Here is a 144,179-nt window from a genome sequence, read left to right on the forward strand (position 1 = left end):
TGCTGGTATTCTCTTGTCACAGTCAACCCCCATTTTTAACGCGGCGGCATCATCAAGATTAACACCTAGAAATGGAAAACTTACCCACTTTTCTATTAAAGAGGTGCTGTTTTTTTAACCGAGCATTTTTCCTCCCGATGGCTTTAACACTTTATTGATAAGACTTCCCCAGCCTTTGCCGTCTGGAGAAGTTGGAGGCGGGGACTTAGGGGTACACGTTGTTTCTTTTTATATCTGATGCTTCTTCCCCCTCCCCTTCCCCATCCCCCCACCCAGTTTACATTGGTCAAATTCTCAGCTTCCTCAGAGGTTCTCTATATAGCGTTTGTTCTAGAAGCTTTAAGGCTAAACCCTCTTTTCGGGTAAACCTGCTCGATACTTGTCCCGCGCCCAGCGAAACCCAGGCACCAATGGGTCAAGGTCCCCTGACTTCCATACGGAGAGTCACATTCTGGTTGGAAAGGCCCTCAAGGGCGACAGACGTGTTGCCCGGCTGATCGAAGTAGGGAACAGGGGTTGGAGCACCCAGGGACCTGGGGCCTCCGTCTTCCTCCCCGAGGTTCCCTTGACTCTGCTGAGCTCCGCGGCGACCTCGCCCGCGTCCCCGCCCAAACCGAGTATTAAACTACCTTGGACAAAAGTTTGAAAGAATCCAGTGTAGAAACAGACTTTACCTTTAAATCTGGTTATAATAAATAATATAAGTATACCCACATAACCACCCAAGTGGAGAGCAGATGCCCAGATTCGCGGTCCCCACGTGTTGCTGGAGCTGGCGCAGACGCGTCCGCGGGCACAGTGGCGAACGTGACACCGCATTTTCTCCGAATTCTTGCCTTCTAGGGTGGTGCAGGGCCACGGGGAGGTGGGGGAAGAGGCTGCGGAATCCATCCGTTCTGCGGGACCACAACTCGGGGAGGGGGTGTCTCGTACGGCCCCATTTTCCCACGAGAGAAAAGCAATGCTCGTTATGGATGATTAATAGCCGTGCTTTCCACGACCAGGAGGCGCGTCCCTGCCGGCACCACTAGCTTAGTAGTTTTAATTTGACCTTTATCATCAGCAACATGCCCCCGGAGGCTGGGAACAGGATTCGCACCCCGATGGCTGCCCTTTCCCTCCTCCACCCAGCGGCGTGCTTCCAGGGGAGGGTCGGGAACTTGCAGCTCCCGCGGCGTCCCCTCCTTCTCCGGAGGGAACAGGCTCTCTGCGACCTAACCCCGGAGCTGTCAGACATCCCCGGGCGTGGTCGGGGCTCTCCCGGGCCTCGGAGTTGGGCGGGGTCTGCAGTGCATCGTCTTGGGTTCTCTCTGGCACAGTGTGTCGGTGTGCAGAGAGAAAAACAAAACAAAACAAAAACCAAAAACACACTCCTAAAGTGCCACTGGCATCTATGGAGTGGCGGTGGTCTACACAGTGTGCCTGTGCCTGGAGATGGCGGGGGAGGGTACTGCGGCCAAGGGCAGGGCAGGAGGACAGTGAAGGCCCGCTGGCCGCCGGGGAGCCCTTCCTCTCCCGGTTCAGCGGCCGGGAGCACCCCGAGCTGTGGCTAAAGGGGGCTGGTAGGCTCTCCTGCACCCCGCGAGCTCCCCCGCCTTCCCTGTGTCCCCCGGCTTTTCCAGGAGGAAGATGGGGTGCCTAGCGGGGGTGGGGCGCTCCGGGCCGCGGGGCCGGGCTGTCACGTGCCCCCCTCCCCCGCCACTGCGGCGGGAGTTCCAATCAGAGCGCGCCAGGGGGCTCCTCCTGGGCAGGAACCACCCGGCTCGGCGGCGGAGGGTGGGCCGCCGTCACCTGACCGCCCGCCCCCGCCCCCCGCGAGTAAGGGGCGGTGGTAGCGTCTGCTCGGTTACAAATGGCCCCTCCCGCCCCGCTCGCCCGCTCGCTCGGGCTCGGCGCGGACCCGCCCGGGCACGCTCCTCCCGCCGGCTCCCGGCGTCCCGCCGCCCAGCCCAGAACGGGCCAGCGGTCGCCGCCACCCTTGAGGGCGCTGCCGACACCCAGTGCGGAGGCTTGCCGGCGGAGGTCGCTACGGGAGGCTAGACCGCGTTGGCGCGCGGCTCTCCTACCCGCAGGTGAGTATGCAGTACGGGCGTGGGATGCTGCGGGGAGAGTGCGGGGAGACTTGCGGGTCCTCCGATGCAGACGCGGATCCGTGCGATGCGCAGGTTAAGTTTGCAGAGCGAGTCTGAGGTTTCTCTCCATCTCGGCCTCCTCTTGCTGCTCCAGCGGTTTGGGGTCTCCCGCGAAAGCCTCGATTTGGGGGAAGGGCTTTGGGAAATTCTTGTCTTGAGATACTTGACAAAGGTTGAAAAGACACATCAGGTGGAGCGTGTAGCTGCAGCTGACAGGGGTGAGACAGGTGCATTCGCGTGTGCCTGAGCATGTGTGTGTATGTGTGTGTGTGGCTCCTGGCTAGGAGGATGAGCCCGAGATAGGGCGAAGTCTCTGCGGTGGGTCATTCCATCCCCAGAAGCCTTAGATCCCAGAGAGGGAAATTGCCCTGCTCTGAGGTGGTCACTGGATAGATGATATGACAGCAAACCATTGACTCCCCCCACCCCACACCGGATTCCTGATATGCCCCTATAATAGCAGGAGTGCAGGTGCTTATAAAGAGTGTGTGAAATTTTAAGACACCCAGAAATTATTCCTTTTACATTTTAACTTCTTGGCAGAAATTAGTATTAAAAGTGCTGAATCATGCAAAAAGATGTGAAAAATAATGTACTTCATGTTTTTGGTAAAGTTTTTCAAAGCTACTAACATCTGCATTTCTGGATGAATGCTTTAAATTTAAGGTGTAGGCACTGGGTATTTAAAAATCACATTTTGAGACTGTGCCCTTGGCTTTATGAGTATCAGTTGCTTTTCTTTCTTTAGTGCGAGTTGTATCCATTCATTATCTCCTACCACCCTACCCCCTCAAAAAAAAAACCAACCCAAGACATTTTTTTTTTTTTTTGGTGTGTCCACGATTGTGAAACGAGTGGAGGAAACAGTCCTCGGAAATAGAAAACATCCTCCTTTGATGAGTGCAATGATGGCCAATTTGATTTGTCATATGCCACTGAAGGGAATGTCAAGCTGATAACATGCAGACTAGAGAGAAAAAGAAACAGGAGTTGCCCAGGGAGGGAGAAATAAGCCCTAATACAATTGTGCTCATCAGTAAAAGAGCTGAAGGAGAGTGCTTCCACATTGGAGCCTGAGTCTTTGGTGGAGGTGGAAGGGGGCAGTTTTTGATGTAAGTTCTGAGGTCAGACACCAACTAGCATAAAGATGATTTTTTAAAAAATCAGTCAGGATTAGTAGAATGGGTGTGTCCAAAGACAGCTCTTGTCCATTTACTCTGGGCTGCACAGTCTGAACTGCTCGTGGCCTGCTGACTCATAAGGGAACTAGAATGGCTTAGCAAGCTTGGATTTTACTTACAGACCCTAAAAGAACCGTACCTGCAACCCCCCCCCCCCACAAACAAGAATAATAAAAGAAAGAAAGCTCCAGCAGAGACATCCATAAACAGAGAAGCTCATCTCCTCTTCCCTTCTCTTCTTCAGGGAGGTTTTCCCCTATTCCTTGACTTGTCACCTTCATTTCAATACCTGTCATCCATGCTTGTGCACAGAACATTTGGTTTGACACAAAGATTTTAATGTAAATCTTAACATGAGAAATAGTGGTACTCCTAAACAGGATTATTTCAAAGGTATTTGTGAAGGATACTGAAAAACGGGAATATGAACGATTAATTGAGTTTTCTTTGCAGCACAGACTCCCTTAACATTGCATGCAAGACTAGGGAGCCCCACCCTGTTTCTGAGCATCTGCATGAAAGGCCCAGAAAGGAATTCGAGAATTGCAGTGGTGCAGAGACAGGCAGTTTCTAGGCTTGGGTATTATATTTACTTTAATGATTACTAAAATTGTGGGGGGTAGCCTTTAATCCATAGGTAGGTCTTGAAAAGCACAGTGTTAACTGTTTCACCTGACAGTTTGTTAAATATCCATTTAACTTTCAGAGGTTGATTTTGATAGAAGAGCGCTATGAAGTGGGAGCTGCTTCCAAATTTTAAGATCCCGGGGCTAAAAGATATGATTGAAGGACAAATATCAAAACATATAGTAAAGCCAAAAAGAGTTATTTTTGCTCTGGTATTTTTAATACAATTTATTTATAAAAGTAAGTTTTTTAGAAAGACGGGGCTCATTTTCAGGCAATAAACCTGCTTGCAGAAAAGACAAGCACCTGGCATCTCAGAACAGACATGCATAATTGGAGCAAAAAACAGGTGAATGAGCTTACCTTCTACTACTTGGTCCTTCAATCAGAACCCAGTCATGTCACATCAGATTAGGAGAAGGCAAGGCATTTCTGCAGCAAGGCAAGGAGATTTCAAATCTATGGGAAAGAAAATGTTTTGAGTTGCTCTGAAGAAAGAGGCAATTTTTATAAATTCACAAATCATTATGATCATAGCCATGCTTACCCGCATTGTCTGCTGCAGACAGCCGGTCTGACCATGACGAAGAGAGATACCAAGACTTTTTTCTTTCCTTTAAACAAAACAAAACAAAACAAAACAAACAATTCAAAGGATGCCTACTTGATGTTGCCATTCATTTTTTAAGACAAATAAATTATTTAAAGAAGAGAAAATGATACTTTTCCCCTGATGGCTAGAGTGAATTAATGCACTACTAAGTCTGGAAGCGGTGACCAGTTAGCAGTATCTTAACAGTTATTCCTGACTGAGTTGAAACTCCAGGTAAAACTTCTGTGTTCTGTTGAGAATCAGTGTAGGTTCAAAGCTGCTAAAACCACCTTCTGCTTTTTTTTCCTTCTTTCTTATGCTCTCTTTCCTCTCTTTAAAATTCACAAGCCACACCTACAAATCCTAGCACCTAGAAGGCTTTGAGATTTCACTAGGAACATACAATCAGATAAACTGCCCATGATTGTGGGTCATTCTGAAATCAAAACAGATCTCAGCTTCAGCCTCAAGAATCAGAATGGTAGGATGTCTCCAGAGCTTTGATCAGACACCGGTACCCAGGCAGCCTGGTTTCAAAGAAGGTCTTTTCCTAAGATTTGCAGTGATTATTTTGTGGAAGTTAGCTCTGCCCACTTGCACAGTTAATTGCACTGTGAGAAGGTTCCAGAACAGTACTTCCTTGAGTTCTGACAGTAAATATGTAACACAGCATTGTATGAGGAACATTCCAGAACACCCACCTCCTGGTGAAGTGAGTGTGCTGGCTGAATAAACACCTGGGCTGCTTTAGCCTGCCAACAAATCTCATTTTTTTTACCAGAAGACATGGTATTTCATCTGAGCTTTTTCAGGACCCTGGAGAGCCTTGCAGGATGGAGAGGAGCGTCTGATGTCTGACTTCTTTTAGAGTTGGCCTCCAGGAATTTACCGTTTTCCATTTAAGGATGTCAGGTTACATGTATTTTGCAAGGAGATTGGAGAAAACTCACCTTGCTAATCTACTTATTCTAGTGAGCTGTAAGATTAGTAATATCAGTGCATTTATGTATTTAAAAGTTAATTATATATTTTTGGGTGTGTGAGTATTGGGTTGGGTTAAGTGTTAGTAGGAAGATGCCTTTAAAAAACCACTGGGGGGGGGGCACCTGGGTGGCTCAGTTGGTTAAGCATATGCCTTCAGCTCAGATTATGATCTTGGGGTCCTGGGATGGAGCCTGCATCAAGCTCTCTGCTCAGCAGGGAGTCTGCTTCTCCCTCTCCTTCTGTGATCTCTCTCGCTCTCATTCTCTCTCAAATAAAAATCTTTTTAAAAAACTAAAAATAAAATAAAAAACCATTTGGAAATTGCTGCTTCTTAAAAGTCATGTGACATTACATACTTGCACATATATGTCTGCAAAATCAAGAATACACTTTGGTGTGCACATTTTGCCACCTGTGCATGCATCCTACACAAATTAGAATTGCTCTTTAGGATTATTCAGTTGTTTATTTTGAGTAGACTCAGGGTGATAGAGAGGGTTTTATTTATTTATTTTCTGGCGGATATTGGGTTCTGATCCTTCTGTGCTTAGGTATCGTTGTGCTTACAACCCTCAAGAAGAGACAGTGAACAAATACAATAGTTCATATTATAAGTAAAGTATATTTTTGCAATGTGTTTTCTTTTAGGTTGCCAACTTAAATGTACTCGTGCTCTAGGTTTTAGAACTAAAAATAGCATGAGAAATAGCTTTTGTCCCAATGTAGCTCAGGATGCATCTCTTTTCGTCAAATTCCTGCGAATCTTCCTTACTACTTATGGAATTTGGAAACTATCCAGACTGCTATTGATCTAAACATTTTCATTTTACAGGTCTTCCTTTGATACAGTGGATGGTGACTCTGCTCTTCTGCCTGAGAGTGGTTCAAAGTGTAAGTTCAACAAACCAAATAATGAAATATCGATAATTCTGGAGCTCCATGCAGAACAGTTTGTCTTATTTTTGTTCCTTCTACCCAAGACTCTAGCCTCATAAGTAAGCTACCACCCCCTTGGGTTGGGGGAGGGGTGCCTAACTTAGACCAACGGTTTGCTTACCACACAGCAAGGTAATGTTATACAACAATACGGCCATGGAGCAGCATTCTTCTCTACCCTCCCCACCTCATCATTTTTCTGATAGTAGAATATGAATCTTTGGTGTCTGGGTCATGCTTGAATTGACACTTTCCCAGATGTCACATCTTTCTGGGTGGCCCTGCCTATTCTAATCTTCTCCCAGCTCAAGCAGACAGATTCCAGTATGGAGACACATCTAGCTTCAGGACTAAAGTTCTTTTGTGCCAGATGAAATGCTGTGGTTACTGTCAAGCTCCCTTTCCTACCATGTACGTTAACCCAAATGCGTCCTTAGCTCAGCTGCTGCAGTCACACTATAGTGATCTGGTACACTTCATTTATAAAACAGGAAGAGTCAAAATCTGTAGGAGGCCATTGCTGTCTCACACAAAGATGTGGATGGTGCAGGATTTTGCAGATTCCCCCCTGGGGTCAGTCCACCTTCTCCACTTTGTGGTTATCAAGTACTTCCAAGTACAGCTCTTTAGGAAGGAAGCTATATGTTCTCAGAAAGGGATTCAGTGCTGGTTTAGACCTCTCCCTGCTTCTTTAGAGATCTCAACATGAATTTAAGATATTTTTGCAAAATTCTTAGACATTTAATGCATTTCATCAGTGGTCAGGCTCTAGAAAGCTGATTTTTATTAAGAAAACCATCTGCCCTACCTTTTCTTCCCCTTGCTTTTCTGCCTTCCTGTCTCTGCCCCCTTGCCCAGAACATGGATTTCCCTGTAATTCCATTCACTAAATATCTCTCCATTTTGTTTCACTGCAGAGTTTATTGCTAGAGCTGCTAATAGACTTTCAGCACAAATAGTATATTGATCACTTGAAATCTTGTTTGAGCTTGACTGAATATACATAATGGGGTGTCAATCGGGGAAAAAAATCTCATAATAAATGGCAGGCGACTTATATTCATGAGAAAAAATGTCTTGGGCAGCACACAAAATATCATGTTTACTGTAGCATGACAGACTGATTGCGCCGCTCTCCATCACATTCATCGGGTAGATTTTTAATAGCAGAGGCAAGGTTAGAATACCAAGATCTTGGAAGCTTTCTTTCTTTGTTTATATGGGGAAGCAGTTTTGCACACTCTATAGAGTATAAACATCTTCTAGAACCACAGCCAGCGAGAAAGATCTTTTCTACCTGAGGAATTCAGAAATTGCAAACAAATCTGTTTAAGTTGGTGTATATTTAAAATCAGCAACTGATTTATGCAGTCCATATTTTTTAAGTTTTTACCATGTGTGTATCAGTGCATACACTCACTGTATGCAAATATCATTTTCAATGTGTATATGGTAGAGCACAGTATATTTAGAGAAAAGCCTGCTTTACATAAATTATTTTTAAGAACAACCGAGCAGAGAAGTACCCATGCGTTAGGAAAGCTAAATCTTTTTTTTGTTTTAAAATTTCCCAGTGAATGATAAGTAAAGGAATCCCAATTTTATTGTTTTATGAGCAATTCGTTAAAATCCATTTTCCTGATAGAGCAGTGATTATGAATCTATGTATTTCTGGGAAAGTGATATTTTTTGTTACTTTCTGTAGTTGACATAGAGCTGACTCCCTGACGGCTGGTTGTCTGTGTAGAATCCGGCCACAGAGGGAACGTGCAGTATTGTAGTAGCTGTAATCCTGCTTTATCCCAGGACAGTGGGATACATTATACTCTTCCAGCCCACTGGGTGGGGTGCAACCTAGCTTCCATCAGGAATTCTTTGTCTTCTATAGGTGAATGAAGCCAATGGGCTCTTTGCTAATCAGGTTTTAATTGTTGGGTTTTTTTTTTTTTAATGGCAAAAATCAAATCACACTCTAGACAAAGGACTCTTCCAGTTCCTGGGCAGTATTCAAGAATTTTTTTTTTAAGATTTTATTTATTTATTTGACAGAGAGAGCGAGACAGCAAGAGAGGGAACACAAGCAGGGGGAGCGGCAGAGGGAGAAGCAGGCTCCCCGCCAAGCAGGGAGCCCGATGTGGGGCTCCATCCCAGGACCCTGGGATCGTGACCTGAGCCGAAGGCAGATGCTTGACGACTGAGCCACCCAGGCACCTCAGTATTCAAGAATTTTAAAAGTGTGCTACGGCAGAGTTTTCACTTGTTAAATCTCAGGTCATATCTGATAACCAGAAGAACCTATGACTTATCATAAAGAACGGGTGAAATAGGACAAGTGAGCCTATCAAAGACATGACTTCAGGCCCTGATCATGTCTACTATTCTTCCATAGGGTTTCAAGAACTTTTGCTTGGTCTCATCTACTTCATTAAAGTGCTTCTGATTTCCTTTTTAAGGTTTCCGATTAGCAGTAAGAGAATGCAAATTTTGATGAGAAAATGGGATTATCTGAGACCTAGCCAGTTGCAGACGCTTAACAGTATATGATTATAGGAGAGCTACATATTTTTGTAATATCATTTATAAGTAAAATCTTTTATCTATATATTCCCTTATGTATGTATACAGATTTGTAACAGAAACCATTTGTATTACGTGGTTTTTTGCACGAAGAGAGGCAATCAACTCTGATAGTTTAAGGTTGGGGAATTATGCATTGAGATTTTAGGACAAATGAGGTTATATGAGAACTTTAAACTCGGGAATTAGCTATTTGCATAAACTTCATTACTTTTAACCTCAGAGAAATGTATGTCTGTAAATGTCAAAACTGGGACTTATTGGATGTCACCAAATTAAATCCTGGGGAAAAAATTGGAAAGAAAACATTTCCCGGAGAAATTTGAGTCTGAAAACTGCATTTATAGGCCTTGCTGTTGTCTTAAGTTTTGGATAGTTTTACTAATTTCTTTTAATTAAATGAAGGGAGAAAAATCAATAGGACCTAAGGTAGAAGTTATATGAACTATTTTCTGACTGAAAGATATTAAAGATTGTGTGTTGGTAATATAATACCCAGTTTGGTGATATAAATACCCAGCTTTAATAGATTGATTTCTAACCAGTCCTTAACATCCTACCGTGAGAATATTTAAAGGCAGAACAAATGTAAGCACATATAGATCTCTTCAGTAGAATCAAAAATAACTTCAATATACTCAGCTGGTCCTTGGTAAAGCTTTTGAATTGTTTTAAAAGAAACTTTATTCACTATAAATTTCAAAAACAGGGTCACATTTGCAGCTGTTTTGCAGAAATGGACATTATGATTTCTGAGGTTTGATTTTTATATATGTTAAATGGGGATAAGGAAGTAGCTGGAACTCCTGTATTTTTTTCTTGTAACTGCTATATTTTCGGAAACTGGAGACCAAACACTTTTCCCTTAGAAGAAGCATAAAGTTACGTTCATTTAATAGAAGAACAGCAGTGGGACGACTTTTTCTTCCAACAATGATTTCAATAATAGCTAGGCTGACGTAATGGATTGAGGGGTAATATACTTTTTAAAAATTGGTGTTTTTTTCCCCCACTTTAATAAAAACACATTCAGGCAAAATAAAGAAAAATTACAACGTACTAATTCAATTATCAGTGAAGTAGTTTGGCATATACTACTTTAAATAGATCTAGCTTCACATTTAATAAAAAATTTATTTTCAGGTGTAATTGCTCATGCCAACAGAAAATCAACAGGCAGTTAGCTTAGGGCATGTACCCTCCAAGCTTTATATAAGTTAGTTTCACTAACAGAAACCCTGTGACGTGGAGGAAACCTTTATTAAACCCCCATGTGCCTCTTAAGAATCCATATTCCCCATGTAAGAGGGGATTAGCTGGGGCCACAGTCAGCCAATGACTTCTCATACTTATTGATATATTAATAATATAAGTACATTGTATGAATATATAACATACCTATAAGCATACTGTTGTATTTATTAATAGTTAAATGTTTATGTCCCACTTTAAGGGAACCTAAACCATTCCAGTTTAATTCAAAACTTAATACTGAGAAATAGGCATAACCAAACGTCCTATAACATTAAAGAAAATAGGCTTGACTATTTCTCCAACTTAGTTTTTGTTTGAGATACATGCTGTGACAAAAGTTATTTTCTTATTGATAGGCAGACCCCACCATGGTTATGTAGAAATTTAGTGAAAAAGTAATGTGTGCTAGAATTTTTGGTTTGTTTTGGCTTTGGGGTGTGTGTGTGTGTGTGTGTGTGTGTATGTGTTGGGGATGGGGGCTTTAAATTTCATTTTAAAAAATCAAAAAATCAAGTGAAACCAGTTAGTCCTACTTTCAGGTTAAGTCTCTTCATCTTGCTGTGCCACCCCCACCCCCCCGCCCCAGGGGCCGTGCTTCGGTGAACATGCAAACCCATCATCTGATGGGCTTGATTTTGTCTCAGCCAAGCAGAGGGGATACCCATTCTATGAATTATGTGCCTAACTCAAGAATTTGAAAACCCAGTGTCTTAACCAATGTTATTCTCCAGCAAGGTGGCCATACTCTCTTCAGAATCCTCATTTTGTTGCTGTGCTCTTTCATAGACCCCTGCAAACACCTCTATCTTCCCATGAGTTCTTCAAGATCATTTTTCTCCCTTCTCATTAAAATAAAAGATTTGCATTCAGGACAAGACTCTAAAAAGTGAAACCTACTATAGACCACATTGTTAGGCTCTTCCATCTCTGGAAATAATTTGGGGCAGCATGAATTTTCAGCCCAGACAAGTTCTAACTCAGGCCTTCATGAACACCCCTTGGAGATACGTCTTAGCCAGGTGTTTGTGGAGCTGGGATGCTGCAGCAGGCAGACAGACAAATACTCTCTAGGCAAGGATTTAAATTGACAGTTAAATAAAAACTAAAACAGCACAAGGTGAACATTTATAGAGATGACAACTTCTGCCGTTTCTTTGGAGATGTTAGTAAATGTAGGAAAACTGGCCAAATTCCAGGTTTTCTCCTCCTCCTCCTCCTCCTCCTTCTTCTTCTTTTTTTTCTCCTTGTGTAATAGTCTAGGGATGCTGCTGGTGGTGGCCACGATGACTAAACAATCTTAATTTTTCTAGATCTAAACATGAGGCTGGCCAGGTTCCTTATAGAGCCTATTTCTTGAGCAGCATCGTCCAGTGGAACTTTCTGTGAGGACGGAAGTGCCCTGTATCTGCACTGCCCAGTATAGAACCACTAGCCACATGCAGCAACTGAGCACTCAAAATGTGGCTAGTGTGACTGAAAAGCTGAATTTCTGAAATCTTATTTCCTTTTAATTAAAATTAAAAGTTTAAAAAGCCACATGGAGCTAGTGACTACGTGCTGCACGGCATTGCCTCAGAGAATCCGGGAAAGGGGTCAGGCTTGCCATGAAGTCCCCTTCGTGGACAACGTGAGCTAATGCAGTCCACACTGCAGAAACTGGAGGCTGGTCAGCACTGACCACGGTGCTCTCTACATGGTGGGCCCTGCACAGCTACCTTGCAAATCAGGGTGGCTCCCGTTGCATTGTTGTTCTTACATTTTTAAATAGATCCGAACGCTTTCAATCAGGACACAGTGCATGATATTGTCATTGCTCTTTTTTTTTTTTTAATTTTATTGTGGTAGGAACACTTAGAATGAGGTCTATTCTCTTAAACAGATTTATAAGTATACAATACAGTATTGTTATCTATAGGCATAATGTTGTACAGCACATCTCTAGAATGTATTCATCTTGCATAACTGAAATTTTATACCCGTTGATTAGCAACTCTCCATGCCCCCTCCCCCAGCCCCTGGCAACCACCATTCCATTCTTTGCTTCCATGAGTTTGACTATTGTTGCTGCTCTGAGACTCAGTCCCCAACTGGGCAGTTAGTCTGTTACCCCAGAACCTACTCAGGTCCTGGCTCATTTGTTTGGCTTTGAGTGTCCATGTGAGGTGCTCTCAGAGACAGTTCTGGCTTTGGAAGAAGGGCATTAGGGACAAAAGTCTGGATTTGCCCTTCCAGAAGGTCTTTCTACCACTTCCTCTTTGTGGTCACTCTACCCTGTTGCACATGGGTAGGGCTTCACCATCTAATTTCCATGTGGACTCCTGCGTCTGAAAGCATTTACCTCAAGTGTGCTTAAAAAGGAAGCACACACCCCTCCTTCAGTCAAGGCAGGACCGATTGAGAAGTTAGGACAACTCATTCATCCCACAGGCACAGGCCTCTTACTAAAACCAACTAAAGCTTCCCCCATAAATGTAGAGGGTCTTTTGACTGCACTGACTTTGACATTCTCAGAATCTGTTCTAGGACACAAGTCACTGGGCCAGTGGACTTACGCCTGGTGGAGCTTGGGGTCTTTGGCTCCCACCATCCTAAGACTTTACAAATTAGATATGATAGGGAGGAAAGAGGGGTAAAGGATGCTTTGCAGTTGTGACCATCCCTTTTGTGTCTGCCCAGGGTGACTCCATGCAGCCCAGTACCCACAGGAAGCTTGTATGGGGAGGGACGGACAGCATGGTGGGCGCAAGTGGGTAAGGTGGCACTGTCCTCAGGAAGCTCACAGCCTGGACCTCTCCTCTCCATCTCCCTTTGGCCCAAGATCCTCCACACTGGCCCTACCTCACAATCACCCAGGAGATTCTTTACAAAAACCTAGAATTAGAACATTTCTTTCAGTTCTCTCCATTCTGTCAGGGGGTTTTCAAAACCTGCTGATGCCAAGCCCTGGCCCAGACTGAATCAGAATCTCTGGGGGTGGGGCTTGGACACTGATAACTTCTCAGGTCCCCCGGGGCTTCTGCCACAGTCTGCATCTGGCTACATCTGTAGGAGTTTCTTCTGGGATGCCACTCCCCCCGCCCCCCCACCCCCGCCAGCCTGTGTACACTTGTTGGGTACCTGCAGTGAGTCAGGCCCTCCTAGGCCAGTGTCCTTGGCCTCATCCTCTTTGCTGCCTCCTGGCAGTCTCCTCACTTCTGCTCTGCTCACTGAGCAGATGAGCCCTAGGCCTGTGTCTAGCAGTGACCCCTCCAGACACAGTTTTCTAGCTCCCGCTGGGCATGTCCTTGGGCGTAGGTGAAGGTGTGTGCCTTTCCCACCCTGCTCCCCAGGAATTTGGAATCGTGTACAAACCTCAGCAGCTCCTCTCCCCATGGTCCAGTGTGGTCCCCAAGGCCTGCCACCTCCATCACTGCCGTGTTCCCCTGCAGCGCCCTGTCTCTCTAGCTGCTCATTCATGCCCATACCATCTCATGCCCAGCTGACTGTCAGTGCTCCACATTGGTCTCTGGCTCCTTGGATTGCTCCTCTCTCCGGTCATCTTTCCAGGCTTGTGGAGGGGCTTCATCTGAGGACAGGACCGGTCACCTCTCCATCACCTGCCCAAGCCTGCCTTCCCTGCCCCCTGCCCCTCCAGGCTACTGGTAGGGCTCCCCGACCCTGCAGCCCCTGCACGCTCTCTGCTTTTCTGTCTTCCCCTCTGTGTTTGCTGATCTAATCTCCCTCAAGGCCTGCTTCACAGGGTGCCCACAAGCTTCTTCTCTTGATGCCTGTGGCCAAACCCCTCATTCCTAAGGCCCCCCATCTTCCCCCACAGCTCTAGTCCTTGGCTCTCTTTCCTTATCTGCCCTGGCTCATATTTGAATGCCCGTAGGGCCCACTTCCAGCCCTTAGCTCCATCCTGTAGCCAGGGTCCGTCCCTACCCACTCTTCAGCTCCCAGGACAGGGCCTTAGCAGGGGCTCTCATCTGTATCACACACCCCTACTCAGGTGCCTGGGACATCATTTTTTAGTGCCCTTGACTGGATGCTCTTGGTAGTGACCCAGACTCTTGCTTTCCCCCTGCGTGGGGATGTGCTGGGCATTCATCTTGGGCCTCGCAGCCTGCAGCTTCTGCTCTTCTCACTGCTTCTGCCCAACATGCATGCATAGACACACACACGGATGCACACGTGCAAGCAAGTGCACACACGTACACATACATGCACACGTGCACTATCCACTCCCCCCACCCCCGCCCCCCGCCATGAACTCTGTTCCTTCCTGCTGCTGCCTCATTCTTCCCTCCCTCCCTGGTCAAGCTGCTCACCCTTACCTGCCTTCTCAGAGCAGCCTCCCAGCACTTGGGTGGGACTTTTGGAAATTCCTCCACCTCCTTCCTTGAAGGAACAAGAATTTTGAGGCATAGCTGGAAAGTATTTATAGTATGTATGTCGGGGGAAGGATGCCAGTAACCCTCCTGCTGTTGCCCTCTTGCTGTGTCCCACAGTCTCCAGCTTAGTTGACCTGCCAGGACAAGTCATGAAGGGTGGTTCAGCGAGCACAGCCTCTCTGTTTTGTGCAGCTCCTGGCTGTACCCAGTAAGCCCCCTTCTGGGGCTGCTGCTTTGTGGGTAGCCTCAAAGGGCTGAGCCTTCCTCTCTTGGAGGTCCCTTAGAATGTGGAGATAGCCAGGCCCCTCCTTTGGACAGGTGCATGTTGATGAAGCGTGCTGGCTCTGCCCCCCATTCCCATAGGGCGGAGGGCTGGGAGCACACCAGGGGAGGGAGAAACTGTGGGAGGGAGCTGATCCAGGGTGCAAAGGGCCTCACCCATGGGGGGCGGGGGGGTTGGAGAAGCTTCCAGAACCCAGTCTTAGTGGAGGAGGAAGAAGGTGTGAGAGTTTGAGGACCCTCTGTGCACATGTGTGGAGGCAGAGGGCCTGAGGGAGCAGGGCTTACCTAGGAACTATAAGCGTGTGGGGTTCTAGTGCGGGGTGGGAGAGGAGGTTAGGATGTTGGTCCGTCAGCCACTATCTACAGCAGGGGAAGAAAGTGCCCACACCAGCCCTCCCACCTGACCACAGGCACTGCTCCAGCAAAGGCTCTCACGAGCTGGGTGGCATGGCTCGGGCATGGGATGATGACACAGCCAAGGGGGGCTATGTCCCCGCTTGAGCAGCCCAGCATCAGTGTGGCAGCGCCAAGATGGGAAAATTCCCAGGCAGGGGTGGGATGAGGAAAGCAGAGAGTGATGGCTGACATACCAATAGCCTCATGTAGGAAAGAAGAACTAATTCCAGAAGGGAAATGGCCGCAAAGCCTCAGTGGACTATGGCCCTGAAGATGGCTGTAACATTCCAAACTTGTCACTCAGCTCAGAGGCCCCTTGGCAACTTCTGGGGAAAAGCACGATTAGTCTCCATTGCCCTACTCAGGTCTCCCTGACACAGCAAACCACCCCCCCGCCCCCAGTGCCAGGAGCATGCCAGGCTCTGGACTGTGGCACGACACCCTCCGACGCCCCAGCCCCAGCCACCCCACAGGCTCTGGGGCCTGAAACATGTGGACGGCCCTGGGAGGTTCCCCTGTGAGCACCTCCCACCAGCATGGCCGGCACCTTCTCCACTCTGCTGTCGATCTCTGGCTGACAATTAAGCCACTGAGAAAGGACAATTTACAACAAGCCTACACAGAAAAATCCTTTTATGCACAAGAATGGCCCAATCCTCCAGATTAGCACCATTTATATCTTTATTTATAGGAGTTACTGTACTTGAGAAGGGTCAAACGGCATTGCTTTAAGAAGGAGGCTGAATCATTCGACTGAAAGCACACTGAGAGGATTCACTGTCCCCAGGCGGAACTGCGGCCTGGGCCAACAGCCAAGGTTTGGTCAGAGTTTGCCGTGTGGGTGGCAGACTGCCTGCTGACACAGAGGCAGGGCCCTTGTCATGGAGTCTGTGGGCTGGGGGAGGTGGGGAAGCCTCAGGGATGCAGGCCCGTGACAGGCCCGGCCCTGCTGAGGGCCCCCTGCAGAGTGACCCAGCAGCTCAGGTGGGCAGTGGGGAGCTGTTCTCTCGGACGCCCACCAATTGAGAGAAGCTTGGGTTCATCAATAATTTCAAGTTACAGGATTGGGAACTAATCTTGTGTGGGAAGGACAATGGTTATTTCTAACTCTCTCCAGTTGTGGGCACGAATGCTCCATTAACTAGTAAGGACATCCCACAGACACCTGTGACCTTCTCTCACAGATAGGTTGGCCCGAAGGAGTTGTCTTGACAGAGGCTGAGTGCAGGTGTGGAGATATTCCAATGTCAGGATTCGGAGTGCTTGGGGAAGACTTCCTGGTCCCCTCACCACCCATCCCTCCAGTCAGGCTGCCTCTTCTTAGTCTCCCAGCACCTGCTCTGCCCCGAGGGCCAGGGGTGGTCAGGATCACACACCGCAGTTGGCTCAAGCTCTGAGGGCATCATCTGAATTGGGAATATCCAGGTATGTGTTCTCCCTCCCTTGGGGTTGGACTTAAATTGGCCACCTGGGCCCTGAGCAGCATTACCTAGGGCCTAGACGAAATTGCCTCCTCACCCCTATGACTTATTATGACTGCCATTGTTAACTATCACTTTGTAACATTTCCTCAGCTCTTGATGTGGATATTTTCATTTTATTTTCACAACCACCCGCGTAGTAGGTACCATGATCACCAATTTGCAAATGAAGACAGTGGCTTGGAGAGGGCAGGCAAATGGCTCAAGGTCACGCAGTTGGAATAGGTGGAGGCCAGCCATGTTGTTGTCCTTCCTCTCTGAGGCCCAGAAACTGAATTGCCTCAGGCCAAGCTTCTAGACCAGCTGACCACCTACCCCAGGTGTTTGAATCGTGAGCTGTGCAAGATGAAAAAGAAAGAACAAATCAGAAGCTCAGATGTGTTCCACGGGCCTCATTTCCCAGCCTCCTCTTCCCAGCTGGGCCTCAGGGCCTCTGTAATCCATCCTTGTGGCTCCCCAGGGCCCGCTTTCCCTCGCCTCCCCATGCATATCAGTGAGTCATTTCCTCAAGTTTTTTTCTTAGAGTTTTATTCCTATTAGAAGAAAAAGTTTTCTTCACAGTGGTTTATGTCTGCCTCTGCAGATCATTAGTTGAAATGTTCCAAAGACTTTCAGAACTATTTTTTGTTTGAATATTAGATTCCTGTCTCTGCAAAGTATATGGCCATATACTATCAACTCTGGATATCGGCTTCAGTGGAGTGTCCAACCTGAAATCTTTTTTTATCCCAACTACTAGTCAAACATTCTGTCGCATGGCAACCTAAACCTTAGTTGGAGAAATGACAGGGAAGGGGGAATGGGTTCATGCTCAGTGGCCCCTGTCATCCTTGATTCCCCTGTGTATCCACGTTAGCAGGAAGAGAAACCAAGGCAGATGTAGCCAGCTTCGGGGCAGAGGGAGAAGGCGGCAGGATGAGAAACCGTCAACACAGGGTTGGGCGCCGAGTTTATGAGAGTGACAGACCACAGGCTTGGATTCAGATGGCCAGGGTTCACATCCTGGCCGTACCACTTGCTTGCTGCCATATGCCTTTGAGCACGTTCCTTAACCTCTCTGTGCATCAGCTCCTAAATATGTATAATAATGGTACTCCCTCAAAGGGTGGTTATCAGGACCAATGAGTGTGTGCGGGTGAGCACCCGGAGGAAGTCCTTGCACACAGTAGTGCTCCATGTTAGCAGCAAGAAGAGACTTGTTTCTGCAAAGGACTGTGCATAATGATGGCTGCAGATATTGCCATCCAACAAAACCCAATACTAATTCCTGTTTTATATGGGCAGAATGTTTGAAGCTCTAGGGAGGTACCCACCTAAAATCAGAAGAGGCCCTGCTGGCCACGTTATAGGATTCAGGGAGATTATGTGATTTATTGTTTGTTTAATTTATTTAGGCCACGCTGAATTCCACACAGGGTCTGAGCTGTCCTCTGTCTGCTTTCTCTCCATGTGCTATTGCTTCTTGGTGATTGGGGTTAGGCCTAGAATTGGCCCAAGTCCTGCTCAAGCCCCAGTTGTGTTGTCATCCAGGGCACCTTCATCTCACTGATGCCCACATCTACCCCATCTCCAGAGTCACCGCCCAAGCAAAGGCCACTGCCTCCCTCTTTGAGCCCACACCCTGGCCTCCATCTGACCCACCTGCATCTGTTCTCCCTGTCCCTGGCCACACAGCATCCAGGGTGGTCCTTAGAAACACAGATCTGATCACATTATCCTTCCCATTCCCCTCTCCCTGCCATGGGCTGTCTCTGCTTCTGTGTTTCATAACACTCTGCAGTTTCACATTGTACTTGTGGGGTCTCTTTGTTCCTTTGCCTCCATTAGCTGGTAAGGACCCTGAGGGCAGGATTGTTTGTATTGCTCCCCTCTGTACCCCAGTACCTAGCCTGGCCTCACAGTCATTGCTTGGGGGCAGACAGAGAGAGAAGTCGGAGGGCATCGAAAAACAGAAATGTCTGGGAGCCCGTCTGCTGAGAAGCCAGGAGGCCCCACTGGAGCTTGCTGGGCTGGTGCAGGCATGCCGGGGGTGGGGAGGAAGTCCCTGCACCCCATCCACCTGCCATATCTGCCTCTGAGAGCCAGGCAGGGCTTCCTGGGCTAGGTAGTGCTCGTGGGGGGGCTGGGAGGACGGCTTCTCTCACCAGGATAAGTGTGGCAACCATGGACTAGCTCCTGAGGGATGCGATACTGGGTTGGGTGAGAGAGGATTGGGAAAGATTCGTCGAGTACTTTTGGTGCCATCTTTCTCACACATCATCTCGGTTCACCTCTACCAAAACTTTGTGGAGTTAGTCCTGTACTTCCCAGGTAACTGATAAGGAAATGGAGGCTCAGAGAAGCTACATGTCATCCTCTCCTCTTCACTCCTGGTCCATGAGCCAAGCCTGAGCTAAACAAAGCTCCTACAAAGCGGCAAGGGCTCTAACCCCATCTGCCTTAATATGATCAAATCACTTGATCCCCAGGTCACAGCCAACGTGAGATCTCACAGTGAGGAACGTTCAGACATCATAATGGGCTGTAAAGTGAGAGGGACAGTTTTTACCTGAAGAATCTGGGAACTGTCTGGATCTGTCCAGGAGAGAGTTGCTTCGTTTCAGCAGCGTGCAACTGGCATAACTGCCCTCGTCTCGAGCTTTGGAGGTCTGACAATAAGGTCAGGTGTTGTCAGTGTCCAGATGGAGCATCGACGCATCAGGAAGACAAATAGCAGTGGAGATGGGCGGAAAAGCAGGATCAAGTCTCCCCCTCCAGGTATGGCGCTGCCTGTGTCTCTGTCAGCCCCTGAGGTGTTTGAGATGAGAGCTTAACAGATGACAATAAATGGGTAAAATAGGTTTTGGTAACCAAGCCATGATAGAAAGATTGGGGGATGGTGGTAGAAGGCGAGTTACAGGCAAAGGAGAAAGATCAAAGAACTCCGAGAACAACAATTAGCGGTGGTTCCTGACCTTTTCCTCAGCAGAGGACGCCAGTCACACCCTCCTGTCTCAGCTCTTGCTCATGAGCATGCCCCACTTCTAGGTGCTGGTGTTGGCCAGACAGACTCGGGCTCCATGCTCTCCACACAGATGGGATTCTGGGGGTAGATGGCATCACAGAGTCCCCTTAATCTGCTCTTAGGTGAAAGAGTCTCAGACTGTAGCTCCCCTCCTGTTGATGGTGCTAGCCCAAGCAAGGAATGGTAGTGGCCTTTAGGGTGAGGGCAGATAGGGATTTGGTTTCAAAGATGTTGGGGAATAACAAGAGGCCCAACAAAGGACCCAGCCTTGCCTTCCAAAAGGAACCACAAGACAATCCCATCCCTGTATTCACTGAACATCCAGAGATCCAGATTCCCGAGGGACAGCACCCTGAAATCAGTAGATCCAGTCCTGGACTGGGGCATTAGCTTGCTATGTCACCTCATTCCTGTCACTTTGCCTCTTCTGCAAAAGGGGAGCACCACTGCATGCTGTAGGATTGCCAATGTCAGGTTCCTATAAACGGAAACCGCATTCGGGTCTACTGTATTTTCCTTTCAAACGCTGATCCTTTAATGGCTTAAGCCACTCTGACCCTGTAACTTTATAGGGTAGTGTTGGTTTTTATAACTACTATCTTGTGATTCCTCATGAGTAATTCACAAAGCACTTGTGGTCCAATTGGACCACCTCCATGAAAAGAGGAGAATTGCACACAGCCAGCAATGCTAGGTGCCAAGGCCAGGAAAGGACACCACAGAACCCAGATCGCGGAAAGCACAGGGCATTGGCAGTAAGAGGAGCTGTCCCGAGTGGTCCACATTTCTTCAGGGATGCCCCTGGTGACGTGTAGTCACAGGCCTCCCCCCATGCAGTCAACTGCCCTTGCTCTTAATCCTGACATAACTTAGCCATAAAGCAAGTCAGCTGGCTCTTCTCTGAGCTGGGGTGGTCCTGCCTTAGTCCATTTGTTTTGGGGTATAGACCAATGCTCTAATAACTCGATACCTGGCACTGTTGGGTAAAAAATGAAGAGGGGAACTCAGGCTCAGGGACCATTAACAGGCCCCAAGAAGGAAAATGGAGCTTGTCTTGCAATCCTGTAAACAAAGCAGTGGTCTTGGTCTGAGCAGATTCCAATGCAGTAGAGACAAAAAGCTCAAAATGTTTAAACAGCTGTAAATCCTATGAGCAATGGAAATGTCCTCAACATCCTAAGAGGTTTTTTTTTTTTTAAAGAACTCTAATCACTACAATAAACATTTTTCTATAGAAGATAAAAAATTCTAAATTGAACATTGTAGTCTATAGTCTGTGATGGCTGTGAGAATAGTGAGTTTATTTCCCCTTAGAATTGGGGGGAAATTGCTTGACATTCCAGTTAAAATTTTTTTTTCAATACCAGAGAGGAAATTGTTTATATCAATATGTGTTCTCCAAATGAAAAATAATTTAATGTAAATTACTCTTTTTTTCTTCTAAAACAATTCGTTAACATGAGGTGTGGTGAGGTGTCTTTCTTTCCTCCTATTTTAAGTGGCCTCAGATGAGAGTTGGGCAGTGGCTTTTTGTACTGGAAAGGGGTGACCCCATTGTCTCCCCTTGTTAAATTTATACCCTGTTCAAAACTCTATTGATTCTTCTATTAATACTTCATTCTGTGGACTATTTGAGGTGCTTCTGTGTTGTCTAAGAAGAAGCTCAAGATAGACTCTTTAACAAACCCAAACTAGTTCCTTTCTAAATAATGAATTTATTGGGTCCATACTCTTAAACGATCTATGTTTGCAGCCCTTGCTGCCATACAGGTGCAAATGTTTCATTACAGAAATTTGATGAATGTATTACAAATCCTAAGTGAAAGGAAGTACAGTTGACCCTTGAACAGCATGGGCTTAAAAGGTGCGCGTCTGCTTATACACAGATTTTTTTCAATAAATATATGGGAAAATTTTTTGGAGATTTACAACAATTTGAGAAAAACTCACAGATGAACTGCATAGCTTAGAAATATTGAAGAAGTTAGAAAAAGGTATTATTGTAAGAGTACAGTATGTAATACACATAAAATACAGAACATGTGTTAATCGACTGTTTGTGTTATTGGTAAGACTTCCAGTCAACAGGGGACTGTGAGTAGTTAAGTTTTGTGGGAGTAAAGAGTTATACGGGATTTTGGACTGCGTGGGCGTCAGTGCTCTTAACCCCCACGTTGTTCAAGGGTCAACTGTAGTTTGCTTCAGTGTTGAATGCAGGAATAAAATTCCACTGCTTCGCAAGCTCAGGTTAGAATGTCAGTTGCCCCCCAGAAGAGTGATTTTTGAAAGGGAAATCTGTTTTTAAAAATCAGCAAGCTAGTCAACCACAGCAAATTTTGAATTCCAGTCCTGACCGGGAAGCAGGAAGAAGAATCCTCAAATGTACTATTAAGAGATGGCTGTATATGTAGAGAATACAAATGGATTTTAATGTTAGAATAAACACAGCATAAATTTGAAATGCCAGTCAAAACACATATATTGTCTCCCCTAAGCTATCATATGTTTGTTGGATGAACACTGTCATTGCGCCTTCCGAAGGGTGTAGGTAAATGGGCAGTGGTGATGCGTGTGCCAGGCCCACACGTTCATGTTCACGACAGATCCTCGCTGGCAGCCATGTTCGGCTGTGAGTGGTGAAAAATAAAGGAATCTGAGGGTGATTCGTCCCATCATGGGCCTGATAAATTAAAAATTTGTGTGTGTGTGACGATAGTTTTATAGTCCTAGGAAAGCAAAGAAGAAAGTGGAAAGCATTAAAATTAAATGTTGCTTCTAACAAAGCTTTTAGAAATAGACAATTATAAATGATATTGATTGATTGAAATTGATTTTTTTTTTTTACCTTTTATTCTGGGGAGTCAAGAGAGAGTGACCCAGAGCTTTGGAGGAGCGCATGAGCTGACAGAGTGCTAGTGGCTTTCTGTTTTTATAAGAGCCTGAGCAAATTAGAACATAAATGTTGCCTGAACATTTTCTGTTTGCAGACCTGCAAGAGAAAACAGCACCCGTAAGTGGGAACAATGCAGCAATCTGCTTTGTCTGCATATAGGGACTTTGAATGGACGCTCCAGCTATAAAATACTAAATAACCTCAGCATGCCCCCTTTCCTCATTTCACAAAATTAATTTTAAGAACAGTGTCTTCGAGGGGCTCAATCTTTGTGTGTTTCGGCACCACAGATATGCTCTTCTTACCTAATTTTCGTAAACTGACCAATACTTCCCTGGGAATGAATGAGGAAAATGGTGTGGTGCTGGGTATTTATTTTGTGACTGCCCACAAGGGCGCACTGGCCTGTAGGCTGGATGCCAGCCACCAGCCCATCATTTCTCAGTGAAAAGAACCTTTCAGCTCGGTTACCTCCTGGAGAGAGCTGATTTTCCAGCAGTCAGGCTTGATCTGGGTAAATAATTAGAGAGCTGGAGAGCGAAGACATCACCCTAGTGCTGTCTGTGATTCTGCTAATGTAGCCAGACCCTGTGATTCCATCAGTGCAACAATCTTACGGCTGCCTTTCTCTAAAGCTGCAGAGAGAGAGGGAGGGAGGGAGGGAGGGAGGGAGGAAAGGCAACAAAGCCAGTTGCTTGCATTTGTCTTGAAAGAATTAATGACATTTTTCATTCTTTTGGTGGAAACAAGAAAGCAGCTGCAGCTCTTTATCTGCCTGTAAGAAGGTAACTCTCAACGCACCTTCCTCTCCCCTGCACCCTCACCTATCCGGACATGCATGTCCGCGGCGCAACTGCTTCGACATATTGATTTATTTTTAAAACGGTATTGCCCCTAGTTTACTGGAATTTGCAGAGCTCTGGGTTGTGCAGGCAGATCCCATTTCTCCTAAAGCAGACCCTGAAGTGGTTAATAGCTTGTAGTTGAACTTTTGCCGATGCTCATTGAAAGCCCACTTAACAAAAGAAACACCGGCTGCGTAAAGTGCATGTGTCTCTCAACAGATATCCAGTACTCTGAAACTTTGTCACACTTCGTCCTGTCCTTCTGTGTGGTGCCCGTGGATGGAGAACAAGAGTTAGGAATTGGAAAGATTATTCTAAGGTTCGAGTGAAATTCCCGATTTCTCTCTCACTTGTGACTTCAGCTGCAACATCCATAATTATTGTACTGTTACTTCTTGTTCATTGAGAATCCTGGTAAGAAGGCCAATCTGATTTATTGAAAAATAGTAATTGTACTAATGGAATTTTATGACTTTGGGGAAGATAAATAGTTACAAATGAATACTAAGAAATAGAAAAAGGTGACTTAATTAAAATAGTTAAAATTCACAACAGGCATGTATAACATGGTATGTTAACGACAGAGTTCCCTTAAACAATTTCTGGACCAAGAAATGGAAGACACATTGAAAAAACAAGGGCTGTTAGTTTAGTTGCCCCCCCCACCACCACACACAAGTGTGGAAGATCCTCAATATCAAGAAAGTTGGAAGTCAACTATTTCCCCCACTGAGGGCCCACCTCCACAGATTTATTTATTGCAGATTTCAAAATTAGTGTGCTCTTAATAGAGTTGAACTACATACTTTTCCAGCAAATACTAGCTGAATTGTAACATGGGTAGCTTCAGTCACCAACATGGCGGCTTTGTTGGTGTGTGACAAACCAAGATGGTCTGGCCCATCTAAGGTTAAGTAAGCCAGCCAGGGGGCACTATACAACAGCACTTTGTTTTTCTTCTGCAGAAAGTGCATTCAGACCAAATCTCTGGACCCGACTTTAATTTTTTTTTTTTTTAATTTTCCACCCATTTAGTAAAACAGTTTATCTTGGAATTCAGAGCATCAATGGTTGATTGATATTAACCATGGTATCTCTTCATGGATTAAATTTAATCCCTCCTTCCCGTCCTTTCCTCCCTTCTTCCCACGCCAAACCAAAGGGGCTTTTGAGGGCTGTTCTGTGGCAAGACTGAGGAAGGTCTTTGGGACTGGACGTTGTGTCAGGTGTTTCCGGGTCTTGCACAAAAGGGATTGGGACGGTCTTTTGGAGAATCTTGGGACATGATTGTCCCGCCGTCGTGGGACAGTATGGGGACTTCAGCATTTTAGGGTGTCCTAAAAGAATCCTCTGGAGAAAAACAACGTGTAGGACCCCTTTCTGTAACGCCACTTGCAGGTTACGGCTTTCAAAGCAAAGCCAGACTCCGGCCCTGCCCGGGTGAAGTCTTTGTCTGCCTGCGCGCAGGATCGCTCCCAGCTCGGGATTGATTTTTGGCCCCTGCTGTAGCAAGTTGGGGGCTGGCGCGGAGTGTGGAGGCGGCTGGGGGCGGAGTGTGAACTCATATCCACTGCACCAGGGAGCCCACTGCTGCTTCAGGATTTTTTTTTAACTTGGAATTTCCATATGACAAAAAAGAAAGAGGCTTCTCCTCGATCTAACGGAGCCATTAGCATCTATTAATAACGCGGCCGGGGTAAGTAGCGGAGCGGTGCTGCGCGGGCGGGCTGCGTGGTCGCGGGGCTGGGGCAGCGGCAGCGGCGCCCCTGCGCTCCGGCCCGTGCGCACCGGGGTGGGCGCGGACCCTGCCTGCCGCTCCTCCCCTTCTGCAAGGTGAGGGGTCGTCCTCACTCTCCCCAGAGCTCCTGCGGGCCGGGCTCGCCCCCTCCCCGAGTACTTTGCGGGGCATTTTCTCTTGCCCGGTAAATTGCGTGCCATTTCTCACGGGGCATTGCCTGCCGCCTTCCTGGAACCATCCTTTCAGATTTTGTGATCTTGCCCAGGCACAGAAGCTCTCCTAGGAGGTGGTGCTTATGCATATTCATTTTGTCTAGTAACCGGCTGCCCATCTTGCCATCGCAGCCTGATTTATTGATTTATGTATAAAGTGTGTTTTATTTTAGTAATTAGGCAATCCTGAATTCATGGAGCCGTCTGCACTTCCCAGGCATGTTCATTGCTAGGGTTGAAAGACAAAGGTTGTCGTGGCACCGCCCCCCCCCTTACATTTTCTACCTAGTGACCACAGACTTTGTTGTTTTATGGAAAGCTATTTAGGAATGGCTTTTCTCCCCCAAAGGAATCACTGAATTAAATATTAGTGTTTACAAATAAAGGACACAGTAATTTTGTAAAGCCCAGCATCTGACAAGTAACTACTTTTGGGGGGGGTGTTGTAAAGATTGGACAGGGTGGTGTGTTGTTCCGGTTTGGGGATGATTCTAGGATTGATGTTACTTCTGTGAAACAGTCACTGGCACGTTCCTATCAAGGCAGGTGAAAATAAATGTTGCCTTTCATTACAAAGATGGTGCCGTGAAAAGGGAGACATCGCTTCAACTGTATTTTCTATATCCTTATTTTATTCTCAACTTTGGTTTTCATCTTTCCATGCTCCCACCCCTCTACTCATCCATCCATCCACATCCCCATTGTTAAAAAAAAAAAAGAAAATTATCTCCGCGGGCACGCTTATATTTTTCAGCAACTCTATTATGCCTGTAAAGTTGACCTGGATTGTGTTACTAATTTGGTAGGTTATTCTGTCATACAGGAAATCACAGCCTATGGGTCGATATGTGCATATGAACCCCTCAGCCAAATTAGCTAAATTGTTTTTAAAAGATATTTTTAGGCCAGTGAACACTTAGCAAAAATGTCTTTACAGATCTTGATAGACCTATTTTTAGATTCAGTACTTTAAAAGCCTGTTCAACCCAACCAGTTCTCGGTTCTAATCAATGTAAAATATGCTTCTAACAAAAGATGTTTATATTGTTAATGATTAAATCATTATAAATTTCCTTTATGGAAATAGCTGATCTAACAACAATAGAAATTTCACCACTTAAAGTATTACTCTGATTTTAAACTCAAGAAAAAAGTATGCATTTCTTCTATTGTAGGGGGAAGGAGCCATGTAAGAATGAATAACAAAAGTACAGTAATATTTGTTTTGGGTTTATTTTTGTTTTGTTTTGTTTTTTGTTTTTGGGTTTATATTTTCTACAAACTTGTATATTCTGTCTAATATGCCTCTTTTACTTTTTAAAAATGATCTAAATTTTCAATATTTTGCCAATTTATATGTAAAATAGATGAACATGTTACATGTATGTATGTATATGATTTAATCCACGGGTAGGAATGACAGCCACTAGGGTGGGAATAAAGAAGCGTCTGCCTCTATGAAAAAGAGCAAGAGAGAAAACCATCCTAGATCAATAACTCATAAGTAACTAGCACGAAAAGGGGCCCAGAAGCTTTTTTTTTTTTGCTTCAGTTCTTAAATAAGCTTTTTTCTGGTGGCATCATATTCATATTGGAGTGGTTAAGCAAAAAGAAGAAAACAGGACGCTTATCAGACAATATATTTTATATATTTACTACAAAAATTTTTGAAATGCCCTTATTGTCTACTGAAAAGTAATCACAGAATTGATATTCTGAAGATGACACGAGGACAGATTTTTCAGAGTAATAGCAGAGAGGAGTTGGGATGTGATTAAGCTTATGCGCAGGAATCTGGCATGTAGATATGCAGTGTGTTTGGTGTGTCTTTGTGCCTGTTTCGTCGTCTGTGAACCACAGCACCGTGTACCACACACAGAATGAACGTAAGGACTTAATACAGCAATAATACATGTAGCGTGGTTAGCAGTACGTCGATCTTTCTAAGGTGTTGGGGATAGCAGAAACTTACCACAGAGGATGTAAGGAAGGAAAGAATTAAAGTGAGCAGGGCTGATTCCCCCTGAGCAAAGAGATATTATGCCTTGAAATGTGGATATTTGAGTAAGCAGACAGTAAAACTTCCCCCACCCTCTTTAGTGGCACTGTCTCTGCGTGGCCTTTTGTTTATTGTAGGTGGAGTTGGCACTAAATCCCCGGGGAGGCTTATGGTGTATATAATCTTTTACTGATGGTCTGAATTCTATTGTGTTCCTACAAACACACACGAACACACAGTTATTAGATAGCAACCCATGCGAACATGTGTTTGTGCAGTCTTCTTTAAATCCATTTAAAAGACTATAAGGGAATTTTTAAAACTCCACTCCAGACCATTACCCTGCAGATTACTACTTGTGCATTTTTTTTTAACCTAGAAAGCAACCTTTTCTCTATCGGAAACTCTTGATCATTAAAAGAAAAGGGGGGCGGGTGTCTGTTCGATTGTTTAGGCTTCTGTTCTAAGAAAGACTAGCAACTGGAATATTCTTCAGTATCAGAAATATTTGAGACAAATGTCCTATTTGATTGGTTTAAGGATTCACTAAAAATATATATATTTTTTCTTCATTTGGATAAACAATTGGAAGGGAACAGTTTAATATAAAAGCCTGTACCGAGGGAGCGTGACACTGTATCAGGGTCTGTTGTGGCTGAATCCAGAAGCAAGGGGAGAGTCGTTTCCACTCTGAAAAGGTTATTGATCATCCCTTGTTTATCAAGGCTGATGTTGGGAATGAAATTACTGGGAAGTATTAGAGATTATTTGTGTAGATATTTACTGATGCAAAAATGTCTCCTTTGAATTTTTAAGTGCAACTCAGAGTAGGATGGAATTCTTTGAGCGGCTGTGGGTGTAGGGCTGCAGTGTACTGGGGACTGGGGGCATTCCAGTTACCCCACTAGGGTGTCTTGAATTCCCCTGAGAAATTAGGTGGAATGCAAAACCCCCCTCAGTAGCAGTATTTGACTTCTGACCACCTTTTAGGCAAAACTGTCTCTAGGCTCATTTCAATTCTGTCATTTGGGGATCAGGATGATTTCTCCACCCAAAAAACTGTACTTGAAAAAGACTTGATTTTGGGGTAGTTTTGCAGAACTCAGTTCCAGGGAGACAATAAAATACCTTAGTGGTTTCATCTTTATGTAATTTACATATTTTAAGCTCTTTATTTCAGGTCAGTGACCTATTTTTCTACTTTAGATGATTGACCATTAACAAACCCAACATATCCTAGAAAGAATAAATTAGGAATGACTGAGCAGCCCCAAAGGCCCTCAGTAACTAGTTTGTAATAGATTCAAAGAGGAAAGCTCTTGCCCTTTCTTCAAACTTTATCCCAAATACAGAGATCCACTGGCTGATAATCAATAATGATTCATGTGGGGTTTGATTTCCAATGAAATGTCATTGTCTTTACCCCATAGGATTTCTCTGTAACAGTGTCCAGGTGGCCAAGGGGTTAAACAGGTGCTTCCCCTCTGTGCTTCTAGGATTAACGACATGAAAATCAAAGTGTATGATAGCATCAAGGTATTGTTTAATTATTAGACAGCTTATGGTTTTTGAAATTAAGGATGGTGATAGTAGCCTTATGAATTATTTAAAAATGCATGGCAAATACTGGATACTGGATATGTTTACACAGCCCAAAGATAAATTTTTATGCCGTATTCTTACATTTTTAAAAGCATAACCTTCACACCATGGTGGAACTGAGTGTCATATGCACCTAAGTAAGAATGTGGATGGGTAGAAAAATAGGAATGTGTGCTAATCTGGTCCGAGTGCTAATTTGGGCTTGGCAGTTCACCAGTCAGCCTTGCGCCTAACCGCAAAATCCTTAAGACAGGAACCTGTCAAGGTGCAGATAGAGGCTTGTCTCTATACGGAACCAGTAATGCTGATCAAATGTTGTGGCCACCTCTTGCACAGACCCCTCTCTCGCCTCTGAAGAATTTCCCTTCTACCAAGGAGGTGAGTGGCAGTAGGAGAAACACAAGCAAGGGGGCAAAGCAGCCACGGAGGTCCTCCTTTCACTACACGTGTCCGGGGGGAAGCAGATTAAGTGTGTGTCGTCAGGGGCATTGCTGGGGGGTTGGCTCTGTGTTGGCAGAGCATGAGTAACCCAACACCCAGGAGGATGGTGGAAGGGAAGCGCTGAGTGAGAAGTCCTTTCCCGCTTGCTGTGTGGGTTGCAGAGACATGCTGGGACCCCCCCACTGTGCCTCCACCACCGACCACCCGAGAGGCTCCTCCTAGTTGGGCAGCTCTCTCGGAATGTGCCATGGTGGTTGCAGGCACCACAGCCTTACTAAAGCATTGCTCTTGTTCCCAGTGACCATCTAACAGGGCAGGAATCCGGGTGAACCACATGAAACTGCCAATGTTCGGCCATTTCTGACCTACAAAAACAGCAGTTCCTCATTCCCCATTTCTAATCTTGCTCTACTTCTCACAGCAACCAGATCACGTAATTCCCCTGACTAAAAATGTTCCACTGGCTTCTCAGTGCACTCAGAATAAAATCCGGGCTCTTCACCTTGGCCTCCTCTGAGGTCCTTGAGGACCTGGCCCCTGCCTGCCCTTCCCCCTGTCTCCCTGCTTTCCTGCAGCTCACGCTGGTCCTCCTGAGCTGGCCTCCCAGCTGCTCCCAGAACTCGCCTCAGGATCTTTGCATTTGCCCCTCGCATTCTATGTCTGGTTCCTTCTTGTAATTCAAGCCTCACCTCAAATTTCACCTCCTCAGATGGGCCATTCCTGGTCCTTATGTCTGAAGGAGGCCTTCCCCCTGACCCCATTCGCTCATTTTATTTTCTTCCAAGTACTTTATCACTATCTGAAATTTCCATTTTTACTTCTTAATTGTCCTCTCCTTCACAACAGTGGAAGAGGGAGCATACACCTTGCCTGTCTTGTTCTCTGCAGTGTCCTCACTACCTGGCACACAGAAGGTGCTTGGCATGGATTTGTTGAGTGAATGTATTGGACGCGTTGTGCACCGCCCGGAACCCTCTCAGCTTGTAGCCACTGCAGAGCCCGATTACAAGCAGTGCGGGGCAGCTTCCTCTGGGTGCAACCAGGGGTGCCCTGCCCTGAGCACTGTCTGCCTCCGCTTCCAGCCCCTGCTGGACATCCCCCTCTAGCACCTCCTCCTGTGGGGGAGCACCTCTGCCAGTAACACCTCCAGCCAACCCAGCAGGGCAGCCCCTACTTCCTTGGTGACCTCCTCCACCTCACCTTCCTGTCCCCACTCCTGCTAAACCATCTGCCTGCGCTCAGGCTAGTGAAGGTACAGTGTGTTTGTGATCTTGTTCTAAAAAAAAAAAAAAAAAATCTCACCCAGTAAGTCGCTATACTACCCAGTTGATTTGGTAACAGCTAATAGTTAATAAGGATGTACAGTTTTAAGGCTAAACGTTTAATCCTCACAGGAGCCCTAGGAGGTATTTTCCCCACTGAATAGATGAGGAATTGAGGTACAATGACATTGAATAACTGGCTCAAGGTCACAGGCTGTCAGCTGTAGGGCTACGTGCAGCTGAACCACATCCAGGACTGGCTCTCTCAGCCTCCCCTTATGACCGCTGTCTTCTGGCTCTTGACTCAGGCCTTTGCCAATAGCCTCAGTCCCTCCTTCTGAGTCCCTCTGTCCCTGAATTATTTCTCTCTGTGAATTCTTCTCCCAAGGGTGCTAGGAGACTAGGATCGGGTGTTAGCACTTCATTTGCCTGGCTGACCACAGGTGTTAACCTGTGCAGGGGTGAGCAGGAGTCCACTCAAAACTGGCCCTATCATTTACACCTGCCTTTTGGGCTTGCTTCCATCCTTGGGATTGCACCTCTGTGGTTCAATGCGTGGTGGTTGGACCTTCTGCAGCCCCCACCCTATCCAGCCCTCAGAGCTGGACAAGTACCACTGCCCCTCTCCAGCTGTTTCTTCTTCTGTTACCACAGTGCCCACCTCCCAGGTTATTCTAAGGATTAAACGACATAGCATCTGTAAGGTGCTGAGAATACCCAGTTCCCAGGAAGCACTGTAAAAACTACCATAGAGGGTGTTGGGAGATAAGGACAGGACCTGAGGAGAGGCAAATCCAGGGGAGGGCCCACCTTCTCTGTTGCACATCGGACAGAGGAAGACAACATTTTGTCTTCTTTCTGCCTCTGTCAAGTCAGAGTGAGACCAGGACTGAGACCCATTGCCCTGCCTAGGCCCGCCATGGACACGTGTCCTTTTCTTCCGGGCATCTAGAACCCTAGGCATGAGCCCATTGCACATCTGCAGAACAGGTGGCCTTGGGGGTGGGTGGAAGTGTGGATGCCATCTGTTGTGAGGCCTGCGGGTGTGGCCAGTGCATCATTCCACATCCCTGAAGGCTGAGTCTCAGAAGCACTTCCAGGGCATGTTCCCAGACGCCCGGAGGAAGGGAAGAGGTAGGCTAGGGTCCGATTCCCCATCTCTAAGCCACTGGATTCTTCCACCGGGACCCCCACCCACCACAGGCAATGTCAGGCTCACCTCCACCGTCTGTGAAGGTATGGAAATCCACGCACTTACCTGTCTCCCTCCCAGTGCGTGTGGGTGCAGGTGTTTCCTGCACTTCCAGATAGGAAGTGTGCAGTATTAGAGTTTTTTCATTGGTTTTTGGCTGAGGGTGTTGCCCACGCAGGGACATATGAGGAACCAGAGGGTACATGTTAGCTTTGAGAAATGTTGAAGTACTCTTGCCTGAGGTGCTCTAAGTAGTGGGGGAGCAACCTAGAGCCAGTGGTTATGACAGATGGGCACACCTCAGACTTCCCGTGTGTGGGGTCAGGCGGAGTCCTTCAGTGCATAGGACTCGGAACTGGATGGATGATGCTTCTCCTGTCCACACACAAGGCCCAGACGCATCTGAGTAAAGAACATTACAGGTGTAGCTTTAAAGTACATGTTGTTGATGGTACTTACAAAACCAAGGAATAAAACATCAGACAAAACAACTGATATGCAAAGAAAGTATCTCTTCTTGCCAGGCAGGCACTTCCTGTGGAAAAAGTAGAACCTTTGAATAGGCAAGGGATCAAATCATTTTGGAATCTCTCATTACTTCATATTCCTGATGCAAAACAGAGTCACACTTTGAGAAACTAATCTTCCAATGGGTATTCTTAACTCTGATGGAAGGTACCTGGGTCTTTATTGACTGTAAGTGACCAGAACAGCCATTTTCCTTCTTCTAGGTAGACCACCATGCCCAGGAGACAGTACTGTAAGGTGCCATTCTGTTTTGCCATCGGGGCTTCTTTCAATCTGGTAGATCTAAACAGCCCATTGCTCAGTATCATAGAGGAATTTGTTGACTCTTTTTTGTTTGTTTTTTTTAATACATAATACTATCTTTAAGTTCTTGCTCACGGTTGTGTTATTCTCTCATTAGCAACGTCTAGTCACGTTTTTCAAAAGCAAGCTTTCTTTTAATTGAAGTAGAGTTGACACATAATGTCAAAAGCAAGCCTTCCTCTTCCTTCTGCTAAGGTATGTACATCCTGTACAGTGCTATATGTGTTTCGGCCAACAACACAGGGCAAAGTGATCAACATCCAAGTAAAAATCTGCATGTAGGCTAAAGGCCTTTGTAGATCAGACCAACACCTTATCTTTTCTAGACTTCATAGTTCCATTTTGTGATTCCATCCTCTGTCTTATTTGAGGAAATGCCCCTTTGTTTTCAAGTCCCACAAGAGAACTCTGTTAAATGTTTTACTCTTTTGCTTTGTTTTTTTAAACCATATATTCATATTTCTAAAAATGTGTGAGTGAGAAGGAGGCGCAGTGTGGAGGCGAAGTGTGGAGAGGTGAAATGCAAGGCGAAGTGTGGAGAGGTGAAATCATTAATTGGTCATCAGATTAGAAGCGCAAAATCAGGGGCACCTGGGTGGCTCAGTCGGTTAAGTGTCTGCCTTCAGCTCAGGTCATGATCCCGGGGTCCTGGGATCAAGCCCCACATCGGGCTCCCTGCTCAGCGGGGAGCCTGCTTCTCCCTCTCCCACTCCCCCTGATTGTATTCCCTCTCTCACTGTCTCTCTCTCTCTCTGTCAAATAAATAAATAAAATCTTAAAAAAAAAAAAGCGCAAAATCACCAGTAACAACACATAAGTGCAAACATATAGAACTATCACCACCATTCATAATTTATTCAAATGCTTTCTTCATTATTCCCTGTTCACTTTCAACAGGAGGTGGATTGGCCCTGTGCACTGTTGAGAGGCACTCTGCATGTCAAATGCTTGATTTCCTTGCCCCTCTTCTGTTTGATCCTTTGTCCACGCATAGTACCCTTCTAAAATCCATCAGCGGCTCTTGGGTATGATTTTAAAATTCATACTGATATCAGTATAATGTGAATGGAATACCTTACAAATTTGCTTTACAATGGGAAGATATGAAGTAGGCTGGCTTAGGTTCCCCTTTACAGCCTCCATGAATACACCTGCTGGCTTGGTTCCCAGGATGGTGGTTTAAATCTGGCCCAGGTAAGTTACCAGATGAGAGTAGTTCATGGCCAATCAAGGGACAGAGCACTGTGACGCAAACGGAGAGACACAAGGGGAGAATATCAGGTGGGGCTCCCAGCATTGTGATCCCCCAGGGACCTAGTGGCTCCTAAATGAGGATGATTATTGAAAACAATAACTTGGGGGTGTTTAAATAATAAAAGAGTCCCAGGCCACCCCCTCCCGAAACCTGAGTTCTGATCCAGCAGATCTGAAGCTGGGGTTTGGGATTCTGCTTTTTTAACAACCACTCTAATGTCTGTGATGAGCAGCCTAGTTTGAGTACTTCTCCTAACTTCAGTTTCCACATCCCTAAAAGAGGGTAATATCTGTTTCACAGAGTTGTTGGCAGGAACTGAAAGAATGTGTGGGAAAGGGCCCTGGGAACTGTGAAATGAGACAGACGAGGACCTGCTGAATTAGTGGGTTTAATTCTCAACCTCCTTCCAAAGGAGTTTCTGCTCTCCACTCCAGATTGAGGTTGGCCCTGGATACTGGAAAATATTCTGTTCCAGGTAGAATCCCATCCTAGGTCTTCATCTTCCCACATCAGAATGCCCAGAAAAGCCTTCTAGCCCCCTAACTCCTTCTCCCTTCAACAAATATATACTGAGCACCCATTGTTTTAAGTGCTTGGGACACATCTGAGGCTGGGTTTCCCGTCTTTCTTGACCCAGATGTGTAGGGACATACTGTGGTTTGCTCCACTGCAAGAAGAATGTCTGTGTGATTTCTGCCACTTTTCAGATAACCCTTAAGATGGTATTGGTCAGAAATGTCTACAGTTGGTCTTGCAAACACTTCCTAAGAGATAACTGGCGGCTCTGAGCCCATCTAATCCAGCAAGTAGCAAGGATGGGTTTTTCATGGTCACGTTATATAGCTCTGGCTTGTGCTGGCTCTCGTATGGTCCTAAGAGATACTCCTGCCAAGTGCTGACCATAACTGAGCCCAGAGGTGGAGATTTCCCCATACCTTCCTTGTCCAGAGTGCCCAGAAAACTTTAAGACCACCACCAGTCCCTGGAAAAAAAACCCAATTTATTTTCACTTCCTAGAGTTAACTAGAATAGGATAACAGTTCTATTTTGTTCAATTTGTGGACTAGAATAGGATAACAAGGACTATGAACTAAAGATATGTTTTAATGAAGTAGCTTCTCAATGCACTGTAGAAGATCAGACTCTGGTTCCAGCTCACATGACATTATTATTATTATTATTATTAATATAATATAGTAGTAGATGCCCAGTCAATAGAAGAAAATGTATGCCAGGCTCCTTTTATGAATTATCTCATAGGGTTTATTAGAAGAAGTCATGGAAGTAAGTGTTGAAGGAGGTGAGACATAGAGGTTAAGTAGCTTGAGGCACCTGGGTGGCTCAGATGGCTAAGCATCTGCCTTCAACTCAGGTCATGATCTCCAGGTCCTGGGATCAAGCACCATTTTGGGCTCCCTGCTCAGCGGGGAGTCTGCTTCTCCCTCTCTCTCTGCCTCCTCCCCTGCTTGTGTGCTCTCTCTCTCTCTCAAGTGAATAAATAAAATCTTAAAAAAAAAAAAAGAGGTTAAGTAGCTTGCCTGAGGTAATGTAGCTTGAGGATGATAAGAGTTGGGATTTCAACCCAAGTGTATGTGACCACTAGGCTATTCTGCCTCCCCCAATACTGAACTTCAAATAAAGCAGATTCGGCCTGAGATCCCCTGAATGAGGGATATAGTTACTGAAATAACAAAAGGAGTTTGTTGAAATACAGTCAGTAATTCTTAGTCCCTTGAAAGCTTACTAAGGCATCCACCATGTAAAGAATTAACTATTCTGCGGTGCATCTAGGAGGATGCCAGTTATGAACCATCCTTGGGAGAAGTGAGAAAAGAGTCTCTTCAAAGCTTTCCATTACTTTTAAAAGGAAGACCATAGTCCCTTACACTGCCCTCAGAGCCTTGCACCGTTGGGTCCCTGCCCATTTTCTTTCATTTCCTTTAAATGCACCCTGCTTTTCCCCAACTTGGAGCTGAAATCCCCCATTCTCTGTTCTCATTCATCAGATCTCAGAGTAAAAGACATTTCTTTTCTTGTTTCATTCTTCCAGCTTTATTGAGATATTATTGACATGATATATATAAGTTGTGATGTATAATGTGATGATTTCATATACATATATATTGTGAAAAAATGATCACTATAATAAGTTAACACCTCTATCACTTCACAAGATTACAATTTTTTGACATGGTGATAATATTTAAGAACTGCTATCTTAATTTTCAAGTATATAATACAGTATTGTTAATTATAGTCACCATGCTGTACATTAGATCCCCAGAACCTATCCATATTCTAACTGGGAGTTTGTACCCTTTGACCAACATTTCCCCATTTGCCCGCTCCCCTATCTTTGGCAACCAGCATCTTATTCTCTATTTCTAGGAGTTCAGCTTTTTTTATATCCACATGTAAGTGAGAACATACACGATTTGTCTTTTTTTGTCTTATTTCATTTAACATTATCCCCTCGAGTTCTCTCCATGTTGTCACAAATGGCAAGATTTCTTTCTTTTTTATGGCTGGATAATATTCCACTGTGTAAATATACTACATCTTCTTTATCCATTCATCCATCAGTGGACATTTCAATTGCTTCCCTATGTTGGCAGTTGTGCATAATACTGCAGTGAACATGGAGGTACAGATATCTCTTTGAGATAGCGATTTCATTACCAGTGGATTTGCTGGATCATATGGTAGCTCTGTTTTTTATTTTTTGAGGAACCTCCACACTATTTTCTATACTGGTTATACCAGTTTACATTCCCACCAACAATTTGCAAATGTTCCCTTTTCTTTACATCCTTGCCAATACTTGCTATCTCATCTTTTTGATAATAGAAAAAGGCACTTCCTCAAGGGAGCCTTCTTTGTGTCATTATTTTAAAAAGTCCAGTGAGAGAGTCAAAGTTCCATGAGAGCCAAGATGTTGTCTCTTCACTCTTGGATCCCCCTCACCCTGACAGTGCTTGGCACACACTAATATGCACTACATGCTCAATATGTAATGGATGGATGATGAATGGATGGACAGTCAGATAGAAGGAAGGATAAGAAGGATGGATGGAAGTGTGGAAGGAAGGGTAAACACAGCTGGGAGCCTTAACAAGATTCAGATGACCCTTATGTGACTTACCTCAAATAATCCCAAAATAAGGGGCCAGGGAGCCTGGACCTTGTATTTCATCTTGTGTTTCCCATTAAGGCTTTAGCCATTCTAGTGCTGAACTCATTACTTTCTTGACAGGTGTAGTCCTCCTGGCTTCCCTATCTCTGTTAACAGCACAAATAATCATCAGCCTATCCAAGTCATAACTCTTGGCATCTTTGTCCTTGACTTTTCCCTCTGCTTCACTGCCCAAGGCCCATCCATTCTGTTTCTGTCCCTTCTCCAGCATCTCCCACTCAGGCCATGCCCACAGCCCTGCCCAGGGTCAGCCTGTCATCCTATTCCTCATCTCCACTGGCCTGGTCTCCTTGCCTGCAGCCTCAGATCTGATGATCTTCATCCACCCTTCACCCTTCACCCTACATTCTTCCAGTGCAATTCTTAGAGGTCGGGGGGGGGGGCAGGTTTCAAGAATTGTAGATGACCCATGGGGATTTAGTTTGAGGTAGAATTCTTAATATTGCCATTTTATATGTGGAAATGGGAAAAGAACACAGAGGAGGGGCCAAGACAAATCTTGGCTGGTGCGCTTGTGCAACATATGCCCAAGGACACCTCCCCAACTCCTCTGTGGCATATGAGGGTAGAAGGGACATTTCAGAATCTCTCAGGGGGTGGAGTATGAAGTTTTCTTGGTTACTCAAAGGGACATGAATTAAAAATGGCTGAACAGTGCCACATTAATGACTTTCTGTTGCCCCAGCAAGGGTTTGCCACTCCCAGGGGAGGGAAAATGTGTGTGGCACAGCCCTCCTACCTGTAGCCCAGCCTAGCTTGGCTGCACCCCTGGAGCCAACTACTGCCATTGGGCATCCAGTCTCCAGTTGTCAGCAAAGCCAAAATACTGCCCTCCAGTGTTCTAGGGCATGGTGGCCCAGCTCTGCAGCATGGTGCTCCTAGCCAAAATTAGCAGGCCCCTCTCCTGTCTTTGTTGTCAAATTCCCCTCCACTCATGGACCTTAAAGAGGGTTTCATTGAAGATGGGGTTTGTCAGGGGTGGGAAGGAGGTCACTGAGGCAAGAAATCTACTGGCCTTCCCAGCCCTCACCTCCTGGCCAAGATCCTCAGATCCTCCTCATTATTTGTGACTTCTTACCCTGGATGTCACTGAGCCTTGCAACTCTTCAGCATAGGATGCCTTGTGTGGTGGGTCATTTCTGTTACACATCCCTGTTTTCACCGACTCAAATCTCCTATCCTTACAGACAGGAATCTGGCTGATCCAGCTTTGTGTCTTTAGCACCCAGCACATGAATGGTACACTAAGTAACGACAGACAGACAAAGACGGACAGATGGATAGATGGTGGATGGATGGATAGACAGATAAACAGATGGATCTGATTGGATGGAAGTGTTCTTGGCTGTCATAAGGTGAACAAATGAAAGCATTTGCATTTTTCTTGAAAGACAGGGGCCAGGTATAGTCCCATCCTAAAAAACTCCTTATGAATATAAACGTAAATACCATGGTCCAGATTGCTAATTATGGAAAGATCAAAAGTCTTTGGCTGAAATTCACATTCTGTTATCCGCACACTCTAGGGGAAATTGGCTGGCACAGCTGGCCCTTTTTACCTGGTGCCCCTTGCTTGCCCTGTCCGTGGACTTTCAAGGTGCCCCTCTTACCTTTTGCCTAATTGCTCTTGCTTTCCTACCCTCGTCTTGAGATCCCTGCCCTTGTTCCTGGGGGTGTATGAAGTTCCGCTCCCAGAGCCCATGGCAGCTCCTGGCCAGGCGTCAGTCTGAACTGATGCCTGAGTGGAGGCAGGGCCCTTTGAGGAGAGCTGGTGGTAAGCCTTGTCCCCCAAGGTTAGGAGGTTTGGGGGCTCTGGGGTGCCTGCCTGGTAGTGGCTGTGGTTCTTATCTCAACCCACTCTCTCCCCAAACCTCTCTGTCCTCAGTAATTAAATAGGGCCTCTCCCTGCCAGTGTCCTATGGCACAGTTGCTGGGATAAGAGGAAATTCTCTTTCTGGCCTTTTTAACGTTATCCCTTCAGGAACATTAGACATTTTGAGATAAAAACCAAAAATCAAAGATGATATTCTATTTCAGATCTTTTTTTTAAAAAAAGAGGATGTGAGTGTAAAATCCCACACAGTCAAAGTACTCATTGCTGCAGAGAATTAATATTCTCTTTCTTTGGAGATAAACTCCAATTTTGCATTTAAATTCAGAAATCTATGGCCATCCTCACATCTTAGACAACTCCCTGTTTTACAAAGTGATGTTATGATAATAGTGATAATGACAATAAAACGACAGTCAGACGATCCCTGAACTAGCCTCTAGCTATATGTCACAGAAGAATCATTGTTTAGAAACAAGGTCTTTCTCACTGAGAAACTTCTCTTATCTCTCTAGGATTGAAATTCCAAAATAATTCTGAAGACGTTTTTCTCTTTCCCTGTTGGTCCTCATTTCCCAGAGTGCTCGACTGATCCCTTAGATTTTTAGTCCATGATTTCCACAGTCTTAAAACCCAGTTTCCATATTTTCTGTCTCGGGGTTGGGCAAAGGATCTATTTTCTCTGGTGATGAGAGGCAAGATGTTTTTCTGTTCTACAACAACCCACATGCCCGTTTGGGGGTGTAGTACCATAGCGTATGCCTTATTTCCATAATGTCACCACTTCTTATAAGTACTATATGGCATGCATTTATTTCTTACTATGTTTTTTTTATTTGATTCCAGAAGTAATATATGTTCATTTGAGACAATTTAGAAAATACAGGAAAGTATAAAGGAAAATATATGCCACCCACAGTCATACCTCCAGGGATGACAACTGATTAGACCATCTTCTGATTCCTCTAGTCTTCGTCTGTGCAGATAGGAGCCATAAATTGGAACTCTGCTCTACACAGGGTTTCATATCCTGTTTTCTCCCCACTTTTCATTTTCTTCTGAGCATGTTCTCATGGCATTAAACGTTCTCTGAAAACAATTTTAATAGATAAACAATAGTCTACCTTGTGGAAATACCTGAATTTATTCCATTGTTCACCTACTGCTGAATGTTTACATTGTTCCTCTTTTTTGCTAGAATGAATAGTGTTTCTCTAGATGTCATTGTTAAACCTTCAGGGGTGTCTCTGGCCCCGCACTTCTTTAACTTCTTAAACTGAGGTAATTGTACATTAAATAAAACACGTAGATCTTTAGCATACATTTCTGCATGTGTATACACCTGTGTGTTATACCACCTTTAAAGGCTCCTTTTTATATTTCTCTTGAAATTGTTTGCTTTAGGTTATTTGGTTCAAGCATTCAAACACCAACAGTTCCTGGGGACTTTTCCTGTAGAATTTTATGTAATGCTCTTGGGCACCGGCTATTCTGACTTTCTGGTTAAGGAAATGGAGACTCCACGTACTAAGTAGATTGCCCTAGTCATACAGTGAGTAAGCGTGGAGGCAGAATCGGATCCCGGTCTTGCCTGCACCCAGAGCCTTAGCTCTATGTGATATTTTCTCTGAGATAATTAAAAGTAAAATGTGCCAACAGCCCTTGATAGAACAGGAAACTGCTAGCTTTTCTTTTGTTTGTTTTTCCCTTTTAAACTAAGGTTGGGGGTCAGTAATTGACCGCACTGACTTGCCTGATTATAGCTTGCATTTAAAATCAGTAGAGAACTGTCATCGCTACTTTCTGGTTTGGGTAGTATTTTGCTCACGTGTGTTGCTCAGGACTAGAAAGCGGTATCGGCTGTCATCGACTTACAAGTCATAACTCACCCACTCACGCCCCTCCCACAGACTCAGGCTTTCCCCATTTGTGTTTCCAAGGAAAGGAGCAATTCTGAGGACAGCAGCTTATGGAAGCCAGTTAACGAGTTGTCTCAGCTTGGTTGGCAAAACATGTAGAAAGGAGGCCTCAGTTAAGGTGCATGATTTAGATTTGGGACATGAGAGAAACTTCCAGGCTGTCTCGTCCAACCTGCCCAGTTTACGAAGATGACACTGAGCCCAGAATCATCTCCCTGGGGAGACAGGCTGGGGGAGGCCTGAGACTGGAACCAAGGACGTCTGCCTCAATCACACGGTGTGTCTCATCAGGTCAGTGGACAGAGTGCGGAGTGGATGGCCTGGGGCTGAAGTGGGGCCAGAGTTACTGTTTCTTCTGGAAGATGCAGTCAGATTAAAGGCAGTCAGGTTGGACACAACCCAAGCGCATTCCCACCATAGAGAAATCTAACATGATGGGGGAAATTGCCTTTCCCAGAGTTCCTCAGTGTATGTGGTTAAAAGGACTTTCAGGATAGGCATTTGGGGTAAGATGGGGTGAGGACCCCCAGCTCCCTTGAAGAGCAAGCTAATAGATAATGAGCTGCCATCCAAAGGGTGTGAGCCCAGTTGATCCCAGGGCTCTGGTTTGCTGTGTGGGGTGTGCAAGTTTGGGGCCAGAACTGCATGGTGATGGGACCATCTACACCTAGTAATTCAGGCAGAGTTGTTGGGTTTCGGTCGTGGTTGTGAGTCTGGGTGAGTTGCCTTTACCTCGAAGTCCTTATCAGCAGAATGGGAATGATAATAGGACTTGGATCTGAGGTCGATGAGCAGGCAAATGTGAACTGAAATGCTTAGAACAGCCCTTCACGGGGCGGAAAGCCCTGCCAGGCCAAGACCGCTTGCTGCTCCTGCTGGTGCTGATGGTCGAGTTGAAGGTGATTCCCTGCTCCCTGGCACCCTGGAGGACACAGGGAGCTCCGTCACCAGTACCCTCTGCACAGTTCCCTCGGGGCAGTGGGAAACCTTGCCTCGAAGAAATGCCGGAGAGTATTTCAAGCTTTGATTTAAACAGGTGGCAAATTATCAACTTGTCCACAGCTCTCGCACACCTTAGTCTACGACGGGATGTTTCTCTCTCTAGACCAGGCCCCTCAGCCCAGCCCAGAGCCCCATGTGTCTCCGGAAGGATGTCGTTTTCCTAAGGTTCTTTCTGGGAAAGTAGACCTGGGGATTAAGAGGCTGGTCACTGAACCCCTTGTGCCTCTCAGCTATTTCCTGTCTTCTCTTTGGGGCTCACGGGAATAATCATAACACCACCTCAGAGAGGTTGTAAGAACTACAGAAGTGAATGGATGCAAAGCATTTACACTGGTGCCCAACCCAGGGGGTGATAACTATTGCATTTTATTTTCCTCTTCCTGTTTCAAACCCTTAATTCTTCTATACTCCATTCATCCCTTTTTTCTCGCTCCCTTCCATCTTCCAGAGTATTAGACTTTGATGCCAGTGTTCTTGACAGGAGACTTCAGCTGTGCTGCTCTATGAACATTATACTCATTTATGTAGAGATAAACTCTTTTGTGTGTGTGTGGTTTTCTAGAACACTCTACATTTTTTCCAGTATAGGACTTAAAGCCTTGGTTTAAATACTGGAGTCTCTCAGCAGACGATCTGCTCCTGGAGGTCAGGGACAGTCAGATCCCCAGTGCTTAGCCAAGGCTGTGGCCCAGAGCAAGTGCTAACAAATGTTCGCTGAGTCCATAAATTTTCCTTACAAAGAAGCCATAGAGAAGGTCACTGGTGGCCAGCGGACGGCCTCAGGTAATCTGCAGAGACACTCGTTGGCAGCATGATATTCTTAGTCAAAGCAAATACCCCTGCCTTCTTTTCCCTGTCTTGCCTTACTTCTAAAGTTCTTGTCTTAGAACAAGTGGCTTTCTGTTGGGGCAGATGAAAAAAAAATAACGTTCTTTTATGTTGTTCTTCCATCCCCTCTGTTCCTTTGCTGTAAAAGCAGGGAGAGGAGAAGTTGCCAGGAGCAAAACACTCCATTGAGGACATCTGTTTTCTGTTTCCTGCCTGGGGCTTAGAGGTAGTGAGCAACCAGCTCAGAAGTTTTTCCTTTTTGGTCTGTGGCATCTCTGAGAAGTGGACAGAATGCCAGCATTTCTTATTTGTTGAACTGGCTGCATTCTTAGAATAAAGGGTCTGGGGTGCTGTGGAGTCAGTGTGGAGAGGGCCCAGCTAAGCCCCTCACGGCTCAGACCATCTCTTCAGGTGTGAGCTGTGCAGCTGTAAACACTGTTACCGTGATGGGGCTAAGTTGGGTCTCAGAGTTCAGGGAGGGTAGATGCTGGCGTGCAAGTGACATTTTCAGACAAAATCAAGTAAAGGCATCTTTCGGGGTCTCTTTTCTAAAAATGTACAATGAAAATAATTTTTAAATTTTTCCTCTTCGTATAAGTAATATTTATCATAAAAATCTCTGGCTCTGCAGAAGAGTATAAGGTAATTTACATGAAAGGGGATTATATATATGCTGGGTTATTTTTCAGGGGACATATTTTTCTTAACCCTTCTCCTCTCCCCCATTGCCACCATTCCCACAAGGCAGCCAACATTCATAGCCTGCTAGTTTTCTTCCATACTTTTCTCTCATAAATTCACATATGTATCACATAAGTAAAATGTGATTTGATCATTGTTTTACACAAGTGAGATCATACTCTATGTGCCTCTCTGCATTTTACTTTTGTCACTTAATAAATGGGGCCAATCCCTGCAGTCAGCTGTTGGAGCTCGCCCTAATTCATCCTTGTCGGTGGAGCAGAGTCCACAGGATGGGTGTAGCACAGTGTGACCACGTGTTTCACCAAGGGCCTCCCCTCCACTTCTGAAGCAGGCTCTGCCATAGTAGACATGCGCATGCATGTTAGCAGTGCCCGGCTGCGTTTTATCGCAGTGGGTTTGTGCCGCTAGGACCCTTGTGCTGTAAGAGAAGACCAGACTCACATTGCCTGAAACAGGTGCTTAATAAACACAATAAAAGTGATACACAAATCCCAAATAACATATGACTAAAATGAATCCAGCAACTTATTAGTAAAGAATACATCAATACAAGGAAATGCAAAGATGGCTTTACATCTGAAAATCTGTTAGTAGAATTGACCATAATCACAGATTAAAGGAGAAAAAGTGTTCAGTCATCGCAATAAATGCATGAGTAGCTTTTGATGAAAATTTTATTTTCGTTCCCAATTTTTAAAATGTGTTTGACCAATGTGAATCGAGGGCCTGATCAAAAGCCTACAGTGAACACCGAGCCTTAATGGCCAGGTGTTACATGCAGAGAGACAGCAGAGAAGCCTCGTTCCACCCCTTTATCATTTTCCTGGCAGTCCTGAGGGGTATAAGGATTGAAAAGAGAAGAGATTTATCATTTTTTTGAAACCCATATGATAATCTGTGTAGAAAATTCAAAATAATCTATGTGATCAGAACTGTTAAGTGAATTCAGAAAGTTTGCTGGATAAAAGTTCGTTTGTAAGTACTTGCAACTTCTAAGAAGGAAGTGAAATATAAAAGATTCTGTTAACTATAAGAAACTCAGAAGTAGGGCGCCTGGGTGGCTCAGTTGGTTAAGCGACTGCCTTCGGCTCAGGTCATGATCCCGGAGTCCTGGGATAGAGTCCCACATCGGGCTCCCGGCTCAGTGGGGAGCCTACTTCTCCCTCTGACCCTATCCCCTCTCATGCTGTTTCTCTCTCTCTCTCAAATAAATAAATAAAATATTTAAAAAAAAAAAAGAAACTCAGAAGTAATTCTTATGACAGCAGAGTGAGGTGTATATGGAAATAATTTTAAAACCTATTGAAGGACAAGAGAATACATGGAGACATAAACTAGTAGTTTCCCCAAATTAATATATTAATTCAGTACAATTTCAATAAAAGCTTCAATAAAAATTTCCACAAAATTTAATGAGCTGATCCTAAAATTCGGGTAGAAGAGTAAAGGTCCAAGAAAACCCAAGACAAAGAAGAAAGGATGTAGCCTTCACCATGAGAGAGGTTTTTCACAAAGACATAGTTATTAAAATAATATGGTATTTGAAGAGATATAATATTTGGGTTCTCTAGTGTCCCTTTGGTCTAAGTGTTTATCAGAGTTATACTTCACAGGTGGCATTATTAATCAGTGGAAAGAAGGAGCCAAGTCAATATACTGTGCTAGCATGACTGATTTTTTCATACAGGGAAATATAAACTTAGATAGCTTTCTCACATCTCACACAAAAATAAATTCCAGATGGTTCTAAGACCTAAATGTGAAAGACAAAGTTTTTACATGTTTAGAAGAAAAATAGGCAAATATCTTTATGACCTCAGGAAGGGAATGATTTCTTTTTATTTTTTCCTGTTTCCTCAATAACAACTGACAACCCAACTCTAGTAAAATGTAACAAAGTATGATCCTTAAAGGATGAACCCATGGGCCTTGAAACTGGAAGAATATTGGAGTCAACCTTATCCCACATTCTTTTTTTTTTAATTGAGATATAATTGACATACAACATTATATTAGTTTCAGGTGTACAGTGTAAGGATTCAATATGTGTATATATTGTGAAATGATTGCCACAGTCTAATTAACATCAGTCATCATACATAGCTACAAAATTTCTTTTTCTTGTGACGAGGACCTTTAAGATCTACTCTCTCATCAACTTTCAAATATGCAATACAGTATTATTAACTATAGTCACCATGCTGTACATTATATCCACATGATTTATTTATTTTACAATTGGAAATTTGTACCTTTTGGCCCCCTTCACCCATTTTTCCCAACCTCCACCCCTGCTTCTGGTGACAACCAATCTGTTCTCTTTATCTATGAATGCAATTTTTTTGTTTTTGTTTTTGTTTTTTTTAGATTCTACATACAAAAGAAATCATACAATATTTATCTATTTCTGACTTATTTCACTTAGCATAATGCTCTTAATATCCATACATGTTGTATATGTAAATGTATAGTCCGTTTTTTTTTTTTTTATCCACATTCATCTGTCATGAACACTTAAGTTGTTTCCCTGTCTTGGCTAAATAATGCTGCAGTGAACATGGGAGTGCAGATATTTTTTCAGGTTAGTGTTTTCATTCTCTTGAGGTAAACACCCAGAAGTGGAATCACTAGATCATACAGTAGTAATATTTTTAATTTTTTGAGGAACCGCCATATTGTTTTCCATAGTGGTCACACCAACAGTGCACCAGCGTTCTTTTTTCCACAATATCACCAACGCTTGTTATTTTTTGTCTTTTTGATAATAAGCCATTTTAACGGCTGTGAGATGATATCTAATTGTGGTTTTGATTTGCATTTTGCTGATGATTAGTGCTGTTGAGTACCTTTTCGTGTACCTGTTGGACATCCGTATGTTTTCTTTGGAAAAATGTCTATTTAGATCCTCCACCCATTTTTATTTGAACCTTTCATTTGTTTGTCTTTGTTTTATTTTTATTTTATTCTTTTTTTTTTTTTTTTGCTGTTGAGTTGTATAAGTTCTTTATATATATTGGATATTAATCCCTTATCAGATATATGATTATCAGTTATTTTTTCCCATTTTGGTAGGTTGTCTTTTCATTCTGTTGATGGTTTCCTTTGTTGTTCATAAGCTTTTTAGTTTGAGGGAGTCCCACTTGTTTATCTTTACTTTTGTTGCCTTTGCTTTTGGTGATCCAAAAAAATCATTGCCAGACCAATATCAAGGAGTTTACTGCCTTATCTTTTCTTCTAAGAGTTTTATGACTTCAGGTCTTACATTCAAATCTTTAATCCATTTTGAGTTAATTTTTGTGTATGGTATAAGATAGTGGTCCAGTTTCAGTCAATTGCATGGGGTTGTCTCATTTTCCCAACACCATTTAGTGAAGACACTGTCCTTTCTCCATTGTATATTCTTGGCTTCTTTGTTATAAATTAATTGACCTTATATACATGGGTTTATTTCTGGATTCTCTACTTTGTTTCATTGATCTATGTTTCTGTTGTTATGCTAATACTGCAGTGTTTTATTTACTATAGTTTTATAATATAGTTTGAAATCAGGGAGCACAATATTCCAGCTTTGTTGTTGTTTCTCAAGATTACTTCATGGTTCTTTTTTGGTTACATAAAAATTTTAGGATTGTTTGCCCCATTGCCCCATTTCTATGAAAAAAGCCATTGGAACTTTTTTTCATCATGATACATGTACTCTTTAATCCCCATCATCTATTTCACCTGTCCCCCTACCCACCTCCTCTCTAGTAACCACCAGTGTGTTCTTGGGACGCCTGGGTGGCTCAGTAGGTTAAGCATCTGCCTTTGGCTCAGGTCATGATCTCAGGGTCCTGGGATCAAGTCCCACATTGGGTTCCCTGCTCGGCGGGGAACCTGCTTCTCCCTCTGCCTACCACTACTTGTGCACTCTCTCTCTCTTTCTGACAAATAAATAAATAAAATCTTTTATATATATATGTATATATGAGTTTGTTCTTATTCTTGGTTTATCTCTTTCTTTTTCTTTCCTTTGCTCATTTGTTTCTTAAATTCCACATATGAGCATGATTATATGGTATTTGTCTTTCTCTGACTGACTTATTTCACTTAGCTTTATACTCTCTAGTTCCATCCATGTTGTTGCAAATGGCAAGATTTCTTTCCTTTTTATGGCTGAATAATATTCCATTGCATATATATATACCCATCTTCTTTATCCATTCATCAATTGATGGACACTTGTGCTGCTTCCATTATCTTGGCTATTGTAAATAATGCTGCTATAAACATAGGAGTGCATGTATCCCTTTGAATTGTGTTTTTGTATTTTGGAGGTAAATACCCAGTAGTGCAATTGCTGGATTGTAGGGTAGTTCTATGTTTAATTTTTTGAGGACCCTCCATACTGTTTTTCACAGTGGTTGCACCAGTTTGCATTCCCACCAGTAGTACAAGAGGGTTCCTTTTTCTACACATCCTTGCCAACCCTTATTGTTTCTTGTGTTTTGATTTTAGACTTCTGACAAGTGTGAGGTGATATCTCATTGTAGTTTTGATTTGCATTTCCCTGATGATGAGTGATGTGGGGCATCTTTTCATGTGTCTGTTGGCCATCTGCATGTCTTCTTTGGAGAAATGTCTTCATGTCTTCTCTTTTTTCAATTAGATTGTTTTTGGGGTGTTGATTTGTATAAGTTCTTTGTATATTTTGGATGCTAACCCTTTATTGGATATGCCATTTGCTAGTATCTTCTCCCATTCGATAGGTTGCCTTTTAGTTTTGTTGTTTCCTTCATTGTGCAGAAGATTTATTTTGATGTAGTCCCAATAGCTTGTTTGATGTGATATATCACGTTGATTGTTTTGTGAATATTGAACAACCCTTGCATCCTGGGAATAAGTCCCACTTGATCATGGTATATCATTTTTTTAATGTATTCCTGGATTTGGGTGCTCGCTTTGGCAGCACATATACTAATGTATTCCTGGATTTGGTTTGCTAAGGATTTATGCATCTATATTCATGAGACATATTGGCCTGTAGGTTTTTTTGGTTTTGGTTTTGTTTTGCTTTTTTTTTTTTTTTTTTTTGGTGTCTTTATCTGGTTTTGGTATCAGGGTGATACTGACCTCATAGAATGAATTTGGAAGTTTTCCTTCCTCTTCAATTTTTTGGAATAGTTTGAAAAGAACACGTATTAACTCTTCTTTAAATATTTGGTAGAATTTGCCAGTGAAGCTGTCTGGTCCTGGACTTTTGTTTTTTGGGAGCCATTGGAATTTTGATAGGAATTGATTGAATCTTTAGATGCTTTGGGTAGTATGGACATTTTCACAATATTAATTCTTCCCATCCATGAGCACAGAGTATCTTTCCATTTATTTGTCTTTTTCTGTTTCTTTCATTAATGTATTATAGTTTTCAGTGCAGGTCTTTCGCCTCCTTGGTTAAACTTATTCCTAGGTATTTTATTCTTTTTAATGTATTTGTAGATGAGATTGTTTTCTTAATTTGTCTCTCTGGTAGTTCCTTATTAATGTATAGAAAGGCAACAGTTTTTTGTATGTTGAGTTTGTAACCTGCAACTTGAATGAATTTGTTTATTCTAACAGTTTTTGGTGGCATTCTAGGGTTTTTTGTATATAATGTCATCTGCAAGTAATGACAACTTTACTTCTTCTTTTCCAGTTTAGATGCCTTTTATTTTTTCATGCCTAATTGCTCTGGCTAGGACTTCCAATGAAAGTGGTGAGAGTGGGAATCCTTGTCTGATTTCTGATTTTAGGGGAAAAGCTTTTAGCTTTTCACCATCAAGTATGATTTTAGCTGTGGGCTTATCATATATAGCCTTCATTATGTTGAAGGGAAGGATTTCATAAATAAGACACAAAAAAAGCACAAGCAATAAAAGGAAAAGACTGATAAATTTTGCAACATAAAAATTCAAGCTTATGAATGACAATAGAAACCATTTTTAGAATGTGGGCAAGTAAGACCCTCACTAGGAGATATTTGAAACATGTAACAAAGAACTAATTCAGACTACCTAGAGAATTACTAGCATTCAATGAGAAAAATCACTAACAAACCATTAGAGTTATGGTCAAAGTATAGGGGTGAAGAAGCCCTTTGCAGAAGGGGAAAGTGATAGTTCATAAACATATGAAAAGATGCTCAATTAATAATGAGGGAAATGCACATTAAAACCTCAAAAGGCAACAATTCCACAGCACCAGATTAGCTCAAATGTTGAAGTCTCACAAAAATGAGCCAGGTGGGAGAGGAAGCATTGAAGTAGAACTTGTCATACTGGATGGTGGGATTATAAATGCAGACAGCACCTAGTAAATCTCAAGATCCAGCCTCTCCCCAGCAATTTGCCCATTGATGTTCCCTCTAGAGACCTCTTCCATGAGCTCTAGGAGATGCAGGACCTGTGACAGAATGGAAAACAAGTTAAAAACCTATCTGTAGGAGATGAAAAAATATATTTTGGTACACCCAATCAATGCAGTTCTGAGTGGCAGCTAAAATGACAGGGATCAATGTGGATAAACCTCAAAAGTGTATTGGTGACTAGAGTGGTAAAATTGTATATGCAGTGATGCCATTTATGAAAAAATGGAAGTGTATATATATATATTAGGTTGGACTATACAAAATAGATATGTCTATAGGTAAAATACGTAGGTAATAATGGTTGATACTGACCAATTCATATAGTCGAATCTAATGCAATGTAAATATTAAAAGGTGTAAAGGGAAAGACACCTGCCAACTCTGGGGTAGTGATTGTTTTTGGAGAGGGTGAGAGAGTTACTGAGTTAGGGAAACCCCCAAGGGAGCTTCAGATGTGTCTGTGAAGTTCAGTTTAACATGCAGAACTGGAGGATAGGGCATAATGTGAACATTTGTGAAATCTGAGTTATGGGCACTTGGATATTTTCTACCTTATTCTCTGTACCTTTCTCTGTGTTTAAAATACTTCATAAGGGGCGCCTGGGTGGCTCAGTCATTAAGCGTCTGCCTTCGGCTCAGGTCATGATCCCGCCCCGCATCGGGCTCCCTGCTCAGTGGGAAGCCTGCTTCTCCCTCTCCCACTCCCCCCTGCTTGTGTTCCCTCTCTCGCTGTGTCTCTCTCTATCAAATAAATAAAAAAATCTTAAAAAAAAATACTTCATAAATTACAAAGAAAACCTTTCATTGGCAAGAAAGGTCAGTGGCAGATGTGGTTCAAGCAGGCCCCTGTCCTCCTGCGTGTTTGTGCTTTATTCTCAGACCAAAAGCAAGATGACTGCTGTCATCTGTGGCCTGGCCACTGCATTCAGCAACAGCCAAAGGAAGAGTGAGGCTTCCGCTATCTCACCTCAGAGTGAGGAACCATCTTTCTCAGAAGCCCCTGGGAGACTTCTGCTTCAGTCTCGGTGGTCCACAACAGGTTACATATCTAGTCCTGAACCAAACCATGGAGCCAGCAGAATGCCAGGAGTTAAGTGGCTTAAGCCTGTGTCCCTGAGCCAGTCATGGGCAAGGGAGATGAGATTACTCTTAGACTGCTAGGTCCTTGAAAGGAGCTGTGGGTGCAAGTCATGTGAGTTGTATAGGGACAGAGGTGGATACCTGAGGAAACCTAGCATTCTGTTACAAAGAGGAAGAGGGAAATGAATGCTAAGTAGGAAACCAACCCAACAGTGTCTACCACAGAAAAGATTGGCAGGAGTAATATCTAAGTATGAGGGAATGTGCCCTTTAAGTTGGAATCTATGTTGTCAGATTGCTTTCTAAAAAGATTGAATTAATTTACATTTCCACCAGTGATGTTGAGCCATACCCCGCCTGACCCTCCAGCAGTGGGATTTCTCACCTTTCAGACTGGTAAAAATTAAGGAGTGATAAGGGATGGCTGATTGTTGGTGTGATTTGCCTTCCCTGACAACTCCGCAGGTTGGGCATCTTTCCTTTGTTTATTGGCCATTTGAATGTGCTCTTCTGTGAACTGTCTATTCATACTGCTTGCCAAAATAGGAGTTCTTGTCATCAAGCTTTTAGACTGCATAAGATTTGAATATGTTTTAAAAACATTCTCTGGGCTCAGAAGAGAAAAGAAGTGATTATGCATTTCTGGAAGCAGCTTGGTGGGTTGGTAATAGGAATTACTCAATAAGCAGGATACCCAAGACCCTTGTCCCGAGAAGGAGGCAACTTAACCTGTATATAAAATACAAAGGTGGCATGGTTGTTTGTGAGGAGCTTTCCAGTTGTGGTACTTTTGTACTGCTGTTCTGGATAGAGCTGGAGAAACTTGGTCTGCCCTTGACTCTCCAGAAGTCCAAGTGTCCGCCTCCTACTTCGTGCTGATCCCTCACTGGATAAGATGATCTCTGGGGCTAGAGTCCGCCTTTCTGAGCAGATCAGAATCCTCAGTTTAGTCTATAGCATTTGATCGGTTTTTGTCCCTTCCTGGATTCCTCATCCAGGAGACAAAGCCTTTGCCTATTTCAACCTTCCCTCCCTGCTCTGAGTTGCTCCATATAGGACACAGGTGTGAGCTTCTGGTTCTGGAGATCAATCAGAACGTTCTTTTCACCGAAGTAGCCCTGTACAAGCAAAGCCCCACATCAGTGCCAGTGTTTGCTGGTAAAACAGATAGGTACCAATTACACATATCACAAGCGGGAGAGGAATGAAGAAGGCCAGAAGATGTCAACCAAGAAGGAATTAAGAAGTTGTTCTCAGTCGTGTGTGTCTCTGCTCATTCAGACCAAAATTGTTTATTCACAGATCACCTTTTACCAGTGAACACAGTCACAGCAACACCAATGACAGTGTTAGTGATCCAAGCCGTATGGAGAAAGTTCCTCTACGGTTACCGGTCTGCCTCAGAACCTTTGGTGTGGGGAAGGGTGGTCTCAAGATGCATGCAATGAAGAAGGGCTGGGGAGCGCCAGGCTATGTGTCCTTCCTGCCTGCCCCTGGCCGTGCCAGGGTGCTCCTCTGGTGAGCAAAGAATGGGGTGCAGTGATCCTCTGGCCTTGCCAAGGTGGCCTCTCAGCCACGTATAGAGAGGCACCACGCAGCACGCCACAAATGCCTCCACCATCTCTCGTCCTGTGGTGTCAGTGTAAGCTTTCTTCTCATGGCAGAGGGAGTTGGGCAACCCCTCAAAATGGTGCTAGTTTTGTATAAAAGAAAAGTGGGTCAACAAATCATCAGAGCATACATGTCTGTACTTATACCTCAGCGATGCACTTCGGGATATCAAGCGACCGTCCATCCATTCATTCCTTCATTCCTTCTTGAGCACAGGTCTTGCTTTCCTGCTTTCTGCTAATTCTTCGATGTTACACCACATGCTGGAACCACTAGACTCTGCAAGCCCTCCACCTGGCAAAGATGGGATTCAGGTTAACAAATACGTTACAAGACTTTGTTTTGGGTTCACATAGTTCAGGGTTGATTTTTTTTTTTTTAACTTTTAATCTCCATCACTCCCCAGATTTGAATTTGAAAGAGTTCTCCCATGGCGCTCAGAACTTGTTTGGAAGAAATAGAAAACCATGCAGATTCTCAGCATTTCTTATCGACTATTTTAGGGACAGATCTGGACGCAGTGTTGTACAAAGGTGTCTTAACTTTTCTTAATGTCCTAATTGACATCAGATTTTTATAAAAAATTCAGAAGCCTCTGATATTACTATTCTGACAGCTGTCTATATTTATAGATTTCCAAGCAGTAAAAGAATCACTAAAGCTTTTTTATTTCATCATCTTCTAGAAAGCCATCTGAAAAAAAAAAAAAAAGGGAAGTGCTTCATTCTCGGCGGTTCCTTGGACCTCACCCAGCTGCGCCAAGGCCCCCAGTCTTAGCTGCTATGAGCCTCACTGTGGGGAGGGACTTTCAGCCCAGGGAAAAATGAGTTCCTGCTGGTGACCTGCCAGGTGCAGTTGGTTGAGGCCACTGCTCGTCTGCTTGGGGGTTTCCAGGGTGTGGCTGGCAGATCCCCACGGCATGTGAGAGGGGTGAATGGTGGCAGTGTCTGGAGCCCCGGAGCTGGGGGCAGGAGATTAACATCAGCCATGACCACTTTCTTCTCTCAGTTGTCCAAACTTGAGATCTCCAAAGTGGGGGTACCATCATAGAGCCCACTATGGTGTGGGAAAAATGCAGGTCAGACTAGAAAAGTTCTATTCTCTTGCATTTGAAAATGGACCTAATACGTTAGCATAGGCGTGTATGCACCTACTCAAATAAATATGCATGTAGCAGCCAGCATGACCACAGTGTTTCTTTTACTAATGGGGTCATGGGCTTGGAAAAGTTTGGAGGCTACTGTGTTAGCTGATTGCCATTAATCTAGAACAGAGAGGGTCAATTTTCAGTTGAATGGTTGAAAATGGTAACAGACTTCAAACTAAGCCTCAATTGTGTAGATCAAGTGTGGTAATTTTCCTCACAGCGTCATACGGTATGTTGGTGTGCACTTAATAGCACTTGGGTTATTTCCTACAGAAATCTAAAAGCGTGGGATGTCGTATTTTACATATATTGTTAGCCTCTGTGTGTGTGTAACAGAATGAAGAGCTTTCTAGAGGGGGCACAGCACACTCAACAGTGTCATCCTATGTGACAGAGAAACTGCAGAGGTAGATGGGAGAGGGGACCACTACTACTATTTTGCTGGATATTTTAGTGTTTTTTCTGTACATATATGCGTACATTTTTGGTTAACCAATTATGATTATGTTGAACAGTGTTTTGTAACCCCAATTTTTTCACATAATATGTATTTTTTTCTTGTCAAAATGTGCGAACAGATCATGGGGACAGGGTAGCAGTCGCAAAGGTCATTTGTAACAATTTGGCTTCTTGGTTTTAAGACTCAGACCTTGGAAAATCTGTCCTTGTTGCTAACACTTCCTTTGTAAATCCAACAACTTATCAAGGGCTTTGCAGTGAGAAGTACAGCCTCCATGCACACCATGATTTGGGTACACCAGGGAGTGCCTTCTCTTCTCAGCACTGAAAATACCTTAGAGAACTGTATTGAGGTGAGAAGCCTTTGGAAGGGGCATAGACTTGACCTAAACCTGGAACTCCTCCCAGCAAGGTGGGACCCGAGACTCCCCTGTCTGCACTCTAACCAGCTGCTCCTTCTCCCACCCAGTTCCCCGTTCTCCATCACAAGATTTCTGACTGCTTCTTAGAAAATTCTCATCCCTCCCCCCACCCAAACACGGGCATTAGGTAATGGTGACACGTGAAAGATACTTCCAGGGGTGTCCTCAGATTCCAACAAAACTCACAGCAACGCCATCTCGGGCAGGAGAGTAAACCACGAAGGGGCTTAGTAATTGCCATCACTCCAGACAGGACGCGATTCACGGGTCCTCGCTGAGGGCAGTGGCACAGACAAAGCAGGCTGACATCTATGAACAGTTCCCTAGCAGGTGCCCAAAGTCACCCCCCCCTCCCACTCTGGCAGCTGATCTGAATGCAAGGGATGTGATTATATGGATAGACCTGACAATGCTATTTTTAAAAGCAGATCTTATTCTTAAATTTTTAACACTTTATTTAAACTCTTGGTTTTGAGTTACTGCACAGGACAGTATCAGGCCTCAGGCATTTGCCTGTGGCCAGTCCCTTCCAGGTCACCAGGCCCGGCTTCTGATTCTCTCAAACCAGCAAGACCTCCCCCTCCACAGGGGACGACAAGGCAACTGCAGGAATCTCCTTGGATTTTTGTTACCCAGTCTTTAGCATCCACATTTCTTATACACCATTAAGTTAATAGCACAAGCGTGTTTGTAGAAGGCCCTTGATTCCTATCCTAATTTTAGGGAATAGTCGGGTTCCCAGGTCTAAGGGGCAGGAGGGTTATCTGCAATCTTCAGAGTGGTCTCTGGGTTCCTCCTTTATGAACCAGCAGAGGCTAGTGATGGAAGTCAAGCAGGTGATCCAAACAACAGCCTGTGTGACTTCCTTTGTTATCTTTGGAATGAAGTTTCACAGGAAGGTTCTGGCCTGCAGATAATTCATGTCCTGTCTTGGGGCCTGCCCTCCATTGCTAATCAGTTCAGAGCAACCCTGAGAGGTCTTTGGTGAATGGTCATTTCAGCTCTTTGTAAATACTTCTGAATTGGGACATTTCTCTGTGAACAGCCCAGATAAACAAAGGGCCCAGTGTATTGGGTTTAGTTGGTATTTTGACCAAGTTGGTTGAGCCAGCCTTCTTCATACCAGTCCATTCTTGGAATTCTAAACATGACTGCGGTAGACATCTGAATGCTATCTTCAAGCACAAAGCTTTTGTAATCCATCTCCTTGGTAGATGGCTTCTGGTCCAAACACTATAGATGAGGAAATGCTCTCTGCGTTTGGAAGAGGGGATTTCCTTGTTATAGTGGGGGGACTGCGTCAGTGTTAGGAGGTGTGATGTTGCATGTGATTACTTAGTAATGTCTTCCATGGGCAGTGGCCAAGAGTGATAACCTGCTGTCAGTCTGTCACCCCGGAGCTAACCAACAGCATGAGATCCTTCCCTGCCAACACTTGAAGCCAGCCATTGGGGGTTTTACTACACCTGCGTGAGGGGTCCTATTTGTGAAGGACCTACATGGGCTCACCAGGAGTCAGCCTCCGAACTCTGAGCTTTGTCTGACCAGAGCATTTCTTCTGTCCTACATGGAAGGTGACTTTTCCCCGGTGGAGTCTGTCCATCTGTTTTCAATCTTTCCAGCAGTGCAAAGACTCTGGTTCTGCAGAGTATCTTCCAGATACAGACTTGAGTTGATTGCTCTTCTGTGGGCAGGACTGTCTAGTTTGATCAGGGCTTCCCCTACACACCTCTCTCTCAGATAGAATGATTTCTAATACAGATTAAGCCCCATCGCACCAAATTCCAGAAGACTGTCTGGGTTTGGTGCTTATGCCAGAACATCATGGCCCAAAAATAATGAGTGGGGCTTAGCAGTGTTAAACAGAGATCTTCTGGTAATCGTTTTTATAAGAAGATTTGATTTGGGGATAAAATTTCATTTATGATTTCGGCCCACTCGTGCTTTTGCATTAAATTGCTGAAAAAAACTAGAGTAAATAAGTAGATATTTTTATTTTTCTTCTTTGCTGTGGGTATTTTTATACATCATTGTATAAAAGCCCCTTTGGCTCATGGCAGCAAGATTTTTCCTACTTTTAAGGGAATTTTATCTACAGACTCATTAGATACCATTTTGCAGTCTTCACATTTCAAGGGCGATTTAACTCTCAAGTGTTGGAATGCTTAATCCAATTTCAAAAATCAACTTTCGTTCCGTTGAAGTCAACATATCATTAAGCCGCCGAGACTCACATATGATAGTCGGAGGGCAGATGGAGAGGGTGCCGCACGGCGCATCTTGCGGCCCCTGCTAGGTGGAGATCCAGGAGTGTAGGGAAGGAAGCACTTGGTGAAGATGTCGGCATCCTCTGGGTGTCTTTGTATTTCTGTGACATCCACACTGCCTCCTGCAGAAGGGCAGTTAGTCACCTTACCATGCTGCAGAACGGACCATCCCAAGGAGAAAGCAGAAGTGTGTCCCCTTGTTTCTCAGTGACTCTCAGCATCCACAGCTCCCCCACTCAGACTCAGAGTGAGTTGTGCAAGGACAATGGGACCAAAGATCCCCACTGTTCAGTCGGTGCAGCGCGATGCCAGGGGCTCGGCTGACTGAGACCCTGGTGAGCCACAGCCCTGACACCACTGTCTGTCTTCTGTCCCTCTCTGCTGGCCTCTCCCGAGCTGAGCCCAGTGCCTTGCACCTGGTGGGACCTCAATACATCCTTGTTGAATTGAAATGGGTCCTTCATGGCTGGTCCTTATATCCTTCCCCCTGGGGATGGGCCCATCACAAAGGGCTTTCCATGGAGCCATTGACGGCTCTGAATCGGTCCTTAGCATGTCCTCAGACATCTCCAGCCTCGCTGAGGCCGCTCACCCCATCCCTTGGCAGCCCGTGCATCTGCACTGTCACGGGCACAAAGCACAGAGCCGGGTGGGGGCGCGGGGGCCTGGTTGAGTCTGATATAACCGTCCCCGACAAACCCCCACTGTCTGTGCGGTTGCTGCTGGTGCGTCGCTGGAAAGTGCTTAGCCCTGAGCTTTAGGTCGCTTTCATATATATATACTTTCATAAGCCTCTGTAGTGTATGGTGTATGAAATCAGTTTTAGAACTGCAGGGTATCTTATAGACTTGCTTGGATCTTACTTCACAGGGAAGCAAACAGGAGCATGATCCTAAATGAAATTAGATTTTTTTAAAGGGTAAAGACTGATTTCTGAGTTTCAAAGGAACCACGCAAATGCAACCTGGTGTCCTCGAGAACACACTCTCTCTAAAATTGTTTCCTTGCACTGGGGATTAAGAGGAGGAGGGGAAGCCTTCAGGTTTGGGGGGGTGCCGGACCATGTGGAGGAAGCCGAGTGTGTTGGGTCCCCAGCACAGGTCCCAGAAGAGTCCTCGTGGAGTGAAGGCAGCAGGAGGGCAGAAGTCGGAGAGAAGCCCGCACAGGAAAATGGCACAGCCTCCCCGTCCCCCGGACTTAGCTCTGCGTTCGCCTGCTGGGAACCCTGGGGGTTCATTTGTCAGTGGGTTCCTAATCCCCCCAGGGAGAGCAGAGGAAATGGTGACCACAGAGGGAGAAATTGGAGACCTCTGTTTATCCAAAAGAGTTTTGTCTGTGATGAAATACTCACAGGCCAAAATGTTTGCATTTGTGGTTCAGGGGACTTGGGGCCCAGGGAGCGCTCCCTGTATCGGGTGGGCTCCAAACAGTTGCCTATCCTCCCCCCGCCCCTGTCCCGTGTCCAGAGCAGCATCTGCTGGGCCAGAAAGCATATTCTCCATGCCCAGAGGTTGAGACCAACAGAGTAACTGCTCTGTCCACCCCACAGCCTGGGGGAAAATCAAGACCCATTTCCTCTAATACCACCCCCCCGCCCCCCGCCCCCCTCCCCCGGCCCACTTGACCAGCTTCCCCAGTGGCGAGTCTCTGCGCCACGAGGGGTATATTTAGATGTGTTGCAGACCCGTCCTGGGCCTGGTACTGAGTCTCTGCCCTGGCTCCTGCCCGCCAAGGGTCCTGCCTGTCCCCAGCTCATCTCCCTGAAGACCCAGGACTACCAGCCTCCCTAGCACTGGGGCTGCTGCCACTAAGTGGCCCAGGGGAGCGGGGCTCTGCCTCTCCTTCCACTCAGACCCCATTCCCCGAGCACAGGGGAGGTCTGCCTGCCACATTTAAACCCAGGCCGGCAGTACGGCGACTTGTAAGAGAGTGAAGGAGAAGTGCCCACCAGAGACGCCTGTCCTTCTGCAGGCACCACCCGCAGAGCCCCTCTCCCAGCTCCCACACTCCCAAAAAGTGGAGGATGTGTGTCTGCCTTTCCCCTCATGTGCAGAGAGGACCAGCCTCTGGAGACACTAGCCTCCCCAGGCCCCAGGGTCCACTCTTCCTGTCCTTCACTTTTTGCATCCCATTCTGGCAGTGAGAAGTTACACTCCCCTCCAGGGGACACCCCGTTACGTACACCGGGCCGGCCTTTTCCTCTTTCCCTCCGCAGGACAGTGCTGCCAACACACAGCCTATTGCTGTACGAAGGACCTTCTAATACAAGAACGCTCCCACCAGCCTCATTGACTGTCCTTTTCCAGTCCTCCCCTTGTTGGGATGACTTAGCTCTCAGGCGGCCTGTGAATTCCCGCAGTCCAGGTCATTTGGTGGAGGAGAAGAGCAGATGTGCTGCAAGGGTCCAGGCCTCCTGGGTGGAGCCTCAGCCAGCACAGACCTTGGTTCACTTTCCTTCCCAGGGCCCTTAGGGTGCCCGCAGTTCAGGACAACTGCCTGAACAAGGGGACACACCTTTCAGAAACAAAACAGAAATGCAAGTCCACTTACAACACAGATCTTAAGTTATAACTAAAGCCAGCGGTGGTGATTTGCTGTTATTTTAATCAGGTAGACACAAATACTCCTGATGCCGGTAGCTTTCTCTTTGAACTTTTTCTTTATGACCTTGTTCTAGAGCTGGGCCTGGGGCTCTTCCTCGTCAGATCTACTGTAGAGGGGAGTTTTCCTCTCCTGATTTACTGCTGAGCGACATGCTCCTCATGAGAGGCTTCTTATCAACGAGAATAGGAGACAAGGTCAAGATGGAATCCAGGGCGCCCAGACCCTGATGTGAACCACAGACTCCTTCCACAGCTGGGCAGATATTTTCCGAAATAAGAAAATTTTCCTGAAGATCCTTCCACTAACACCCAACTTTGGGACCATGTAGAGGTCAAGAGGGGGCCTGCTGAGGTGGAAAGAGAAGCCTGAGGCCTAACCAAGCTGGGTGTGTGGCCTGACTCCTGGTCATCCGGGCTGTGGGACTGCGGGCCCATGGGCAGGGTTTTCCACTCTTCTGAGCCCACTGTCTTACCGGTTCCTTATCTCTAAGTGTGGGACAATAATGCCTCCACGCAGGGTCATGACAATTAGAGAAAATGGACGGAAGACCCCTGGCAGCGCGTGGTCCATAGTAGGTACGGTGTAGCTCTCTCTCCCAACCCCAGACTTTCATATTAGGACTTGTAAGAATATTTTAATTCAACTGAATCAGTATTTTTATGTGGGCAAAAACATTCACAGCTAATAGTCATAGGTCAGAGATTCTGCATGGCAGCCCTGGGGGCAGCAGCTCCCAGAATTCAGCCTCCAGCTCCTAGGCTCCTCCATCAGTGTCAGGGAGAAGCCCCACTTCCCCTCCAACTGCAGAGCCCTTCCCCTCAGGCTCCACTGGGCCTGTTCAAGTCTTTGAGAGACCTACTGCTCTGCCCCATCCAGCTTTTCCCCTTTTGATTTCAAAAAACTGGTCATCAAAAACCTCTTTCTCCAGATGCCAAAGATGCCTCCGACCTTCTGCTTTCCAGCTTTCTCCCATGAAAGGGGAATAAGAGACCCCTCTCATGCATTTGCGATCTCTCAGCTGGCAAGACAAAGTGGCGATGTTCATGTTTTAGCCTGGTCTTCCTGCCCCATGAGATCATAAGCCTCCCAAGGGCAGGGACAAGATCTTCTTTTCCTTCCTTCATATCGGCTGAATATACCCCCTAACAGGTCTCACAGCATCACTGACTGACAGCTCCCGTGTCTGCGTCCACCTCATGCCCAGGAACCTTCAGGTGGGTCCCTATAAGAACCACTCCCAGTTGCTTGCTGAGTCCTTCCCATCCCTTGGAGAAAGGTCATTGGCAGCGGGCAGGGGGCGACTTCAGAAGTGGTGATGGCCCAAGGATCCAGTGGGAGCCATCCGGCTCCCCCAAACCCTAGTACGTGAAGCACATCCTCTGTGCTGAGGACCAAGCTTGGGGTGTACTATAAGGAGAAATTCTCAAGGCAAATTGAAATATTTGTACGTTGGGGAAAATGACCCAGTGTTTCTCACTATAACATCTAGCTCCCTACTGTCAGGGGTGCAGGCAGGTGTGTGATGATGTAGTGAGATCCACTTGGAGGAGGGTTCCAGGCACCAGGCAGGAAGAAAGAGCAACCATAAAGAAAGTCAACTGGATTATCAGACATGGTTCTGTTCAAACAGGATGAGGCAGAATACACACACACACATACACACACATGCAAATCAGCACAGGAAAGAAGAGGGGGTTTAAAAAAAATTTTTTTGATGTTAAAACTAGAGAAATAACCCTGTAATCTGTGGGTTGTTTTTTTTTAATTTTTAGTAAAGGGTTGCTTTTAAAAATCTGGACCTAACACAGGGAAGGCAAATAGAACCTTCTCTACATAGCACTTAGGGTGGCTACTGCCAATTGATTGGGCTTGGAGTCTGAGATGAAATCTGAGACCTAATCAACACTCAGCAAGAGTCCTGTAATTGATTATTAATGTCTGCCAAGGGCACATGAAGGAAGACTGGTTCAGGTGTTGTGAATTTGCCATCTTTCCTGACCAGTCCTTTCCAAATCGTCCTATCAATTACCTCCAACCCCAAGTGGAGAAGATTTTCATTAATGTAAAAAAAGGAAAGCACAGCTGATCCTACTAAAGCTACAGTAAAGTAAGGGCCATTCATCCAATTGTTCGTTGTTCATTCAAAAAGTCATTGCAAATACAAAGGCACCAGGCAGGTATGTTGGAGAATTCTAGAAAGAATCGCTTGCTGCTTCAAATACCTTACCATTTAATTCCAGAGACAGACTCCAAGATATAATTGATGAGAATGCAAGTCATCACTAATTATAATACCAGACAAAATAAAACAAGCAGGGCATGAGATTCTCGGTGTTGGAGATAACTTGTTCAGTGCCCAATGAGCACTTTATAAGTGTTGTTTGCTTTTGCATTTTGTTTTGTAAGCAGCTAGACTTCTTTCCTCAAAAAGCACAAAAGTAACATTTTTGGTAAAGGAAGAATGTAGACAAAAGTCCCTGATGGGTCACCAAATTAAACTAAATCTATAGATTTTTGACGAAGGTTTCCAGTAGACCCAGAGAATACGTGGGCTGTTTTTTTCTGAAACTGCAGGATTGTTCTGAGACATCAGTATTCTGTAAACTGTAATTTTGGGGATAGAATCTCAGCACCCTTTGCTATTCATTTCCTTTCTTAAAACAAGCGGTATTTACCTAATTGCAGTAACCTAAGACAGAACACCCTGCAGTTGTGGAGTTGATGAGATGGGCTAAAGTTTCCACCGAAAAGTTTGTGTTTATGTGAGAAAACCAAGTCTCTTTATGAAGTGAAATTGTGGTCTTTCCTCACTTTCCCTCCCCTTCCCTCTGTGGAAAAGAAGACAAGCAGAGTGAGTCAGCCGAAAGCTCAGCCGGTGCCCGGAAGAGCATGTTTGGTATATTTCTTGTATTTTCCCCCTTTTGAAGTTCAGTTTGTAACGTGAGGTAAAAAGGCTGGTCATTTTATTTTGTGTAACCACCTAATGCCTTGGCCCTGGGGTTCCTTTGAGAAGGTTGTGTGCCTCAGGGCACACCGTGGGGGTTCCTGGGACTCCCGGGGGGGCAGGGAGAGGGGGGACCAAGCCTCGAGATCAGGGTGGCCATCCAGGACCCCTGCAGGATGCCTCCTGGAGCTGTGGCTTTAAAATGGAGGAATGAGTTGTCATCTGGATGTCTTCTTTGGAAAAATGTCTATTCAGGTCCTCTGCCTGTTTTTTAATTGGATGATTTTCTGTGTGTCGAGTTGTATAAGCTCTTTATATATTTTGGATACTAACCCTTTATTGGATATGTCATTTGCAAATATCTTCTCCCATTCAGCATTCAGTAAGTTGCCTTTTTGTTTCAGGATGGTTCCCTTTGCTGTGCAGAAGCGTTTAATTTTGGTGTAGTACCAATAGTTTAATTTTGTTTTTGTTTCCTTTGCCTTAGGAGACATATCTAGAAAAATGTTTCTACGGCCTGAAACTAATATAACACTGTATGTTCGTTATACTTGAATAAAAAAACTAAAAAATAAATTTTGAAAAGAAATTTTTTAAATAAAATAAAATGGAGGAGTGAGGACCATCTGTGAGAGGGAGCAAGGGTGAAAGTTTTGTGGCTAAAGTGACAGAACAGACAGTGAACATGCCTGCTTCTGCGGCCCCTTCCTGCTGGGAATCCAGTGCTGTAATAGCATCAGCACATTAATCTAAAAATAAGGCCTGGAAAGTGCTTGATACTTCCTACAGACAGACCCTATTTCCTTCATCCTCCCTGGCCTTTCTGGAAGCAGAGCAGCCCAGCAGCTCTTCCTGCCGAAGTTGACCAGGGGACCCGCCCTGCTGGATCCCTAAGCTGTCCTTCCACCTGTCGTGGCAAAATGCCAGCCTTTGGAGTAGGGGGGCAGACAGGGTTCTTGGCATTCTTTGGCTTTTACAGCTGTTCCTTGTGCCTCCATTTCCTTTTCAACCCCACACGGGTTCTTGTTTCAAGCTCACTTTTGGCCTGTATTTTTCTACCCATGGCACTGGGTGATGCTGTGTTTGTCAGGGCTGATGTCAGCTTCCCCCTTACCCCTACCTGACCCTCCGCTCAGTGCTGAGATGTGCAGGGCACTAGGAAGAGGCCACTGCCTGCTCCTGGGGGCCCAGGAACAGGAAGACACCGTTCTGCAGCAAGATGCTTCTCTTTCTTCTGTGTAGCTCCTGCCCTGTCTCCACCCTTGCCCCTCCCCCACAGCCTGGGGTACCCTGGATTCCAGCCACCTACCCTTGACCTCTTGCTGGCAGACACATCTTTGTGCCTCCTTCATTTGAGCCTGTCCCATGAATTCTGCCTTCAAAATGTTTCTCTGCTCTGGCCATTCCCTCCTACCCCACTGCTCTCTCCCTCGTCCTGCCCTGACCACCCCCAGCCAACCCCCCACTCGAGAGCCAGTCATCTCCCTGCAGGAAGCACCTGATGGTCAGCTCCTCCAAAGGGGGGTCGGGGGGTCCTTCGGGAAGCATGCCAGCCCCTGCATACTGTGGCCACCGGCCCCCTTCCCAGCCCCACGTGCCCGCCCAGGCCGACCCGCGACCCCCCACTGGCGGCCCCATGTGTCTGGCTGCCCTGACCTCAGCCCGCCCCCTTCCTGTGGCCCCCGCTGCCCTGCAAGATGGCCCCATCGCCGGCGCCTTGTCTGTCCGGCAGCATTTGCCGGGCCCTGCTGGCACGTCTGTCGTCACCTGCTTCTGCGGGTCACACACTTCATCGGTCTGCTGCTTCCCAGGGCCATCAGCCTCCCTGGGGCAGCGCGGTCCTTCCTTCCCTACGTGTTTGTGGAGTGGAGCTGAATCCGTTCATAGGGATCGGGCCCCACCTGTCTGCGGGAAGGTGGATGATCTCACGGAGTATTTGAAATGGGACTTGAAGGTTTGGGAAAGGACCTTACATTAGCCATTGTTGAGGGAAAGGCGGAGAAAAGAGTGCTGTTTACTAATTACACTCGGCTTTCGCTAGCCTTCTGACCCCTTCGCTTTGCCATTTCTGGAGAGAGTGCCAGTTGCCCACCCTCCGCCTCCCCCCCGTGGCCCTGCGTTGGGCGCAGCCCTGGAGCCGGGGCCGCGGGGTGGCTGCCCCGGCCCCTCCAACACGCCTGTGCCCGGCCTGACCCGGCGGGCTGCCGGCCTGGCTCTCGGGCCTCTCCCCTCCAGCAGGAGCTCCTCCTCCAATTAGAGCTGGCGAGCTGGGAGCTTGGCAGTCAGAGGCAGGCCGTTCATCCCCAGAGAAGTACTTTAAGGCAGGCAGGTATGTTGTTTTGTTTGTTTTTAAGCGAGACAAATGTGCTTTTCAAAAGACAGTGTGTGTGTGCTCACACCCCTGAGTCTGCTTGAACATCTAACACCTACCAGCTCCCTGACAGGAACATTTGTGGCAGATAAAAGGCATTAAGAAGTCCTGAGAGTGAAACTGGATGAGTCACGGAGAGAGCGAGCTTGCCAGCCTTTGAGAGCAGCGGGTTGCAAAGCTCCCTTCCCGGTTCCTCATTTGCTCACACCTCGTGCGAAGCAGGGGCTCGTGGGTGGGTGCTATCATCCCCCTGCCTCAGCCCGCCACCTCCCAGGCGCCTCCCAGCACAGGCGGGACACCCCCGGCCCACTGCAGGCCCCGCTGGGCTCCTCTCAGTTCTGGAGGGTCTGTTTGCCAGCGAGGCTGCCGCAACCAGCCCAGGGCTGCTTTGGCCCCTGACACTGAGACCTGGGTCTAGTGACTGTCACTCTGTGCATCATCACAGCACAGGGAAGCAGCAGGAGGGGATGGCCCTGCCTGGCAAGGCTGGAGAGATTCAAAAAGTGCCTGCAAAATGGCCAGGAAGATTTGCAGCTGAGGATGACAGGGAAAGGCGGGCTCGTGGTGCCAGCCCGCCAGCAGCGCTGATTACCATTATTGGACACATGCAGCCAGCCCCATAGGGTCCCTGGCTCCAGGCAGCACCCCATCCGGCCACCCCCCCTTGTTTTCAGTGTTGGATGTCTCCCTGCACCTGGAGGAGTGATGAGGGGTTCATGGGCAGTCTTTTGTGGAACTGGGGGCTCCGGAGGGGGCGTCACTGTGGCAACAGCCAAGGTGTTTTGCAGGGCCTGCCGCTTTTGAGGTCTTTCAGTAATGCTCAGAGCTGATTTAGGAAATATGGGTTTGGCAGCGAGATCAGAATGAGAAGGGGGGTTGTCACCTGTGGGAGGGGAGAATGCCTAGACATTGGGTGGGAGGTGTGTTTGGGGGTAATGAAAACAAGTGACTTGATGGAGACCCAGGGTGTGGAGCAGCTAGAGAGAGTTCTTGGGGAACCCCCCCACCCCACCCCCGCCGCCAGAGATGCCTGGGAGAGCTGTTGGCCAGGCCTGTTGTCTGTGTGTCTATGTCTCTTTAGAACCCATCGCTGGTTCTTCAAGGGCCTTACCTGAAAGGGGATCCTGAGCCACAGTCTTGCCTTTCCCCAGAGGCTGATGAGAGCCCATGGTCACAGCCACACGGACACACCTGCGGCCCTCCAGAGGTCTGGGAAGATGGCGCTGGCATGAGTAGGACAGAAACTTCGCAGACCTTCCGCTCAGCACGCCCCACTTCCATTACTGAAGCCATAGGTGTTGAGTGAAGGTGAGAGGACCTGCCAGTGCCTTAATATGAAACTGTTTTTGAGGTGCTAGGTGCAGCCATGCTCCACATGCTATTTTGTATTCTGAGGTCCAGCTCATCTAGACAAGCAGCTGATGCCTTTGGCCAGGTTTTAGGAAATTCAGTCGTGGGGAGATGGTGGTGACCTCCTGTGGTTATGGGAACTCCAGGGCTCTAAGCCAGCCTGGCAGGAATCAGTCTGTGGTTTGGGGAGTCAGTCAAACATGGTTAAGCAGGTCCCTTTACCCCTCTGAGTCACAATCTGACTCTCGTAAAGAACAGTGCAAAGAAAAATGTGTTTTCATTTTCACTTACGCAGAAGCCGGAGACGGCAAATTTTCAAGCACAGTTTTAATCAGACCTGGAAGAAAACCGTTAAGACTTGAACAACTAGTTGGAGCTTTGCCTCCATCTTTTTGTTTCTGCATAGGTGTGTTCCTCTATAATTACTGGACTCACTAACAGAACGCAGCGCGTTTCATCAGGGCCTATGGTGCCCATTGTGTGTTAGGCCATAATGGCCCCACTGGAAATTCAGAAATGGAGCTTGTTTTATTAGAAAACTTGAAAGAAGGTATCAAAAAGGGAGGAAAAGAAAGAAAAGCAAAGAAACTAGCCACAAATCGGCCTCATCAAACAGCCAATCAGTGTACCCAGCAGCATAAAAACAGCACATCCCCATAGCCAGCTGGCTACAGAGGGAAAAACAAACGCTCCTCTACCTTGCTCGTTTGGCAGGAGCCTCGGGGGCTGCATTCATCATTTTGGTCTTAAACAAGGGATGTCATTTGTGGAATGGGTTTTCTTTTTTAACCACTTTCTTCCATGTGGTGTTTTGAGCTGCCATACTGCAGTTTACCCAGGAAGTTAATTGCCTTCTTCTTTTACATTGACCATGAGACTGTTTCATATCTGAGAAAAGTAACATTTAGGTTTAGGTTTTCTAATTTAGAAACACAAAGGAAGTTGAGAGAGTGTGTGTGTGAACCTGGTTCACACCTTGGGGAAAAGTGCTCAGGTTATAGGATCCACTCCCAGAACTGGGAGCAAAGAGAGCACTATTAGACACATGCATCAAATGAATAGGACAGCAGGGAGAACAATGAAGTCCCTTCGTGACTACAGCGATGGCTCGCACTTCATCCCCGAAAATGTGTGCGGATTAAAGGAGGTGAGTGCACAGCCCCTGAAGGTCTGTGCTCACTTAAATTCTGACTTCCCTGGCAGTAACAAACAGTACCAGCAACCCTTTGCTACAGTTTCGTAGGATGCTGGTTTAGAAAAGGGGGACACCTTCCCCAAGAAACACTAGTGGAAAAGCCAGCCCTTTGGTGGAAGATCACTGTGAAATGGATTATTAGAAAGAATAGAGAAGAATACCAAAAACTGGGGGTCTGGGGGCTGGGGAGCTGAAAGTTACCTGAGCCCATCATCCCCCTACTTGACATTGTTGAAGGATGGCCAGTTTTGTGAAGTGAAGGGGCTGGTTCCTCCTGGATCCCACTCACCCCGGGCCGGGGTGGGGACTGCTACCTCATGAGCCAGAGCAGGCTTCTGGAACACATTTTGGTGATGCTTTGGGTAGCCTTCTCTCTCAGTGGGAAGAATCCAAGTTCTTAGCTGACAGAGAAAGCCACACTTAAATTGCAGTCATTTTGGAATGATAATGACGGAGGGGCTGGGGCAAAATGTAGCTGTCACCTTGTCCTCCTCTAGGGGATATGTGATGTCTTAGTCTCCTCAAAGAAGGATAAAAGGGAAGGAGAGGGTGGGACTTTTCCCGGCTGTGTGCGTGGGGGCAGGCGGCACTCTTAACACCCTACCCATGATGCAGGCTAGTGTAGCAACCTAAGAAGCAAACCAGACTTGGAAATCATTGGTCTTCTCCACATCAGGATCTGGGTTTTGTGCACTTGCAATAAAAATTAGAATAGTTAGGAATTAATCCTATTTTGGAGAATTTTAATTCTGTTAAAAAAAAAAATGCTTTCTTTACCCTCTTCTCTGGAAAGCACCACAAATGGCTATTCACTTTCAGACTCTCTCCTAGATTCCAGTTTATCTTCTAACCTTTAAAACAGGAATACCGTTTAGTCACCTGACTCTTGAAAGTTAAATTCACTGGTTTAACCTTTTGTCCTTTGTATCATCATCATCATCATTATCCTCGTTGCCAGCATCCATTGCTCACTGTTTGGGGTATAGGAAGCAAAATTGATGAAAATTAGTATTTCTCTCCATATCCAGTACCTACCCTCTCTGATCACCAGTTCCGTCAACTTAAGCACTCTGGGTAGCTCTTATGTGTTTTTGTTTCAGTCCTTCCAAACTGCTGGTTCCTGCCCAGTAACTCCCAAGCTGGCTCTCAGGTTGCTTGTTTGCCCAAGTATGCTGAGTGCATCCCTGAAAATTGATGGTGTGTTAAGAACTGCCAAGGGGCTCTGCTGTATCTGGGCCCAGGTCATCACAGTCCACATCACTGCAGGCTGCCACCTGGACAGGCAGCCCTGCACTGCTCATGGAGTCCTGTCTCTTTGGATGAGACAAGCCAGAGGTCTGACACAGGGCAAGTGTGCAGAGGAGGCAGTGAGAGAATTCGAAGGAACACAGGAGGAACACCAGGGGAAGTGTGAGCAGTGGGAACAGGGTCCCTGACACAGAGGACATGAATGGAATTGTAGAAGCCAAGAAGCAACCAACCAGAAAAATGGTTGATGGGATGCTGACAAACAGGAATGCTTTTAAAAAGCCTGTTTCCCAAACGTGAACATAGAGGAAGGAGAAGTAGGGCTACCAGACACGGTCTGCCTGCAGAGGCCTGGAAAGGTTGACAGACACACATGAGGCAGTCACTGCCGTCTGAGAGAGGGGGCGCTCAGAGGGAAGAGGCGAGCAGAGCGGAGCTGGGGTGACCGCTCAGAGAGGGCTTAGCTAGATCTCCCATTCCAGCTGACCCGTACGCACTGCAGCCCAACTTCTGAGGGGTTACCCTGCCCCTTGTCTTGGGCCCCCTATGTGAGGGTGGCATGGCCTGCGTCAGGGCTGCCAGGGGCTCGCTTCGCCGGGAAGAAGGTGCCGCATTGCTGTAAGGGATGGGGGGCGTTGGGGCTGCAAGAGGCGTCCACCGGCTTTCAAGGTGGAGGAGATGCTGTTCAGGCCGAGACCCCTGCCAAGGGGGAGAGGGAGCTGCAGCGTGAGCCCTCAAGCTGGACGGACAAACCGCATCCATCTGTGCTTGTCAAGACCTGGAAGAGGGTGCGCCGGGCAGGCATAGAATCTCAGAATGTAGAAAATTCAGAGGTGGGTAAGAGCCCATCTTTCCTGAATGACATAGTCTGGTTTAAAGAAACAAACATCAACTGATTTTGGTGTGGGCATATCATACCTTCCCTCACCAAGATGGATTCAAGAGGAATCATGGAGCTGGTTTTGTTCTAGCAGCTCTTGGGCTATGACTATTTGCCCCCACCCCCCTGCCTTGGGCTGGAGTTGCTCCAGAGGTCTGAGCATCCGACTAGGCTCCAGTGAGCACTGGCAGCAGCCCCTCAGGCAAACCGCCAGTTTCTCTTGCAGTCACTTCCTTTAACTCTAAAATAGGGGTTGTCTAATCCCAGGTTGCGGTAGGATAAAATGAAAGCACCATGAAATGTGGAAGGCCCTACCAATGTGCGGGAACTCCAGGAATTGGTGCAGCCTTGGGAACGTGAGCCATCATTGTCCGTTCTGCCACACCTCCACAGTGACCAGAGGGGCCAGGTGCCCACATGCCAGGCACTGTCTCATGCTTCCCATTAGTTAACCTACCCCAGCTTCACAGTGCTGTCAGAAATCAGAAGGCACATTTTCATGGCTGCCACCAAAGAGGAAGAATGAAGGGCGGGGTGGAAGCATGCATAGAAGGAAAGATGGATTGATGGATGGATGGATGGATGGAAGGAAGGGAGGAAAATGCATCCACAGTCCAACTTCTAGTTGAGTCTTTGCTTCTCCTCCCATAGCAGTATAGAGAATCAGTAAGACATTGTTATTTATTTTTTTAATTCACAACAAAAATTTGTTGAGCACCTAGTGCATCCCTGGTCCATACTCTTACCCTCCAGGAGCTTGCTGCTAAAAGGGGTCAGTGAGAATAGTCTATTAATTACTTGAATGCTCAGCAAGAGTGGTAAGGGCCCCACACAGGGGGCATATAAAGGAGGCGGGAACTCCTGCGGAAGGTTCCATGACTGCCCTTAAAGGATGGGGAAGAACTGATGGTACAGATAGCTCTTCATTGAAATGCTGCCCTCTTGTAGGAAACTGCAAATGGTTCCTGTGGTTTGGTTAGTTTCCTTGGAAGTGGAGGGGGGGCACCTGTGGAAAACAAAGTACAGAATATAGGTTAGGATCTTACTGTGAACAGCCCTAAATATCAACCTAAAAAACATGGACCTTTTTTCAAAATGTTGGACATGGAGTAATTGTATCCATATTTTGGAATATTATGCCATGGGTAGCATATGTACCAACATGAATCAAATTCCAAGACCTGTCATTTAATGGAAAATGTGAGGTGTGGAAAAATATGCCCAGGGTGATGTCACCAGTGGAGAATAGTACACAAAACTGTTCTGTGTGTTTGTGTTCTCTGCAGGTCAGAGAGTACCCATGCCAGACTTTGAGGCAAAAAAAAAAGAAAGAAATTAGGGTTTGGGGGTGTGTGAAGTATTGAAGGCAGTCAGCCAGCATTTTTGGTAATCTTTCAGTTTTATTTTAACAAGGAAAATGTTATCTTGCCATGAAAATATAATTTTAAAATTCAGAAGATAACAGAGTCATTGGCTTATTTCCTACCTCTTAAATTTTCAATTAGAGCTTGCACATTCTGAGAATTGGAAAGACACTCTCTGAAACCAAACAAAATCCAGGGTTAAAAAAAAAAAGCTCCCATCCCCTCCAAGCCTGCAGAGACAAGGGACTCTTCAGGCCACCTTCATCACACACTCGAGCTTGTCATTTGTTTGGGTCCTTGATGATTGGTTTCAGGCGGTAAGGGATGCACTTGACCCACACTGACCTAGCAGAAGCATTCCCTCTCCTGCCCGTGACTGGATCCCACCCCGCGGTGGTGGCTGGCTCCGGGCAGCAGTGGTGAGTGTGTTTTTCTCTTTCCTGGCACCAGGATCATTTTCTTGGAGAGTCTCTGTGGACGTTGGCAAATAGTTTTGGCCTTCATCCAAGAGATTGGGTTTATACCAGTTTAAATGAGGCAGGCATTTAATCAGTCACCCAGGGAACATGCTCGAGGCCCTCTGGTGTCTTCTTTATAATTAATTTTTAACATTTGTTTTCAGTATAAAATTTGGGCCTTTATCCTCTTTGAAATAAAAACGTAGCGTGTATATTAGACTGTATTGGCACTGAACTTCACACACCATTCTTTTATTCCCTTCCAACTATTAACTCATATTAAGCAAGACAGAGAGATAATAAGATCCCCCTGCACTCCCCTGACTCGCTGGCTTGCGCAGTGTCTCATCCTCTGTAATTGCCTTCGGTGGCCAAGCTCTTTCCTATCATTAATGTGCATCAGACGCCACTTGTCAGAGACCCGGCCACCTCCCAAGCTGCCCCCTCTGCCATGCACCCCTTCCGTGCCCCGGCCTCTCCCTGCCCCAACCTCGCTGGGAGGCCCTGCGGACTGAAGCTATTGTTAACAAGGCACAGGGGGTATTTCTGGATTTTTAACCCTGGGATTTAAACTTGAACTGCTGTGGATTATTTCCTCTTTGTTTGTTTGACCTGCTCTGGTCTCTCAGGAGCCCAAGCCTGAGCCAAGGAGACCAGAAACATCCCAGTGGTTCTTGAACCTTGGTATGGACGAATATCCAGGACGTTGACTGAAAGTACAGATTCCAACGCCTTTCCCCAGATGTACTGAATCAAAAAAAAAAAAAAAAAAAAAACTGAGCAATTATTTGCAAGTTACTCAGTTAAGTGATGGGTTTTCACTGTCTTTCAGAGAAATTTCGACACCAACGTATTTTTAACTTTCAGTGTGCTGGGCCATCAGGCCTGCCATATACCCCATGTGCAGATTAGAAGCAGGGATCCTTCTTTCAGGGCAGCTACAAGCCACAGAGGGGACAAGGATTGGACTTCAGCCCCATTTGCCTCCTTGGCTGGGAGTCTTTGTGCAGTTAACAATGTATACATTCACACAGGACCACCCTCCTTCCTCTGTGTTCTGATAAAGAAAGAAAGAAAATAGCTACCCTTGAGTACCTACACGTGTAAGCATAAGACCAGAAGTTTTTTCTTACATAGTTATTTTCTAGAACCCTGACAGCAGCTCTTCAGGTTTTATGTTCAGGGAGTTGAGGCTCAGAAAGGTTGATTTCCCTAAGATAACAACAGTCAGCAAGAAGCTGGACCAGATTAAGACCCAAGTCAGGCGCTGATGTGGCAAGCATTTGCACTGATAGGAAATTATTTACAGTCAATGCCTAGCTTCTCCAACAAGTCCATGGGTAATTCCTTGTCCTCCTTCCCTCTGAGAATCCTATTAACTCAGGAGCCTGGGAAAAGTCCCCCAGGCCAGGAGTTAGCCGCCTCTCTTCACTATGGGAGTGAGCAGAAGCCTCAGGCCTCCAAATGATGAATGAGGAAGTGTTTATGAAGTACCAGGAGACCTGAGCAAAAGGCATATGATGTGGTAAAGCGTTAACGATCGCATGTTTATTATTAGCAAAAGTGTCACGTTCTGCAGCCAACCACCATGATTAAAAGTCTGGTTTCTCTTTTCATTATGTGTAGGAATGAGAGCAAAGGTCTGAAATTCAGAAGGGATCACGAAATTGGAGTCAGTGATAACTGGTTTACTAAAGTTGTCCTGTCCTCTCAATTAGTGGCTCAGCAGTTTGTCTTCAGGAGTAACCCGTTGCCCTGAGCAGAGCACTGACTTGGCATTGTGAGCAGACACTCGTGCTCGTGGCCCATCTTCTTGGCTCCTGCGCCATTCAGCCATGGCTGTGTCAGGAAGCACCCCAGAACTCAGGGACTTCAGCGACAATTACGTGTTACCCTCCTCCGCAGGGCTGCTGGGGTTCAGCCGACCCAGGGTTGGCTCGGTGAGGCCTCTGTGCTTCAGGTGGGGGTCGCTGGTGGCTGTGCTCCTCATGTTGCTCATTGTCCATGGACCAGCGGGGTAGCGGGCAGCCTGCTCATGGTGAGGGCAGAGGGGCAAGGGAGCAAGCAAAAATGCATCCACTCCCTGGCGATCTGGCCAAATTGAGTTACACAGCCCACGCAAAGTCAAGGGGCAGAGAAGCATGCTCCCCTCCACTTCCCTCCCATCTTTAGTGGGAGAATTGCAAATCCATGTGGCAAACAAAGGGGAAGGAGGGTCAGAATCTGGGCCAGTAATGCCCCCACCACAGCCCCACATTCCCTAGAGGCTCATTTAGTGGAACCTTCTTTCTGTGTGCTCCCTTCCTTACAGGCAGTAGGGAAGCCTAGACCCCAAGCCCCCATGTATGCCATCCTCATAGGCATGCTCTCACACAGAGCAGAAGTCAGCCGGCAGCCCACTCACATTTTCAGAGGAAAACTGTCCCACATCAGATGTTTTTCAGTTAATTCTCAAAAGCTCTTCAGAGGGATGTATTTTCTAGAAATGCCTCCCTCCACACTGAGATCACAGCCTCAGTTTTGCTTACTTTCTCTCTGATAGATTCTGAGACATCCAGATCACCCTCCTCACAATGATGGTAACTCATTGGTGGCCCTTCCTCATCTTCAATGACTTTGGTTTTCTTCAAAGAGAGGTGGAGGGTGGGCTCCCCAACCACTCTTGTAACCCCTTTAACTCTGGGAAGTGGCCCTGGTTTCACTCTCCCGCAATGCACCCGCAATTCACTCTCCCTTGTCACCAGCTGGCACAGCAAGCAACCTGATCTCCATCCTTGTCTTAGGTGGCTGCACCATCCTAATCTGGAAGGCAGTTTGAGGGGCATCTCATCTGTTGGTCTCTAAAACTGGTTGAGCATTAGAATCAGCTGGGGAATTGAATCTCTAATTTCAGATTCCTAGCAGGCCTAGATGACTAAGGGCAGAGCTGGTGGGAAAGCTCCTTTGGGTACCACTGGCCAGGAATCACAGGCCTAGATTTTAGACTCCATTACAGACCTAGATTTTAGACTCCTTTTTTGCTCTGACCTTCCTTCCCCAAGTTACTCCCTCACTCTGGACCTCAGTGTCTTCATCTGAAAATGAGATGGTTGAATTAGGTTATCTTGAATCTTGCCATGAAAAGCGTGCTCCATGGGGGCTTGTTATAAACAGAATTTGAGACTCCACCCCAGACCTGCTGAATCAGAATCTGCAGGTAATTCATGTACGCATTAAATTTTGAGAAGGTACCTTCTAGGGCACAGCCAAAGCAGGACCTTCACTTACCCCAAAAAGCTGGAGACGCTAGTTGCTCACTCTGCTCTTCCTTTCCTAGAGAGGGGAGCTCTTTCTGGGTTGGAAGTTCCCTCTTGGTGCTGAGCAATGCCGGTTTGAGGAATGGGATGATGCAGGCAAAATGAAACTCTTCCTTCTCTTCTTGTGCAGGTTTTCTCGGGTTTTTTCTGCTGTGTTGCTAAAATTTCTTAAGTGGACTCTTATTCTCCCAGAGGTGTCTTGTTTGTGGATAGCAGTCTAACTGGTGATCTTTGTAGTGTCTCTCATCACCATTTTTTGTAGATTTTATTAAGGTAGCTTCTAGAAGCCCTGAAATCAGTCCTTTTGAAACCATTCTCATTCCACTGTACCTTCCCTGTTATTCTCCCCCAGTTCCTTTTGTGAAAGACTGTCTCAAAGATGGTTCTGGTCCCTGGTCCCGCCATAGTCAATGTGGCAGCTCATTCATAGTGCCATGTTCTAGGTTCTCTCTTGCCAAGGACCAAGGGCCAGGAAAACTGAAGAAACTTAAGAGCCATGAAAAGTCAAGAAGAGAACTGTAGTTAAAATTCTAAGAAAGCCTCACACAAGTCTGGGTCACTAGACTTACCAGGATCACAAAATAAATTTCATGTTACCAGAACAGAGAGGAGCAGAAAGCAAGTTAGAGAACCAACAGCCAGGAGAACAGAAGCATGCAGGAAACCTGCTTTCCATTACTGCTTGTCAAAACATAGGCTGGTATATGCCCAGGAAAAGAGTTTAAAAATTGCCCTTGCTCCTTTCCTTTGCTGTTTTGAAGGGGAATTTGTGGTGGACTTTGAGCTGTGGTGATTGGCAATTTACTTGTGAATTGTTTTCTGAAACGGGGACTTCTCTTCTTGGTTCTCTGCAGTTCACTACAATTAATTCAGTTTGGGGGAAACTCCCTTTTCCCCCAAGCTAAGCTCCCGCACCCCATTCCACCCCACCGTAGCTCCTGCAAAAGATATGACCATTTAAATAGACCCCTAAAGGTAACGAACAGAAGATATACTTTCCTGTGCCCTCCTGGAGCCTGCTGAATTTCCCCTGCCTCTTCTGGGTAGCATGTTGGGTATTATGTATTCTACATTATTCTGCGAGGAAACATGGGCAGTTTGTGCATAAAAACCAAGGGATCATCTTTTATTCATGCTTCAAGGCCTAATCCAGGAGCCAAGGACCCTGTAGAACTCTGAGACATTGGATTGGGGGCACTTCCCAATCTTCTTGAGATCAAAGTGACATAGTTGTGGTAGAAAACAAGCCAAGGGTCGACTCTATCTGTGAACCATTTTAATAAGCTGTTGGTTGAACAAGTGCTGAGTGGGCTACGCTCTCGGTAGTGAGGATTACATGAGATAGTGCAGTCCCCGTTCAACAGGTAAGGAGACACATGAAGTAATAAACGGCTTGAGGTCCCAGGCCCAGCAAGAGGGGCAAGGGTCCATATCTAGGCTTCCTGGCTCTACAGCTCGCACCCCCAGCCTGTCTGCACATTTCTGACCAGGAAATGCCTCTTCCTCCTCACACAATTGCCTTGCTCACTCTTTTGAGAACTGTAAATGATTCTTACTTGGTGCTCAAGACTCAACTCTAAGGCTCCTCTTCTGGGAAGCCTTCCCTGACTCCGTCGCCCCACCCCGCTCCTGGCAGGGTCTGTGTAACCAGCGCTGTTCTCACAATGTCTTAAAGCAAACTCTTCACGGTCTGTCTTTCTCATTAGACTCTGAGAGCCTTGAGTTGAAGCCCGTTGCATCCTGCCAAGTTCCCAGCACAGTGCCAGGCACAAAGGTCCCTGTTTTTACCACCACAAGGGATGTGTGGGCTCTCTGTGTTAAAACAATCCAAATGGAGAGCGCACATGTGCATGCCCGCACACAGGGAGGTTTCTCTACGCAGGTGCCATCTTCTGCTGCCATCGTCGTACCTTGAAGTGTCTGTGACTCGGCAGAGCAGATGGGGCTGAGGTGGTTTCGGTGACTCATGAAAGCAGGATGGCAAGGCCTCCAGGGGCTGCCCTCTGCGGCAGGGGACACCGCTGTCACAACTCAGAGCGCTCGCCACCCTGATTAACATTTCCTAAGATGTCGTGGTTTGTTTCTCTCCATCAAAACCCTGACTTTAGCCATTATTCATGCAAAACCGCTCTGCACAAGGGTCAGCAGGGCTTGGCATGTTCAGAAAGGTGAGCAGACATTCGTTTTTCCTGGTGGATTCCCTGTGACAGATCAGAAAGGGAGACAGCTGACCTAGCGACTATGGGAAATGCAAAGATCACTCTTGTTTGGGCTTCGGGGGAGTTTGGCACAGTGGTTAATAAGAGTGTGGGTGCTGGCGCGCCTGGGTGGCTCAGTCAGTTTAGCATCTGCCTTGGGCTCAGGTCATGATCCCGGGGTCCTGGGATCGAGCCCCGTGTGGGGTTCCCTGCTCAGTGGGGAGTCTGCTTCTCCCTCTGCCTGTGCCCCTCCCCCCGCTTGTGCTCGCTCTCTTTCTCTCACTCTCTCTCATTCTCTCTCTCAAACAAATAAATAAAATCTTAAAAAAAAAAAAAAAGAGTGTGGGTGCGAGTCCTGCTATCTGGGTGGGATCCTGGCTTGTAGCTTGATAGCCAGGTGACTTTGGCTGAATTGAGGCAGTGGGGTTCTGTTATTTCCTCACTCTGTGACATGCAGATGGTAATAATACCTTCCTCAAAGGGCTGCTGAAAGATCGAAAAGTTAATGGATATGAGGCACTTGAAATAGTTGCAGACAGTGCTCATTGTTGGGGCGTGGCTAGTGCCCCCACCCCCCCTTGACTTGTCTCGGGCTTCTTTATGTGGTCACAGACCCCAGCTCAACAGGTCAGAGAGAGGGAAGCAGTCAGTCAGTATTTGTTGAATAAACAGGTAGAAGTTGGCTTTGTGGAATTTAGTGAGCTCCATTTTATAATCAGTGGCTCTTTCTTTAAGATTTTATTATTTGAGAGAGAAAGAGGAGAGAGAGCAAGAGAGCACAAGCGGGGGGGGGGGGAAGAGGGGGAGGGAGAAGCAGGCTCCCCGCCGAGCAGGGAGCCCGATGTGGGGCTCAGTCCCAGGACCCTGAGATCATGACCTGAGCCAAAGGCCAAAGCTTAGCCCACTGAGCCACCCGGGTGCCCCTCAGTGGCTCTTTCTTAAACAACAGTTCAGAGCCCTGCAACCACAGCAGGTCCAATCCAGCTGAGGATTTTCAGCTGAATTGCCCAAAAGCAGTCATCCTCTGGTCACCAGTCACTGAATCGGGGTGGAAGGTAACATGGCCTAAGACCTCATTAACAACATGAAGTCCTCTTAGATGACACAGTGACAGCAGATGGTGTGGAGGACGTCTGCTCCTGTAAACGTCCCACACTCTGGCTCTCGCTTCTCTGATGTTACCAGAGCTGTGTGGCTAAGTCCTGGAATCTCATGCAGTTTGCAGGAAGGGTCAGCTTGGCAGAACAAGCCTTGCAACAGAAAAGAGATGGGAAGGCAGCCGGGAGGCTTCGGTGACTCCAAGAAACACTTGGTCCTCTGCTCCCATGGTGGGGGAGGCGGGTGCCCACGTAGCCTGGCTGACTGGGTGTTTGGTCTGGACACATACCTCCTCTAGGTTTGCCTCTACCCTGGCTGCCTACACATAGTGAGACATGATGCACCCTTGCATTTGCACTGAGGGGCTGACAGAGCCCCAAAAGCAGGTGGGCACGTGTCTGCAGGAGTGAGATTTGCATATGACCTGACTGTCCCTGAGGTCTCTGCCTGACACATTGGCCTTGGAATAGTTGTAGCATCACCATGTATGGGGAGACACTGCTTGGTACGGTGGGTGGGGGAGGCCACCTGCGATCCAGAAGGGTGAGTTGACCTGTCTCAGCAGGAGCCTACAGCTGCCATTGCGAGCCTGGAGTGGTCAGAAAAGATCCTCCTCATTCATTTTCCAAGAGTCTTTCCAGGCCAATTTAGGGCAGGATCCCCCTACTGAGGTTGCTGCCCCGCATCCCACTGGACTGCAGGGCGTAGGGATCCTTGCCACCGTGAGTGAATAATGGGATTCTCCATCAGCAGAGTACACATTATGTGTCTGTCTCCTCCTCCATCATTGCCTCTGTACATGAGTGAGCTTGGTGCAGGCCTTAGTTTGGATTCCCCCAGAAGCCCACACTGAGCAAGGATTCAGGTGAAAATAGTGTATCTGGGAGGTGAGCCCAGGCAACAGTGGTTTGGGGAGAGGGGAAGGGAACCAGGCAGTCATTCGAGAGTAGGTGATTACAGCCACCAAGGGGTGAAGAAGCTGTGTGAAACATTCACCCACCAGCTCTCATGGTCTTTGGTTGGGGGCTGCTCCTGGGGCTGCTAATGTACCAGCACTTCCAGCCTGCCCTCTGCAGCTTCAGACGGAGAATCCAAGCTGGAGGCAAGAAACCTTGGGTGGCACCAGCAGGTACCCAAGGAATGTGGGTGGGGCACCAGCAGCACCTATATGCTACAGCTGTCTGGGGAAGGGTTGTTCGGTTTTGTCTTTCCAGGCAGACTAAAAGTAATTGTACTTTTCCAAGAAGGAAGACCAAAAGGTAGAAGCAACCCAAGTGTCCATGGACAGATGGAAAGATGGACAGATAAGCAAAATGTGGTCTATCCATACAATGGAGTATTATTCAGCCTTAAAAAAGGAAGGACATTCTGACACATTTATAATATGAATGAACTCACACAAAGACAAATACTGTATAATTCCTCTTCTATTAAATTTCTAGAGTAGCCAAAATCATAGAAACCATATGGTGGTTGCTAGGGGTCCTAGATGGGGGAGTTAGAGTTTAATGGGTATAGAGTTTTATACTTTGGGAAGATGAGAATGTTCTGGGGGTAGATGGTGGTGCTGGTTGCACAACAGTGTGAATGTACTTAATGCCACAGAACTATGCACTTAAAAATGATCAGTAAGTTTTATGTTATGTATATTTTACTACAATAAAAAATAAAGAAGGAAAACCAAGGGCCAGCATCTGAGTAACTTCTCCAAGACTACTCAGTGGTTAGCTGTCTCTGATGAGGCCAGTGGAGAACCTGAGATGCATCTGCTGCCACCACAGGCACAGGGGACCCTCACTCAGCCTGTCACCTCCTCACCACCCAAGGATTCCACAGCAGGGACAGAGCAAGTTGCTCTGGGTATTATAGGCCAGATTAATTTGAGATGAGAATGACACTTTTGGGGGTGTCAAGGAGTAATTCCTTGGAATGACTGGCATCTCGGAATCCCAGGCTCTTACAGTTTTATCTTGCAGAAAGTGAAACTGACATTTTGAGGACCTACTATGTACAGGATCTACTAGATGCAGAAGACATCACACCAAACTTGCTGCCTCTTAGTTTATGTCTTATGGGCAAGAGGGAGAGTGAACAGGTATTAAGTGACATTTAGGCACAAAGCTGAAGGATGGGTTAATGAGGCTGCCAGGTGGAGGGGGGCTGAGCAGGACTTGGGGGAGGGGGTAAGCCATCCCCTCTGGGCAGCAGGGACAGCAGGCAGGGATGGCCTTAGGGAACTGGAGGGTCAGGGTGGTAGAGAATGATATGATCAGCTTTGCTAATTTTTTGATTCTCTTGCTGCTGTGGGGAGAGTGGATTAGACAGGATGAGGGTACAGAGCGGTGGCTTGTATCTGAGCAGGGGTGGGGTTAGCAGGGGCGAGGGTCTCACATGAGGGTCAGGATGTAGAAACATTTCTCCAAACATCTTTGGAGAAAAATATCTGTAAGTTGTAACCTATATTAAAACAGAATTTGTGATATATTTAATCAGTTGAATGAGACCAGACCTACATAGAAGACAGAAACCAGAAATTGGAAATCTCATTTTAGGCAGCTTGGAGCACAACAGTGATTGGAGTGACTGTTACTGCACCTTCTCTGGTTCACAGGGCACTCAGAGAACTGCAAACGGCCTCTACCATATTTTATTCATACATCCCTTGTCATAAAATGGAGGGTTTTACTCTCTTTCCAGCACCTTCTGTTTGCATCGCACTTTGCTAGATGCTAAGAGAGATGTCAAGATACGCCAAGTACATAGTCCCATCTGCAGAGTGCTTTGGGTCTGGTTGGGGCAGTTAGGCAGGTGCAGCTGAAGAGTTAAACGTGTGTCTTTCGTAGCAGATCAAGGCAGCCAGAAATAGGACGTGATTAATTGTTTAATGATAAATGGGACAGAAAATAAGGGACTGTAGGAAATGAGAGAAAGGGAGAGCCCCTTAGGGTTTCCTGAGCCAGATCTGAATTCTAGAAGGATGTCTGGGATTGGGATTGTTCTCAGATGAGAACAGCGTGAACAGGAGCAAGCTGTAGAGAGGGTGTGGTGGCTGGGCGGCCAGGCGCATTGCGCTGGAGCCCACGGGGAGGATTGGTTCCCGCAGGTGAGAGAAGGCTGCAGGCTGTCCTCGGGTGGGAAAGGTGGTGAGACACCTAATTGTATGCTGGGGCAGGGCTTGCACAGTCCTGGAGGGAGGTGCCAGCAGGGTGGAAGCCTGGGGGGCGCGGGGAGAAGTGGTGATGCCCCTGGGAGAGGGTGGGTGAGCACATTTGGAGAGTGAAGGGAGTTATTTCAGACATTCTGAATGGAATGTGTTTGGGGAACTGCCTATCAGATGCAGTGGGAAGAGGCTGAAGGTGAAAGGAACCGCCTGTGGGTTTATCTTTCGCGAGGCTGTGGGATGTTCAGGAATGCGAGGTGAGTGGGGTAGCAGAGCTGTGCGTCGGTGGTCAGGGGCCGGGAGGAAACAGATGGCACACTCAGGTTGGGTCATTTGAGGAGAGTTTAACTAAGGGGCGGTGTACAGAAGTGTGGGCAGGGGGTGGGGAGCCCCGGACTGGTTGCAGTGGCAGCCAGCCTGCAGGGGACTAGAGGCGGGGCTGTAACCTGAGAGAGAGGCAGTGTGGAGAGGGGCTGGCAAAAGGTGAGCCCAGGACAGCAGTATCCCAGCCTCACTTGTCTCCCCCGTCCCCCCCCCCGGAGAGATGGGCACCACTGATGAAGTCCCTACCGTGTGTCAACCCCCACCCCCAATCCCAGAGCTGGGCAACAAAGGAAGGAGAGGGGATCTGGAGGGGCAAGAAAAAGACATAGTATATCCGCAGCCAAGCTGCAGGGTGAGGGAGACAAGAAATGGTACAGACACAGCAGCAGACTGATGGAGCTGGTGGGCACTGGGCAGCCGAGCAGGGGTGGTGGCTGGGAGCCCAGCTGGGCATGCCCACATCACAGGGGGGACATGGAAGGTTACTGGGAGGAACCAAGGTGGGAAGGGGTGGGTTTGAGTCCAATAACCAGACACAGGTATACATCTCTGGTCAGTTCTCTCTCCAGAAAAAGCACAATAATAAAAAAAGAAGAAATAGTAACCCATGAAAACCGAGTAATGATAATGATGAATACAGATGAACTCCCAGCAGTTGATGAGCCTTTCTATCCTATGATTTGCTTTTACAAAATTAGCAGAAACCAGAATTTCCCAACTCTACCTCCCCTTAATTTTTGTCCCTGGAAAATCTGACCTAACTGGTGCTTGAGGATAATACTCTTGAACAACTAGCCTGGAAAAAAAATCAGCCTCTTCCCTTCCTTTTCAATTCATCAGAATCTGCATGTTCACAGTTTGCCCAAGAGCAGGGCTCCTTCACCTTGTTGGGTGCAGGCTCCCATCCATCAGGTCCAGAGTGGGCCTGAGGGTCTGCATTTCTGCCAGCTCCCAGTCAGGTGCTGATGGTCTCTGGAGCCACTCTGCACAGCGAGGCCCTGGGAGGCCCTTTCTAATGATTAGGGGTGGGGGAAAGAAGCAGCAGCTTGGGGGCGCCTGGGTGGCTCAGATGGTTAAGTGTCTGCCTTCGGCTCGGGTCATGATCCCAGGGTCCTGGGATTGAGTCCCACATCGGGCTCCCGGCTCGGCGGGGAGCCTGCTTCTCCCTCTGACCCTCTCCCCTCTCATGCTGTTTCTCTCTTGCTCACTCTCTAAAAAATAAATAAAATCTTTAAAAAAAAAAAAAAAAGAAGAAGAAGCAGCTTGGTGATCACAGGTATAAGAACTGGATGATAAACATCTATACAAACGAAAAAAAAGGAAAGAGAAAACAGAAAAAGGAAATGTAGCTCAGAGCAAATAAGCTCACTTCTATGTCAGTACATCCCCCTCTGCTAGGCTTCTGAATACCTCTTCAGGAGATGTTCTCTGCTGGTACACACAGTGTGCTGCTTAAAAACAGCTTCTGCACGCAAAACTCCCCATGCACATTGTAAATTAACTGTTGATATCAGTGTACCATAAACAGATTAGCCCTGCGGCTTGCTGATCTTCTTCCTGAAATGGTTCTCTAGTTCCTGTGCTAGATGTTTTCACCTCCATTCCTCTCTCCCTGCGCCCCCTGCACACATTAAAAGTGGTTTCCTTCAACTTCTTGGGGGTGATTTGAGTCATGGATGAAGGCAGACAGTTCACAAGCCCTGTTAAATGCCCCCTTAACCCCGCTGCCTGCAAGGCTGGCCTCCCTGCCCCTCTGACTATCCCAGTACGTTTCAGGTCCCCAGTGTCCCTTTCACTCATTACCTGACGAGAGCTGTTAGAGTTCTTCTGGATTTGAAAAGCACGGGGTGTTGGAGGATGGTGGTTTCTCAGCCCCCCACTTAGGGCCCCTCCCTGGCTGAGAGTAAGCCAATACAAGGACAAGCAGTGTCCTGGCTTCTCCACTCCCAGGGGTTCTCAGCTGGGGCCTGCCTTTCCCTTGTTACCTATTATCACGTACTTCTAATCTTTGGGTGGCGGGCTGAGAGCTAGGGATGTAGTTATTGTCATGAGACAGTTTATTTTGAAAATTAAGGTCGATGAGGTGAGAAAACCCATTCAGCTTACTCCAGCCCCACCCCCACCCCATTCCACTGCCTTTTCTTGACCTTGCTTTTTTAAAAAAGCAGAGTGTAGCATTTGGCAGCATACGTGGTCCAGATATACCTGGGTCTGGTCATTTTCTTTTCTCTTTCTGGATCGTTTTCTTTCCATTCAAGCTCACCAAGCAATACAGTTTCACCCATAATCCCTGGCTCACTGTGGGGACTTGATGCACTCCATGTAGAATCACATCCTCGCCTCAGAGAGGTCCCAGCGCATCTGCAGCAGCATTCCAGTGATAGCATTATTGAGCACTTACTGTATGCCACGGACTGCACCAAGACTTGCCATGCAATAGCTCATTGCTGTGCCGAAGCCTGTGAGGTTGGGGTACAGTCATGTTCTCACTTCAGAGAGGAGACTGGGACATACACGGATCAATTACTTTTGATGAGAGGCACTCCGATGGGAGTGGTGGGGTCAGGCCTGTCCAGCTGCAGCACCCAGTTCCTAACTCTGCCATCTGGTGTGAGAGCCAGCTCGAGCTGTTTCCACCCTAACCCAATAAGCTCAGGAGCAGTTCAGAGGACCCAAATATTAACAGTCTCTAAATTAGAACACTGCAGCTGACAATGTCAATGTGCCTGTGTAAGAGTAGGTGTTGTGTGCCCTCCCCTGGGTGCTTTACAACGTCCAGATCCAGGGTTTTTGTCCAGACACGTTCCTTCAATTGCAAGTGCCACCATGGGCCTTTTCAGGCCTGCTGAGGGCTTCTGGGTTAGGCACCCTCCCCAGTGTCCTCAGCAGCAGGGCTTGTCTCAGATTCTGGGAGGGTCTGCATCTGGTACACTCATTTATGGCTCATGGCATTGAGAACCTAATACATACAACTGCAAGATCCAGACGCGGGGGTCGCTGAAAGCTGGGTTCTTTAACTCAGTTCAGCCAAAGCATGTTGTGTACCTACTAAGTGCAAGCCATGGACAGCGTGGAGAGGCCAGAGAGGGATAAGTAAGCCACAAGCCCTGTGTCTAGGGCCTGAAGGGCACTGGCAGTGATGCCATGTGGCTTTATCACGTGCAGGGGAAGGCCCAGGAAGCAAGGAGAGAGCTGGCCAGCAGAGAGGTGGAGGGGCCTCACGGAAGGGGTGCCATTTGACGCAAGATGGAATGAGGCAGTAGGACTCAGGGCAAAGGCTTCAGGGAAGGGTATGGCAGGTGGGAAGCAAGGAGGCCCCCATAGGACTTCAAAGAGGATCAGTCAGGCCAGGGCATTTGGGGGCCTGGAGCTGTGTTGCCATGTGGGCTTGCCAGACATCTTAATTCTCTAATAACAGAGCCAACGTTTCCTTTATTCATCAGCTTTATTCATCTGATTTAATCCTGCCCCTCACCTGTGGAAGCAGGTTTTATCATCTCCATTTTGCAGATGGAGAAACTGAGGCCCAGAGGGGCTAGGGGACTTGCTCAGGCAAAGTGAGGCAAGAACCCACGTAAATCCTCATGGTAGTTGGCCCCCATCACGGGGAAGCAAAACTGGTGTCAAAACTGGAGGTTGGAAGCCTTAAGAGCTGCCCCTTGCCATGCATGATTGAGGTGTCTTCAGGCAGGATCCGGCTCCGAGTGCGCACCCTGCATGGCCTTGGAGATGGAGGCGCCTCTGGGACCGACACAGGCCCCTGGCTGGGCGGCACAAACCTCCAAGGTAGAAGAGCCCCTTCTCTCCCTGCTGGCTGCCTACATGAATGTGCAGAGCCCCTGAGGCAGAGGGAGACAAGGCATAGCAAATTAAAACAATTGAAGTCACATCACTTGTGCCTCTTTGAGGCAAGCCATAAATACATAAATACTTGAACCTGCTATTCTGACTCCAGCTCATATGTTTTAACCGCAGTCTGTGGGCTCTGGAAAGCAGCTGTGAGGAGCAGGGCAATAAATTGGATTGTAAAAGCACAGGATAGAAAAATGATTGCGGTATTTTTACAATTACCTGGTTTGCCTCGGTCTACAGAGGAAAGAGTGCTTTCTCTTTGTGCTGCTGTGGTAAAAATGTATCCAGCCTAAGTCCGTTTCATTATTGTATCATCATAATCCAGCGTGTATTGATGGCTCACCATTCACCAGGACTCGCACCTGCCCTGCCCGCAGGCTCTCTTGGCATTTCTGCTTTGCAGAGGAGTCGCCTGGGGCACTGAGGCTCAGGCCGTGCTCCAAGCCGAGGGGCCGGTCCCCCAGGAGCCAGGACCGCCACCCAAGGTGTCCAACTCCAGAGCCTGCTCCTCTCAAACTTGCAAGTTTTATTTATCCACTACCTTACAGCAAGGGGTAGGGAAATAGGTCAATTTGCTTTTTTCAAACAGCATGTTCTCTTCACTCCTAAGGGATTGGAACAGTCTCTGGGCCTCTGAAACTGTGCCTGGAGTGGCCAGGTCCCCTCAGTGCCCAAGCATTCCGCTGTTTCTCTGTCTCCCCGCACATTCTCAAGAATCTCACAAAAGTGAACTTAGATCCATTGTACCAAGTACAAGCTGCTTTCTATTTTTTGCTCTCCTACTTAAATTTTCAAAGAATCTAAAATAGCAGTTGCCATTTTTTACCATGTTCTCTTCTGAAATATTTAATTCTTCCTCGGGCGGTTTAACATCGCGTTGCCCAAGGATTAACTTCCACTTTTGAAGAGAGTCTATTAGCTGAGAGAGGCAGAAAATGCATTTCAGCGAGTGGCAGGGACGGGGGCTGGGAGCGCGCACAAAGAGGAGCAGGGAGGCCCATGGCTTTGCCTTTATGAAGCTGCTTGTCCATCAGCAAAGCCAGACCAACTCCCTTTTTTAAACACATAACTGATTTTTAAAAAGCAGTTTCCCTGCAAAGACCAATTTTAAGGGGATGAATGCTCAATGAATAATGTATCACGGAAAGAACTACAACAGAAATACTTAATTGGAAGAGGTAAAACCAACTGCGGTGAAGAGAAACAAGTCACCTTCTAGATGCAAAGCAAGTTCTGGACAGCTCTGTGCATCTCAAACCGATCCAACGTGAGGGCTGCTCCCAAATCACCAGCCAGAATGGGGATGGCCAGGATCTCTGGCTGCCACTGTTTCTCTAATTGCCTGTTTTTTGTAATGACGGCCAGAGAAGACAGGAGGGAGAGAGGCAGGAGAGAGATTTCTGCCTTTGTATCGAAGGTCCTCATCAACAGCTTCATTTCTCCTGCTTAGATAATTAAGTCAGGTGGAGCGGATCGCAGGTGACTCCTGAGCTTGGGCCTGCATCGGCTCCCCCGGGCCAGGCCTAAAAAGTTTGAAGGTGATCCACCCCCAGAGGCAGCCTTTCCAGCAGCCACGGAGGATAGCTGTGATGCTTTTATATCACCGTCCTCCACGTGTCTTCCCTTTCTTTCTGCTCTCTTCAGCAAACCGTACCTCATTTAGTTTTCGGGGTGTGTAGTTTTTTTTGTGTCTTTGGACCAGAAGTGTCTGAATTCACTCACCATGTGGTAACAGGAGAAAGGGGTGGTTTCCTCCCTTAATCCAAATTCACGTAGTTTTTAAAAGAAAGGTGTCTAAGCCCTGATGTTGGAGATGTTCTCTCCAGGTCAACATGGGAAAATGTAATTCTTTTTTTTTTTTTTTTTTAAAGATTTCACTTATTTTTCCACAGAGAGAGAGAGAGCGAGAGAGGGAACACAAGCAGGGGGAGTGGGAGAGGGAGAAGCAGGCTTCCCGCCGAGCAGGGAGCCCAATGTGGGGCTTGATCCCAGGACCCCAGGATCATGACCTGAGCCGAAGGCAGACGCTCAACAACTGAGCCACCCAGGCTCCCCTAGGAAAATGTAATTCTTGGCCGATTAACTATAAGGCTGATTTCCCCAAATCCAGATTGGGTAGTGATAAGTTGCTAACACTTGTAAACTATCATTTTCTTGCTTTTTTTCTTGATAAAGAAAATGAAAGGGGCCATCAAAAAATTAAAAAGAGGGCACCTGGGTGGCTCAGTCGTTGAGCGTCTGCCTTCAGCTCAGGTCATGATCCCAGGGTCCTGGGATCGAGCCCCGCATCGGGCTCCCTGCTCGGCGGGAAGCCTGCTTCTCCCTCTCCCACTCCCCCTGCTTGTGTTCCCTCTCTCTCTGTCAAATAAATAAAATCTTTAAAAAAAAAAAAAAAATTAAAAAGAGACCATGAGGATCCCATTTTTAGCACAGTTGGCCCCTTGAGACACAGAGGATACCTCATGTTTTCCCCTTTGCCTCAGGCCTGCTGAGTTAGAACCCAGAGGCACAAGAGGCACGCTGAACCCCTGGGACATGGCAGGTGTGCAGGGCGCCCCACAAGGCTACATCCCATGTCTCACTCAGCCTGGGAAGGCTGGCCCTCTGGCTCCCATGGCCTCACCTCCCTGTAGTCACCGGGCAGAGGATGGAAGGGGTGTGAGCGACCCCTGATCCATAGGATCTCAAGCTCAGGGAGAGCTCAGACTCGCTGCCAGTTAGATTGATCTGGGTGGGAGAGCTTTTAGAGACCCTCTTCTCAGACGAGCCCCATGTCAATTAAATTGAGTCTCTGGGGGAGAGACCCGGACATTGGTGCTTTTCCCTAAAGAGCGCAGAGGAATCTGTTGTGCAGGCAAGTTTGAGAACCACAGACCTCAGACCACTTCCCAAGAACAGCTTTGGGGAAGGTTTCCTTCGGAATAGTACCTGCCCACATCCTCGTCCCCACTTATTTAGTAGACGCTTCAGGTTTTCCATAGTTTTCCCATTGATTTTTTTTTTTTTTTTTGACACATTTCATTTTGTAGCTCCATTTCCCCTCCACAGCTGGTACAACCTTTGATCGTCTTGTTTCTCACCAAGAAAATGGCTTAAAGCTTTAAGCAGTATGTGACCTTACACCCTTCCAACTTGGTAAATCTGCTGGCTTTTAACAGTAACAAAGACCTCACAATTCCACTACAGTTATTTTGTTGTGCTGCAGATTTTTTTTTTTTTTTATGAAAGCAACGATGTGTTTTGGCTTTGCTTTGTAAAAGATGATAATTATTGTTCTTTTAATTAAGGATGTCTTTGGAACCACAAGATTCCTTTATTCTAGAATTCTCCCAGCAGAATTTCTTTAGAAAGTTAGTTCAGCTCTTCCACAACCAGAATGTTGGGTCTCTAAATTATTATAGTAGGTCTTAATAAATATCTGCCAGTGTTTTAAATTTACATTTAAGGAGAACATGTGTAAAGTGGAGGTATTATGTGAAGCAGGAAGAACAAAGTGAAACAGCCATCATTGCAAATAGGCATTCTTTTTATAGGACTATAACAAATAATGTGTTTATTTCCCCACCAGTATGCCTCCCAGAACACATAAAAGCTCAATGTAATGGGAGGCAGAAATCTCTGGTTCAATTTCTGACTCATCTACTGTCTAAATATGAAATGTGAGGTATAATATTTCATTTCTTGAGATTGTTTTTGTACTGCCTGCCTCACAGGTCGATGGTGTGCTTTTAAGGAGGTCTAGGCAGGGGCGCCCTGAAGAGCCTAAAAGCACTATATGATACAATGTAAAACTAAAGTGTTATTAATTAAGGTTTCACTGTCTGCTGTGCACTTTTTGTACATGAGTATGATGGCTGCACTGAAATAGGCACATTTGAGCTGTGATCTAGCAGAAGGTCAGGAGTTAAAAGAGAAATTAACAATAAAACAGATAACTTTGCAGTGCTTCTTCCCTGTGATGACAAGGGGAATTTACATCACCGCCTGCAGAGGGCCATTAACTGGTCGAAACACCACTATCGTTCAAGATGGTGATGGGTATTAAGGAGGGCACGTACTGCATGGAGCACTGGGTGTTAATACGAAAACAATGGATCGTGGATCACCACATCAAAAACCAATGATGTATTGTATGGTGACTAATATAACATAATAAAATTTTTTAAAAAAAAGTGTTTTTTGTTTTTTGTTTTATATCTTTGATGAAATCCAATTTATCAGGTTTTGGGGGTTTTTTTTAATTTAAATTCAATTAGCCAACGTATAGTACATCATTAGTTTTCGATATAATGTTCAGTGATTCATTAGTTGCGTATAACACCCGGTGCTCATTACAATGCATCTAGCACTGTGCTTCACGACAGAAAGGCAACAGAAGCTGGGAAAAGAAGGATTCTCAAATAGGTAGGTATTGCTTACATAATATAAGTTTTACAAGTTTTTTTTAAGAATTTAAGAATTTTGGAAGCCACCTGGACTTCATATGTAACATGCATTTTCCACCCTGCGGTTGATCAACGGGTCTGTTCAGAGACGACCTGGAGAGCACCATGGAACAACTGTGGGCTGTCACTGCTCTAACTTTCTCACTGCTGTGTGTTTATGCTGTAAGCCTCCTCCACTCACTGTCTTCCACTACAGCAGAATCAAGACACGGGGGCATTCCCTTATCTACCTGTATATTTGCTTTTTTTCTTAAGATTAAGCATGTATTAGAGTTCTTAAAAATCATTAAGGTGAGGAAGATCCCCTTTTGGAATGATGGAGGAGGAAATGAACGAAGAACTTAGCCCTTTACTCTGTGTATTTCTGCATTGTTCATAAGATCTCCCTTTTCTCACCTCCTCCCAACTGTGTCTCTTCCCATCTTTGTCCCATCTCTGGAAATAACCGCCATTCACCATGTGGTGTTTATGTTTCCAGACATTCACCATTTATAATCATGATCCTTGGAGAACAGAAATGCGACTCTATTCCAGAAGTATTCATCCAGTTCCCAAATGTTAATTGACCACCTACTATGGGTAAGTCACTGCTTAGGTGCTAAGGATAAAAGGCCCAGATGTCAGTAAGGTCCCTGATCTCAGGTAGTTTGTATTCTAACCTTTAGGAACTTAAAAACAAAACAAAACAAACCCTTTTTATTTAGGAATAATTATAAATTCATTGAAAGTTGCGAAGATAATACAGAGAGGTCCTGTGCATTTTATTGCTGAGTAGAATTCTGTGGTTCAGGTGTGCAGCAGTTGGTTTCACCATTTTGGAGGGACATTTTGGTTGTTTCCAGTTGAGGCCATCACAAGGAAGACTGCTATAACAATTGTGGACAGGTTTTTGTGTGAACATAAGTTTTAATTTTTCTAGGACAAATGCCCAGGAGTACAACTGCTGGGTCATATAGCAAATATGTGTTTATTTTTTGAAGAAACTGCCAGACTGTTTTCCAGAGTGGCCATATACCATTGGTACATTCTCATAAGCAATGTATGAAAGATTTCTCTACATTCTCTCCAGCATTTTGTGCTGTCACTATTCCTATTTTAGCTGCACTAAGAGGTATATGGTGTATGGTGATATCTCATCATGGTCTCAATGTGAATTCCCCTAATGAATAATTGTGTTGAACATTTTTTCATGTGCTTAATTGCTCTCCATAGATCCTCTTCAGTGAAATGTCTGCCCATTTTTTACTTGGATTGCTTATCATTTTAATATTGAGCTTAGAGAGCTCCTTGTATAGTCTAGATAATAATCCTCTGTAGGATGCATGGCTTCCAAATATTTTCTCCCAGCCTGTATAACAGCTGTGTAACTTTGTTTTGTTAAAGTCCAGTTATCAACTTGTTTTCTTTTATGGTATCATGCCACCTCTAAGGATTCTTTGCCTAGCCCCAGATCCCAGAGGTTTTTCTCTTAGGTTTTTTTCCTAAGTTTTATTATTTTACATTTTATAATTAAGTCCATCATCCATTCTGAGTTAATTTTTGCATAAGGTATAAGGTTTAAGTTGAAGTTCATTTTGTTTTTGTCTGTTGGTGTCCAATTACTCCAGCACCACTTGCTGAAAAGGCCCTCCTTCCTCCACTGATTTACTGTTGCACCTTTGTCAAAAATCAGCTGGGCAATAATATGGAATTAGTTGAGTTCTCTAGGGTTACTGTGGCTCTATAACAAGTCTTGAAACAGGCAGGTTGATTTTTCTCATTTGATTCTTTTTCAGAATTGTTTTAGCCATTTTAATACCTTTGTCTTTACAGAAGAATTTTAGAATAACTTCGTCTATATCTACAAAATACAGGGATTTTTGTTAAGAACTGCATTAAACTTTTTTTTTAAGATTTTATTTATTTATTTAATTGACAGAGAGAGAGAGGCAGTGTGAGAGGGAACACAAGCAGGGGGAGTGGGAGAGGGAGAAGCAGGCCTCCCGCGGAGTAGGGAGCGCGATGCGGGGCTCGATCCCAGGACCCTGGGATCATGACCTGAGCTGAGGGCAGTCGCTTAACCAACTGAGCCACCCAGGTGCCCCATGAACTGCATTAAACTTCTATCAACTTGGGCAGAATTGACATCTTCACTATGTTGAGTTTTCAGATCCATGAGCACAGTATATCTCTTATTTATTTAGATCTTTGATTTCTTTTATTACCATTTTGAGGTTTTTGGCATCCAAGTTCTGTACAAGTTTTATTAGATTTACATGGAAAACTCTTTAGTAATTGTAAATTATATTATATATTTTAAATTTAGCACTCACTAATGTTCATTGCTAGCATACCAAAAAATACAATTGATTTTTGAATGTTTATTCTATGTATCAAGTATTCGGTGACCTTGCTGAGCTTCCTTACAAGTTCTAGTTGTTTGTTCATTTTTGTTTCTGTTTTTAGATTTGTTGGGATTTTCTATGCAATCTCATGTTATCTAGAAATAGAGACAGTTTTATTTCTTCCTTTTTGTTCTTTATAAATTTCTTTTTTTCTTGCCTTATTGCACTGGCTAGAACTTCTAGTACTATCTTGAACAGAAGTGGTGAAAGCAGCCATCCTTGCCTTTTCCTATTTTATGGGGAAAGCATTCAGTCTTTCACCATGAAGTATAATATTACCTGTCTAGTAGTTTGTAGATGCTTTTTATCAAGTTAAGGAAGTTCCCCTCTATTCCTATTTTTTCCAAGTGTTTATGTCATGAATGGGTGTTGAATGTTGTCAGATGCTTTTTATGCATTGATATGGTCATGTGATTTTCTTCTTTAGCCTGTTAATATGGTGAACTACATTGACTGATATTTTAACATTAACCAGCTTAACCCCTAGAATAAACCCCATTTGGTCATTGTGTGTAATTGCTTTTATATATCACTGCATTCTATTTGCTAATGTTTGTTAAGGAGTTTTGCATCTATTTTTATGAAGGATATTATTTTCTAGTTTTCTTTTTTATACTGTCTCTGTCTGGTTTTGTTATTAGGATGATGTTGGCTTCATAAGATAAATTAAGAAGCATTTCCTCCTCTTCTGCTTACTGGAAGAGAAAGTATACAATTGGTGTTAATTCTTCCTTGGTAGACTTCTCCTAAGAAATCATGTGGGCCAGGAAATTCCTTTTTTGGGTGATTTAAAATTACAAATTCAATTTCCTTAATACTTATGGGGCTATCCACATTGTCTGTTTCATATTGGGTGGCTTGTGGTAGTAGGTGTTTTTTGAGGAATTGGTCCATGGTGTCCAAGTTGTCAAATTTATGTGTATAGAGTTATTTGTAGTAATCCCTTATTATCCTTTTGATGTTTTGGGGTTATATAGTAATATCCTTTGTTTTTATTCATGATATTGGTGATGTGTGGGTTTTTTTTTCTTTTTTGCTTTGTCAGTCTTGCTAAGAGATTTGTCCATTTTCCTGATCTTTTTAAAGAACCAGATTTTTTGTTTCTTATTTCCTTTATTTTTCTATTTTAAATTTCACCAGTTTCTGTTCTTTATTATATCCTTTCTTCTGCTTGCTTTGGGTTTATTTTGTCCCTCTTTTCTTCAGTTCTTGAGGTAGGAGCTTAGATTATTATTATTTAGGACTTTTCCTCTTTCCTAAAACAAGAATTTTAGTGCTATGAATTTTCCTCCTGGCACTGCATTAGCTGTGTCTAACAGATTTTGATATGTTGTGTTTTTTTTTTTTCATTTTAATTCAGCTCAGCATGTTTTGTTTTATTTCCCTTAAGATTTCCTCTTTCAACCATGTATCACTTGGGGGCCTTTTGTTTAGCTACAAGTGTTTAGAGTTATCTTTCTGTTATTTATTTCTGTTTTTTTTTTGTCTGTGTGTGAGGTTTGGCTCTAGGTATTGTTTTTCCTTGAATATGTTCCACAGGCATTTGCAAAGAGTGTGTATTCTGCTATTGTCAGGTGGAGTGTACGGTAAATGTTGATTCAGTCCTGTTGGGGGGGATGATGTTGTTGAGGTCCCTCTCTCCTTGCTGCTTTTCTGCCTATTTTTTCTATCAACTTTTCAAACAGGAATGGTTAAGTCTCCAACTATAATTGTGGATTTCTCTGTTTCTCCTTTTGTTTCTATCAGGTTTTGGTTCTCATATTTGCAGCTCTATTGTTTGGTCCATACACATTCAGGATATGCTATATTTTCTTGATAGATTGACCCTTCTATCATTATGTAATATTCACCTCTTTGCTATGATATGGTAATTTTGGTATGGTAATATAGCACAGCATATCCTCTACTATGATAATTTTCTTTGCTATAAAGCCTACTTTATCTGATATCAATATAGCCACTCCTGCTAGCTTTTGATTGATTGCATGATGGATCTTTTTCTATCCTTGTGCTTTTAATCTACCTTTATTATTATATTTGGATTGAATTTCCTGTAGACAGTATATAGTTGGGTCATGCTTCTTTGTTCACTCAGCCAATTTCTTTTAATTGGTATATTTAATTTAAATATGGATATGTTAAGGCTTAACTTGGCCATTTTATTTTTCTTTTCTGTTTGTACTCTCTCTCTTTTTTTATTTCCTTGTTTCCTTTTTCCTGTCTTCCTCTGGGTTACTTAAATATTTTTTAGAATTACATTTTGATTTTTGATTTATCTGTAGTGTTTTTGAAGTGGTTTGTCTAGATATTACATTACAAGTATGTATGTATGTGTGCACATGTGTATGTGTACATATATGTAATTTATCATGGTCTGTTGGTATCAACATTTCACCAGTTGGAGTGAAGTATAAAAACCTTACTTCTCTCTGCATCTTTTTACCCTGCTCTGTTTACAATATAACTGTCTTAAGTATTTCCTCTTCCTACACTTATAACCACATAAGACAGTGTTAGAATTTTGTTTCTATCATTAAACATAATTTAGAAAAATTCAAGAACTCCAGAGGGGTTATATATTGTATTTACTTGGTTGTCTTTCTTCTCTCAATTTCTCATATCTGTATCTCTATGATGTGGAGGTACAGAACAGATAAAAAGATCTATCTAGGCACCTTACTGACCAATTTTAGCAGCTTTAGCCCTTTTTAAGTTGATGGTTTTGGATTTTGGATGACAACAGCCACATACTTTGAAAAGAACTGTTTTCTCTTCCTTTCCAATGTTTATACCTCACTTTATTTTCCAGTCACTGCCTTGCCCAAGGTGTAATGTGGAATAGCAGTGATGATGATGGGCAAGCATCCCTCTCTTGCTTCTAATCATTCAATGTTAATAGATGGTTTTGTAGGTTTCTGTTTATATCCTTTATCAATATTTTCTCTGAACTTAGATTTAAGAATTTTTATTAGGAATGGGTGTGCAGTTCTCTTAAGTGCTTATATTGAGTTTATCTAAAGGCAATCATGTGTTTTTTCTCCTCTGATATATTAATGAGTTGAATTATAGTAATAAATATTTCTTGCATTGAGTCTTCCTTGCATTCGTTGAATAACCCTTCCTCCTAGATCATCGCGTGTTACTCTTTTAAGAAATTACTAATCTTGGTTTTTTATTATATTCAGAATTTTTGCTTATGTAATGATTAATAAGATTGTGCTTCTGATCCCCGCTCTACACCAAAATGATGACCTCTTTTAGATGGGATATATGTTCTCCACACTGCCTTGGACCACTCCCTGTGGTCACTATATCAAATTAATACAAAATTTTCTATTAAATATTAAATTTCTTACTGTTAAATGTCTTGGCTTTAATGGGCATTTTGAGTTATTGAACTCTCATCTGCACTTTGCTATTTTAGTGTCGTCTTATCCATTTTTCAGTATCTAGGTTATACTAGCTTTATAGAATAAATTGAGAATCTTTACATATTTTCTATATTCTATAGAAATCTAGCACAGGAATTAATATGTACTTTAAATTTTAAAGGTTATTAAAGTTAAAAAAAAAAAGTAAGTAGTAAATACATCTGGGCCTGGGATCTGGTTGCTAGGGGTTAGAGGTAGGGGCTCTTTGACTACATTTCCAATTTTCTTTTCCAATAGTTACTGGTCTTTTCAGGTTTTATGCCTCTTGTTGAGTCATTTTAATAGTTTATATGTTCCTAGAAAATTATTTCTACTTTCAATTTTGTTTCAAAATTTTTTCAAATTTATTGGAATTCTTGTATATATTCTCTAGTAATTTTGAAATAAAATCCATGTCTATAGTTATATTCTCTATTATTCCTAATTTTGTTCTGTTTACCTTTTTTATCAGACTGATCTCTTTTTTTTGGTCTTAAAGTCTTTTGGGTTTAGTAATCAAACTGACTTGTTTGTTTTCTATTTCATCAGTTCCTGTTTTGTCTTTATTGATTCCCTTTATTTTACTTTGTTTAGTTTTTTTTTTTTAATTTACTGAGATGATTGTTTAGTGCGTTTTCAATCTTTGATTTCCAAATGCATTTTAAACTTGGAGTCCCTCTTTGATGCATCCCATAGATTTTGAGCTGAGTGCTCTCATTATGATTCATTGCTATATGCTAATTTCGCTTTGATTTTCTTTTATAAATTACTCTTGAGTTAGAGTTCGAAGAGACCCATAGTGTTTATCTTTTGAAGGTTTTATTGAGATTTTATTTCTGGCCAAAAACTTGGTCAGATTTCTTAAGTGTTCCATGGAAACTTAAACATGTTTTCTGTTAGTTGAGAACTGAGTTTAAATATGAAATTCATCTAGTTTGATGATTGTGTATTCAAATCATCTATACCCTTACCTATATTTTTGTCTACTTGACCTGTCAATTTTTGAGGAAGATGTGTGGAAGTTTCCCATTATGATCATGAATTTAATAGTTTCTTCTTGCATTTCTAACAGTTGTTACATAGATCCATGCTGTGTTGTTCAGTAAAAAAGGTTTATGACTTCTATTATCTTCTGGTGTGTATCTTTAATGCATATGAAAATTTCCCTTGCTTTTGGCCTTGTATTCTATTTTTGTCTGATATTAATACTGAATTTTTTGTTTTTTGTTATTGAAGAATAATTGACACACAGTGTTATATTAGTTGGGGATGTACAACTTAGTGATTCAACAGTGCATAAGGGTTCCTTTTTCTCCACATCCTCGCCAACCCTTGTCGTTTCTTGTCTTTTTCGTACTAGCCATTCTGACAGGTGTGAAGTGATATCTCATTATGGTTTTGGTTTGCATTTCTTTTTGCTTTCTTTTTGGTAACACTTACTACGTTTACCTCCAGTCATTCTATTTTGTGCCATTTAAAATTTTTTTAACTGACACACAGCTCAGTTCTACATATTTCTCATCTGAAAGTGTATCTTTTAAAAGAATTAAACTGTTCATATTTATTATAAATATCTATATATTTAGGCTCATCCCTGTCATTTATTTTCATTGTCCACTTCACATGCTTCTCATTGTTTCTCTCCCTATTTTCTTTTTTTCCCTTTGGTGATTTGGAAGTTCTAAATCCTATTCTTCTTTAGTTGTTTAAAGCAGAGCATTTAATTCTTATCATTGAATGGGAAATATAATTTTAATCCAAAGTTGTCACCTCCCCTACCCACAGGACAAAATCTGTAGCACATTTTTATCTGTTTTTAACTTCCACGGACTCGCTCTTGCTCTCTAATTGCTCCGTTCTCACGGTAGCCCATTATTGTGTCATCAGTGCGGCGTCTCTGGTGTTAGCCACAGGGCATGTGTGTGTGTGCTTGCGTGCGTGTGTCTGTCTGTCTCTGTACATTCTGTTCTCTGCACTGGGGTCCAGCTCAGGTGATTTTCATCTTTCTCTGTTGTGCAAATGGCTTCCTCAAAGGTCCCATAATTCTTGCTTGTCTGTTCACATTTTCAATGTACAAATATGTGGATTGGTGTTTCCTCAGCAATCATATGCCTTGGTTTCTACTGTAGATCTCTCCTCTGAAGGAAAAGATGGCTGAGAAGCACATGTCCATTAGTGACTGGCATGACAGCAGATTTACCTTCAGGGTGCCTGGGAAGAAGGCAGCCAGGCCAGCTGGGGGCCCCATAGGGAAGCTTTGCCCTGAGGTGAAACAGTTTCCCATAGCCCACATCTGGGCAGAGTTGTGTTTCTCTTTTCCTCTCCTTCCCTCCAACTCTTGTCTGTTGAGGTACCTGTGCTGTCCTCTGGCTAATGTTCTAGACTCAGTATCTGAGAGGACAGCCCCTCACCCCATCCTAGACCAATTTCCAGCGTTCCTTAGGAGTCACATCCAGCCTTCTACATACTGGGGGTAAGATTGGTCTGAGTGTGTGGAGACTATCTTGTAACTAATTTCCCTCATAAGTGCCCCCAACAGTCTGCCCTCTCTCCAAATTTGGATTTTTTCCAGATCACCATTGGGAAGACTCTCTTACCTCTGCCGAGCCTCCTGCTATGCTTGTTTTGGGTAGCAGCTTTCACTATTTTCATTTTTTTCTACCAACCTGCCCCACCTATCAATATATCTGGGGCACTGATGGTCCCCTTTCAGCGCTATTAAGGATGAATTTTCCTTCTTGGCAGCGTGAAGAAGACCTATGTGCTTGGTCTGCCATCATGAACCACAAGTTTAAAGAGGGTTTAGATGCCACAAACAGGTAGCTTTTGGAGTAAGGAAAAGAAAGAACTAAAATATTTTTAATATAAGTAATCCCAAAAGAGACATCCCCTTTTCTGGTACGTGAAAGTCAAATAAACAAAACGTGAGAGTCTGAGTAGTGTTTGCAACAAGAATGAAGTGGTAAGCCCTACTACCCAACAGAGGTTGGCTGTTGGGCTGTGTTTGTATTGGCAGCATTGGTCATGTACACTAGCTGCCTCTGTTAAAATGTAACTATTAGCAAATGAAATTAAATACTTCAGTTGCCTAGTAACTAATCCAGTCTGAGTACGAAGCAAAAATAGAATAGATAAATTTAGAACTTTTAGGCCACGTGCCAAGCAAAATATTCTTGTTTGTATCCTTTTGATCATCTGCCATTTGAATGGAAGGAAGAATATTTTAGTGTCAAATAGGCAACATTTGTGTTGACCTTGCTTGCTAAAAGTGAATACCCCTTGACGACTAAACATATATGAGAGATAGACAGGCTTCCCAAGGACCTCTAGCCACATTAGCCCCCAAAATTGCCAAGGAGGGGCAGGAGCAAGAAGAAGCTCTGATTAACTACTAGGAATTTATTTTTTCTGACTTAGTTAAAAAGCCAAAGGGCATTATATGATTTAAGCCACCTTATTCTATTAGAAGAAAAGTATAAACCATCTGTTTTACCCATTTCCATATAAAACAAAAACATCATTTTTCCTCCCAAAGCAGCTTTTGAGCAAGACAGCAAATTAAGAAACAGTTTAAGATTATTTTGTACATGAGGTAATTACTGAGATCATATAATAGTGAAGTTTAAAGACATACCATGACAAATAAATTGACACTAAATGTGATGTCAGTTACTTCAAATCTGACTTTTTTCTGCCTCTTCAAAAACAAAAACCCACTAACAATTGCCTGTATTTACAGATGACATATCTCAGCATAGAAAGTAAAAAAAAGAACATGAAAAGTTATTCCTTCCAAAATAAAATAATTTAAAGCTTAATGCAGAGTTGTAAGAATAGTGCAATGAAACCCTCTTGGACTCTGGACCCAGACTGATTGCTTTACCACTTCTCTCCCCCTTCTCTCATACACACACACACACCCATATATACTAATATGCTTGCACATTTTTCCCCAAACTATTTGAGAGTTAGTTTATCTTTTTAGCTTGTATTTCCTGAAAATATAACCAAATACAGTTATCCAATTCAGGAGATTTAACATTGATATAATAGCAAGTGTATTAGTATTGTGTTGATACTGGGTCACAATCCATATTCAAATTGTGCCCTTTGCCTCAGTAATAGCCTTTCAAGCAGTGTCTTTTCCCTCCATCCAGGATCCAGTCCAGTAGTGCTCATTGTGTCTGGCTGTTAGGTCTCTTTGATCTTCTATAATCTCAAACAATTCTGCAGCCTAGCTTGTCTTTCCTGGCATTGGCATTTCTAAGAGAACAGAGAAGAGGGAGGGGGGTGGGAGGATGGGTTAGCCTGGTGGTGGGTATTGAGGAGGGCACATTCTGCATGGAGCACTGGGTGTTATGCACAAACAATGAATCATGGAACACTTCATCTAAAACTAATGATGTAATGTATGGGGATTAACATAAGACTAAAAAACAAACAAACAAACAAAAAAAACAAAACAAAAAAAACAAAAAAGAACAGAGAAGATCCCTCATTTGGGGTGTTTCTGATGTTTTGTCATGATTAGAATGAAGACACATCTTTTGATCAATAATCGCAATCTTCTTTTGGATAATCTAGGTCCTTAAGAGGTGTGTCCAGTAGCTGATGGCTGGCGGACCTTACCTTGCAGCCCTGGCCACCCAGGCTGTGTGTGCCAAGGGCTCTGTCTAGTGTCACCACTCAGCACACAGTAGGCATTTTCTAACACAGTATCCAGGGGCTCATTCCAAAATAGGCAAGCAGCCATTTCAGCTTGAAACCTATTTTTTCCCTCCTAAGTGTTTCAGAGATGTAAAAGCTCGTGAAACAAAAGGCCACATACATTAGCAAAAACACTGAGGCTATCTAAATGTTCTTCTGCCGCTGATAGTTAGCAAGTTACATTTTTTTTTAAAGATTTTATTTATTTATTTGACAGAGAGATAGAGAGAACAAGTAGGCAGAGAGGCAGGCAGAGGGAGAGGGAGAAGCAGGCTCCCCACCGAGCAGGAAGCCCGATGCGGGGCTCGATCCCAGGACCCTGGGATCATGACCCGAGCCGAAGGCAGCCGCTTAACCGACTGAGCCACCCAGGCGCCCCTAGCAAGTTACATTTTTAAACTGAAAGGTTGGCTGAGAAATTGAAGGTCTGAGAATTAGGAGTGTACATCACTGGCAATGCAGAGACATTTGTCAACAAGACTTAGGAGAGACGTTCACCGGGCGCCTGGGTGGCTCAGTTGGTTAAGCAACTGCCTTCGGCTCAGGTCATGATCCTGGAGTCCCGGGATCGAGTCCCGCATCGGGCTCCCTGCTCAGCGGGGAGTCTGCTTCTCCCTCTGATCCTCCCCCTCTCATGCTTTGTGTCTCCCATTCTCTCTCAGATAAATAAATAAAATCTTTAATAAAAAAAAAAAAAAAAAGGAGAGACGTTCACCTCCAGGCCAGTGAATCAGCGTGTAGGCTGCCCGTCTTCAGGTCGAGGCTTGCTGCACACCCAGGTTGTCGGTGATGGGTTAGGTCAGGAGAAGCTTTTGTGGGAAGTGTGGCACACCTGTGTCAGAGTTTATGTTTACACGTGGTTGGATCTGGAGGAAGAAATAGTCCAAGAACTGCTTCTTGTCCTTGGCACCCAAGAGGTTTGTGTCTGTCTTCTAGGCTGCACAGCGTCCAGACCCACAGACACATTATAGATTCTGAACAGGATCACACAGCTCTTCTCAGCCTCTCTCTGTGCACTCTTTGCTTAGTGCATGACTTCCTTCCTTTCTACCTCTCTTTTCTTCTCTTCCTCCCCTTCTTGTCCTTATGCAGTTATTTCTGGTCTCCAAAAATGCAGCCCTGGGACATCATCATAGAGCAGTTGCCTCTAGGCTGTGATGCCAGGGTCTTGGGGCTGCTAACCATGACATTTAGTGCATCCTTCTGTTTTATAACTCGTATCTTAGCCCTACTTCTGAGCTCAGGTTCTCACCTGCTCTTTTTCAGTTTTAATGAGAATCTCCTAAACTGCTTCCTCATGCCTCCTCGGTGCAAAGCCAGGGATTACTGCAGAGATCAAGGAGAGAGTGGGCAGCTCTATGGATTGTTGCTTCCCATTCATTCATTCATTCATTCAACATGCATGTTTTGAGTGTCTGTAATATGCCAGGCGCTGTTCTTGGAGCTAAAGACACAGAGGTGAACAGCTCAGACCCAAGTCCCTCCTCACGGAGCTTATGTCCAGTGGAGGGTCATGCATCATACTGGTAAATAAAGCCAGGAGAACATGGTTGCAGCTGGTGACAAGTGCTGTAATGAGAATCAAACAGGCTAATGTGAAAGAGAGTGGGAAATGGTTAGGGCACTTACCCAGCTCCTCCCCAGGGATGTCCTCTCTGACTGTGGGTTGTGCCCTGGTGCTTCTCTGCCAGACTGCCTGCATGCTCCATCTTCTCCCGTGGGCTGGATCCAAGATGAGTATGTGGGGAGATGCCAGCAGGGCCCCAAAAGCTTCTGGCTGATAATCTATAGGAGAGGCCAAGCCATTTGGAGTTTCTAGGAGACAAAACAGCGTTGTGTACATCTTACAGGCTGATAGTTAGCAAGTTCCTAGGTCAAGGAACTGAGAAAGAGTTCATTTGATAATCTGACCAATTACTTCCTGAAGAAAAAGACTTGTAGTTTGTTGAAGGGGAAGCTTATAGGGCATTATTTGTTTAACCTAATTTTTATATGAAAAAGAACCAGAATAGGTATTTGTCTTGCTTATGCTTTCTAGCCATGATGTGACTATACCGGGGAGTTAATTCAAATGATGTTCTGCAACTCTTAGCGAGTAATTACCATTCCATTCACATTTGCCCCTATAATTGGGCCATATGCAAGTCTCTCTTAGAGTATTTATCTTTCAAATAAAAAGGTAACAGACCAAAATTATGACTGGAAACCAGGTAGGTGTTATTTTTGTCACATCTCATAAAAAAGGTCATGGCTTTGGGCTACTAAGGTGTGAGTTTTTAAAGTGCATCAGGGTAGCCTGGACTGGGAATGAGAGGCAGGAAGAACTGCATCTGTTCAAGGGCTTGACTGATAACAAGCCTCCAGGCCAGCATGATGGATGCTTCGCCTCTGGTGTCAGCCTGAGCTCGTCGTGTCACAGATGTAGCTGTGAGCCATGTTAGAGCGTGTGTTACGGCAAAACCCATGAACCCTTCCTCACGCCTGCTCTGTGCAAAACCGGGGGTATTGCAGAGATTAAGAGGAGAGCCGGCAGCTCTGTGGAACAGAGATGCTGTTTTCCATTCATTCATTCACCCTTTTATCCCACAAGCATATCTTGGGTATCCGTGCTTTCATCATGCTGGACCTCAGCCACTCGTTTGGTAATTTGTTGGGGCAGCGGGGGAGAAAGCAAGGCCGATCTGATGCCTGTGATGGGACAGAACAGCCGCACCAGCCAGGCCACTAGCCCACACGCTTTCGCCCATGGTGGAAGCTTCCCCCGTCCCCCCCAACCCCCGCCCCCCGCGTGAACCTCTGGATGTCTGTGGCCTTGCCATGTCACGAGAGCTGTGGGCTGCTGCAGTCCAGGCCAGGACCCCCAGGACGATCAGGCTGAAGTTCAGTTCCCCTCAGGGAATGCCAGCTGAGGACACGAAGGGAGGACGTGAAGAGCTTCTCTCCTTTCCTTTCCTCTGCTCTCGACTCCTGACTCCAAAGTCCTGGAAATGGCAGAGGCCAATGGAAGGGCTGAAATGAACCCCAGCCAAGGTGGGGGACAGCAGAGGCCTCCCTAGAGACACTGTGGTCCACCTACCCGTCACCAGGGTCAGCAAAGCAAAGCCAGATGGTCACACTTGGAAACAAAGTTCATCAGAAGAGGCAGAACGCTGGAATGGCGCAGTGCGCAGGTTTGATCACAGCAACGCACGACGCATGGACAGGACTCCTGTACCCTGCCTACACTCGGACAGTCCCACTTTGCAGCCTCACGTTTCCAAACAAGCCAAGTGTCCCCATGATTCCCTGCTGCCCTGGATCTCTCCCCCACCCCCATCCTCCATCTCATAGGTCTGCCAGCGTTTGTCTCTCCTTCTCCTGGACCCCAGTGCCTAACCTGGGCCAGCCACAGCACGGACAGTATGGACCACTCACGTTGTGCCTCACCCTGGAGCAGCCTCCTAACTAATCCAGAGAGACAGACCTCCCCCCCCCCAAAAAAAAGAAGAAAAAATAAACGATCTTCTATCTCCGAGAGCCTTATTTTGATTTTTCTGATACAATGTGGAAGTCTCCCGAAAGATACAAGTGTCAACCTGAGGATCCAAAGGTGGCGAGCGTTGTCCATGCACTGTTGTGCTGGCGCTCGTCAGAATCCAGCAGGGAGAGGCATTGTCCCTTGGTAATTATGCGCAGCCATTAGCATGCATTCATTCTTTGTCAGAAGCCTTTGGTGACGGTCTCTCTCCCGAGAAACAGCTCCTGTGGTCTGCAGTTAGTTAGATGGCCGCAACGTACCTCCCCGAGGGAGATGCCGCCGATAACACCATATTAAAGGCAGAGTTGCTTGGGTTTTGTTGGTGGGTTTTTTTGTTGTTGTTCATCTCAGATGCTGGCAGAGTGTTTATTATAATTTTATAGACACGGCTCACAAAAGCTTCACTCACAAAGGAAAATTAAATGTTAAGGTTTCACGGATGGTGGTGGCGGGGTGGGGGCTGCTAAGCTGCAGAAGGTTGGGAAGGATAGGGGAAGTGTCATTTCCTTTCCTTCAGGAAAGAAAAATATGGGGTAAGCCATAAACATAGCTTCATTCCCAAGCCAGCAATTCTTACACTTAATATGTTTTGTCAGGCAAGTCTTCAATACAGATTAAAATGAAATGCCAAGTAATTTCCACCTCTCGGCCGCTCATGTCTGTGAACAATGAAGAGTGTTTTGGATGAATGTCAGTTAATGGCACTTGTACGCTTATAGATTTAGTCACGGCAGCAAGGACTAAGGAGTGGGGGGACGGGGCTGGGGGCTATCGTGTGTGAAGAGAGGAGGGACAGGGAAGATTGTTCCATAATCCCTTTCTGACTGCTTTGGTTCATGACAACCCAAATTGAAAGTGAACCAAAAACAAAATCAGGCCAAGATAAGGTGGCCCTTTGTTGTTAGAGGCTCAAAGCATCAAAGATGATTTCCAAGAGCTGAGTCTGCTCGGAGGAGGAGTTCTGTGCATTTAGGATGCTTTGTCAGGCAGATTCTATTTCCGTGGAAAGAAAGGGGGCAGCTGCATTGCTGGGGCCAAGCCTCTGGGTCCGCTGGTGTCTTCACCACAAATCTCAACAATTGCACCTGAGTCTGTTCCCTTCCTCCTCGCTTCCATCCTGACAGAAACCAGACGATGCAAAACCCACGGGCTGAGTCACATTACCTCCTTTCCCCCACACATCACTGCCCTTGCAACTTTGCATCCTGAATCCCCAGGGTGGGGTGAATTAGAAGAGCAGGAGAAAAACGAGCGCCAGCAGAATTCTGCCACCCAAGGATTGAAATAAAACCTCACCTTCCTCATGACTGGCATGTGCAGCATGCTTATTTCTCTCATCCTGTTCTTCAGCTGGATTGGGAAGATGTGGTTTTCACTTACCCCCTTATTTTTCAGAATAGGAGCTTTAACTTGAGGTTGCGGACTAATTTTACGGTTGTATAGGTAACAGTTAACACTTTTGTCTGGCAATCATTGTGAAGAAGTCTCTGTGCTCCAAGTCTAGTAGGTTAAATTGGTTTTCCCTTCAAGAGAAAAGGCTAGCAAAGGCCAGCTGATTAACTCGACCTGGGTGCTTACATGTTCTGTGCTTGTTTTTTGAATCACTGGTTACCAAATCTGGAAGCATCCAACCCAGTTCTCTCAGAATCAGAAAGGAACTCTTGCAGGGATGCTTGGGACATGCAGAAACATTCTCTTCCTGTGACCAGAAGGAGTCCCAGGGGCCAGGAGAATAAAAACAGATGTGTCAGGCTCAACTGTTCTCACTCTGAGTTGATAGCATTTACACCCTGTGCTCATCTGGATCAGTCCCCACAGCGAACCTCCGAGGGTGTCACCGTCCCATTTTACCCTGAGGACACTGAGCCCACATGGCTTTCCCCAGACCCCCACAGAGAGAGGAATCAAGCCTCTGGGTCTGTCTGACCCTAGGTCCCAGTTCTCCACCAAGGCCTTATTTTTAGGAAAGTTTTCCACTATAACTCAGAATTGAGCTTACTTGCTAAAAAAAAAAAAAAAAGGTTGGGAAAAGAAGTAGCTCTCATTATGCTTATATACGGGTGCTGAAATGTTCTAAAAGTTTTAACCTTGTTTCCTTTGGGTCAATGTCAAGCACGGTGTCTGCAAGTGACTCTGTTGGACAGAGGATTGTTTTGCCTGTAGGAAGTCGGTACTTAAGTGCATTTCAGAAGCAGCATCAGGGTTTACATTCTTAGATAATCCAAAAGCCCCATTTTACTGCCAGTTCCAGGCTTTTCAAAACTCAAGTCTAAAGCAGGAATAAATGGAATGGCTTGAGTTGGCCTCCCCTCTGCATCCAGGGAATTTGGAAAAGCAGTGGAGAGGAGGCAGACTGCCAACCTTCGAGAAAAGGAAGGGCAACATCTCCTGACAGCATTGGGGGGCTGGAGGACTGTGACCAGAGCCCAGGTTCTACCCCATGACTGATCCGGAGCCCCTTCTTCCTCCTCCCCTCACTGTATGCATGCTCAGAGGCATGCATTGTTTTCTCCCATCTGGGGAGTGAAAACAAACCTGTCTGTCACCAGGGCACATATGGATGTGGGGGGGGAGCACAGGGATGAGGCCTCATCTCCGTTTCCTCACACATAAAATGCGGGCAATGATACCTCCCTCCTGGGAGTCTTGGAGAGGTTTGGAGGGCATCTGGACCACCCGGCACAGTCCAGCTTGGGAAGGTGGCATTCCAGAAGCTGCCAGCTTGCCCAGACATCGCTATCCCTTCCCCGCAAACCCAAAATGGTCTCTCTTTGATAACCATTCAAGATCTTTTGACATTTGGAGGGAATAGAGAGGTGGGAGTGTATGGTACTGGGAGGTGAATATCAGGGCCCAGCCTGCAAAGACAGTTTGAGAGGCAATTCTGAAAAGCAGTGCTATCAGGTCAGAGAACTCCAGGCATTTCCTCAGGCTCTTTCCTCTGGGACCTTTTCATGATCAGAAGGACTCTTTAATTTCAAAATCAAAATCTCTGGCAAAACACCAAAATAGAACTGAGCACCTCAGTCAGCAAATTGCTTCCTAAGGAACTGTCTCCACAAGTGGAAACTCTGATGGTAACTAAGGGAGCAGAAGGAGTTGGGGCCCAGGAGCCCTGCCTCCACCAAGGCCCCAGCCCCATGGGGTAGGCAGAGTGACATCTGGTCCCCAGGGCACAGGAGTGGGGAGGGCACAGGAGTGGGGAGAGCCCAGGAGACACATTCTTCCGAAAGGATTGCAAGATCTTGCTAAATTGTATTGGTGAAAGCCTGAGAAATGTCCAGGAATGGATTCTAAGGGTGTTAGACTAAGGAGGATGGAAGAAAGAGATTCTGAATTTAGGTATTAGCTCAAACAGGTGGAAGTGGCTCTAAAAGATTGCTTTGCTGATTGGCCATAAGTTGGACTCAATGGTTCTACATTCAGTAAGGTTCTAGAACTTCCCTGGCATAATGCAGAAGGAAGGACTGAAAGGCTTAGGAAGCCTGGGAGGTTGGGGTAGATTTATCATGTGTGCCCTGCACACCCACTTCCTCACCGCTCCCAGAGTAGGCTCAGAGGACACTCTGCTAAGGCCCTGAGAAATCTGTTAGTAAGGCAAGCACAACTGCCTTGAAGAACTCTGTGGGAGCCAAGCTCTATAGGCTGGGCATGCTGGGGTCACTGCGTGGCAGAAACCAAGGACAGAACTTAACCTCCAGAGATAAGGTCACAGTAGCCTAATGAGCATCAGAAAGTTTTCTCGATATTGCTATCCAGCTCTCCTACCAACATTCATTGTATAATGTTTCCTTTCTCCATTATCTTTCTGTGATTTCACTATAGAAACACCTGAACACTGTGTAGCCTATGTTGGCTGTGACTCAACTGGATGCCTCTACTTTGATCCTTTTTAATTTTTCTTCCTAATGTTTGATATTGGAGAAAAACACTTCCAAGAACATAATGGGTTCTACGAACAAGTTATCCTTTGGCATAATGAACTCTGAGCCCAGGGGCATTATTTAGAAGGAATGTTCCAAAGGGTACACCACTCCTCCAGGGATCCCCAAGACAGAGTGCTATAGGACCTCCCCACGTGGCATTTGGGTTATTTCTGCAGTGAGCTGCCAGTGACAATGATGATGATGACGATGATGATGATGGTGATGGTGATGATGATGGTGATGGTGGTGATGGTGATGATGGTGATGGTGATGATGGTGATGGTGGTGATGGTGATGATGGTGATGATGGTGATGGTGATGGTGGTGATGGTGATGATGGTGATGGTGATGATGATGGTGGTGATGGTGATGATGATGGTGATGGTGGTGATGGTGATGGTGATGGTGGTGATGGTGATGGTGATGATGGTGGCTGTGAATATTTCTTGAGCCTGTGGATTATCTCTTTTATTCTCTCTGACAGCCAAGGAGGAGAAATGTTGTGATAGTCCTTATTTTACGGATGAGGAAACCGTCAGCTCATCATTGGCAGTCTGTCTCACCGACCTTTACCCTTTACCCTTCCACCCCAGGTACCACGCAGGCTCTCTGGGAGTCCCCTCCGAACTCCAGCCACCCTGCCCTCTACTTGATGAATACTAGGTGGTCAGACACTCAGAAGCAACCACAAAAGGTGGGCAGTGTTTTACAGTTAAATGTGCTGAGGCATTGGCGGGAGGTGAGTGGATTTCATAAATGGCAAAGCCTCACGTGGACATGTTGTCTTGTTCAATTATAATAATCTGGTTCCCTGTTCTGTGTGATGCAGCTGAGGCTTGGGATAGATGAGTGAGTGCCTCAGGATCATTTAGGACTGACTGATGGTAACTCTCACCTTCTGACTCCAGGGCTCCCCCAGAAGAAGCAAGGTCATAATCTCATATACCTCCATAAGCTGCCCATGGTCCTAATAACAAGTGATTCAAACTGGAAGAGATGTTTGGAAATGTCTGCCAGTGCTCTGGGTGTTACTATCCTTCTGGCGGTCAGCCTGCTCCCCTGAACTTCCTGCCCATTCAGTCTGAGTCAGTGTTGTGGACAAGCTGCCTCATTCCACATTACCATTTCTTTGCTGGTCTGAACCTATTGCAGGAGTAAAGAAAATAAAAAGCATTAACTGTGAAATTAGCCCCTAGCAAATTTTTATAAAGATTAATAGGCTGCTCCCCAAAAAAGTTTGCTTTAAGACCCACTGCCTCAGTTTACCCCATCTACAAAATGGGGACAACACTGTGATCCTTTTTGGTGCCTCTTGAGGACAAGGGCGTTGGAAGTCAGGTGTATCCTCAGCTGAGAAGACAAGCATTGCAGAGGGTCTTCTCTTTCCAGCCCTTTTCAGTTTCCTTTGAAAGCACCCCCCCCCCAACTTCTCCTGGGATCCCAGATCTTCAGCTGTTGCCTCTGAGAGTGAGAAAACAAAGGAATAACATCAGCTAGGTTGTGGGCTTGGTGCTTTGTCTAAAGAGTATTATATTGCCATCCTACCTGGTTTTGTTTTATTTTCTTTCTATTTTCTTTTCTTTTCTTTTCTAAGAATGAGGAATGGGGTTAAGGGGAGGATGGAAGGAACAGAGCACCTGGATCCTGAAACAGGAAACTCTTCATCCTCTTGCCATCCGTGCTTAAAAGACCCATGAAAGCATGTCTCTAGAAGCATTGCGTGAAACAAGAGCTAAGAGGCACTTAAAGGCTCTGTGATAATGTTAGCTGTGCCCTGTCAGTATGTGTTAAAAAATACACATGTGCAGGAGAGAATTCCCCACTGATCATGCCCACCACCCCTCCCGAATCTTTTCAGCCCAGACTTAAAACAGCAGGTCAGTGATAAAGTGGGCCTCCTTTAGTATAAAGAAAGGATGCCCCCATGAAATTCCACTGTCCCAAGGTTGCTTTTGCTGAGTCTGACATTGAGTGACTATGAGGGTGGCCAGTTTCTGGAAATTTTTGTAGAATGAAGGAGGCTAGACATCCTGTGTTGTGTCCAGAACAAGGATGGAGATGCTCAGCTGTACCTACAGATAAGTAGGGTTTTGTTTTGTGCCTTATGACGATGTGTTCTGAGTTGGCTGCAGCCTGGCCATGGGCAAGACACATGATGTCTGATTTTGAGGCTCAAGAGTATTGTTATTCCCATGTTAGCAGTAAGGAAACTGAGGCACAGGGTGACCTGAAGCATGTGGACATATTATAAGGCTGTTGAATGCAGCAAGGTCAGATGGGGCCACAGCTGTGAGGATGGGGCTGCATCTTCATAGCCATGCTGATGTCCACCATCCACTGCATTGGCATCCCATGGGGAAGGGGTCCTCGATCTTTCTAGGTCCTGGATGGACCTCTTCTCATAATATTGTCTTTAAATACTTCTATTAAGATACCTAGAGTTTTAAAAGAGCTTAATTTGAAGTCTCAAGGATATTTGTCTAAGTATTCCTCATTCTATTTCATCCAAAAATAATTACACAAAGAATTTTTCTAAATAGTGTTACCAAGGAAGTTGCATGGACCCCCTGATTTCTATCCTCTGCCTTGGTCCATCCCACCTTCCTGTTCCACTGAAAAACCCCCCACTCCCAGCATGTGAGCCCATTCATTTGCAGGAAAGCTGCCCTGCCCCCAGGACTCAGAGGCCAGAGTCCCAGAGGAATTCACTGGCTCCAGCTGATCTCGGGCTCCTTTAGGAGCTAACAGAGGTGGGTCTTTGAGCTACTCCAATAATGACATTCTGCAAAAGTCATGTCCGTGATGTGCCTAGGTCTAGAGTCTGGGGAGTGGACCTTCCAGGAGGCAACTGCTCCAAGCCCCCAGAAGCTGTCAGAAAGATTTAGACTTGTGATTTGTCCTTCAGTTTTGCTAGTGATCTCTAAATAATGGCTGGGTGATCTCCTAACAGACTGTGAACGTGACATTGCAGTGAGCCATCACAGGTGGGCGAGCACAGGTGTGAATATGAGCACCAGTATTTCCCCCAACTCAGGGCTGCGAAGGCAGGAGGGGTGGTGACTCATCATTCTCAGAAGCCTGTTCCCGTTATCTTTTCTGGAGTGTTTTGTGCTGTTGTAGAGGTAGTTCATTCTGTTCAACAGAACCTCCCTTTGCTCCTGTGTTAAACCACATTTCATTAAAACATTTTCTTTCTCCACAACTACATTAGTTGCTGCATTTTTTAAGAGATCATTTCTTGGGAGAAGTCTTGGAAAGAAGAGAATACAGACCTGGTGTGATAGAGGCCAGGGGTTGGGGGAAGGAGCAGGAGTTAAAAAAAAAAAAAAAAAAAGAAAGAAAAATCAGGTCTGTACTGAGAACCAGAACTGCCCAGCAAGACCTTTGAAGTCTCAATGCCAGTCAAGGTTTTCAAACAACAACTTCTGTTCTTTCCCAAGAAAAGCTGCTTGGTCAAGCCTCTCCAATATCTATTTTGCCTGACAAGAAACGTTTTGTCCTCTGCAATGGAAATGCCAGGAGTCAAGACAGGAGGGGCACACAGGAGCAGAGAACAGCCCACCTGACTGGGGTGGGTGGCGGGGCTGGTCCTCAGCCCAGCCACTGCTGTGTGGGACGGGGATGCTCAGGCGTGGTGGGAGGGCGTCTCCCCAGTCCTGGGCAGGCAGCAGGAGAGGAGAAAAGAGGAGAGGAGAAGAGAGGAGAAGAGAGGTCAGCAACCCCGTGGATGCCTCAGCTCTGGTCATTGGGCGATGAGGCTTTGTGTTCGAGAGAAAATGGGAGACAGGACTGGCTTGTTCGTTTATTAATAGGCGTTTGTCACACACCAGGTTAGGAAATAATCCCCCTATTGTCATTATGTCTTAATCCTCCTGTTGTCAATATGTCTTCCAAGGCTTGCAGGGGAGGGAGGCGCTCAGAGAGAAATGCAGATGGGTTTCTCTTTATACAATGGGGCATGGCCCTAAAACAAAATGTGTCTCAAACGTGATATTTAAGGAATGGAGGAAACTTCCTTTTAAGTGGAGTTCTAGATCTCTTGGAGAAGTCACTCCTTATATGGTTTTTATATCAATAGAGGCTTCTGGGTATTGGGCTTCTTTAATCAAGCTTTTTCTGTACTTTGCTTGGATCCCAAAATATTAAAAAGCAGCATCATTTAGGAAAGGCAAGGAGCTGACAACCCTTTTGGAAGCTCTTAGTGCCTCAAGTAAGTCTTACCCACGTCTGAAAAATGCATGTGGGACTCCCAGCCCCCGGATCGTACCCTCGCACACCCCTCTGAGACAAACCTCGTCACTGAGATGACCCCAGTTTTTAAAAAATGCAACAGCCTTCGAGCATTGTCAAATTCAATGAAGAATTACAAAAGCAGAGTCCCAAGAGCAAAGTCAGAAACAGGCCTTTTTCAATCATATGATTGTCAGTTAAATCTTTTAGAGTAGAGAAACCTAAGCACTTTCTATCCCTCTGATGGGACCTGAATGCTGAGTACCTCTCTAGAACTATTGAAGGGACAGGAGGTAGCCAACTTTCATTTAGCTAAAAAGAAACAGGAAAAAAACCAAAAAAAACCCCCACAACTAAGATACCAAATTCACCGTAGAAAAGAAGAAATCCATGATGCTAGGTAGCATTCAGGGCAAAAATGAATTTTCTGGCAATGAATCAACCACTAAAAAAAGCTTCCTGCAGGGTGCCTGGGTGGCTCAGTTGGTTAAGCGACTGCCTTCGGCTCAGGTCATGATCCTGGAGTCCCTGGATCGAGTCCCACATCGGGCTCCCTGCTCGGCAGAGAGTCTGCTTCTCCCTCTGACCCTAACCCCTCTCATGTGCTCTCTCTCATTCTCTCTCTCTCAAAAAAATAAATAAAATCTTTAAAAAAAAAAAAAAAAAAAAAAAAGCTTCCTGCAGCCCATGGCACTGAGCAGCCTTCTCAAACATGTCCTGTGCTTATTATTCTGCTCCCAGCCTTTATCTCCCCCACCCCGCCCCAAGGCTGCCCTCAGATACAGCAATTCAGTGCAGGGAGGAGCTTTGCCTCTGTGAGATTAATCACCAGCAGGGGCCACACGTGTCTGGCTGGGATGTGTGATCCTGCTGGAGGAAATGCAGTGGGAAGCTAATGCAGCCTCTTATTCAGTAAGCAAAGTTCAGAGCTGTTTGCATTCTGCTAGGTAAGCATGACTCTCTCAAGACCCAAGCTAGATGGACTACCCACTCAGCAGGAATTCTTGCCAAGGCAACAACACACAGTTGTGCCTCAGTGGACTTGCCTGAGCCATGGAGGCCCGAGAGTCAGAACTGCTCATTTTGCAAATAGCATGATTCCATCATGTTCTAATTACACAAAGTATTACAAACCCATTCTATTCAAGAGATTGGCAAATGAAAACCGGATTAAGATCTGTGCAGTAGACTTGAGGTCTATAGGATTTTTCTAATCGCTGGAGGGTGCTAGATGCTGGAGTTTCCTAATTTTTGCAGAAAAAGAGTCTTGGGGTTTTATAGGGATTTTTGTCATTTCTCCCTTCCCCATCCCCCTTAAAACTCAAGTATAGGATTTATGAACAGCTAAAATGAAAAGGAAAATATTGCATTTGGCATAGCTATAACTTGGGACAAATAAATGCTAAAGCGAGTGGTAATTCAAGAGGTCTACCTTGCCTCAGATGCCCGCAGAAGAAATGGTATCGTGCCAAAGATGTATCTTATAGCAGCCTAGGGGCCTGGAGAGCCAGTAACTCTGGGCTCAAACCACAGCTGTGTGGCCACTTTCTGGCTACAGCTTTGGGTAAGTTCGTTGTCATTTCCAAGCCTCCATTTTATTTATTTATTTTTAAATAATTTAGTACTTTTATTTCTCCATTTTCTTAAAGTGGGAAATTGGTAAAATAGTACTATGTCACCTCAATCAGAATTCAACCAGATAATGGAAGTGAAGCATCAGGTCTGGTAATGAGTACATAGTAAGTCCTTCACTAATGCTTGGACTTTATTTATTAGGAGACCCAGCAGGATCCAGGAGAAATAAGCGGTGGTTGGTGCCTAGGCTGCCAAGGGAGGCATATACCCTTCCCAGTAGCAAAATACTCTTCTTGCATCAAGAGCAAAATCCTGTCTTGAGACATCCAGTACCAAACAGGTTTAATCCTCTGCCCTCAAGGTTATCATAAAAGGGTCTAAGTGCTCATATCAGAATGCACACTCAACTCTGTCCAAACACGGGGGCAGTTTGAAACCTACATGTGCACACCATCACTCAAAAACCGCTCATTCCTGGGGTGCCTGGGTGGCTCAGTTGGTTAAGCGACTGCCTTCGGCTCAGGTCATGATCCTGGGGTCCCGGGATTGAGTCCCGCATCGGGCTCCCTGCTCGGCAGGGAGTCTGCTTCTCCCTCTGACCTTCCTCCTCTCATGCTCTCTGTCTCTCATTCTCTCTCTCTCAAATAAATAAATAAAATCTTAAAAAAAAAAAAAACCGCTCATTCCCATATACAGGATGGTCCGTACACATACAACTGCTTTTTCCCCACTCACTATAATATACACATCCTTTCATCACTTTAAATTGCCACGTAGTTAGTTAACCAGCAACTTCTGGATGTTTAGATTCTTTTTCCCTTGTTTTTTTTTGGGTTTTTTGTGGGGTTTTGTTTTTTTGTTTTTTTTTTTTTTTGCTATCAGTAACTTTGCAGTTAGCATCCTTAAACATCTTTGCACACTTTTTCTGAGAATGAAATCCTAGGAGGGGTATTGTCAAGTCAATTATACTTGTTTTAAGGACTTTTGTTTCATTTTGCTGAATTATTTTCTTTTTTTTTTTCTAAAAGATTTTATTTATTTATTTGAAAGAGAGAACGAGCACAAGCAGAGGGAGAAGCAGGCTCACCAAGCAGGGAGCCCATGCAGGGCTTGATCCCAGGACCCTGGGATCATGACCTGAGCCGAAGGCAGACATTTAACGACTGAGCCACCCAGGCGCCCCTTGGCTAAATTATTTTCAAGAAAGAAGGCAATTAACACTGTACAAACAATACGTGAAAATGCCAGTCTCCTCATATGCACACCAACTGGACTCAGTAAATTTTTAATCTTTCAGTAGCATTTTGAACAGCCTATAGCAGTTGAATTTGGATCATTAGATAAAGCAAAACACCTGAGGACATTTCTGTATTTTCTATAATGGCCTTAAACTATTTAGGGGAATTCTTTTTCTGCTCTCTCTCCCCTCCTTCCTTCTTTCCTTCCTGCCTGTTTGCCTGCCTTTCCTTTTGAATCATAGCTGCATTGACATATTTTTCATATTTTAATGGTCAAACAGCACTACGGAGAATAGAAGCCTGGTGCTATCTTAGAAAGTTAAACATTCACAAGTCTATGAACCAGGCATCCACGCTGGAAACACTTGCACAAGGGCATGAGAGTACCCAAGAGTGCACACAGCAGCCCTATCCGCCAACCTAAGGAACCGACCTAACTGTACATGTTCAGGAAAACGGATGAGTAAACAGTGCTATATTCCCACAGGGGACTGTCATGCGGCAGGGAAATGCAAGGGAAATGGATGAACCATCACTAAATGCAACCATGTGGATGAATCTTGGAAACAACTTTGAATGAAAATAGCAAGTTGCAGAACATTAAGTCCAGTATGATACAATTTGTATAAAGCTCAAAAGCAAACAAACTTAAATTACATATTGCTTAGGGGGACATACATATGTGATAAAAGCATTTTTTCATCAGATAAATAAAAAACTAAAGAAAGGGTGCCTGGGTGGCTCAGTCGGTTAAGCATCTGCCTTCGGCTCAGGTCATGATCCCAGGGTCCTGGGATTCGAGCCCCGTCTCTCTGCTCTCTGCTCAGCGGGGAGCCTGCCTCTCCCTCTCCCTCTGCCTGCCACTCCACCTGCTTGTGCTCTCTCTGTCTGTCAAGTAAATAAATAAAATCTTAAAAAAAAAAAAAAAAAAAACTAAAGAAAACCCACTCATAAGTCTTAGCAGGGCTCAGACTAGAGGTGGAAGCTCACAACGAGGTTGGATCATATTGGTGGGCAATACCTTGCTCTCTTGCCCCACAAGGAGCAGAGGTCCCCACTTGCTCACAGCAGTAACTTGGTGGACAACGTAAGCATTATTGGCCCCCTCCCCGTCACCTCCCCAAACCCAGCTGTGCATCGGTGTCCCGTGTTAAGTGTATTTAAGAGCACCCGTGTTTTGAACAGGTGCAGCAGGGACTCTGTAGGGGTGAGGGCGTTCGGGGTAAGAAATGAGCCAGGCTGGTCTATGATCTAACAGCAGTGAGTAGAGCTTCATGCCTTGCGCTCACATTGAGCAGCATACCAGCTGCCTCAGCCGTGCTTTTGCCCATAACCCTCACAATCACCCTGCAATGTAGAGCCAAGCCCCCCATTTCTAATGTCAGGACTGTGAGAGTCTCAGAGGTTGAGTACCTTGTCCAGGGTCAGGTGGTAGCAGAGCCAGGACTCAGTCCCCAGGAATCTCACCAGAGACCCCTGTTTATCCACCCTAGAATGCCTCTTCACACCCAGCGGAGCTGCTGGGTATAACACAGACACCAGTGGTAGGGACGCTAGAGAGGTCTCCTTGTAGCCAGATTTCTGTAATTCGCAGGCAAGAGAATGGAGTTTACATCTGTAGACCCTAAAAGACATGCCCATGTGGAATTCTACCACGTACTTTGCATATGTGCTATAGTAAGCTAATGACAGTGAGTTTTGACAAATTGCACAATCTATGCTACGACTGATTTGCATCTACCCACTGCCTGCTATATGTGTGTGCGCCCGCGTCATTCAGTGTGATTCACATGTATTAACTCACTGAATCTTCACAGCAGTTCTATTCACTGGGTGCTGTGGTTATGCCCATTTTACAGAAGAGGAAAGTAAGTCCAGAGAGGTAAAGCAATTTGCCTAGTTGTTGCAGAGGTAGAAAATGGTCCAGCTGGGATTTGAACCTGAAGGAGCAGTACCCTCTGGGGCCTGGAGGCGCTTTCCCCTAGTCGGGTGCATGCCAGACAAAGGTGCTTGCAGGAAGGGGTACACCTCTTCTAATAATCCATGTTAATGGTCCCACTAATCTGTAAAGAGGTTTGCATCAAAAATAATGCGTGATATGTATTCACTCCATTCAGCCATCTTCAGGCCTTGGAGAGCCTAGGAAAAAGACACGCTTAGCAGATTTTCCTGTTTAACCCTTTCCATTTTCCTGTTCAGCTGGCAGCTGGGTGAGGCTACTGGAAAGAGTCTGGAGGCCCGCTGAGAACCTTGACATTCTTGTCTGAACGACATTGGCAATGGCAGCTGTCCAAACACTGTGGTTGACTTTCAAACCATTTAATTGAAACCATATTTAAACTTTAAAAAAAAAAAGAGGAAGAGGAAGGAAGGGGTGGATGCCAGAATAGGAGAAAGATCTTGGCAAAAAAACCTCATCTGCACTTTTTCCACCATCGGATTGACCAGACAGGGCCACAAAGCTGATACAACAGGATTAGCAAAATTGCATTGTTGGACATAGGCACAGCGTGACATGTGCTACAGCAAAGGCATTTGGCAGCATTAACCTGCCAAGGATAAAGATGTAGCAGACAAGGGGCTGAATTAATGGACTGGCATGACGGAAGCGGGGAAATCTATTTGCATGCAATATTAACTGTGCTAATAAATTCTGAGCTGCGCTTGGCGGGCCAGGCAGGCCTCGAACCAGGAGTTTTTATTTTGAAGCCCACCTGGAAGGCACCGGCCAAGATGGGCTAAAGAAAGCAGAATTCACAGCTTGTGTTTGGGTTTATTTTTGCCATCATCCTAGAGTAGGCATGTTGTCTTAAATGCCTGTAACAGTATTTGTGACTACTGACTGTGCAGGATGATCCTAATACCTCAGAGCTTGGGTGCCAAAGAGTCCTCCACTTAGAGGGTTATTGTCTATGAAAAAGCAATGAAGAAACGTATGTACAACACACTATAGAAAATACCTACCTAGAGTGGGTTGTTTTGCCTGATTTGTGTATTCTGATTCCCTGAACATCAGGATGGGAACAAGGTGAGCAAATGAGACCGCCCAGGGTGCAAAATTTTAGGAGGTGCTCACAGTCAGCATCTGAGAGCAGGTGACTCACTCCCCTCACGCTGGCCCTGCCCTGCTGAAAGTGACCACGGGAACAACGTAAGATACACCTGTTCAAAACACGGTGCTCTTAAATACACTTAACACGGGACACCGATGCACAGCTGGGTTTGGGGAGGTGATGGGGAGGGGGCCAATAATGCTTATGTTGTCCACCAGGTTACTGCTGTGAGCAAGTGGGGACCTCTGCTCCTTGTGGGGCAAGAGAGCAAGGTATTGCCCACCAACTCCATTGTGTCACTGGTGGGGGCTGCTTGAGGATGCCAGCTCCCTGACATCCAGCTGACACGCTCCTGCTCCTGATCCAAGGAAGCCCCCAGACCTACCACATCCTGGATATGGGAACAGTGGTGCTGGACACCAATAGAACCTGCCACGTGGGCAAGATTTAATTTGCCTCTGAAGATGCTGAAGCTGTATCAGATTCCCACTGCTCTGAGGCTCATTAGGAATGTCAGTTTTTAACAGAGCCCTAGATTTCAAGCAGTCATCCCCAAATCTGGTTTATGGGAGTCCCTGGGTTGGGGGATGGATACCTGAGCTTCACTCCCAAACCAGCTAAAACAGGATCTGGAGTGGGGGCAGGACCCCACCGCGCCAGCCAGACTGGGGCTGATGTCAAAGGCTGAATGGGTCTGTGGTGACCCTTGTTCAACCAGGGGAGGTGGTTGAAGAGGAACACCCTGCATTTCTGTTGCTGTCATCTTTTTCCAGAAGTAACAGGCAGAAAAGCGGTTCGTTGATTTGAGACCTCTGATGTTACAAAGCTTAGATAAATGCTATGTCCTAGGGATTGCCAACGCAAGTGATCATTATGTGACTAAAAACAAAACAAAACAGAATTAGCTGGCTTGACCCTACCAAGTGTGTAGTGAAGGACTAACATCAGCAGGCCTGGATAGAAGATAATGAGATAAAAGGCTTTGGCTAAAATTGGTGCAGAATTTTGGAACACCAGAAATCTTACATTCTCTTAGAATGCCCCTGGGGTCTCAGGAAGGCAGAAGCAGGTAAGAAGGCCCTGCGGTGGGAGAGGACCAGGTGTGCTACTCCACGTGTCTGAATGACACAAGAGCCCCCAGCCCTGGGGCAAGTGGGGATTGCGGTCAAGCCCAAGGCCACTCACCAGGTCACATGCCCTGTTAGAGGTCTGCGTCTGCCCAGGGAAAGGGGTACCTTCTCGAGCTCACAAAAGGCTCCCTCCACAGGAAAGGCCCGATTGTTTACATTTCAGAAGGCACCATATGGCCTAGCCTTGTGTTCCAAGGTCTGAAAGAAAGGGAGTGCAGCTAAGTCCACAGGGAGAGGAGGTGATGGTGGACAGTACAGGGGGCTGAGCCACCACGACCTGTGGGATTTCACAAGGAATTTGGATATTATTCTGGGTGTGATGGGAAGGGAAGAAAGGTTTGAAGTAGCAGAGTGACATGCTCTAATTCATGTTTTAAAAGGATCACTCAGGCTGCAGAGTGAAGAATGACTCAGAGGGACAAGTGCATGCGTATGGTGCTGTCCTGGTGAGGGGGTGGGGGTCTGCTAGGGGTGCAGGGTGGCCATGGAGATGAAGAAATATAGTTCAATGGCAAAATATTGGGATTTCTGGACACTTGTGATTCATAGGGAACAGGAAGGACAAATCGTTCCCACTGGTGTCCACAGCTTCCCAGCTTTGGAGAACTTCCTCACTGAGTGAGAGTTCACTGAAGCTCAGAGCCCTTGTGTTCCAGGTGCTGTGTGGTACCCAGCTACCAGGTGACTCCACGATGGCCTCTGTCCTTGGGATTGCTGTCTCCTAAGACAGGACTGAAGCCCGGAGCAGTAATGGACACAAAAGGTACGAGAGTCATAGATGCCAGGCCAAGAGCTCAGGCTGAGCAAGGGGCCAGGAGGACCTTCTTGAGGGCTGACCCTGGAGCCCAACTACGGGAAGAGGAGGATGCTGGGTAGAAAGAGTCAGGGGCATTCAATCCACAGAAGCATGCACATGTGGTATATTGTGGGCATTCCTGCTTCAGAAAAGGGGGCGGTGGGGCGGGGAGGGGGTGACAGGTAGGGCAGGCAGGGAAGTGAGGAGCCAGAGGACCTGAAATTATCCTGGGCACGAAATGGGCCTTGGAGAAATTACGCCAGATTAGACTGACCCTCGGGAAGAATCTCTCTGATTCCCTGTATATCAGTGTGTGGTCAGCCTAGAGGCAGGGAGCTGAGTTAGGAGATCAGCAGTCAGTCTCTAAATATAAAATTATTTATTACAAAATAGCACTGTGTATGCCCCTAAGATTCTTAGTGCCATTTCAGTTTATCTGAGGGATTCATCTAACTGCTTGGAAAAGAGTCATTGGACCACAAAAGTCTTAGTTTAAATCATACATTCACCCAACCAGTATTTATCAGGTATCCCTATGTGGCCAATGCTGGGGACCCAATGGCAAGCTTAGAACTGAGTGGAAGACACATCATGCATGCTGTCTAACAAGTGCCTTGAAGGAAGAGTACCAGGTGCCTGGGGAGCATGTCAAAGAGGAGTCCACTTTGGTCTGGGAGATGGGAGTCAGTCCAGGAAGTGACTTGGGAGTTGAAGTCTGAAGGAGGAGGTGGTATTAAACTATGCAAAATGGGGAGGGAGGATTCCAGGTGAAGGAAGAGGCTTGTGCAAAGGCCCTGTGATGGGAAAGAATATGGTGTATTTGAGAAGTCAGAAGAGCACAAAGAGGGAGGAAGAAGGCAGTGAAAGATAAGGGGAAAGGAAGAGGGCCAGGCTGCATGGTGCCAACTCCTTGCAAGCACTTGAAGTTACAATATGAAGGTCACTTGTGGCTTTTGAGACAATCATTCCTTCATCTCTCTTTGACACCCTAAGCACTGGTGGGTTCTGGATAGAACCAAGAAGAGGTGGCTGTGGATAGCTGTGTTCATGGCCCCAGCTTCTCACTTAATCCCAAGTCACCCTTTGCCCTGGGATGCAGCAATGGGATAGTGCCTCCCTACGTTCCTGGTGTTTTGACTTCATAGGAGTCTGTGCCGGTTTCAGTTGGCACCAATACAACCTTCCCACGGACACCGTCTTAGCCAAAAAAGCACATTAACTTTGCCAAAGGCTCTGGCCACTTGGCAATAGCAATTAATAGACCCCTGCTTTATTTTACTAGGAACTAATCTCACTTTCTAGAACTTGCTCATTCTCAGAGTAGGTGACTGTTAGTCCTCAGGACAATCTCCTGGACAGTCCAGCACCACTGGAAAGAAAAAATTTGAGATCTCTCTCTACCCAAAGCTCAGAAAGCCAGCCACGTAACTCAGCACCCATACTCATCGAATACACGTGTGATTCAAGCATTTCCTGTATGCAGGGTTTTCTAACCTTATTACACTGTTTTGCAGATATGAAAGCTGAGGCCCAGAAAGTTCTGCCACTGGCCCTAGGAACACAGGGAGGGACAGAGTCCGAATGCACACCCTGGGACCTGGCACAGGCAACCCGCATGTGGTAGACACCTCAGCGTAACAGTGCTGTGGGCCCCACAGGCCCCTGTGTAGACATTATGGCCTAATGTCCCAGCAGGGATTCTTTGATTATAGACATAAGAATCCAGGTGTTTCTGAACTCCAAGGCCACAGTGATTTACATGGCTCAGCTATGGTTGATCAGTTACTCAAACTTTCTGCCTCCCCCAGTTCTGGCAAGAACTTTGGTGGAACTTCTATGCCACATCCAGTGCTAGCAACTTGCCAACTTTGTGTCCCTAAAATAAAGCAGTTTCCAAGATAGATGGCAGCAAGTGGAAAATATTTTTCTTGATTGGGGAGCTAAGAACTGGGCAGCAGGCAGGAGCCATTTTTGGCCAAAGAAGCTTTATTCATTTAAAAGTGTGTGTCGACACCTGGAAATAGGGATTCAACTTCAAATGCTGTTTTCATGTCAGTTTATGTTACAGAATTTCATAGTGGTGATAAAAGCCAGGCAAATACCAAAATGAGAGTTCCAAAGTCATTTTACTGCTAAAACACTCCGTGTCTGCCTGCTGAGCCTGCACAAGGAAGGGCCTGGAAGGTCACCTGCTGACAGAAAGGCAGAGCACAGTGATGGCCTGTGGTTTTCACATTGACCACCTGGTTGCTTTTCAGTCAGGCTCGGCTTTTGTTGGTTTGCACGACAGCTCCAGATCCTCAGTGATCACCCTTATTTTGGGCTTGGAAGGTGTTTCCACCCTTTGGAGGATGAGTCAAGAAATACTCTCCATCCTTGGAGGATTCCATTCAGACTCTGGTTACCCTCAGTGGATGTGGGAGGTACTCCATGCAGCCTCAGGGTGTGGGGACAGACAGATCCAAAGGGAGGATGTAGGGGGTCTTGGCAGAGTTACTACTCAGAACATGCAGTGAGAATGGTCTCTGGTTTCTGTGTCTGGCAACGCAGTAGCGGGATCCCTGCATCCCTGCCCTGGACATTTCAGGGGGGAAACCTCTTTACTCAAAACTTGACCTTAGAAATGTTTGGTCCCCATTCCACCTCCCAAGGCAGAGATATGTAAGCTGGGGGGGGTGGGGAGGGGGGTTCCCTTTGAGAATTTGAGGAAGGCAGTACAGCCCCTTCCCAGAAAGGCACCAGCGCACGGCTCCCTGGAGCCACTGATACCGCCATGACTCTGGGGGACGGGGAGGCTGGCAGAGGATGCGACAAACAAGGAAAGTCTATGGGAGGAGGACAGAGAGGGCGAGGACATGTCGACTCTGCTTGCATTCAGTTCTAACCCACGGCTGTCTCTGTCCCCTCTCCACACGCCAGCAGCAGCACCGAGGAGGTGACCGCACGCCCGCCAGCCCCCCAGAGACCTCCAGGCATGGTGTGGTGGGGCAGCTGGTGTTGTGAATCAGGCCGTTGCCAATCAGAGAACGGCTACTTCACAACACCAGGGTCACACCCCACCACGGGCACCAGCTGCTGTCCAGACTCCACAGCGGCTCGTCTCGGGGACACGGCCAAGCCCGTCCGGCGTGCGGTGTGGAGCCCACCGCGCAGGGGCCTGGGGCTCTGTGTCACCCGGCACAGACAGCTCCACTCCAGGCAGCACTGGCCTCCGCAGAGGAAACGGTGCTGCGGGCTTCCCACCGAGGAATGGAGCTTTGGCCCCTCAGAAGGGTTAAGCGCCACCAAACTGAACACTTTCTCCTAGGTGCTGGGAGCACATGGGGTGAACTTGGTTCTGGGTTTGGAGATTTATGGTGGGAGCTTTGAACAGGGCAAGGTGCTGGGAAGGGCAGCCCTAGTCACGGATGGTGGCCTCAGGGGACACTGCTGGGAAGGCGAAGGCCTTCAGTAGCCACACAGATGGAGCGCACATCTATTTCCTAGATGATCCCAGGTTCCCTGGAGGCTAAATGCCTTTCCTTGAGTGTGAGAGGGCCACCCACGGCTCTCCATCCGTCAAGTGTCCCCAGCTCGGCTGGCTGAGAGCCAAGCACAGGAGGACCCTTCCTAGTCCGACACTCCCGTCCTGGTAAGGTGGCCTGTCACCTGTGCTGACAGGTGGGCTTTCTTTCCACGCACGGGGCCTCAGAGCCAGGGACCTGGCAGAGTTGGAAACGAACGGAGGTCTCCAGAGTTCATGTCTGTCATGCCTGACTTAAATTTTACACGTGACACCGTATTTCAGAGCCAAGCGGGAAGTTTAGAGATGGAGTGTTGGCCAGCGTCCTTTCTGAAGCGCCGAGGAAAAGGAGCAGGTCTACCCCCGGCTGGCTGTCACCGCCAGAGGTAGACCGGAGCCCCTCCGGTTAACCCAGGCTCTATGTCACCTCAGTGCTGGGCCACCGTCCCATAGGAAGTAGAGGGACAGACAGAAAGAAGCCTGGTGGAAACACTGCACAGAACAAGGTTACCAGAGCCTGAGTTAAGCAGAACAGCCCTGAGTCTCTGTCCTCTTGGAGTTGCCGGAGGTGAGGTTACTGCTTCTGTGACAACTGCCCCGCACCCCATCCCCAAATCACTGTGGCATCTCTGAAATTTCTATTAGGTTATGCTTGGGACAAGTATCTTAGAGTTAAGAGTTCCAATTTTTCAGAAAGGTCTTCCTGCCTTCTCCTTAAAACGAATAAACTGCATGTCTCTGAGAATCCATCCACTTACCAGCTCCCCTACCACCAAGAGAGTCCCAGCTGGGGCGCCTGGGTGGCTCAGTGGGTTAAGCGTCTGCCTTGGGCTCAGGTCATGATCCCAGGGTCCTGGGATCGAGTCCCATGTGGGGCTCCCTGCTCCACAGGGAGCCTGCTTCTCCCTCTGCCCCTCCCCCCCAATCTCTCTCTCTCTCTCTCAAATAAATAAAATCTTAAAAAAAAAAAAAAATAGAGTCAGTGACGCTTACCGCATGGTCCTCAGTGGCAGCTTCAGCATGTCGCAATGGTGGAATCCTGGGCCCACTGCACACCCCATGGCATCACAGTCTTGGCGGGGGGCCAGGCAGGGCTCAGAGTCAGTGCATTAACAGGCCTTCCAGGGGATTCTTCAGAATCCCAACCACCTCCTTTGTCTCCCCACATCCAACCCCATCTCTTTTGCATGTCACAGCCAGAACGATCCCTTCAAGATGTATGGGAATCTCTCCACCCCTGTCTTCTCCACCCCTGCCTTAAAACTCCTTAAAGAGTTGGCCTCACTGTAACTGTAGTTCGACCCCACCAGTAGCACACACTCTCCAGCCACCTCTCACCCCACCCCCTTCCTCTCTCTGCCACACCAGACACAAGACCCCTCCCTAGGTCCTCACACCCCAAGCACCCTCAGGCCCCAGGCCTTTGTGTGGCTCAGCTCTGTCTGGAATTCTCCCAGCCCTCACCATCCTCCCCATGATTGATGTTTGTTGTCCTCCAGTTTCAGACAGAACCTGGCTTCCTGTGAGCCAGCTCCCCAGCCTGGGAGAACAGGTGAGGTAACTGAAGTTGGGCGCCCTCAGCAAGCTGAATTCTGCCTTTTCAGAACACTCCTTTCATTTGGCCATTATGCATCCATTCGTGGGCCTCTCTGCTGGGTGTGCATCTTCCCCTGGCCATATGCTCCCTGAGGGCGGCCACATTCAGCTTCATTCACTGCCGCACCTCCTGCCCAGCTCCATGCTCGGCATTGACTAGGAGCTCTATGTATCGTTCAATACACAGATGAGCATGGCCTGAGCTGTGAGAGCCCTTCCAGGTCATGCTCTAGCTCTCCTGCCCGTTGGAGCTCCGGGTCCTTTTACCTTGCAGTGACGTAATAATAGCAGCAGGCACTTACAGCATAGAGACAATAGGGCAGGCACTGCTCTGAGCATTTTGTGTCCATTTAGCCACTTACTCATTGCCTCTGTTTCCCCATAATGGGCAGGTCACATAACCATCCTATCAGCTAGGTCCGAGACCACACACCATCCATGCTGTTGGTAATGAGTAGCACTGCTATGCAAACCCAGGTGGTCTGGCCCCACAGTCCACACCCTGAGCCACGGCTTTAAGCTGCCGAGGAGCCAGAATGCAGGGGACAAAGCTGAACATGGGGGTCCCTAGGGCTTGCTCCCAGGACCCAGCAAAGCCTTCTCCATTCTCGGAGGCTTCCACTCTGGTTTTCTTAGCCAGATAGACCAGGCAGTATTCTCCCTGTTTGTGCCTTCTAAAAGGTTAAATTCTAACCTTGTTAAAAGCACTTCGTAGTGGAGCCTGATTAAAAACCTAATAAAATAAAAAACGGGGTCAAGTCCAGAGAGAGAGAACTGTTTAAGAAGCAGAGGAAGCTCTACTTAATTTTGTTGTTAAGCCAGTGAAGTCATGTGAGGTTTGCATAGTTACCTTCAGAGGTCACAGGCTGCAGAGGCAAATGTGTGCACTCAGAGAACTGGGTGCTTCTGAGAGCCAGCCTAGGAGGTACAACCCTGGGCCCCGCTACCCAGTTCTTAGCCCCAGGCAATGCCCTAGGCCTGGTCTACCCTCTTCCGCCCACAGTATTGCTGCTTTTCCGAAATGCATTCTGCCTCACTGAGAATGGCCTGCCCTCATTCGGAACCTCCCAGACTCTCCACTTAGGTAGACTTGATGCCACCAGAGCAGAAAGAAACTAGAGTGTCCATCCCCCTACCTGCTTCTGAAACCTTGGTTTAGCCATCTGTACCATCCAAAGCTGTACATTCAGAATCTTTGTAACTACCGTGGGGTCCTACATTCTCAGCTACCACGTTCCCAAGTATGGGATTCTGTCAAGGGGCCCCACTGCAGACAGCCAAAAGCCTTGGTGCTGCAGGGAGCACGTCAGATACACACTTCTCCATCCACCACCTTGTCCTGTCAAGCTGGTCACCACCTGCTGACCCTGGTCAGTGCTCCTGGGGGAAGCTAGGTTTAGAAAAGACATTTTCTGCGTCAATACTTACTATCAAGAAGAGCAGTAGTTCTCAAAGTGTGAGCACCATCAGCTTCGCCTGGGAACTTGATGTGCAAGTCCATGTCACCCCCAGCCTTGCTGAATCAGAAACTCCGGGCTGAGGCCCAGCAATCTGTGTGTGAAGCAGCTCTCCAGGAGATTCTGAAGTGCCCATTTCGGTGCCAAATGATAAAAGGGCACATAATGGCGTGCCCATGCCTGCCATCTGCAGCGGTGTGAAAAATAGGGCATTTACTATATGTTGAATAATGTTTTTTAAACCCACTTTTCTGATTTTTATGTTTGTTTGTTTGTTTTAAGATTTTGTCAGAGGGCACAATCAGGGGGAGTGGGAGAGAAGGAAGCAGGCTCCCCGCTGAGCAAGAAGCTTGATGTGGGGCCCAATCCCAGGACCCCAGGATCATGACCTGAGCCGAAGGCAGACGCTTAACTGACTGAGCCACCCAGGCATCCCTACTTTTCTAATTTGAAAGTGAATCCTCAGGTGTTCTGGACGATGGGAACCTGACCCTTCCCTTCGTCACCTGAATAAACATGCCCAGAACATCCTTTTCTCTCTCACAGCAGGGACACTGGAAGGTGAGTTATTTTCCACCAATTTAAAGGCTTAAGGGTTTTTTTCCACAATTATTGAAAACGTATTGAATTCTTAACACAGTATATGGCATATTTTAAAGGCTTTACATCACTTTTATCTGTGCTCACAACCACCCCATTTGAAGAAGAGGAACTAAAGGCAAGAGAGGCTAAGCAACCTGTTCCCACCCCAGGAGAGAGGGTCATATACATGCTAGAGCAGAGCCAAAGCAGAGATTGGAGCCCCATGGTGTCCCCAGACCCACACTCAGACATGCTTTTGATTTGATACTCCATAAGGAGCAGTTGGGGACCAGGAAAGTTAGCAGTGTCCCCTCAGAGCACCCTGTGTCTGTCTGAGCAATGTAAAGCCATTTATGATTGGCAACTAACTTGGGGAAACCCTGACTCCAAAATGTAATGCCGTAAAGACAAAACACGCCAGGCAATCGATTCAAATAAATTTCTTACTCTTTTACCTTGAGGTAGGTTTTTTTTGGGGGGGGGTTATTTTTGCTTTTTTGTTTGTTGTTTTTTTTTTTAATTATTTATTTGAGAGAGAGAGCTCGCGCACGTGAGCACAAGCAGGGGGATTGGCAGAGGCAGAGGGAGAAGCAGGCTTCCCGCGGAGCAGGGAGCCCGATGCGGGGCTCAAGCCCAGGCTCCGTCCCAGGACCCTGGGATCATGACCTGAGCCGAAGGCAGACGCTTAATTGACTGAGCCACCCAGGAGCCCCTGTTTGTTTTTTGATGAGTAGATTTTCTTGTTTTGTTTTGCTTGTAGTCATCACTAGATGTTTGCCTTAGGCCCCATGGATGGTCTTTTATGTACTCCTGTGCAAGCCACAGCCAAGGACACTTTCAGCTCCACGCATCTATCTCTTGGTAGGTGCTGGACCCAGGGAAGTGGCTTAAAAAAAAAGATAGTAATTTGAGGGTTTCTGTTCCTTGTGTAACTGAAGTTCCCACGCACTGCAGTGAGACTGTCTGCAGGAAAGCTGTGCACACACCCTTTGCTGGAATTTCCGGAAGAGTCCATAGGCCACCCAGACAGAGTAGAAGTGGAAGGTTTTCACCATCATGGCTCCGTTTTTTATAGTTGGAAAAGTGGAGTTTCAGGAAGGTCAAGTAACCTGCATTAGGCTGCACAGCCTAGCCCTCCACTTCCAGAGCCCCAGAGCCTTCTGCTCCAGAACAGAGAGAGTGACGCAGCTCCCCTGCTGGGGTTGCAGACCAGCAGGCCCTGGCTGTGTCATCTCACTGAGACGCCTGGAAGCTCTGGGAAGGGAAGCAGTGTCGTCGTTCCTGTTTTTCGGTGAGGAACAGGCTCAGGAAGGTCAAGAAACTTGCTCAAGGTCTCCCAGCTGGTGAGTGGACTGTCAAGCTCCAAAGATATCTTCTTTTGACCTTGCTGATGGGCTTCATCCTCCTCCTCCTCCTCCTCCTCCTCCCCGGGCAGCTCTCCCCCTCCCCCGCCAACAGGCCGCACCGTGGGACTGCCTGCCTTCAAAATGTTCCAGCTGTCTTCGGCTGGAAACACTGGAGCTCCAGGAGAGAAAGCACTGGAGGGGGGTTGGGGCGAGGGGGGCCCTGCTCTCCTGTAGTGTGAACCTCTAAGCTTCTTCCCTCAAGTCTGACTCAAGTGGAAGAAGGTGTGTTTGTGTGTAATTGACTTTTTGACTGTGAAACGCACTTAATTCTCTTCTGTCTTGGCCTGTATCATTTCTTCTTGCACATTGCCTGAAGGAATACCCTTCAGTGTTCAGAGGCACAAAACCAAGTAACAGAAAAAACAAAACACTGACCATCACCAAACCATTCAAAATCAAACGTATTACAGATCGGTTAGAATGTGAAAGTCCCTTATAATCCTATCCCCAGAGATTACCACTTATTTTTTTTTTGATGACTTTTTTATGATTACAAAAGCCATACACATTGAACACTACATCAGAATGAATTAAAAGCAAATACATGCTTCATTGCGCAGACATCCTTGGCAGACACAGGGTCTGAGACCACATCCATGCATACAGCTTGCCACATGGGTTACCAGCTCTCCCCACCATCGAGCCCCTTGATTTTTGACTCAGAGTACATACAATAGGCAAGTGCTGACCTGCAGTCCTTTTGAAACAAATCAGTCATGAGGCTCTGAACTTCACTGCCCAGGGCCACCTGGGATCTGCCTGCCCACCCCTCCCCCCACCCCCACTCCACCTTCCCGCAGGTCCTCAGACTGCCTGCCCCTAAGGCCTTCCCTGCAGAGGCTTCTCTTCCCCCAGGTGTCAGCTTGGCTCCCTCCCTCCCCTGAGAGCCACCCTGAACTTACCTACTGAATGTGTGCCACTGGCCACAGCACACCCCTTCCCTCCTGGCTCCCTTCCTTGCTCAGCCTTGTCTCCAAGGCCTTAGCACCTTTAGACTCTGACATGATTGCCCTGTGATCTGGTCTCCTCTCACTAGACAGTAACCCCCTGAGGACAGGGATTATTGTCAGTCCCAGCACTGTGCATGGCGCACACTAGGTGTTCTATACACTTTTGTTAGGTGAGCAGAAGTGAGACCCATCTTTGCCAAGGCCGAGGAATAAACAGCCCTTCTCCTGCTGACCCCCAGCTTCTCCACTCCAGCCCCTCTGCACTCTCCCATAAGTGGCTTCCTCTCAGCTGCCTTCACACTGCCAGCCCCTCTGCACTCTCCCATAAGTGGCTTCCTCTCAGCTGCCTTCACACAGCATTTAAGCTCTGGGAAGCTCAAGGTTAATCAAGTCCACTGCCCTCATTTTATTGATAAGGACGATAAAGCTCACAGGCGAGCGCTCTTGGCAAAGGGAAGAATGACTTTCCATGGGGCATTGTGACCAGAGGCTGTCATAGACAAGCCCAGGAATTTTGGATTCATCTTGCCAACCTCAAGGACACACTAAATAGCTTCCAAGCTGCCTTCCCTGAGCTCCAGACCAGGTCAAGTTCCCCCATTACTCACATGGCACCCTGTACTTTAAAACCCTTTACACTCATAATTAAGCAAAGAATCAACGGTATGTTGCAATATCCTCTTTCTCCACCAAGCAGTAAGCTTCAGAAGCCCAGGGTCAGTGTCTATTTCACTCTTTGGCCTCCCTGGGACCTGGCACAATGCCCAGCATGTAGTAGGTGTTTTGAGGGACAGCTGACTCACCATCTGCTGTAGTGCCTTGCTCTGTTCTGGCACACAAGGATGCTTGATACTTTCCCCAGTCTGCAGAAGACATCCAGTGCCCCTCTCTTCCCAGAGCCATGAAACAAATTCAGAGACTACTGCCAAACGGATGGCACTACCAGCTTGGGAAAAGAGTGACTCGGTGAAGATACCCCTATTTCTCTCCGTGGAGTGGTAGGAGTGACCTAGGAACTGGAGGGGAGACCTAAACTCTGTTACTTGCAGCCAAAATCATTCACAACTAGTCTAACCAGAACTGTTATATCAGAATTATCACCCATAACAAAAAACCTGGAGGTAGGGAGTCTAGGGTTGATGCAGTGACTCAAGGATGCCATCAAAAACCCAGGCTTTACCATTCTGTTCCACCACCTCATGGTCACAAGAGGGCTGCTACTGTTCAAGGCATCACGTCCACATTCCAGGAGGAAGAAAGAAGAGGCAGAAGGGCCAGAAATATTATCTCTCCATTCATCAGACACAAAACTTTCCCAGAAACCTCCACACAGCCAACTTCCACCTACATCTCAGTGGCTAGAACTCTAACATGTGGCCACACAGAGTACCTAGAAAGGTGAGGATTCATCTGCTGAGAGTGGACAAGCTGAAGCAGTGAGGGAGGAGTGCATATAGTAGCTGTAGAATTAGCCAGCAGCTCTGACAAATCTAGGAAAGTTATTTTTTATAGAACTGTTTTTGTGGGCTTTCTTATTACAAAAGCAATGAGTACACATTGTTACTTTATTTTTTTTTTATTTTTATTTTTAAAGATTTTATTTATTCATTTTTTGAGAGAGATACAGAGACAGAGACAGAGACAGAGAGAGCACAGGCAGGGGGAGAGGCAGAGGGAGAGGGAGAAGCAGACTCCCCGCTGAGCTGGGACCCTGACATGGGGCTCCATCCCAGGACCTGAGCCAAAGGCAGACACTCAACCATCTGAGCCACCCAGGCGCCCCCACACTGTTACTTTAGAAAATAAAGATTTAAAAATCTCTACAATCCCATCACACAGAAGTAACCACTGTTTATTCCTGGTTCATTATCCTTCCAGTGGGTTGTATTTTTTTTTACATGGATAAAACCACACTACGGGGTGCTCTGTAATTAGCCTTTTCACTCAATATGGTAAAAAATCTTTCCAAATCATTAAATATTCTTTATAGAATCACATTTTCTGTCTCTGTGTTCCACTGAATTAGGTACCATGATTTGCTTACTCGGCCCCTTCGTGTTGGGCCTTGTGAGGTTTATACGGGTACAGGGTGACCGACCGACCCTGGTGACTCTCCTCGGCGCTAACTCTTTGCTCAGCACTTCCCCTTCTCAGAAGTACCATAAGGGAATAATCTTGGACATGCACAGTCCTGAGAGCTTTGAGATACCCTACCAAATAGCCTTCCTGGGCAGATTGTTCCAATGTACCACCCTTCCAGCAGATACCAGTGCCCTTCTCTCCAATTTTTCACCAACACGGACAGGAAGATAGACTGGGGTAACAGGGACCGTGGCCTGACCCAGTCCCCTCTTTTCTCAGCTGATGGGACAGAGGAAGCACTTGCACTAGAGTCTCACAGCTCAGCCAGCCCTGGAACCCGGGCCTTGGCACTGCATCGGGTCACCTCCTGGAGCACCCGTTGGGTAGAGAGAAGCACTGGGATACAGGAGAGTCTGAGGGGCCTCGGGAGGCAGGAAGAGGGGCCAAGCATTCTCAAGAGAGGGCCAAGCCCAGGAGGCCTAGGGGGCACAATGCCCAGTAGGTCATCGGTATGGGTAGTTCTGGGTCAGGGAGTCACCCTGACAAGACAGATTTCCCTCTGACTCAGCACCCCAGTGCCACTCAAGCTGTGGGACCCTCTGCTGCTCACTTCCTTGTCTCTGGGGCCAGGAGAATGGGGAGATAGGGCTCAGATCCAGGTCCTCTTGCCAGCCATTCATGCCTGTTATGAACTGGATTGTCTCCCTTCAAGTCCATATGTTGAAGCCCTAACCTCCAGTGCCTTAGAATGTGACTATATTTGGAGATAAGTCCTTCAAGGAGGTAATTGCAGTTAAATGAGGTCGTAAGGGTGGGGCCTTGATCTGATAGGACTGGTGTCCTTATAAGAAGAGGAAGAGATACCAAATCTCTCTCTCCCTGAGTATGCAAAGGAGAAAGGTGATGTGAGGACACAGCAAGAAGTTGGCCATCTATAAGCCAAGTAAAAAGGCCCCAGAAGAAACCAAACCCACCATCCCCTTGATCTTGGACTTCCAGGTTCCAAAACTGCAAGAAATAAAATTCTATGGTGTCAGGCACCCAGTGCATGGCCCTTTGCTATGGTAGCCCGAGCTGACTACAATCTGATGCCCCCACAGGTGTGGAGATTGTTGCTGCTTCTCCGGCATTCTGGGCCACAGGTATCAGATACCCAGAAACGGGAGGCAGATTCTTTCCAAGCCTTGAATACTTGATGTGGCAGATGGGGTGGACACCCACACACTATCCAGGTGGACTCTGGTTCCCCTGGCCATAATGAGCAGTTCCCTGCATGCTGATTGTATCCCCCCTCCAGTTCTGTACCTGAGGCTCTTCCTGGTGCCCCTGGAGCCTGCTCAGCCCTGCAGGCTACATCGGCCAGAATGGGCAGCGAGCCAGCACCCCTGGGGCTATCTTCCACCAATGAGGAAGAGAAGTCAAAATGGTCCCAACATTCTGCACAGTTCTTCAGACAATCCCCAGCAGGTTCGAGTGCATGTTGACATGCTCACTGATGCCCCTTTATTGGCTCATACTCCTCCTCTCTGTAGCTCCTCCCATCAGCTCCTGCTTCCTGGGATTGCCTCTCAAATAAACCCCTTGTCTTAGCATCTGCCTTCGAGGGTCCTCAAACTAGGCACATAGGATAGACAGCTGTGTTTTGAATCCAAGACAGACTTTGGTGCCTATACATACCCACTACCCAGATAGAATGTATTCTTTGGGGACAATGAGCAGCCACAGAAGCTGCAGAGCCCAAGTCCTTCTCACAGGGATGACGGCAGCTGAAGCAATGACCACCCGCATAGAACATGGAACCAGGAATGTTCAAACCATGCAGACCTGGGTTCAAATCCCAGCTCTGACTGCCTCTCACGAGCAGGACCATCTCATGGTAAATAACTGGCTAGGTCTCCATGTCATCAGCTGTGGGAGTGGAAATAACACCAACCTCACAGGATTGGTGAAAGGCCCGAGGAAGGTAACGTGGGAAAAGCGCCTGGCCCACGGTGTGCGCTCAGCAGAAGGCAGCCAGCTTTTCTTTCTGAGGCAGCTGCGGAGATGTACTGCTCAGCTCTGGCTTCCAGAAAGAACTTGCTGCTCTGTGGCAAGGAGTACAGGAGTACAGTGAGCTGATAGCCCCCGGCTGCAGCGCCTTCAGCTGTGCCTCAGTCTCTCAGCAGGCCTCTGCTCAGGCAGCCCCCAGCCCAGGGCTGAGCACAGCAGGGTCCCGAGGCCAGCCCTTTCCTTGAGACATGGAACTTCTCTGAAGGGAATCTTTGCTCAGGAGCTCCCCACTAGACCAGCTGAGACTCCATCAGACCTATATGGCAGTTGGAAGCCCTCCGGCCCAATTCTGCTTCCTCCCTTTTTTACCCTTCGCCGGCATTGCCCCTCCACGCCCCCCACCCACACCCCCAAAACCTCTCTCTGTTGCTATTTTGTGTAATAGGTCTACTCAGAAGTAAGAGAGGAAGGGAAAGATGCCTTAGTGTCATCTTTTGAGAGGACCCACCTGAGAGGGAAGTAGGAATGAGAGAGGTTTTCATAGGGTTCCATCTGAGGGTCTCTAGTCTTTTAATCCCAGTAGCATACCTCCAAGAAAATTAAGATCACTCAAGACTCTTCCATTGCAAGCAATAGAAACAGACCTTAGTTAATTTAATAGGAAAAGGAATGAGAATTTATTGGAATGCTATGGAATACTGTTATTTAAGGAAAAGCTATAAAGAACCAGGCTCCAAAAGGATTGGGACCCAATAGCTCACAATTTCCTAGAATTATGAGCTCTTTTTTTTTCTCTTTTCAGGACACCACTGTTGACATCAATAAGCTCCAGTCAAATTTTAGTCCTTGTAACATCCTACTTAGAGTTCAGATTCCAGGGAAAATGTGTCTAATTGGCCCAGGAGGTGGTGGAGCACCTTGCAAAGCAATTCTTTCTTTTACTAATGGACAGAACCACTGACGCTACATCCAAAGCAAGACCAAGCTGTCATCAGGAGGTGAATGGGTCTGCCAGATGGCTGTTAATTTTGATAGAGCCAAATAGAAGAAACAATGCCCACACTGCCTCAAATCATGCCAAGAGCTCAAAAGCAATGCATTGCCAATATACCTCCACCTGTTCACTCCTGCCCAACCACCATCCATTCCTTCCCTAAGTGTTTTGAGTTTCTTGGGTTCAATATCATTGCACCTAATCTTAATGTTTTCATCTCCCCAAAGTATCAGGTATAGAGTCAAGAGGGACCTACTCAAACTATTTCAAAAACACCTGCTTGGGGGCACCTGGGTGGCTCAGTCGTTAAGCGTCTGCCTTTGGCTCAGGTCATGATCCCAGCGTCCTGGGATCGAGTCCTGCATCCGGCTCCCTGCTTGGCGGGAAGCCTGCTTCTCCCTCTCCCACTTCCCCTGCTTGTGTTCCCTGTCTCACTATATCTCTCTCTGTCAAATAAATAAATAAAATCTTTAAAAAAAAAGAAAAAAAGACAGCTGCTTGGGATACATTAAACTGCCTCCCTTGTCTCCAAAAGAAAACCTTGCCCCCCTTGACTCTTCCCCATGCAACTCCTCTCTCCGCTCTCCACCCTGATGAAAGACATTCTTGATAGCACCAATTGCATCCTCAGGCTCTCTGGAATTTTGGCAACTTTTCAAAGGTCTCAGGATTTATTAAGATCTTTAAAGGCTATTTCACCGTGCTCTAACTTTTTAGACTAAGCCTCTTATCCCAACCCTAAAGCACTTTTGAGAGTTGAGGAAATTCATCAACATGCAAGAAGGCTGACAGCTGGGCCAAGAGGCCTGCAGCAGGTGAGGTGGTGCCCTGTCCATGTTCTCAAGGTAGGGATTCACCTTCAAATGCTGAAGGCTGCTGCCTGCCAACACCTGTGATTCTCTGCCCAAGGACTTGTGGGGTTTTGTTTGTTTTTGTTCTGATTGCTCACAGGTCAAGCTGAAAGCATAGACCTAATGTCTCTGGGAGAAACACTCACCCAAAGACAGAGGAGGATTTGCTAGACAAATCCACCATTGTCCTTGCCCCTTGGGAGGGTAACAAGGTCTCCCAGAGTTCCTCAGGGAACAACCCCTTGTCCTGAACTACCCTTGTCCAGAGCAGTCATTTCTGAAACCTCACCTTTACCAGCTGACTCCCCTTCCCTACCTCACTTGCCCAGTCTACGGCTGATTCCTTAGATCACCTCCTCCCAAATTACTTGCACATAAATCCTTATCTCAGTTTATATTCCCCTGGAAGTGGACCTCAAGACAAAGCCCATCGTTGAATCTGTTAGTTTCTGCCCAGAAAGACTTCGAGAACAGCAGTACCCCTCCGCTGCTGGCAGAGGTGCGGGAAGGAAGTTCCAGGCAGGGCCCCTGGCCAGCTGGGGAGATGCAAGTGCGAAAGCTACCGCCTTCTCCCCTAAACCACCCAGGAGACCCGCCTCTGTGTACAGAGCTGCAGGTTCTGCGCTCTGGGCCTGGCGGGAGCCAGGAGGCTGCTTCTGGGAATAGAAGGGATGCAGATGCCAACAGCCTTTCACTGCCTATGGGCGTATTTCACACTGACAGACTACCGGGGGTGTAGGACTATTTTTATTTAAAACACCGGTTGCCATGGTAACATCCACATGACCCAATACTTATTCTAAGTCACACAGAAAATACCCTTGGGAAGGGAGAGAGAGAAGCCCCATGCGAATGCAGTGCAGCTCTGGGACTCAAGCAGCCAGCGGCAGCTCCTGGGAAAGAGAAGGCCACCCCAGCTCGTGTGTCTGAGCTCATGCTCCTACACCTGCCTGAGTCCTCCGGACGGTCACTTTGCAATCAGTGAAGAGGTTTAAAGGCGTGTGAGGAGTGCTACGATCTGCCAACCCGCTATAGCTCCTCCTGGAAGGTCAGAAGTTTCCTCTGGAGTGACCTATTTCACCAGTCAAGATGGGTGCTAAGAACGGGCCCTGGGAACAGGGTGGGGATGCTTGCTGGCAGGGGGCCTGCCCCGCTCAGCTTTCCAGAGTCTGCTTGGGCTGCAGGGAGTTCACAGGGCTGCACACAGGCCCTGTGGCAGAAGAATGGGGGCTGGGAAGGCAGGGCCCCCTGTGCCACCTGGAGAGCACTCCCAAGGAGAAAATGGAACCATGGGAAAGGAGTTGGCTTTTAAGAACCAGAGAGAAAGCTCATTCTGCAGCAGCCTTCACCTGCATGCCTCCCTGACCCTGGTGTATTTCAGCGTCTGCACACCTTTAGTGGTTTCTTTACCTCCCTGTTAGCATAAATCGTGGCTGGCAATGTTAACATTCTCAGAGACACGGAGGACCCAGGTGTCCTGGCTGGACCTGCCAGGGACTGCTCAGGCCTTGCAGCTGTGGTGGTTCAGTGCAGTAATTAGTGTAATTCATAATCGTTAACATTAGTGGGGGGGGTGGTGTGGGCCATCCTTGAGGAGCACCAACTGGACAAAGGACACCATGCCTTTCCCCTCCCCCAGGCCATTCAGTAGTGATGACACTGAACACTTAATATACGAGAGTGCCTGGCTCATTTGACCTTCACAGTGACCTGCGACGGACCGGTGTAAGGTAGAGTCTGCCGATGACAAACTCCAGTTCCCCCACTGAGCTTAAGTAACTGCTCAAGCAGCTGCCATGCCATGGAGCCTCATCCTGAACCCAGAGCTGTCTGACTCCTCCATGGAATGCTGTGAAAGTACCCACCCAGGTCTGCCTGGCCCAGGAAGATGGCGGCAGACGAGCTGATGGCAGTGTACATGGAAGCAGGGAGGGGCCGACTCTGGCTTTGTGGGTAATGATGGAGCTGGAGTGTGTTAAGGGCTAGTCACTGGTCTGTTAGTTTCAGCTCTTTGTCCACTCTCGTTCTGGTCTCTTCACTGCCCAGGCCTGGTTTGGCAGCCATCACAACCCCTCCACATGGCCAGTATCTACCATTCTGTTCTAAGACGCGGAGGAGGGAGGAATGGCCCAGGACGTACAGCTGAAAAGGTACTGCTGTATTTTGAGGCAGGTGAGACATTTGTCCTGGATCAGAAGTGTGGGGATGCTAAAGTCAATGCCCTCTAGGCTCCAGCCCTGGGGGGGCAGATAGGGGCTCTTGTGGGGTGGCTCCTGCTGGTGGGTGCTGCCACCAGGATTGCCACAGAGGTGCAAATAGGTTTAAGACTATAGCAGGACATGACTTCCTTAAAGTCTCTGTTTTCCCATCTTTTAAATGGATGTGGTATGTACCTGTAGTGGAAGCTCAGTGTCCCACTCAGAGCCACTTGGCTTCCTCAGGAAGCTGCCTAAGGATGATTTCACAAAGTCCACAGCTTTCTACCTGACAGTGTCCTCCAGCCACAGCAGCGAGCTCAACTGAACACTTGGGGCAGGCCAAAAGTGCCCAAGAGTTACGGCTCCAAAAGCAGCCTCAAACAGTGAGGATGCGGCCAGCATCCTAGGTGCTAGGTGCCCTAGGTGCCCACTACGTAACCTGCACATTCATGCCCACCCAGGTCCATTTTCCTCCCTTCTGTTTCACTTCCCCACACTATGACCGTGCTTCCTGGGACCAACCCCCAAATAAAGCACCTGAGTCTTTGCCTCAGGGTCTGCTTTGGAGAGAACCCAGTGTAAGGCACCAGCTCATATGGTTCAGGGAATATTGAATGAGGATGCGTGCCAAGCTCTGAGCACAGGGAACACTTTAATGATATTAACATCTCTTGTTATATATAATACATATTTGGGGATAAGTGGTGTTTGGCTGTGGGTTTACTTTGTACATTTTGGGGCTGTACATTCCCTAAACTAGAAAGCTCCTAATCTGGGATTCAGTTTGGCTATCAAATTCTTGATCCTCACATGAATCACTGAGAAAGATACTACCTTCTATATCAGTTTTTCTAATAGAATTCCCCTATAGCCTAAAGGAGAAGTTGCGTGGAGTGGATGAGGCGTCAGCAAAACCTGCAGTTTGTGACTCTTCTGTCACCCTGCAGGCTCATGGCGCCTTCTTGCTGCCTGAAGAGAAACCTGCCCCCACACAGGAAAGCCCCTGTGTTAGCCTCAATCTGACTTACCTCAGCTACCAAAAATACCGCTGCATGGTGAACAGACTTGTACTCTTGCTCTCCATGGCAGCAGGCATCTCAGACTGAGGAGCCGAGCAGGCATGCACCCGGCTGTCCAGGGGAGAGCAGGAAGCAAGTCGTTCCTTCCCCGCACACTTCCACCAGCCTTCAAGTTTCTTTTGAATATCCTGCTTTCAGCTGCAACTTTCATATGCTTTTTTAATTCTACTCCATAATGTTTCCATATCTTAGAAAAATAGAATTGAGGCCACACCCTTGCCAACATGTTGAATAGGAGTCACATTTCCTGACCTCTAATATAAAACCCCTTGATTTTATTCAAGCTGTTGGCTTTTGTGTCCTCTAATTCCACAGGCTGCTTTGTGTTTTCAGAAAAGAAAAAAAAAAAGGAAAGAAAGAAATCAGAACACATGTGACAGGATATTTGAATCAGAAAATTAAAAAGAGGTTTTCTCGTCCACCCACAGCACCCTCTCCTATTTAGAGCAGAGAGCCTCAAACTTTCGTTTAGATGAGAGCCACGGGGAAGGGAGGAGCTTTTTATGCAGCTCCTTAGTCCCACTCCAGGAGGCTGATTTTAGGCTTTGAGATTCTTTTTTAAGCTGGGATGCTGGTCATTCCAATAAAGGTCATATTTGGACTCTCACTTTGTTCCCTTAAATCACAGTTTCTCAAAGAGCGGTGTCCCTAAAACACCCCTATGCCCACCTCTGCCCTAAGCTCCCAGAGACGTTCAGAGGATCAGAGAATGCTGCCTCTTCGCCTGTCAAAGGCAAACAAACAGCTTGAAAATCTGATGCTTCACAAAGAATGCTGTACCTCAAGGATTAAAAGCCCACAAATGAACCAGTTTGTTCATTTCTATTCTATTCTATTGCATGAATATGATTTTTTTAAATCCATGATTATTTATAGATATCCTAGGACTATGAGCTACCTATCATGCACATTCCCTAATGATGAAATTTATTACATCAAATAGTAACAGAAAAAACACACAGTCTGCCCCTTGGAGGTGTTTGGCATGGACACGGCAGGTATATATCCTGCACAGAGAAGTCCTTGGGAGTTTCCTGACATCAGAAGGGGAACATCTCCACCTCCACCCAAGATTCTTGGTTAATTCTGCTCAGAAATATTCCACCTGCACATTTCCCAGGCTTCTTGTTTGACATGCAATTGTCTCCATTAGGATCAAGACTTAGGGAAATAAAAAAATATACATCAGCATCAAAATAGCTAATAGTGAAAGAAATTTTTCAAAAATTTCGGACACATAGTGATACAGTGATCACCTTTCAGCATGACCCAACCTAACACCTAGATTAGCCTAACACCATCTAGAGAGGCTAATCTATTAGTTCCCTACAGGTACCTAAGCAAAAGCTTGCTCCTTCACACTGGATCTCAGGAGAGACTTTATTTTTTTTTTAAGATTTTATTTATTTATTAAAGAGAGAGAAAGCACAAGCAAGGGGAGTGGCAGGCAGAGGGAGAAGCAGGCTCCTCGCTGAGCAAGGAGCCTGATGTGGGACTCGATCCCAGGACCCTGAGATCATGACCTGAGCCGAAGGCAGATGCTTAACCGACTGAGCCACCCAGGGTTCCTCGGGAGAGACTTTAGGGGACAAGAGTTTATGCCTGTTTTAGACTATGTTGCAGATTTAACTAATAGGACGGGAAGGAAGTTAGGAAGCCCTGAAACTCTAGTTAGAAAGAGATCTTCAATACATTTCTGTCCTCATCAACCAACTCTGTCACAGATATGGAGGGAGCCATAGACCCACACACAGACATGGAGGATAACCTCTCTTTAGGCCTGCTTAGTCCCAAGGCTGCACAGGTCCAGCCCACTTCCAGGAAGGAGTCATTCTTATAATTAGAAGATTTGAGCACATTACTTTTACTTTTCCACCATGTTTCCATCAGTTCCCATGAGATGGGTGTCCAGGAATACTGCATCACTGTTTCCACTGGCTAAGGGAATGAAGAAGTAGGACACGGAAGGGTTCTTTATTGAGCTAGTCTACCCCTAGAGGCCACCAGAGCTTAATGTCCCCCCAGAGACTCTCCAGGAGCTGGTATTGAACAAACACTTGAAAGAACTGGAGTATTTGTTACTTGAATCCTACTCCTGGGAGCTGTTAATTCCCTGGAGCATCAAGCCTGCCCCTGGTTAGGGAAAATGTCTTCTGCCATCAGACTAAGGCCTCAGGTGACAAAATGTAGATGCAGGTATCTGGAAGTCTGATGGCAGGGTGGTAAGAGCAAGGGAACCTGGGCACCAGCAGAGAGACCTACAGATTCTCAGGCTAATAGAATTATTTGCTTCTTCACTGTCTTATCAAAGACTGCTTCCTATTGGCAGTAAGACCAAGGGAAGGAAGAAAAGGGATGAAGGGGAGAAAATCCACTCTTGTCACCATACTTCTAATGTAGCAATTCTCAAGATGAAAGAAGTGGAAGAATGATCTCCAGGGGGAAGACAACTGGTATAAAAACATTGTGATATAATTTCACATGAAGCTAGAGCATACTGGTTTTTTAGAATATGAGTATAGAAAGAAAAGTTCAGGAAAACATGTTTGCCATACATAGGAAATAGAGTAGTGATCCCCAAGTTGATAAGTCTTAAGGAAACAGACTCTTGGGACAGATCCTGAGAAGTTTGGTGGTTTATAAATAGCTGCATGGGTTTTAAAAGGTTGGAAAACACTGTCAATGTGAGTAAGGCCAAGAGGCTAACCACTATGTGGCAAGGGACCTGGGGGAATAGATGAAAGCCACCTTTTTTTTTCTTTAAAAAAAGAAAAAGGAGACACTTTAAAATACAGTGTGTTAGGCAACCCAGCCTCCCTTATGAAAAATCTGGCACCTTCCGAGCTTTACCCTGGAAGGAATTTTAACCCTGTACCCTGGAGTGTCAGTCCCTCTTAGAGTGCTCTTACTCTGACCCCCAAGAAGCGCTGACCCCCAAGAGCACTCAGCTTCTCAGATGTGTTCTTCTGAGCTCCCCAAAAAGCAGATTCTGAGGTAAGATCTGTTTAGAATAGTTTATTTGTAGAGTAATATGAAGCAGGAGTGAGGTAGTAGGAAACAGAAAAGACAATAAAGAGTACATTAATGAGCAGGTTACTATAGTGGATGACTGGTCTCAACTCTGCTGGGGACCTGCTGGGGAACCATATGGAATCTGCCTTAGATGAAAAGCTGCACAATTATTCCTAAGTCCCTGTCCCCCTTGCACTTTTGGGCTGACTGCAAGTAAAAATCCCATGGACCTCATCAGGTTTGGAGAAAGCTCAAGGGCAAAAAAGCAAAAAGAAGCTATGGGGACCATTCATGGCATAGAGGTTCACTGCTCAGATATCCTTCAGTGAACCTGATGCAAGGCATCTCTGGCTATTGCACTCTCAGATCTGCAACAACACTCACCCCAAAGCCATGCTTTCCCTGGTTGCTTCCATCTAACAAAAGTACAACAGGGGCACTGGAACCAGGTCATTCCTACCCAGTGCAGGACTCCTCTAAAGGGCAGTCTCTGCACATGGACTCCCCATTGCCGTGGCCAAGATTGTTCCAGAACTACACTGTAGTCTGAGGAACTCCCTGCCTACTTTTGCTTCTTCCCCTTTATGCTTCACAGAAGTTTCCCCTTATAAACCTTTCGTTCATCTAACCCTGCTTTGACATCAGCCTCCAGGAGTACCTGAAGTGACACAAAGCTTTCAGAACACTATTAGTTGGTGTGGAGCTGTCCACCGCAATGGTGCTGAAATCAGAAGTAGGCCAAGGAGATGAAATACAGGAACAAAATATAACTGTGTTCTCCCTTCCTAGCTGTGAAACCATTAAATGGTGTAACATAGTCCCTTGGTTCTCCTTAGACAGAGGGAAGTAGCTGGTACTTACAAAAGATTTCTTTAAATGCCATGAGGTATAAAATGAGATTACCTCAAGACCACATAGAATAGTTTCCATGGGTGCTACTCCTAGGAACATGAATGCTGCTGAAATCTGCAAAGTCACTCTCAGTTGTTCACAGCTCCAAAACCAGAAGTAGAGTGGCTTCTACCCTTCTGATTTCCAGCTTCCTACAAATGTCTTACATCAGTAAAGCCTGACAGGAACCCAATTGGCAAGATTAACTAGAAATGAAGGTCCATATTTTCAGCCTTCAAAGTGCAAACTGGAAAAGAGAGCACTGGGGAATGTGAATAAGGCTGAAGTCCCACATATGATTCCTGGGATGGAGGGCAACCTTTTAATGTCATTAGATGGCACAGTCTCATGTGGGGTCAAATGTCCTTGCTGCACAGAGGTAGTGAGGTAGAAAAGGGAGAGCACTAAGCTTGGATTCTGTCAACAAGACTTAAGTCTCACCCCTGCTGGAGACCAGCTGTGTGACCTTGGGCAAGTAATATGATCTCTCTGAGTCCCAGCTATCTAATTTGTAAAGGAAAGGTGGTAATGGACCAGAGATTCTCAAACAGTGTTCCAAGGGTTCCAAGGGTTCCTAGGGTGCCACAGACCCTTTAGAGGTTACTGAGAAGTTTGAAAGGGGAGAGGAGGCCAGGACCACCTAAATGAGAGTGACCTCACTTTTATCAGATTCTCATTCTAGGGTTTTCCGGGATTTTCTCTGAAACTTAAAATAAAAATTTGAAAATCTTATACCCAGATGATCTTTAAGGCCTTTTCTATCCTTATCTTTCAAAAGTCTATGGGACTAGAACAAAATCTGATTCCTGCTTCAGAGAAGTATATGACCTTTGGAAGCTCCCTAACATCTCTGACTTACTCTTCTCATCTGTAAAATAATGACATCATCACTAAATAAATACCTGTGATAATATTTCAGGTGATTTTCACACATACCAATGCCACACCCATCCCTCTAGGAGAGTTGCCACCAGTATCCCCATTTTATAGTTGAGGAAGCTGAGCCTCAGAGAGCGTAACAAATCCCATTATTCAGCAACAAATAGCTCAATATCTATCAGGCTCCAACATCTACTCTACTGCCTGTATGTTTTGGAGTGATATGAGGAAGAAATAAAATTATAAATGCCATAATGTTTTAAAAATCATCATATAAGCATAAAGAACTACTATTCTATGGATAAAAAAAAATAAGACCCATCTATATACTGCTTAGAAGAGACTCATTTCAGATGTAAGGACACATGCAGATTGAAAGTGAAGGGATGGGAAAAAATATTGCATGAAAATGGAAACAAAAAGAAGTTTGGGGTGGCTATACTTATTTCAGAAAAAATAAAATTTAAAACAAAGACTTAAGAGACAAAGAAGGGTATTACAAAATGATAAAGGGGTCAATCTAACAAGAGGATATAAAATTTGTGAATATTTATGCACCCAACATAGGAGCATCTAAATATAAAAAGCAAATATTAATAGAGCTAAAGGGAGAAATAACATTACAATATTAAAGTAGACTTTAATATCCCAGTTACATCAATGGAAAGATCATTCAGAGAGAAAATCAATAAGGAAATATTGGTCTTAAATGATACATTAGACAAGATGGACTTAACAGATATTACAGAACATCCCATTCAAAAAGCAATAGAACACACATTCTTCTCAAGTGCACATAAAACATTCTCTAAGATAGACCATATGTTAGGCCACAAAACAACTCAATAAATTTAAGAAGATTGAAATCCTATCATTCCAACCATGTGGTATGAAACTAGAAATCAATTACAAGAAGAAAACTGAAAAATTCACAAATATGTGGAGATTAAACAACATCTTTGTGAACAACCAATAAGTCAAAGAAATCAAAAGAGAAATTAAAAAATATCTCTAGACAAATGAAAA

The sequence above is a fragment of the Neomonachus schauinslandi genome, chromosome 1 (assembly GCF_002201575.2).
Source record: "Neomonachus schauinslandi chromosome 1, ASM220157v2, whole genome shotgun sequence".
NCBI lineage: Eukaryota > Metazoa > Chordata > Mammalia > Carnivora > Phocidae > Neomonachus > Neomonachus schauinslandi.